Source organism: Squalius cephalus, assembly GCF_949319135.1.
Source record: "Squalius cephalus genome assembly, chromosome: 1".
Lineage (NCBI taxonomy): Eukaryota > Metazoa > Chordata > Actinopteri > Cypriniformes > Leuciscidae > Squalius > Squalius cephalus.
Genome location: NC_137122.1, coordinates 43737555 through 43878547, shown reverse-complemented (window position 1 = coordinate 43878547; position 140993 = coordinate 43737555). Strand labels below are relative to the sequence as shown.

The window sequence follows — 140993 nt, the reverse complement described above, 5'->3', positions numbered from 1 at the left end:
GCCGCATTGTGTGGGATACGATAAGACACCACTCTGGTTTTATCTCTCTCAGTTTGCACAAAGTTCCCTCCTCGATCAGAGCGGTCAGCTAGCGGGTCACGGGATTGGGCCAGAAGATTCTCTACATTAGCTGGAAGCTCTTTCTCCCACAATTCCTCATCCTGCGTTAGCATGTATGTCTGACCAATCACGGCACGCACCTGAAAACCAAACATAAAGTCAGCTGGGATATGAAGCACTTTAATTTCATTATGTTGCTGTTTGTGGGGTTTTACCGTTTACCCTTGTGTTTGTTTTGTTGTGCCAATATTAATTAAATTAATTGAACTCAAGTTATAGTTCTCCAATTAGAAACATGAGCCTTCCTTATTATCTTACAATAATGTACTAAACTGAAATAGAAGAATTTAAGGAATAGTTCACCTCAAAAAGGACAAATTCTCTCTTTATTTTTATCCTCATATTTTCCCCAATGCATATTACTTTTTCTTCTGCCGAAAACAAAAGGTGGATTGCCACCAAGCCACTCTTTTCCTTATAATAAAAGTGAATAGAGACTGGGGCTGCCAAACTCCAAAATGAATATAATTTATGTATTCATTTAATAAATATATTATTATAATGAAATAATTATTATATTAGTATATTTATTATAATATTTAATATTCTGAAGCCTTATGACAGCCATGTCTGAGGAATAGACTGAAATTTAATTCAATATTTACAAAATATCTTTTAAATCAAATAAAATGTCATTAGATGCTAGATTTGATGACACATTAAAACAAATGACAATTTTGTCACTGTAAAGATAGACAAAATGTCTGTTTCTTTAACTGCTCTCGGGCCTACAAGATTCATAATATCCTTATGATGAGATTCTGAAAAACAAAGAAAATAAAATGTGATCATTTTTATCTTGCCTTTCCAGATTTGATATCACGGACATAGATTCCCTCATTCTCATCCAGCGGGATAGCCTCCCGTCTAAGCATCACCTCCACGGAGGCAGGCGGCACATATTCGACTGGCCCACGCAGCATCCAACGGTCACCTGGACGACGCTGTGTTCCCCTTATTTTGGTCCGCTTTTCCCCTTCTTCTTCATCTTCCTTGTCCTGCTGAAATGGTACGGGGCGGAGAGATGGGTTGAAAGAAAGAAGGAGGGAGGAGTAACAATGGCAAACATTACTGTAGGGTGGGGACGGACTCTGCAGCACAAGTGGCATACGTTCAGACTGTGTGTGTGTGTGTGTGTGTGTGTGCATAAGCAAGAGTGAATAATAAGAAAAAATTAAATAAAGGAAATGCAACAGATTGAAATCATATTTATCGAGAAAAATTAGGATGGGAATTAAAGTATTTATAACAGGGAGGGGGGAGAAGGGAATGAATTAATGAAGGAAGTGATTTCCCCCTCTGTCTATCGTTAAAGTGCTCTAAATGTCAGCGTTGAATGGGGACTTGCATTCACACAGTATATTCAGTGACCCAGAATCAAGTTCTTCCTGTTCACACAATTTATGACAAGGTGGATTATGAGTTTCAGAAGCGCTCTGTTCACAAACCCAGTTCACAAACTGAAGAACGAGTGGGTGAAAAAGCACTCTCTTGTCTGGTGTGTGCCTCCTTATCACGTAAACATGAAGACAAAGATTTCAGAATGCTGAAAGGGACATATTAACAATTGGGATCAAGGGGCAACGGCAGCACCTTTCGAAACAGGTAATATCCGTGTACACTAGGCAAACACAATACGCCCACTCTCTATTTGTTTTCTTTTGTTCCGAAATCTCCAACAACAGGTCTCCACCCTTCATTTTCACCCTATACTCGGTCTGTTTCTCTCCTTGTTTAAATACTATTTGAATGAATCAGAGCTCTCATGTCTTTCCTCTCACAGAGCGCAGGTGTTCAGAACACATGTTAAACACTGTATGCAAATGCTACAACTCTACCAGCTGTTCATAGACTGAATTTCTTGTTAATCATGTACTAAAAGGGTCATTTTGGTAACTAATTATGGATGATTAAAGATGTCCTGTACCCCCTCGGTGTCAATGAAGGCCTCGACAGCACGCAGCACGAGCCCCTCCTCCTCAGACAGCACGTACACATCCTGAATGCCTTTCTCCAAATACTCTCCGGGCCTGAGGAAGAAGGAACGCTCACCCTGTGAGACAAGGAGAGATAGAATAAGGAAGAAAGAGAGTCAGTGCATGTTACAATTGAAATGAATTTAAATTAAAAATTAAAATTAAATTTAAAAAAAAATGGTATTGGTATTAATTAAAAACTATAAGTTGTGTTTTTCTATTAGAGTATATAAAAGTTGTTGGTCAGAAATTAATATAATATGTTACAAAACATTTCTATTTCAAATACATTTAAATAAATTATTTTTCAAATACATATTCATTACAGTTTCTACAAAAGAATATTATGCAGCACAACCGTTTTCAACATTGATAATAATAAGAAATGTTTTCTGAGCATCAAATCATCATATTAGAATGATTTCTGAAGGATCATGTGACACTGAAGACTGGAGTAATGATGCTGAAAATTCAGCTTTGACATCACAGGAATAAATTACATTTTAAAATGCATTTAAATAGAAAACAGGCATTTTAAATTGTAATCTCAATTGTACTGTTTTTTACTTTTAAAAACATTTTTAAAAATTGTACACACATCTCGCACACAACTGCATTGAAATGCACACTTAATATTACTTGAAAGGAATAAAAACCCTAGACCCCCTCAACTCCTTTTCATTGCATATATTTTAGCCAAAAATTGCTAAATTGGTTTGCAGATGCCATTTTCATTCACATATATATATATATATATATATATATATATTTTTTTTTTTTTTTTTTTTACCTGTGACTTAAGTGTCCTATTTATTTAGGCCATTGTTTATCTAGTGCAGCAGCCTTCAGTGCACTTAACATTAAATGCTGTAGTTGTCCTGTGTTCATTCACCTTCACCACTCTCTTCTGTCCGAGCTGAGGTTTTCCATCGGCCCCCACGGGGTCCATGACCACACAGTACTGCCTGCTGTTCAGAGTCGTCACGTCAACCACCCCGACAACCTCCTCGGCAACAGAGGGTATGTGAGCTTCTCTGTCTGCCACAGTCACCAGCCACTCTTCTCCAGTGCGCCGCTCTCGTCCCCCGGCGTCCCGGAACGGCCGGACAGCGCGCACATGCAAAGCTTTCTGATGAAGGACGAAATGACAAGCAGGCATTAATAATTACATCTGGGGCAAAGTGTGCTCTGAAGCTGTGACTTCATTAGTGAAGTGCTTTCATCCTTAATTAATGTGTGCTATACGTTAACCTTACTGTTGAACCAATTAACCCCCCCAATCCCTCATTACCTGTAGACTTAAGTGTGAATGGAGAAACAAGAGAGGAAAAACATGCGGCGATAGTATAGAAAGGGACAGAAGAGGGTACCTTGTCCGTGAGGATGAAAGCATTGACAATATCCACAACCTCTTCGTGAGCTCCAGGCAGATAAGCTCCCACCTTACTGACCTGCCATTCCTCACCTGAGACACATACACACAATTTTAGCCATTTGTTTTTAAATATGCATGCAAAATATGAACTGTCAACTATGTTTGCACATAAAAGACTAAACAACACTGGAGCTCAATGATTATAATTGTATGGACATTTTTCAAAACATCTTCTTTTTTGTGCCACAGAAGAATAAAAGAACAACATGATGGCGAGTAAATTATGACAATTAAATTTTTTTATTTATGTATGCATGTCTGCAAGTGTGTCTCACGCACCAGTCACTCTTTGGACACCACTGCGGTCCAGGCCCTCTTTCCGTGCTCGGAGGCGAATGGCCTGATTCTCTCTGATCACTGTGGCCTTTATGACTTCCAGTACCGTCACCTCCTTTCTGGGAATGTACGTCCCTGCCAGGAAAGAAATGCTCAGCAGGTTAGACATCTTACATCATATGATGTCATCAATAATGTATGGATGCATTATAATGGATGCAATGCACTATACTGTGATTGAATTAGCTTTTCTTTTTCAGCTAACTTCACAAACTGGCTTCATTCTGGTCTATTCAATTGATATTCAATCTAATCAATTCCTAATGAAGTTTCACTTGAAGGTTGTCTTTTATTTTGAAGGGGTGGTTGATTATGATTTCATTTTTCTAACTTTAGTTAGTGTGTAATGTTGCTGTTTGAGCATGAACAACATCTGCAAAGTTACGACGCTCAAAGTTCAAAGCAAAGGGAGGTATTTTTTTTTTAAATCGCTTTTTAAGGACTACAACAAACGGCTGGTAGGGACTACACGACATTCCTCCCGGGTTAGTGACATCATTAACCCTAGAATTTACATAAACCCGTCCCCGGAACACGATTTATAGAATATCAAGACAGAATATGCTAATAAATGACTAGAAGATAACTACACATAAGCTACATAAATTCATCAACAAACCATTCAGAAATGTTGTCTACATGTTGTCACTTCTCTCCATCTGACTCTGGTTTGAACATAAAAGGCTAAACGGTTTTGAAATTTTCAGTGCATGTCTGTGTGAGGTAAAAGGACACAAGCTGTTGAAGCTCCGCCCCCTGTGCTGGGAGCAGCAGCTCATTTGCATTTAAAGGGACAGACATAAAAACTGTGCGTTTTTGCTCAACCTCAAAAAGTGACGATTTTAACATGCTATATAAAAATATCTGTGGGGTATTTTGAGCTAAAACTTCACATACACACTCTGGGGACATCAGAGACTTATTTTACATCTTGTGAAAAGGGCATTATACCACCCTTTTAATCTATCAATTGATCAGCATCTGAAGCTACCTGCTATTAGCATAATGTAGTTAATATCTGAAAATTGATGCCGAATAAACCCGCTTCCCTTTTCATGGCCACCTCCTCAAACACATGTTTTCAATTAAACATAATAATACCAGGAAAAGCAACACTGAATAAGAGAAGAACCTTCTTGAAAGGTATTTGCTCTTCACTCACTATGTGTGGGGAACAAAACAACAAATAATGTTCTTCTAAATACTGTAGCATTACCCCTTGAGGAATAACTTTACTTCCTTTTATTTTTCCTTGATAACTTTATAACTTCATTATTTTCAACTGATATTTGCTTTGAACAGGAAACTACTCCAGGCTGGCTAAAGCTAATGTTAGTTGTGCTGCAGTGGTACCTGGTCCCTCAAACAGCCACTCGTCTCCTGCTACTCTCTTCTCTCCTCCCTCCTCTTCAAAGTCCAGCAGGGCCTGCAGACGCAGAGCTGTGTCCGGGTACACAATCTGCAGCGGTGTCACATCCTGCGAGAGTTAGAGAGAGAGAAGAATATGTAAGTAATTCTTATATTATGATATACACTAATAATTATAATAAATGTTAAAGAGAGAACCAGGCATTAACTGCTGCAAAATGGTGCTTGTTTTGACCTAATTAATGTGAGCTGATGGGAAATTCGTAGGTTTGGTACACAGATTTGCGACTCACTACGGAAACCACAACCTGTTGAAACTACCCACATGCCTGAGCTCTGAAGCCACAAGCTGCAAAGCAACATGTTTTCCAGACATACAATAACTCCATACCTTTTGAACCTCTTCACCGGGGTAAAGAGGGAACGGATCCTGGGTCAGGCGGATCTCCTGGTCAGCATGTCTAAGCTTAGCTTGCCCTGATGCGTCAAACTGAACTCGGCCTTCATCATCTCGAGTGACAGGGTTGAGCACGACACAATAGTGCCTGGGCGGCACCATGATCATGCGGACAGGGGCAAACAGAACCCTGGTAGAAAATGCGAGGATGAGTTCAGTGATACGGGCAAGTAAACACAATCACATACAGTAATACCAGCATACATACACTACATGCAAAAGTTTGGGGTCAGTAAGAATTTTTTTTTTTTTTTTTTTTTTACAGAAATAAATACTGTAAAAGTTACAGTAAAGACATTCAGAATGTTACAGAAAATGCTGTAAATGCTTTCTATTCATCAAAGAATCCTGATCAACTGTATCACGGTTTACACAAAAATATTAATTAGCACAACTGTTTTTAAAATTGACAATAATCAGAAATGTTTCTTGAGCAGCAAATCATCATATTAGGATGATTTCTGAAGGATCATGTGACACTGAAGACTTGGAGTAATGATGCTGAAAATTCAGCTTTGACATCAAAGTAAATTTAATTAAAAGTAAATTACATTTTAAAGGGGGGGTGAAATGCTATTTCATGCATACTGAGTTTTTTACACTGTTAAAGAGTTGGATTCCCATGCTAAACATGGACAAAGTTTCAAAAATTAAATTGTACGTTTGAAGGAGTATTTCTGTGCCAAAAATTGTCCTTCCGGTTTGTCACAAGTTTCGGAAAGTTTTTTTCGAGTATGGCTCTGTCTTACGTAAGATAGGGCGGAATTTCCTTATATGGGTCCTAAGGGCACTTCTCCGGTAAGATCGCGCGCGCGCGCGCACTCGTAGACCAGAGCAAGATAGCGAAAGCAGTTCGCCATCAAAGCGCCCTGCCCGCCTTTTGGGAAGCCAATGTCACCAAAGAAGTGTGTTTTTGGTTGCCAGGGCAAGACAACCCTGCACAGATTCCCAAAGAACCCAGCGTTAAGGAACCCGTGGATGGAGTTTGTTTTCCTGAGCATAAACGGAGTTGTGTAAAGACTGTTGTTCCCTGCATTTCGACGATGATTGTTTTATAAACAAAGCCCAGATCTACGGATTTGCAGATCGTCTAATGCTTAAGGATCGAGCAGTCACAATGATAAAGGTTCGGTGAGTAAAACTGCTTCTATTGTCTCTGTGTGTTGTTACTAGCTCGGCGCATTAGCACAGCTTTAGCTTCGCCCACAGGGCCCGCCTCCAGCCGCTCGTTTTTTTCCGGAAACACTCGGTACAGCCTATCTTTCTTTTATAAATATAATAAAACTAAAGACTTTTTGGAGATATGAAGGATGCAATACTACTCTATAGGTACTCAAGATTAACAGGAGATTGAGTGAAAATGAGCATTTCACCCCCCCTTTAAAATATAGTTAAATAATTTTTTGATCAAATAAATGGAGCTTTGGTAATAAGCATACGAGACTTATTTCAAAAACATTAACAAATCTTACAACCCCAAACATTTGCATCAGTCTCAGAAACTAAAAAATTAGTAAAAGAGAAAAATTATAGACTAAAAATAAATCTATGAATCATAAAACATCAATCCAAACACTATAATAAATAGTTCATATCATATCATATAATAGATAGTTCATATCAGCTGTTGTTTGGATTCTGGGCAATACAGGAATGGAAATAGGCTTGATTACACACAGTCTCCCAGCAACTCTCTCCCTCGCCACAGTTGGAAATTGGATAACACTACTAATATGCAAATGCCCTACATTTACTGCCCCAGCAATTTCTTTGTAGACATTAAAATAATGAAAAATCTATTTAGGTCAAATGTAAAAAGCTAAAGCCAGCCAGAACCTGTATTTCAACGGCATTTGCACAATACAGTAGTTAGCCTGCAGTTTTCTAAGTTACCTCTCATTGTCCTGGCGTATATAGGTGAGAGGGCCGATCTCCACCCGTGCAATGTTGGTGTTCTGATCCAAGACATGGATATAGTGGTGAGGCGGGATCCTGATGATCGAGGCACCGAGCATCTGATTAGCATCCATATTTGTTCCTACAAGCATACCCTCACATAGTTTAATTTGGAATTATGTAGGGATTAGTGACCAGAGAATACATAAAATCAAATAAAAAAAATTCAGTGTCATCATGTGTAATACAGTGATATTACTCCCACAATATGATTAAATGTTTATGACAGCATCCATTTGCCCTCCGATATCTAAAAAACTTTCATTGTCTATGTCAGTTTTTTATTATGCATGAAAAACCCAATAATATAAAGGTCAGCAGAGCTTCCAAGAGCGAACACACCTCAGCTTCTTATCTCTTTAAAGCAAATTCATGATAACGCTGCTATGGGTCAGATGACAACACTTAGCTCGTTGTCTTTTTTAACTGAGATTATAAGTTATAACTGATAAAATGTTGAGAAGTCGTTGATTTCATCAAGTCTAAAATATGGATTTTAGTTTGGAACAGAAAATTCTGTCAATCAAAGCTCTTCTCTCACATCTCTAAGAATGTTGCACAACTCTTTCATCACTCCTTGCCCTAAATCGGTGTTATCAGGTAATGTAGCTGACAAATTAAGTTATGCAATGTCATGTAATCTAAGTGTTCTTTAAGGACATAAAATGCTATCTTTCATTAGGATGGATGGGTGGATGTTGCTTTTTGACAAAGAACATATTCTTTGGAAATTAAGCAAGATGGCCTGTGACAGATGGCATAATTCGAACACTATTATAGCATATTTATATAAAAACTTCAGTAACAGTTTACTGTTAAAGTGAAGCAGAGAAGTGACCTTAGTTCAATAAGCCATAATATCATATTGAAGAGTTTCATTTTTTTTTTTTTTTTAATCTGATGTTAATTGTAATAAATGCAATGTAATGCAAATGTATAGGCCTACTATGGCAAAACTGCAAGATGTGACATTAGTAATAGTCTGCGTAGACAGCGGACATATTTTGACTGGCCTTCACCAAATTTAAGTCTTTTGTCATGCATGACAAAAGTGACCACATTAACATTAGAAACAATTAAAACATCATAAGTAAATGATTTGAGTATTTTTAATGGCTGCATTTAGAATAGAAACAAAGCAAGGTAATATTTTTCGTGTCGTATTTTTTTTTGTTTGTTTGTTTATTGGGCGTTGTACAAGAAGTTCACATTTGATTTCAGCACCACAGCAACAACCCATAAAGCAAACACACATTAGTCTTCGAGCCAATCAATCAAATCTCCGCATGCTGTGACGTCCGTAGGAGGGTTGGGACGCTCAAGGTGCACCAATCGTAAAACACCGAGGGTGAACCCGGAAATTAGAGACTTGCACTCATCTATGCTTGCACTAACCCTCTTTTTTATTTTATTGACGATATAACCTGAAAAATCCATGACATCTGAAATAATTGCCTGAGGCAGATAAAGCCTGTGATTAACGACGTCACAAATAAAACTAATGTTAAGTCTATTTGATATAGAGTGCGTGTAAAGATCATAATTACTTTATGTTCATTTAAAGTCCAAGTACACTACGAGAGTCTTCTGCAATTAAAAAATGCAAGCACGGTTGATGTTTTGCTTATGTGCTGCGTTGCTTTACATAACATTTTTGCATCGTCCTCCGCGCTTTGTATCTCCATTCGTTCGCATTTGATGTTATCGCGATTCACAACCAACTAATTAAGCAACATTCACAACTAACCAAGTTAGATTAATGTAGCTGTCTAATTAAGTTATCCTTTAAGTTACGGCAATTCGTCTTCCAATTATTGCAAAATAAACGAGACTTACAGTTTCAGAAGAATACGTCCTTTAAACTGCCAGTCCGAGGTTGGATTCGTCAGTTTAAAGACAACTGGATGAACGCTGCGCAATGCTATATCTAATAACACGCACTGGAAGAGGTGTGTCATCCAGGGAAGGGGGGGGCTCCTTGTGGGATTTCCCGGAGCAGGAGTATCACGTGGCTTACTGTAGGGTCTTGATGTGGCACATTTCAGCAAGTATTTTATTTCATTTATTAATACTTTAAAGTTTAAATCATCCAACTAGGTATTCGCTTTGAAATATTGCGATCAAATGATTGTCAATACCACTTTATGTAGTTCCCACAAAAAATATAATATATAATAATATATAATAATAATTATATATACATATAATAATTATTATATATGTTTAGGGCTGTCAAACGATTAATCGCGATTAATCTCATCCAAAATAAAAGTTTGTTTTTACATAATATATGTGTGTGTACGGTGTATAATTATTTTCTATATATAAATACACACACATGCATGTATATATTTAAGAAATATTTGCATGTATATACTGTGTATATATATTTATATTATATATAATTTATATTATATATAAATATTTTACATATAAATAACACATTTTTCTTAAATATATATGCATGTGTGTGTATTTATATATAGAAAATAATTATACTCCATACACACATATATTATGTAAACACAAACTTTTATTTTGGATGCGATTAATCACGATTAATCATTTGACAGCCCTAATATATATATATATCCTATTTCAATATATATATATATATATATATATATATATATATATATATATATATATATATATATATATATATAATAACAATAATTATATATATATTATATATATATATATATATATTATTATTATATATATATATTATATATATTTAAATGGACCAGTAATAATACTATAACAATTACAGGGCCATTATAGGGCTAAAACTTTTCTATGAGAATACAACTTCCTGTTTTATCGAGGTTGTGGTAGACTAGTGGTTAAGGGTTAGTATTGTTAGTGCGATGAAAAAGTTGTCTGTTGTTTTTTTCTTTCTTTTTTGTTGTTGTTGTTGTTGTTGTTGTTGTTGTTGTTGCTACTTCAGCATACCTAAATAACCTGCAGCAGAACAGCAAACATCACAAAACCACAAACAATTACAGATCAATCGAAACAGACTACAACTACTACGTTTAACGAAATGTTTAAGTTCAATTGTAAAAAGCCATCAGTCAGTGCCAAAGGTCCAACAGAAACACCCACATTCTGTGTTCCGTAAGTCCTCACTCCTCATTCTAATAACAAGCAACGAGCAGACGTACGCCCAATCAAAGTTATTGTTACTCACGGGGGCGTTCTTTTCCGTGTCCCCCTCTCCAATTAGAGGAGTCTATGTTGAAGGTTCTGCGCATGCTCAAACGCCACCTTTTCATGTGTTTCTCGTGCGCAGGCTCTGGTGGAGGTCACTGTGATCTAACAGCGTAGTGGGTGAGTGGTCACGTTGGGAGAGATTATTTTAAATATGGATTTTATGTATTTGTTTTATTTACACAGCGCCAATAATTATAATGTGGACTATTGAAAGGGAATTTATCTTTGTGGGAAGGTTGGCAGGAGGACATGATTGCATGTCAGTTGCAACATTAGCGTGTAGCAGGCTAATTAATTAAACTTCACTACGACGGAAGTATTTTAGTCCCTGTTGATATTTCTCATATAAGTTATTGTGTTAGCAAATACCAATTTATCTGGAGTGTTTTATAATTGTACGGTTGTTTTACCGCTGCTTTTCGCTGACCATGTCTGACCCTCTCAAAGTGAGAACAGCTTAGCACGTTTCATTCATGTCATGTCATGTCTCTGCTGAAGAGTCAAGGCTAACCGGACGGGATGTTTTGATTATTTAAGGGCTTTTACATTCATAAGTGATCATCATGAAGCGATGATTGAGATTAATGTGCTTCTCTTTATCAGGACTGTTGCCATGGCGAAACTCTTTGAGTCCATTGGAAAGCTGGGATTGGCCTTGGCCATCGGAGGAGGTGTAGTTAATTCTGCTCTATTTAATGGTAAGTTCAGTGGTGCTCAACTACGTAAATTCTGTGTAATGTACCTAATAAAACAGTATTGAGTTTATAAAATTGATATGTAAAGCTACGTGTTTTCATTTAAATTGGAAGATCTTATGTTTTTTCATTGCAGTGGATGCGGGACACAGGGCTGTCATCTTCAACAGGTTTCGAGGTGTCCAGGATGATGTTGTTGGGGAGGGCACACACTTCCTTATACCCTGGGTGCAGAAGCCAATCATCTTTGACTGCAGGTCCCGTCCACGTAATGTGCCAGTCATCACTGGTAGCAAAGGTACATCATGCCATTCTTTTACTGTTTCTGTTTGATTGCCATAGGTGTAATTTGAGGGTGGGACATGTACCCACCACTTTTTGAAACTTTTGGTGGCACGGATTTACCTAACAGAAAGAAACATCTCCATTTAATTAGCAATTAATTAGTTTGTGTTAAATAAGAGGGGATCTGGTGCTGGAATATGTTGTTTTTGAAATCATGGTGAGTGGTTGTTGCCGCTGTTATCAGTTCTCTCTTCGCACAGACAAGCAATTCAGTCTATCGCGTAACACCCTTGCGGAGAGACTATTCGCTCCTGTGAAATCCAAAGCCAAATGCACATAAATGTGTCCCTGCTGTTGATATACAATCACTGATGAAAACCAAAGGTGAGAAAAAAAAAAAAACTATACCAGGGAAGATTAGACCCCAAAACCTCTCTAACCCTTTAACGAAAGGTCTGCCACCAGACCCTTAAGGCACAAGAGCGTTCCATGTGAATCTATATATTTATTCACTGACGTGAAGAATCTCAGGACTAATATTGTGCTATATATAGTAAATGTAAGGATGAAACTATCACGTTAAACATGACTTCTGTGTCGATATATTCAACTCAAATGTACTATTGGAATTGATTTTCTGGACATTTTAATGTTCTTTTTTCTGCAATTGTTATTGTACATATCATTGTATTAGCACCCCCAACCCACTTTTTAAAACAAAGTTACGCCACTGACTGCTGTTCTTCATTTGTTCTTGTTTTTATGTCTGCCCTGTCTATTCTTTAATGTTTATCTCATTCTGTTTCTCTCACAATATGTTGAGGTTTCTTGCTTCTCTGCTGTTCATTCTTTTGTCTTTACTAATAAAACTGGCTTATGGTCTGTCTTTGTCCTTCTCAGATTTGCAGAATGTGAACATCACGCTGAGAATCCTGTTCAGACCAGTTGCTGGACAACTGCCACGTATTTTCATGAGTATCGGAGAGGACTATGATGAGAGAGTTCTGCCCTCCATCACCACTGAGGTTCTGAAGGCTGTAGTGGTGAGTGTCATACATAACGCTATGAAGACACGTACACTACTCTTCAAAAGTTTGGGGTCAGTAAGATTTAGCCGGGATGCATTAAATTGATCGAAAGTGACAGTGAAGACATTTGAAATGACACTTGTAAAACGCTGTTCTTTTGAACAAAAAACATATCAACATATGGTTTTTATAATGTTAAGCAGCATAACTGTATTCACTGCTCTTCTCTCTTGCCGCCCTGCCAACAACGTTGTAGAAAGATACGTGGACTCTGACGTAGATCGAAAGCTTGGTTTTGTAAACTTTATTTAAAGGGGCCGCAATAATTATAATAATTAATAAACACCCTCCGAGCTTTATAATGGCAGTGGATTGCAACCATCAGTTTGAAGCTCAAAAAAGGCGTTTGGCCGGAAGCTAGAATTTGACTTAGTAATGTTAAATATTAATATTTTTCTTACACAAACTCGTCGCTTTGCTTCAGAAGGCCTTTATTAACCCCCCCGGAGCCGTGTGGAGTTCTTATATAATGGATGGATAGACTTTTTTTTTAGCTTTAAACTGATGGTTGCAATCCACTGCCATTATAAAGCTCGGAAGCGTCAGGGTGTTTATTAATATAACTCTGATTTTATTCGTCTGCAAGAACAAAGACATATACACCTAGGATGGATTTTCATTTTAAAGTGAACTTCTTTTAACATTAATTTGTGTGCAGCTTACATTACAATAACTGTCCTGTTTGAAGTGTAGCCTTAATGCATGGGACACGTCGTATGGGAAACCCGCCACAGCTGCTTGGAAATGGGAACTAATGTTTGGTCGGAACCAAAGTTTACACGACTGTGTTCTCTGGAATCCTCTGAAGCGGAGGACTTCTACATTCCGATTGGTTGCCGCCGAACCGTGTCATAGCTCATTACCATAAAGTTGCCCACACCGCTACTCGCCAGAGCTCGCCGCCGGCTCACATTGAAAATGAATGATTTCCGGCCACTTTGACGCTCTCGCTGGCGGCGGTGTGAACGAACAGTAACTGTTTTCAACACTGATAATAATCAGAAATGTTTCTTGAGCATTAAATCATTAGAATGTTTTCTGAAGGATCATGTGACACTTAAGACTGGAGTAATGACATCACAGGAATAAATTATATTTTAAATTAATTAAAATAGAAAACAGTTCTTTTAAATTGTAATAATATATATTTCACAATATCACTGATTTTACTGTATTTTTGATTAAATAAATGCAGAGCATAAGAGACTTCTTTCAAAAACATTTTTTTTTTTAATCGTACTCAGCCCAAACTTTTGAATGGTTATGTGTATAGGGCTGGATGTTGTTGACGTCTACGGAACATAAGATGAAACTAAAACCTGGCATGGATTAAATGGAATTTTAAGGTGTTTCAATTTTCCGCAGGCCCGTTTTGATGCCGGTGAGCTCATCACTCAGAGAGAGCTGGTGTCCAGGCAGGTCAGTGAAGATCTGACAGAAAGAGCATCCACCTTCGGTCTCATTCTAGATGACGTCTCTCTGGTAAAGACCTCTTTTTTCCCCCCTCTGTTGATGTTTCCCCCTCTCTCCTCCAGCGTCTCACCCTTTTGTCTCTCTCCCCTCAGACACATCTGACGTTTGGCAAGGAGTTCACTGAGGCTGTTGAGATGAAGCAGGTTGCACAGCAGGAGGCTGAGAGAGCCAGGTTTGTTGTAGAGAAGGTAAGAGCCTCAAAAATGGAATAGTGCAGTGCATGGTCTGAAATAAACACTTGCCAAATGCAAGTAAAAATTGTCTTTGAGTTACTCCCCATTTCGATACCAAACCTATAAGGTGTTTATATAAATGACTCTCAAGGTTTTGAGTTCAACACCAAAATCACCGGCTAAACAAAATGTGCATTTTGCTTAGTGCAAAATGTATCTGATTTTTACCCTCAGAACAATGTGGCAATGTATGTGGAATACTCCCTGCATTAAGATAATGGCGAAATAATTCCATTGTATTTTTTTTTTCTAATTTTAAATATACTGTACCATTCAGTAGTTTGGGGTCGCTAAGATTTAATGTTTTTGAAAGGAGTCTCTTAGACGTCCTGACCAAGGCTGCAATTATTTAATCAAAAATAAAACCAGTCAGTCATTACATGATCCTTCAGAAATCATTCTAAAATGCTGATTTGCTGCTCAAGAAACATTTCGTATTATTATCAATGTTGAAAACAATTGCAATATTTTTGTAGAAAGCACAATAAAAGAAAATCAGGATTCTTTGATGAATAAAAAGTTCAAAAAGAGAATTTATTTGACAGAAATCTGCCTCCTTGAATAAACATACTTGTTTAAAAAAAAAAAAAAAAGAAATCTTACTCCAAACGTTTGAATGGTAGTATATATTTGACTTTTATGTATATATTTATTTGTTTAATTAATATTTTAAAGGCAAAATTAATGATTAAAATGGAAAATGGAAAACTGTTTGTTTTTCCCACAAGCAACAGGTGATGTAACATTTGTCTCTGTAATTGTCTCTCAGGCAGAACAGCAGAAGCAGGCAGCCATTATATCAGCGGAAGGAGACTCCCAGGCTGCGCTGCTGATCGCTGATTCTCTAGCAGTAGCTGGTGACGGCCTGGTGGAGCTGAGAAAGCTGGAGGCAGCTGAGGACATCGCCTTCCAGCTCAGCCGCTCTCGCAATGTTACCTACCTCCCGTCTGGACAGGGAACGCTCCTTCAGTTACCACAGTGACAGGGAAACTAGAGACGCACACACTCACTTCTCTTTTTTTGTTCCAAATTTGGCTACTTTTGGAAAAGATGTCTGTAGACCCAATGCAACTATCTGATCAGCCTATAGGCAAACTTTATAGAGGCAAAGACAACTTGTGTTTTTCTCTCTTTTAGTCCAAGAATTTACTTGCTCTCTTCCTGAAAGTATGGACTGCCACAAGGTGGTTACAGCAATTGAAAAGAGTCTGTGTGTATGCAAATGTACTATCGGTGCATATATATTTGCATTTGAAATGTTCTCTCTGCTAAATGCGAGTTGATATTGTTTGAAATTAAATTGTACGTTCATAAGTAGTGAGACACACAGACTGCACTGTCAATGTGTGCCATGCTCCTGGATGATTGACATCAATCTCACTCTCTGCTCCTGCAGGACCGGCTGTGTTGTTTTTTTGGTTTGAAAATGTTTTGTTATTATATGTATGTGGCAGAAGGAATGCCCTTGTATTCTACAAGTGGCGAATTGATAAAATAATCAATAAACAGTGATTCATTTATATTAAACCAAAATAAAATTGAATGAGTCATTTCAAATGAAATTCAATGTTGTTGTTTGTCTTAGAAATTGTTCTTATTAATGTTCTTACTTGAAAATGAGAAACTGTAATGAGAGATCATTTTAATTTATAGACACATGGGAATTCAAAATGTATGTGTCATTCATAATTTAATACTATATAGACCAATTTCTTATTCACTGCTTAGGCCTAAATTGTGTTTTAATATTTTTAACAACTTCACAAAATCTATTTTAATTACAATTACATACAATAAAAGGAGAAACAAAAAATCCTAGTCATATTCATACCCAAACTAAAATTTGAAACTGATAAATAATGGAAAATAGAAAACAATAAACTACCCAAGACATCTCTTCCACCCCAAACCGTCAGAATTCAATCCAATAGTGATATCCAGTGGTTAGAGGAGCATATAGAAATAAAAGACATATTAATATTCACAGTTCTGAGGAAGAGAAACAAAAGGGGACCTGGGGCTGTATATAAAAAGCCAATTAGAGTAAAATTTTTGTCCTAAGTGTGTCAAAATTCTAAGAATGATGCAATTTTACTCTTATTCCTAGATGTAAGAAACCTGGAGAGGTCTCCTAACTGAGATAGGAGTAACAAGGTGGCAGCAGAGACGAGGACACCACACACTTTTCAACGAAGATGATGATGGCAGGGAGTTGCTAAAATTAAATAAGCTTGATTATCAAGGTATTCTTTTTATGACTGACCAAGTAAGACATTTAATAACATACTAGTAATAAATACTCATAAATACATACTTTCAATATGTTTTTGACGACTGGAAAAATACAGCAGTGCACCAGTGATGACTTGGGCCCATCAGTCCACAGTACAGCACTAACCACATCAAATACAGTACTGGCCAAAAGTGATTTCCGGAGGAGGTATTTGTTTTTAATGACCCAACAAGTTTGATTAAACCATCAAAATATGAGTAAAATATTTTATATATTTTTAAACATTTTAAATATTATGGAAGAACAAAAACGCTAAACCTGGTTATGGTATTTATCTGACTAAATTAATTGGCAAAAAAGACAAACTACCACTACAGGTACAAAAAAAAAAAGCAAGGCAAAACTTTGGCGGCCATTTTTGGGTTGACATCACTGTAGTCCTTAGTTTAAAATGGCTAATCAGACAGTTGATGGGCCCCATTGACTTCCATGGTATGGGGAAAAATTACAATGGAAGTCAATGGGGGCCATCAACCTTTTGGTTACCAACATTCTTCAAAACATCTTGTTTTGTGTTCAGCAGAAGAAAGACATTAATACAGGTTTTGAACAACATGAGGGAGAGTAAATAATGACAGAATTTTCATTTTTGTGTTAACTATCCATTTAAGTCAAAACTTAAGCCTATTCTTAAAGGGTTAGTTCACCCAAAAATGAAAATTCTGTCATTATTTACTCACCCTCATTTAGTTCCAAACCCATCAGACTTTCGCTCATCTTCAGAATACAAATGAAGATCTTTTTGATGAAATCTGAGAGCTTTCAGTCTCTCCATTGACAGCTACGCAACTGACACTTTGACGCCTTAAAAAGGTTAATAAACAGATCGTAAAACTAATCCATATGAATTTGTGTGTTTTAGTCCGAATTTTCTGAAGAAACACGATCAAGTTATATGATGAACAGATTGAATTTAGTCTTTTATTCACATATTATAAACATTTATCTGCGAACATAAACAGAAGCTCAACGGTATTTGTTTGACGCACAAGATACCTCTCGTGGAAGCTCAAACATGCTGTGTAACACACGAGAATAAACCTCATTGGTTCTTGCTGAAGCTCAAACGTGCTGCGTGGTTTTCGCACGTCAAGCGAACATTCTTGAGCTTCTGTTTACCACAACTGATGTGTGCCTTGATGAATGTTTACATGTGAATAAAAGCCTAAATTCAATCTGTTCATCATATATAAAGCATTCGTGTCTCTTCAGAAAATTTTGACTAAACCGCTCAATAATTCAATTCAATCTCTTTATTAACTTTTTGAAGTTTTATACATACAGCCCCAGATAGTTTCATATAAAGAAGTTATACTCTGAAGTCTTTAGAGTAGAGTTCCTGACTCTTTCTAGATGTAATATACTAACTATGTAAGCTACACATTGTGAAACACACTTCAGACTTGGCAAATATGCCTTTTAGTGTCCACTAGAGGGCATCAGTGCTTTTAAATATGAAATCATATGCCTTTGCATTGCATACACCTAAGAGACCATGAAACATAAAGAAATGACTAAATGTCCATATTGAGTTTAATGTCCATATTGAGCCTGTACGTTAAAAGTTGTAAAATAATAACAATAATAATAATAATAGTAGTTATTTTGACATACAGATTTTCTTTATTGGGAATAAAAACATCTACCACATTCTTTTGCCTTTCTCATTTTACACATATTTTTGAGGCCAAATCTAAGCTTGTTTCTTTTCAAGAAATCTTCAGTGTATTTTGTAACAGATTACACACAATCTGTTGCAGACTGAGCATTTATTTTCTCACTCTTCTTTGTCATTGTCTTGTTCCACTTATTTCTTCCACTCTTGTCTGGAAACTAATAATCTCTGCAACATGAACACAGATATATGCTTCAACTGAGTAGAAGAAGCTTTTGGTATCAATTCAAAAATACTACATCGCAAACTCCTATGTTATTAATTTAAAGAGAGCTTTAAGAAAACTTCACTGCAGGAACACATACAGTAATGTGTAACTGTGTCATTAAACATACTGTATATTTGGATAGAAAAGAGAAGTATGTTAAAAAGAGATAAATGAGACGTGGAAATCATAGTAGCCTATTTACTATTTTAGATTTCACAGACAACAGTCTTCACACACAGGATGTCGATTTTTCTTTCCTGTTTTACACTTGTGCTCAAAACACTTTTGTGGGCACTTACAAGACAAATGTTCATCTAAGACAAGCCAAATTATTTGGAGTTTGAATAAACTGTAAGTTTAACTGCATATGACATGCTGAGGGAATCACTCAGGGGTTCTCAACTCTGTCCCGCAGAGTTTACCTCCAGCCCAGATCAAACTCAACTGCTTAACTTTCTAGTAATCCTGAAGACTTTGGGTTATCTTGTTCAGGTGTTTGATTAGGGTTGGAGCTAAACTCTGCAGGAAAGTGGACCTATAGGGCCAGAGTTAAGAACCCCTGCTCTGACTCTTAGTTGAAATGAGCCTCTTCCCATTAGAGCTGATCTCTATATCAGCGTAGTGATGTAAAAGAAAACAGCAGCTGCTCTGTCAGACCAGTTTGTCAGTCATCTCTAAGGAAGGACAGAAGATGAGGACAGGAGATCATTTCAGATGTTTAGCTGAGGTCATTATATGTCATCATCACTGGGCAGCAGATGCTACAGTCAAACAGTCCAGGAATGCCAAACACACCCACAGAAAACACAACTAATTTAGCTTATATATGACGAGACAGACGCGTGTAACCAAACTATTTATGGAAGCACATGAATGATAAAATACACAGACAACAAATCTGAATGATAAAATACACAGACAACAAATAAATTAAACACTTAGTGCTCTTTATTATGTTGCATCGGTGCTAAAATGTTCCTGTCTTCGTCGGAAAGAGATCAAGACACATTTTCAACTGCTCACATAGTCTGGTCTGGAACGCTTTGAAACATCAGCTCTTTCAATGCCAATCAAATTTAAGGATTAGAAGATTTCACATTTAGCTATATTATATTTGACAGATGCTTTTATCCAAAGCAACGTACGTTACATTCACATTGTAAGAGTTCATGCATTCTCTGGGAAATCGAACCCAATTTGAGCTATACAGGAACTATAAAACAAAATAAGAATTACCAGACATGGTTTAGATTAAGCCAGGATTAGGCTTTAGTTCAATTAGGTAGCTTAATAAACTATAGCTTTATAGGAAAAAACGTTACTGGTGAGCATCTTAAGACAAAACAATGGCACTGACATATTTTAAGGAATTTCAATGTAAGTTGCTTTCAGTTAAAACAGCTCAAAAATGCATTTTAGACTGGGACTAGTCTTAAACCTAGTCTGAGAAACCGAGGGTTAGTGTTAGTGTAAAGTGCCTTACGTATAGCTCCAAAAACTTTTTTCATCTCTATTACTGACAGTGACAGTTCTCAGTTCACAATGACAATTTGGTGATAAAGACCAAGACCCTCTTAATAAAGTTCTCAAAAGTGTTAGTGCTTTCTCACAGTGTTAAACTGGCAGCTGCATTTTCTCATTTAGTTTAGCAAACGTTCCATCAAGCGAAGAAGTCACTTTTGTCGAAGTGCTTCACCGCAGGGAGGAAGGCGGGCGCGCGCACTGAACGCTGTCTGGTTTTGCTGGAAGAAAAAAAACCAACGCCACGCGCGCTTTCTCCAGTGCAGACAGCGGCGGCTCGGGCGCCTCGGATGAACTCGGAGAATGGTTGATGCGTGAGACCTAGGCCAGCCACGTAGCGATGGCTTGTAAACCAGAGAAGCGGTGAGCTCGGACCGTCTAGAAGCAAACCAGAGCGATTTACGATAGTTCGTCTGCGCGTGCATGCGACTGCTCGCTGTTCGTAAAAACTCACGGTGTCCGCCGAGGAATAGTTTATCTGAAGCAAATCGCGTTTTGTTGTTGTTGTAGATTTGTGTTTTATCCGATCCCTACACAACTTGAGGTGCACAGTATGAGGGAGAGGGCGCTCGTGTCTCGGGTGAGTAACCTACTCTTCGCTACAAGTTAATTTCTGCTTTTATATTTATTTACAGCTATGACAGTTGTTTGTCGCATGCATATAACCATCCCTCGAACATCTGTCAAGGTATGATGCTGTCACCGTGACAAGCAATGCACGGCACGACTTATTTTTAGCGCTCGCTTTGCAGGGTTTTGTTCAGAAAGAAAAGGAATCGTCAGAAATGTAATTGTTTTCTTGGCGAATGGCGTTTTGCATACAAATGCACTGAGAGTCTTCTGCAACTAACTGCTCGCAAACCGTGAGGGCATGTCAATATGAATGAGAAAAATCTCTGAAGGAGTATAAATCTGGGCGGTTTGGGGGTGTAAAAAAGTGAAAGTCGTACACGACGAGGATGTTAGCTTGCTATGAGCCACGGGCTTAAACAGCCTAATTGCCACTGCATGCGTCTAATATAGCGGGTCGATTAAAATCATCTCGATGGGGCTTTTTTGCGATTACATTTAACAATTTTGCAAAAACAGGTCCTGCAGTGGCTGGAGTCCACTGCATGCAGCTGTATGTGCGCGTGCACTCGGGCTGTTAGCTCTGCTAGCCAAACGGCCTGCACGCCTGCCGTCCCGACCAACCAATGTTTCCTTCTGTTTAACCCTTTCTTTGCGTTCATTTCCCAAAAAAGTTACTCTTTGCCAGTGAGTTGCCTCACACCCTTTGCTCCTTTGCTAACTGTTCTGACAGTATAGGCTGACCCAACTGCGCTGTATAGCAGTATATTCCCCTCATTTTTGTGGTGGACGTGGTGGAGTTTGAAGGTGTGTTGTGGATGCGCGCGCTAGGCCCTTCTCAAGCGGCGGCGTTAGCTCGAGCTGCTAGCGCTGATTTTAGGAAAAGGGGCTAAGGAATTTTGCTATTTGTTTTACGCCTTTTTTGAAATTTGATGTCTCTTTTTTTGTTAAACGTAGTCAGTAACAGCCGTGATGCATTTGTGTGTGTGACAAGCCAGAAAGCCCATTTTTTTGTGAGATTATTTCCCCGCTTCCCTTATCCAGTTTCCAAGCTGGTAATGGAAGTCTCACCAACTTCATTGGAGAAGAGATTTTCTCCAGAGCTTGTGTAATTCACAATGTCCTTTGAGACCCACAAATCAAGGCCTTTTAGCATTATTAGTTTTGTTCACCTTATCTTTTTCTTCTAAACGATGCTGTCTTCATAACATTTCATTGACACACATTCAGGCTGCAATGTGGTGGTGGTAGATGCCAATTCATGTATCCTATGTATCATATCATATTCGAGTATAAAATAAATTTTATTCAAGGCCCTCCTGCTATTAAAATGATTATTATTTTTAATTTAAACAGCATGATCCTCTCTTAACTTTAAATATTTTAGAAATAAAGCTCTTTAAAAATTGTTTTATGACCAAAAAGACTTGACAGACTCACAGTTGATATAACATTTTGTAGACTGACAGTTTATTAGGCTTCAAAGAGTCTGTGTCTTTGGCGCATCTGCAATGATGCTCTCCTGCTGTGAAAAATATCTGAACTTGTTAAAGGTGAAGTGTCATTTTTGACGTTAAAATACTTTCTTTTATTCCAGCTTGTATGCAGAGGTAACTAAAGAAGTGTAAAGTATTAAACCTGTCTTATTCACTAAGCAGGTGGACGTGCAATTTTGTGTGTGAATGTTTTCATGAACATACATGATTCATCAATAACTTCCGTACTAAAATTTATTCTAAAAAGGGCTTTTCACACTGCGCTTAACCCTGGGTTATCGTCGTTCTAAACACCGCTTTTAACCCCGGGTAAAGGAGCGTTTCACACTTTTAATTTAAGAAGCGGGATTTGCACTGCTTTTTACTCTGGGTTTTGAAACCCTGCTCAAAATTGTGAGAAGTTCTGCTGTTTGTACAAAAACAAAATAATCGGCAGGCTAAAGGTAGGGCAGGCTATTTGTTTTATTACCACTTTTTGTTATACTGGTTGAAACTCTCTTTGCATCCTGATTGCAATCAATAATAGAAGTGACCTAAATATTAAAACATGTATATATATCTTCTTTGGAAGTCTCAGGACCAAAAAAATGCTCGTCCAATCATTGCATTCGCTGCCTGTCAAGATGTTTCCATATCTCCAGCGCAGAAATCACAGCAAACGCACATGAACGCGCAGCTTTGCAGACTCTGCTGTGTGCGTAATGACAGTATATATTACTTTTAAAATTCCATTTGACTCTAGTGTTGCAGTGATGCATTTCGCCTTTAAAGTCGCAGGGAAAAGGAAGTAGTGACATCTCTTCTTCCGTATATTTGAGTTTAACAGACTTTCAAAAAAGAAAATATATGGGGAAGTGACTTGACTCTTGCATTTAGAATATAGATAGGGGTATGTTCCATTCAGATCATCTGCATTAGAATGACCTGTATTAAAGGCCTTGAGTTGGTTGGTTAGTTTAAGTGCATATGGAATAGTGACTCAGCTTGGTTGTGGTTAATACAGTTGCATAACAGCACTCAAAGAACCCGGCAGCCCTTTCTGAGTGAAAGCCAGATTGTGGATTCTCAGTTCTGTCATGGTTGACCTCTCTTGATTTAAATAATTAATCAAATTTTCAGTGGTATGTTGCTATTCAAGTTCAGCACAAGGCCAGCAGGCCAGAGATGTTGGAGACAGGAAAAGATGAAGTGAAAAAAATTAGCAAAATGCATTTTTAGTTTTTAGCTGTAGTAAGTTTCGCTTTCACACACTTGAATGTAAAGTTTGCGTAACCTGCATAAACCAGTTATTTCTTGTGCACTAAATCCACCTTAAAATCTTACCATGGAAGGTTTTTCTGGCTGCAATATAAATTAAAAGAGATTAAAGTGGTTTTGGTAATTAAATGAGTTTAATTGGTTCATGGTTGATTGGACAAGGTGATCTAGTGGGGCTTATGGGGTCATATTCTTGATCCTCAGTCCTTGAATCAGTAACAATTGAGTGGGATATTTATGCTAATAGGTGAGTAAAAGGTGAGTTTCATTGGCCGTAGAGATTTTGATTCTGTGATTGTCACCCACATCAAAGCAGCTTGTTTTTCACGTGCAAGGAAACCCAGGATTAGTCACCATTATCATCCACCTACTTGCTCAAGATGAGAGGAGCGGCCCGAGGCGTTGCGAAACTTCAGTCGTGAAATGAGAAAAGTGACGAAAGTCAGTCATGAAGTGTGAGAAATTAAATCATTGAGTGTGTCTTAACGCTTTCACACCAGATTTCTCCCTGCTTCATTGCACCACAGCATGCAAAATCCAGGCCTTTATGTTGCCGAACACATGCACCTTGAATTCTTGTGCACATGTAAATAGGTGGTGCTTTCTCCTTCCTTTCCTCCTCAGATGTGTTGGTAGAGTCTTTTACATCACCGTGAGAATCTGCATTTCTGGAGTGCTTCTGATGGGTCCACTCAATTTATGAGTGACAAAGCTGTTTTAACTATCTTTTTGGAGATCTTTAGCAAAGAATTTACATTAAAAGACTATTTAACATGAATGTTGAGCATCATTTGTTATTTAAAGTGACGATTTTGCCTTGATTTAAAGCACAGAACAGTATTTACACATAGTGGATAGTGTGCCGGGCCAGTCTTTGAAATATATGTACAGTAATACATGCGTTATATGTGCCGTCTACTTTCCTATGACTCCGACGCACACGCTCTGAGGTGTGTGACCCCTTATGCACCCATCCTGTGGTCACATATGCTGCGCTTTCCAATTCTCAGAAAGTTGCAAAGCGCACAGGAAGAAAGGTGGAGGTGTGTGTATATGGCTGTATCTGTGTGGGTATGTGTTTGTGTGTGTATAATTGTATATGTGTAGGCGTTTGTTTGTGTATATGGTTTTGTTTGTGTGGGTAGGTTTATACGCGTGTATGTGTGGCCAAATCAGTAATGTAAACTGACGCTGCAGGAGAGCTTCATGATTCAGGCGAATTAAAGCACCCTTAATAGTTAACATGCAAGGTTTTAAATGGTTTGTTTTAAATATTTTTGATCAGTTGTGTTTCTGTAAACAACACAAGCATGAATCTGAGTTTCATGCACTGCTATTGAATATAAAGCTGAAGAAATTGTTACTGGAGTTGTTAGTCTGTTGAATGAATTCAGTATAGAAGGCTGAAATAATACAATAAAATGAGTATAAACAGAAAACATAGTTCAATTGTGATGTCTTTACTGGCTGCATGCAAAAACTAGCATACACCTAATTAATGAACTGATTTTTTTTTTTTTTTCAAAGTCTAAATGTAACGAAAGTAGCGACAGATCTTTTCTTCCGTATTGTGACGTACATCTGAGTTAAACGGATTTTTCAAAATGAAACAAAATGTAGGCGGGGTCTTGGTAAAATCCATTGGCTGTTGATTGGATGGAGGCAGATTTGAATTCAAGCCTGCAGTTGATTGTAAGAAAGGGGCGGGGTTTAAACTGACTAAATGAATGGAGAAGTCAACAGAAAGAAGTCTCGTTTCACTGGAAGTTTGAGTTTATAGATATTTTGATTAAAAATGACAAGGTCAAAAAAAGTTTTAACGTGCATGGATGAATCATTCACAATAAGATCCACATGCATTTAGAAAATTTTATTTATGTGACATCAATCATTTGTCAAAACGACTCACCATTTATTGATTTGAATTAGGGTTTGTGACGATGCTAAACAGTTAAAACATGAATATGGAGATATTGGCCTTAAAGTATGAAAAATCTCATATTTTACTCACCCATGTCGTTTCTTTTCTCCTGTGTGACTTTTTCTTGTGTCGAACACAACACAGGTTTGGAAGTCATAGTGTCCCTTTAATGTGTTGTAAAGTAGCCTTAAAGGAGACTCAAAGGTCTACCGTATACGTTTCAACGTTATACCCTTTCTCTTCTGACTTTACATTTCTGTTTTAACTGGCCTAACTGTTTCTTTTTTCGCTTTTTATCTTTCAGATGCCGCTTCCTCCCCCTCAGACACATGATAGTCATGACCTTTCAAATCAGACAGTGCATACATTCACAGTATAGCTCACTATAGGAACACACACACATATATATGCATACGCAGTGTCAGACATCCTTTCCTGCTGCCACAGGATAGAGTGAACTGACTTTCTTTTATCTACATGTTCGCACGCACCTTAATGAGACAACAAGGCTTGCGATCCATGTATACATCTGTAACTTTCTCAATACAAAATGTGCCGTTTGCATCTGTGCAGCTCTCAGACAGTCAAAGGCACCAGTGCTGCCATGTGTCTGATGAACATTTAAAGAAAGAAATCCTTTGAAAAATTGAAGGTATGCTTTCCTAGCATGGCGGTGGGTTAATGTGAGTCACACTGTTGGTCTCTTCTCAGATGTGGCATGCAGCACTCTGACTAGACAGGGATTGTCTTGGTAGTCACAAGGCTTTAGATTTTATCATGTAATACATGTTGTCCACAGCCAATGCTTTACAATGCATTATTGTTCTAAAGACTCGTGAATATTTCACAGAAACGATTGTTCAGCTCACACAGGCGACTGGCGCACACACACTCAAACGGAGCAGAGATGTTCACAGAGAGCCAGGAAGTCAAGGTTGAAGCCGTTAAGAGCAGCAGTGCATAAACAGATATTTTTCCTGTTTGTGGCTGCTGTTTACTTGTTGTTTAGGTGGTGTTGTTTTTGACTGTTTTGACTCAGCATGTGAGGTGGGGTCTTGTGTTGAACTTGATTAGTTAATAGGGTCACTCTGATTTTTGATCCCTTGGTCTATATTGTTGCATATTGTCATATAAAAGAGCCATTATTGGGGATGATCATTCCTTGAGCGCACACACCCTCCCCACACCCGTAACAAATCACTCACACTGAAACTTGTGGTCTCATTTTGGTTCTTCAATGTATAACTGTCTCCTGTTTCGGTTGAATCTCTCTCTGTCAAATGGATGTCATACAGATATACACTCACCTAAAGGATTATTAGGAACACCTAATACTGTGTTTGACCCCCTTTCGCCTTCAGAACTGCCTTAATTCTACGTGGCATTGATTCAACAAGGTGCTGAAAGCATTCTTTAGAAATGTTGGCCCATATTGATAGGATAGCATCTTGCAGTTGATGGAGATTTGTGGGATGCACATCCAGGGCATGAAGCTCCCGTTCCACCACATCCCAAAGATGCTCTATTGGGTTGAGATCTGGTGACTGTGGGGGCCATTTTAGTACAGTGAACTCATTGTCATGTTCAAGAAACCAATTTGAAATGATTCGAGCTTTGTGACATGGTGCATTATCCTGCTGGAAGTAGCCATCAGAGGATGGGTACATGGTGGTCATAAAGGGATGGACATGGTCAGAAACAATGCTCAGGTAGGCCGTGGCATTTAAACGATGCCCAATTGGCACTAAGGGGCCTAAAGTGTGCCAAGAAAACATCCCCCACACCATTACACCACCACCACCAGCCTGCACAGTGGTAACAAGGCATGATGGATCCATGTTCTCATTCTGTTTACGCCAAATTCTGACTCTACCATCTGAATGTCTCAACAGAAATCGAGACTCATCAGACCAGGCAACATTTTTCCAGTCTTCAACTTTCCAATTTTGGTGAGCTCGTGCAAATTGTAGCCTCTTTTTCCTATTTGTAGTGGAGATGAGTGGTACCCGGTGGGGTCTTCTGCTGTTGTAGCCCATCCGCCTCAAGGTTGTGCGTGTTGTGGCTTCACAAATGCTTTGCTGCATACCTCGGTTGTAACGAGTGGTTATTTCAGTCAAAGTTGCTCTTCTATCAGCTTGAATCAGTCGGCCCATTCTCCTCTGACCTCTAGCATCAACAAGGCATTTTCGCCCACAGGACTGCCGCATACTGGATGTTTTTCCCTTTTCACACCATTCTTTGTAAACCCTAGAAATGGTTGTGCATGAAAATCCCAGTAACTGAGCAGATTGTGAAATACTCAGACCGGCCCGTCTGGCACCAACAACCATGCCACGCTCAAAATTGCTTAAATCACCTTTCTTTCTCATTCTGACATTCAGTTTGGAGTTCAGGAGATTGTCTTGACCAGGACCACACCCCTAAATGCATTGAAGCAACTGCCATGTGATTGGTTGATTAGATAATTGCATTAATGAGAAATTGAACAGGTGTTCCTAATAATCCTTTAGGTGAGTGTATATATATGTATATACCGTTCAAAAGTTTTGGGTCAGTAACAATGTTTTTATTTGATAGAAGTCTCTCGTGCCACTTCTTTTTTTTGCTGATCCAAAAAATTATCTGATTCCTGACAAAAAAAAAAAAGTAATATGATCTGAACCGTAAGTTTTGTGATCCGTTGCACCCCAATTTTCAAAAGCTGAATTTTCAGCATCATTACTCCAGTCTTCAGTGTCACATGATCCTTCAGAAATCATTCTAATATGATGATTTGATGCTCAAGAAACATTTATTATTACGATCAATGTTAAAAAAACAGCTTAGCTGCTTAAAATTTAAATAGACCCCAAAACTTTGAGCAATATTGTACACTACTGTTCAAAAGTTTGGGGTCAGTAAGAGTTTTATTTTATTTTATTTTAAATATTATTTCTTAAAATAATAAATATTTTTATTTAGCAAGTAGGCAATAAATGTATCAAAAGTGAGAGTAAAGATTTTGGTTTCAAATAAATGCTGTTCTTTTGAACTTTTATTCATCAAAGAATCCTGAAAAAAGGTATCACGGTTTCTTACCCATTTTTTGCACATGTATGCATGTATAATTATATGTGTGTGTGTGTGTGTATTAAATGTTAAAATATAAAAAAAAGTTTGAAATATTTCTCTTGGGTTAATGAATTAATTATTATTATTTCAATAATATTAGAAGATTATGCATTAATAAAATATTTATTTCCTAAAATAGTCACTTTCATGTGTTCAAATGTAATGCACCAGAAAGAGAGGCATAAAAATGCCCATTTGTTGGATTGCAATATGTGACTGTAATTTAAAGTGTACTATAATCGTAGTTAAACATTCATGATCAGATAAAATAATCACTACAGGCCTACTTGTTAAATAAACCTAGCAACCAATCCAAATACATAGCAACACTCGTGCTGGCGACTTCGGTATGGGTAAGCTCTGCTGATATTTCTTCTGCAAGTGGCTTGTTGTGACATGTTTGGTGGCAGTGATGAAGTGAGATTGTCCCAGATTATTTAGAATATGAAAATATATTTTTTTTACCCATTGTGTGACTGTGTTTTCTGTACTCAGCTTCTTGTGGTTTAATTTTGAGTTGCTCACACACACTTACGCTGAGAAGCGAAACGGTTGCGGTCAGCTGTGTGTATCTGATTAGTAGTGAGATTCTAGATGTCTACACCTTAACCAGGCTGCAGTTTCGTTTCTCTTTCTTTTTCCCTCTCTTATTCTCTTGCTTTCTCTCTCACTCACTCACACATATATATAAAGGATGTATGGCACCTGATTTGGGTTTTTACCAGGTAACAGTCACTGCAATGACTGTAATTGCAGAGGTGCTGTGACATGCTGCCACGTATAAAGCCGTATCGTACCGTTCTTGAAAATCTGTTTGATGACACACTGCTCTTGTTTCAATGGTAGTTGTGGTTCATTTACCCGCTTTGATGTACTGAATTAAATGTGACATCTCAGTTGACTCCTGAGATAATTGCTTTCAATTGTCTTTCATTCCTTTCGCAACCTTTTACGTAATTTCTTCCTCTCTTTCAGGTAGTGTCTGGCTGCAGGGTGCTGATTCGGAGCAGCTGGTAATGACTGCGAGATCTAAGCTTTGAGTTCAGCGGCGCAGAGACACCTTCACATCACTGACTGAAAGGAGGCGGCTTTTGTATCTGAATCAGCAGAGATTGCAGATGAGGTGCCGCTATTGTCTTTCCAAGTGAAACCGAGATGCTGTTGAGAGAGTGAAGTTTGGATCTAAAGCCAAGACAACTTTAATTTGGATCAGGATGAAATATGTGCATGTAGTTGCACAGTGAGGCAGACTTCATGTGAGTACTTTGAGGTTCGAGTTTGTACGATATATTTTTAATAAACTATATGCAATGAGGAAATGCAGTTTATATCGATATATAGTACGAGTGCATCTAAAAAAAACAGCGGAGAGTGCAGAGTGAGCTGCTGCGGGGTAAAGTGCATCATCCAATTTGTCTTAAATATGAGACATGTTTTATATTAAGGGCTTCAATATAGGTGGGTAAGATATAACACGTATAGTTTACAGTGGCTTGCTCTGACAGATACATGTGCTGACAGATACTTGCGCTGTTTAATGTGTTTGAAATGCAGTGCTTTCCTCAGTGCATAACTTGCATTTCACAGGTATATTCTCCATTTCTAAATGTTAGAAACAAAAATGCGAAAAACAGATGGAGCACAATTTAATAGGAGCACAATAATTCCGACTAAAATATACATATTGCTAAAATATGCAGCCTACATGGTTGCATTCACTGTTTGTTTTCATAGCCTTCAATATGAACATTGTTTGTAGGACATCATGGGCAGGATGTGATTTTTATTTTTTTTTATCTAAATAGAAAATACGAGATATGATTTTCTTGGCCATATCGCCAAGCCCTATTTTGAGGTGAAACATTTTAGGACTGCACGATTTGCGGGGTAAAAAGTCTGTTTAAAAATTGCCATTAAAAAAAATGCTCCTGTTTTTTTGTAGGGCTGCGCAATTTGGCCATAAAATGACTTAAACAAAATAAGAAATTTTGCGATTGTAATATTTCACTGTAAAAGAAAAAAAATGTTAAGAAAAATAATTACAGTACAACTGTAAAATTACTATACTGAAATTATCATTTATTTTCCCATTTTTAAGTGTTTAAACATTAAGCTTTAACATTTCTCATTACAAGTTTGGGGAGATGGTTGACGCATGTTGCGTTCCCAAATACACGATATAAGTGACCCAAACTCAGAGCAAATGCAGAGATGCGAACCAAGCCGCTCTGAGGCCCTGAAACCAGCGGATCAGAAGCTGCTTACATGTAAAAGAACACAATGCTGCACTTCATTCATTTAATTAAGTCATTGCAATATCCATATTGTCATATTTGGTTTTATCGCAATTAATCGTGCGCTCCTATAACATGCGTTGAACTGTTCAGTCTTATTCACTTTCTTAGTCTTCCTGTCTCACTTTTTCATTTATCTTTCTTTTTCTTTAATGCCCTAGTGAACGTAATGGAGGCTCAGTTTGGCCTAGGCTAAGGCATCTCTGATCTTCTCTCCTCCTTTACATACTCTTGCCCTCCTCTCATTCACTCGAGAGGAGGGGTACATTATCTCCTGTACCACCCTTGACAGCAAACAGTGGCTAATTTCAAACGTAAAGAGGCAAACACTCTGATTCAAGCAAGCAATCGGTTGCCGATGAAGGCCTGCCAGACACTGAAGGAGGAGGTGTCCGGCCCAGAGACGATGTCGCAAGAGGAGGGGCAAATGACTCAACCCTCCCAAACATACTTCCACAACGCCTCTGCTCCCGATGCCGAGCTATCGGCGAAACTGTACAAGCGAGAAGCCACGGCAAAACCGTACTCTGTGGTCATTGACAACACGATGGCTGCGAGGCCAGAGTCGCATATGTCCTCAGACCTGAATCCCCATCCTGCCCCGACTCAACCGTTTTACCGGGAAGGGTCCGGAGCAGTTGTGACGAAGAGTGGAAATGGAGGGACGTCAGAAGATTCTGAAGCTGAAGAGGGAGCCGGGGCAGAGGACGAATTCAAACGAGGGCAGATCATCGTAGAGGTCAACCTCAATAATCAGACTCTGCACGTATCCAAAGGAGACGACGTGGAGAATACGAACACTGCAGGAGACGACAAGAGCAACAGTGAGGAAGAAGAAGAAGAAGATGATGAGGAGGAGGAGGAGGAGGAGGAGGAAGAAGAAGAAGAAGATGACAGCATTGAAGACTACAGCGATGAGGACGATCAAGATGAAGAGGAGGAGAACAACAATCGGCGAACAAGAGCGCAACGGGCGCACAGGGGTAGAGCGGCTTCTTCGCCGCGTCGTAAGAGTCGTCGTGTTGCCCCCGCGTCGACAGGAAACGTAACCACAACGAACGCAGGTGTGACAACCAGGGGGCGGAGGAAGAATGCAAACTCTCCGCGCCAAAAACGTAGACCTGCCAAGGAGGCCAAAGGCTCCACCGCCTCTGCCTCCGGAGCCAAGGGAGAGGGTGAGGAGAAAGAGACGCTAGTGTGTGAAAAATGTCCACGTGTGTTCAACACCCGCTGGTACCTGGAGAAGCACATGAATGTGACACACAGACGCATGCAGATCTGCGACAAGTGCGGAAAGAAGTTCGTGCTGGAGAGTGAACTGGCTCTTCACCAGCAGACGGACTGCGAGAAGAACATCCAGGTAAGAGGATCATCCCGACTCTTTATGGAAATGCCTCATTTTTAGTAAATGACCTCAATCAAAAGATATGGCACTGTACACTGTTCACGAGTATTCTTAATAGTAATAATAATAATATTGTTAATAATCTTTAGTTCTGGAAGAGGCCACAGTTAATTAGACTGAAGCAGAAATAAGGCCGTGAGGGACAGGGACTTTTTGTTCAATCTCACTGAATTTTGTAGAAAAAAAAGAAAAAATGTTTTGGGGTCAGTAACTAATAAATTAATACTTTTATTCAGCAAGGATGCATTAAATTGATCAAAAGTGATAGTTTAAACATTTGTATAATGTTTCTTGATCATCATATTAGAATGATTACTGAAAAATCACGAGACACTGAAGACTAATGATGTAATGATGCTGAAAATTCAGCTTTGATCACAGGAATAAATTACATTTTAAAATATACTGAAATAGAAAACAGTCATGGTAAAGCCACCCTGTATTCAAAAATGTTATCCCTTAAAACTCATCTTTGATCACCAAAATGACATTATTTCCACTCACTCACACCAGCTCAGAGATTCACTCGGTCAACTTTACTGTAGTAAATGCTGCACAACGGCAAGTGGAAATACTGGTTTAATTTAGCCATATATGTTTAAACCAGAAACTGATTCAGAAGAAGTGGAAGAGTGAATTATACAGGCTCGTCTACAAGACGATGTATCAGAATGGTAATGGTTTTATGTATCACTCTTTACAACGTCGGACACATAACGGTAATTAATATGATTAGCCTTTTGCTTGACTACGTTATAAAACGGCTGATAATGTGTTGCTAACCCTACACAAACCATTTTCCCGTTCGCCACCTCAGACAGTTGTCTTCTGGCAGTCAGCATCCAGAAACGCTTTGAACAACTCAGAACGTCAGTGGAGAAAGAAATATAGTTCATCATAACATCGTAATACACATCAGATACATATTCACCCGCTATATTACTAAATGTACCGGATTTTTCATATAAACAGAAAAATATACCAGGATAACCTGGCTTCTAACACTTTTCTGGCTTTGAAAACACTGGTTCGGTTTGGACATCTAGACTCTCAGGCTTCTCTTTAAAACTCCACTGCTTCAGAGCATAGTAATGATGATATGCTAAAGCCCGCACTTTGACTGATTGTCAATGTGAACCATTGTGATTGGTTACAAGATAGTTTGTGACGTCAGAAACACCAGTGATTGCAAACAGCATTTTTGAGATTTTGCAGTTTTAAGGAGAAAATACTCAGCAATGGAGTTGACTTATGAATTTGCGCAAGGTTTGTCTTAAAGCTCATAAAAAACATCACATAGACATATAAACAACATTAAAGTGCTTGGGGGGTCCACAGGGGGTCTTTAACTGTTTTCAGGGGCAGAGAGGGGCAGTCGTGGCCTAATGGTTAGAGTCTCGTGGCCTTGTGGATAGAGTGAGACTGGTAACCTGAAAGTTGAGGGGTTGATTCTCAATACTGGCAGGAAATGACTGAGGTGCCCTTAAACAAGGCACCGAACCCCCAATCAGTCCCCGGGCACCACAGCAAAAATGGCTGCCCACTGCGCCGTGTGTGTGTGTGTGTGTGTGTGTGTGTGTGTGTGTGTGTGTGTGTGTGTGTGTGTGTGTGTGTGTGTGTGTGTGTGTGTGTGTGTGTGTGTGTGTGTGTGTGTGTGTGTGTGTGTGTGTGTGTGTGTGTGTGTGTGTGTGTGTGTGTGTGTGTGTGTGTGTGTGTGTGTGTGTGTGTGTGTGTGTGTGTGTGTGTTCACTACTCACTGCTACTAATGTGTGTGCACTAACTTGGATGATGGATTAAATGCAGAGGACAAATTCTGAATATGGGTTACCATACTTGGCCTTCACATGTGACATTAAAATATCATATTTATTGCTACTGTAAAGCTATATACATTTGTTATATGATCTCCTTCAATGCTTTCAGAATCTTTACTTTTTTAAAATAATTTTGTTACTGTATTTTTAAAATGAACATTTTAACGACAGTATATTTATTGAACGAATATAAATTATTTTATTTATCAAAATAAAGAAATAGTACAGACTTTGCTGAAGTGATTGTTTTGAACAAGCATTAACTCAGATATGATTTAATATTTTTATATTAGTATTTGTATAAATACTTTGTGTCTTTTGCCCCATGCTGGTGAGGTAAAATGCCCACCTTGCCACCTCTTACATTTATTTTTATAGATTTTTAAACCAAACAGACCACATTTATGATTTTTTTACACTATGAGAGTAGTGAAAATCAGTTTTGTTAAGGTGTGCCTTTAGCCCCTTTGTACCCTACTGTTTTTAATGGCAAACATATTGGTGTTTTGATGGCAGCAAAGGTAATCTAAATGTAAAAATAGAGGAAATGAATATGCACAGTTAAAAGTCCAATACAGATAAATTACCAAATAAATTGATAACTGATGTATAAATCTCAGATCTGTAAACCAGTAGATTTTAAATACGAAGTGCATTAGAGGTTAGAAATGTGTTAATATCAGTCCTGACCAGCAGAGGGAGACTCCATTCTTGTTTAGAATGTCATTGAGACTCAAAAAATGGGTCTGAGAGAAGATACACTACTAAATATGTTATTCTTGTACTGTATAACAATGTATCTTTTTGTGTCCCAGTGTGTGTCATGTAATAAGTCCTTTAAGAAGCTGTGGTCCCTCCACGAGCATATTAAGATTGTCCATGGATTTGCAGAGAAGAAATTTTCCTGTGAGATTTGTGAGAAGAAATTCTACACTATGGCCCATGTCCGTAAGCACATGGTCGGTACGTATAGTAAACATGCGCACAGACACACTTCAGCACTGCCCTAGCGAATACTTAAATCTCGAACACCATCAGGATAACTTTTCAAATGTCTATAGAGCCACAAAATACACTAGAGAAACATACTTGTGCCTAATTCAATAGGTCTTCTGTCTGTCTCTAGCTCACACAAAGGACATGCCATTTACCTGTGAAACCTGTGGAAAATCTTTTAAACGCAGTATGTCTCTGAAAGTGCATTCACTGCAGCATTCAGGAGAGAAGCCCTTCCGCTGTGAGGTATGAACACATACGACACACTCCATAACTGATATTGTGATTGAAAAGGAAAAGCAACGGGAAATATAAATGCAACTAGCCATATAATCATGTATTAAGGATGTGTTAATGACGTGCTCATCCTTAAACCATAAATTACAAAATTATAAATTCCTAGATTATGCAAGGTAGAAGATATAATTCTGGTTACAAGGTTGGTATAGTGTCCAATCTAAGGTCTTGGTACTGAACCAGTTGTAAACCACTTCTCTACATACAGTAAACCCTTCTTCTGCTCCAGAAAATCCTCTTTTCTCTTAAATAGGAGCACAACTAAGCTGTTTTGATATTTACATCCCTCTCTGTTGACACCATGGTTTTCCCATCTTCAACCCCCATTTATTTGTGTTTGACTGTTTCTTGCAGTTTTAAACACCAGTGACACCTTTATTAATGTGCCATTTGAAAACAAAAAAACACTTTTCTAATGTGTCATTTGAAGCTCTAAAATACATTCCTGAAGTGTAATAATGTATTAAACAAACAGTATTAAAATAATTATAATTCATAAATGTTTGAGTTTCCCGCTTGTCCATATTTACAGCTTCAATTTGTTTTTGGGAACGCTATAAAACGCTACATCCACAGCAGATTGTTGACATGCACAAACAACACTGGATTTGTGTATATTTGAAAAAGAGCGTGAATAAAGATTAGCTTATTTCCGTTATAGCATTTTGTTTGTTGCATTTGTTTACTGACGTCTTTTGGCGCATTTATGTAACCAGACTGGAGCTTTTCTGAAGGTGCTCTTTGGCAGTCTGTGACAAGAGCTCTGTGTGTTTGTGTGTGAATACACAACAGAAAATACATTTGGACTTTAGCATTTTAGGAAAAATCTATTTTTTTCTATTAAATGATACTTTTGGCTTAGGTTTCCTTCTGTCTTATTTAGAAAACTAGCCGTTAACATTCACATTTATTTCAATGGTAGTTTGTTTGGGAGGAAAAAACGGATTAAAATTTAATGCTACAGTCAGAGCAAAATATATATTGACTAAATTTAAAGGATATTTTTCTCAGAATGCAAAAACTGTGATTTTATAATTGTATGCACTTTAGTTTAAAATGTTTCTTTACTAGCGGCTAAAAATAAAACTGCATGCGTCTTGTTTTTGTTGCGCTACTGCTCATCTCTGCACGGATGAATGTGGTTCGAGGCACTGGACATCTTATCAGAGCGGATGAACAAATAAATAATGGTTTCTTTGTCTTTACAGCCGGTTATTCCTGTGAAGTTTGCCGTTTAATTTTTTTCTCATTTATTTATGACAACAAACTTAAAGCTTGACGCTACCTGCAGCCTGAGCTACTTTTATCTGTGTATAAATATGACCCGACGTCCTGACAGCTATAAGTCATTATTATGGATTTATCAAACTGTATCTTGGTAAAGACACAGTTTAGAAGATGGATGTTTTGCACTCTCGCATTAATAACATTTTGTTATTTTATCCCCCCAAAAAGTTACATACCGGTAGTGTAGCTTTAAAATAAACTATGCAACACGTTGCTGCTGTTTGATTTATATTTATTGCGTCCTCTTATGGACTGTCGATTTAAAAATCTGGTGTTTGTTGATCTTTTCCACCTAACTGAAATTGTTTTTTGATTTCAAATGTAAATTTAACTTTTGCAAATATTTAAGTGAAAATTTCAAACTGTGGACAGACAAACTGCTTGTCGGTGGAAACGTGAATCTGTATTTTATGGATTCTCTTTTTGTTTTTTGGGGCATCTTTTCCATGAAGACGCATTATGGGGTGTGTACATTTCGTGAGGGTGGTCAGGGTGGGGCTCATTGGTTTCACTTAAAGGTGCCATATGAGAGAGTCTGAATGAGTGGGATTGGCCTGCTTCCTATAAATAGTATGTTAATGACAGGCTTATGAACAGTAATGACAGGTTATTATGATCATATTACAAAGTTGGGATTGCTTCAGTCTGGCCCTGATTTGAAGTGAGGCTGAACCAGCATCCACCCACATGCTGTCTATTTCTGTTTGTGCGTGTGCAGAACTGCGACGAGAGGTTCCAGTACAAATACCAGCTGCGGTCTCATATGAGCATTCACATAGGACACAAGCAGTTTATGTGCCAGTGGTGTGGCAAAGACTTCAACATGAAACAGTATTTCGATGAGCACATGAAGACACACACAGGTGAGGTGCACAAACATTTCAAACTTGTGGAGAGTGAATAAAGATAGATTGTCTCTTTTGAACATATTTTGTGGGTAATTTTACTATGATAATGATTATTCTAATCCCCAAAATGTGGGCACACTTAAAAATGAATGCCATTGCGTTATATAACAAACCAAATTAATTTTGCAGTACACTAGAAAACTAGAAAAAATTGTTAGGTTTTCAACAATAAAATTACTTTTATTTCTAAATGTTACACTAAGTGGAGCATGTCGATATTGCACTCCAAAAAAACTCATGTTTGTTCAATTTTAATTAAAAAAGTTTATTCAAATGAAGAACTAATGTGGAAGTTACTCTTATTAATTTTATTGTAAAATACAACTTAATCCATTTGTTATTAAAATAAGTTTGTATAAGTTCATAAAACAAGACTAGAACAATTCCGTTCAAAAAGATTCATTTATTTAGTGTTGTTGAAAAAATCTAAATTAAAAAGGTTCTGTAAGGTTTTTTGAAGATTTTTATTCTTCGAGTGTCTTACTGGTTGATCTACATGTGTAATTTTAGAGTTTAACCTCGTAGCAGACACATTTAAACTCTTGTGGTTAAACACTCCCAGATGTTCTCTATAATAACGTCACACACCACACGTTTAACGCATACTACTCTTGTTGCCCGTGTGGCTTTATTGCCAGTGAATGAAACAAGATCTCTCTCCCATTCTTCTGTTTCTCTTCAGGTGAGAAGCCATTCATCTGTGAGATCTGTGGGAAGAGTTTCACCAGTCGGCCCAATATGAAGCGGCACCGGCGCACGCACACTGGGGAAAAGCCGTACCCTTGCGAAATCTGCGGCCAGCGTTTCCGCTTTTCCAACATGCTTAAGGCGCATCGAGAGAAGTGTTTCCGGGTCACCAGTCCGGTGACCCTTCAGCCTGCCAGCATGGGGCTTTCCATTCACCTTACCGGCCACACCCCTTCTTCAAGCCACACACCTACCCCAACCCAACCCGCTCAGTCCACGCCCGTGGGCCCCGTAATGATCAGTCCTGCCACGGGAGGGCCTCTGCCGCAACGAGCGGTCACCGTTCATGGCTTCTCTCATTTGCACATGCAGACCGTGCCCGCACAACATCACCCTGCCCACACTCACACTCCTGTCCATCACACAGGACACGCCCCCATGACGAGCCACGCCCCTCAGCCAATCTCAGTGCAGCCTTCTGTCCTGCCTCCTCCCCCCGCCCTATTCAAGAGCGAGCCAATAAACCACTGCGCCCACGAGGACGCTTACCTGCGACAGGGCGCCGCTCCGCAACACCACTGAAACACTCTCATGAACACAAACTCACTAATGTGAGTCAGGTGCTCGCTGGAGAGCAGGGCGGACAGACTGACGTCATGCATCAGTATAATTCTCACCGGAATCGGAAAGCTGGAACTCGGTGAAATGCAACATGTATGTATGTGTTTGTGTGTGTGATACAAAACTGAAACTACAAACCTAATTGCCACTAGCACTCGTGACCAAACAGGATTGTTAGACAGCTAATCTCTGTGAACTGTTCTCAAGAACTTCATAAAGCATTACTAGGATTCACTTCACATCACTTCAAACTCTTGTCACAATGATCAAGATGCCATTGGGGTTTCAATGGCACAACACGTTTCTTTCTCTTTCTCTGCCTCTTTATCGACTCAGCTGCTGTTTGCAAAGGTTCTACGGGTTCAAACGTCCACAAGTTAAAGGTCTACATTTCACAAATGCAGTGTCTTTAGAAATGCAGGTCTTCCCGACAACGGAAAATATTCATATTCTAGCACACAAGTCGTCACGCAAACATAGTATACACAGCACTTAAGCAGTAAACTCAGTGTAGTCTATATGACTGAAACTTTTCTGTTGCCTGATTGTGATTGTCAGTGATTTTATTAAAATATTGGAGTTTTCTTTTTTTTCTTTCTTTTTTTAATACAATAAAAATATGCTTACTGGGTAATGCCTGTAGCTCTCCGGCGTGTTCAGTCGGAGGTTGAGACTGTTAAGGAAGACCGATGCTGTGATGTGTCATAGGTAGACTGCAACTAATGGTGAAAAAAAGATCATTGATTAGTTTTACTGTATGTTCCATACAATCTAACTCACTTAACCAATATTTTTATTTGTATAATGTAGATAAACATGCTCTGTGAGACTTTTTAAAAATGAAATTAGATTTGTTGAAATGAGATGCCTGCTTTGTGAGAGTTTATGTAATAGGTTGTAAGATGCGGAAAGGGTTTGTTTCTAATCATGTATTCAGCCGAATGTAGAAGAGGTGTGTGTGTGTGTGTGTGTGTGTGTGTGTGTCTGCGTGTGTGTGTCTCTGTGGCTGATCATGTGCCTGTGGTGCTGGTATCAAAAGCTGCTTTTTAGTTGCTCTTTTTCTGGTACATTGTTCTTTATCATGCTGATGAGTAGTGTGTGTGTGTGTGTGTGTGTGTGTGTGTGTGTTAAAATCATAACGTTAGGAGCAGCACAGATAAAGTGATGGAAGTCTTGAGTCAATCAGACTTGATTGATTGTGAATTTTTTTTTTGTCCTCTCTCATTACACCATTTGTCCTCTGCACTTTACTGACAAGTAAAAGGTTTGTGTAACTGACAAAGAATTGTTTCTCACGTGTCTGACACGTGAAAAGATGGCTGACTGTTGGAAAATGGGGAGAATCACATGGGGATTTGGTTGGGACCCCTTGTTATACATCAAATAATTAGTTTGTCCTATAAGAAGTTGTGTTTTGCCTTCATGCCCCGCCCCCTCTTTACCCGAGACGTGCTGTCATTGGTTTAGATGGCTGTCAGTCATGTCCTTTTTGTGTTTTGTCTACTTTTCTCTCCATTCTCCATCAGTTGATGGAATGCACTTTCTAATAAAACCTTACTAGATAAGAAAAATAAGCAGACCATAATAATGTCTATTCTTGTGAGGTGTTTTTAATCAAATCTCTTTAGTCTCGCTAGTCTGTTTCAACCTCTCTACCCTCTCAATTTCAGCAGTGTTTTATTCTTAGCCTTGTGTCTGGTACAGAAACGTCTGACCTTCATCAAGTTCTGTTTTATATTTTTTTCCTGTTTTTGAGACACCATGTTTGACCTGCATTAATGTTGGGCCTTTTTTATACTGTGCATTTAACACTTTCTGCTAACTTTAAACTAGTAAAAAATGAATTAGCCACAAGCCATTTGTCTAAATTTTTACATTGTAAAGTTTGTTTTTGAGAGAGAAAGAAAGCAGTATATATGGGAAGTGGGTCATTTGACCCAATGACTAGAATGGGCCTGTTTCATGATATGACCTCAATCTCTTTATACCTTTGGCCTTGTTTAGCCTAGTGGAATATGTGATTAGATAAAGTTATATGCTAGTTGCTTTGGGTTTAGTGTCACATTGATATTTTAAAATCATGTTTTAAAAAACAAGCACTTTTAAATGTTAAACTATTAAGCATTTTTGCAAAAAAAAGTGGGTTAGTTTTACATAAAACAATAGAACCTATGTGAGTGTGTTGTGTGTGTTTTGAAAGCAGAAGCAACAGACCTCAAGTAAGCACGTGATTAGAGAGTCCTGACTGATTAAGTGACCTCTTTGAACTGGTGATGAAAAAGAAAACAGAGGACATTTCCATTCAATGTTCTTCACAATTTCATGCATTTGATATCGTTATCTGTGTAGAGTTACGTGTTCGATTGCATTGACAGATGCCCTTATGCTCTCAGAATAAATCGATTGTCTTCTTTCTCTTTTTGTATCCTCTCCCCCACTGGACTTGGAGAAGAGTTCATTTGAATCTAGAATAGACTGACTGTTATAGGCTAACATAAATGGGCATCAAGTATGAAGACTTTCCAGGTTTAGGAATGTTGATAATGACACACAAGTTGCTTTTCCACTCCACCCAAAAATAGTCTTGTTTTTCTTCTCTTTTTTACAAGCTGTCATTAGCGTTTCTAAAGAACTGTGAAGTAGGCCTATAGCCTACAGGATATTAGCCTACACGACTGTGCTCGCCTAAGATTCAATTTTACCCATTACAAATTCTCAGATTTAGTTCAATCACAAATAATGACAGAATGTGTATTTTTGTTTTGTTGATGAACCGTAGCCTAATACTAATCATTATCAGTCGCGCTTTAGCGACTTTTTGCAAGCGTAAATTTAATGTTCTCTGAAAATAAATGCAGTTGTGACATAAATATGATTATGCAAAAAAGTAGTGTAGATAGTCGATTTAAAATGAACTAATTAATCACGTTTTTCTGCATCCTAATTAATCATAGGCTACCTGATATTAAAGTTAGATATTGTATAATGAATAAAAAGGCCAGTAAATGAATGAACACCAGTGTTGAAACTGTCTCTATTAGGCTACATATAACCTTATAAACAAACAGTGCTTTAAGATGTTCAGGTAGGTCTAACAGGTAGATCTTGACTGCATACGTGAATATGGTCGTGCATCGCTGAGGAGGATGTCAGTGATGTTTGGATACAGTGATGTATGAGAGGAGTGGCTCATCCGACGCGCGTCACTGTGGTTGAATAAAGCAGGATCGGACCACCATCTCCAGCACTTTTGAGCAGCCGGGCGGACAGACGCAGAAGCAGCGATCGGTGATGAACAACTAAAACAGCGAAAGGTAATTTGCTGATTTACTGGGCGATTCCATTACGCCCTGTCCTGTTTTGAATATTTATATCCTGTGGTGGGCTATTACCTCAACATAGCCTACCCTTTTAAGATATTTTGCAACTTAAAGATTTGCTGAACTTGAAAGCAATACCTTGAGCCAAACGCACCAAAATCAGGTATTTCCGATTTGTTGCATAATCTGTACTGCAGTGCATATAAAGTGAAAGCAAGGTCATAGAAATTTGCTATGTAACTGCTTTTGATTACAATCCATTAGAATATAATCACGCTGTCATCTAATAACTTGTGGCTGTATCGTTGAACAGTAGGCTACAATTTGTAAACGTTCCCTAGAAACTGCTCTCGCTTACTGAAAACATTTCTAAGTGAGTATTTGGAAAATGATATTGTCCTGTATTTGTATGTTATAGGTTGACACTGTGCAGCGGCGCGTTGAAGGTGAAAACAGGTGAGTTGCGTAATGAGTCGATGATACTGATGATTTACTGATACTGGTTTACATGAAGAAAAAGAAAAGAAAAAAAAAAAAACCTTGTGCCATTATGTTAGTATTTAAAATTGGCAATATTTCAACACATTAAAATGAATCAGATAAGAATGTTACCGTTTACTAAGCTTAAAACCATGTCCTCAGACAATAAATCAAGGCTTACGTGAATTAAAATATTAAATTCAAGAAAAATGTCTTCTTTTAAAGAAAATGGTAGAAGGAAGAGGTTAATATGTAATAAAATATAGCCTACTGTAATCTCTGTTAACCCTACGATTTTCTAACTGCCTTGACAATTCAAAAGATAATTGCATCATTAGAAAGTCAGGTTGAAAGCATAATGTAGTCTCAATTCATTAATATAACATTTGTCTATGTTTAAAATAAATATTTGACATCTGTGTCTGACTGTAGTGTAAAACCATATTGGCACAAGTTTGGAAGAGAATGGAAGAAGCAGGAGACTCTGCTATGAATTGATTTTAGTCCACAGACTATATAAATCTTAAAACCTTTGGAACATCATTGGCTGGAAATATATTTGAATACATCTAAATTTTGAATTTAAAAAAATTATAATATTAGGATTAAAGTTTTATCTAGGCTACTTCACTGCTGACTTTCAGTGTTTGTCCGTCCTGCTTCTTTATCCTTTCTTTTGTCTACTTGAAGCTCTGGCATAAATGCTTGCTCTTTTCTTCTGCAGAGAAGAAAAAGACATCTGTGCTGTTCTTCCCTCCTGTCCATGATGCGGGACTCTGTCTTCAACTGCTGCGTTTCCCCGGCCCATCCCCCTGGAGGAGTGGAGGAGCACCACCAACATAGAAGCAGAGCTCAGACTCCTCCGCCTAATGATAGGCGTTTCCTTATATTCTTTGACTTTGACGAGACCCTGGTGGATGAGTGCACTGACGACTCTATAGTTACTGTGGCGCCAGGTGGAGTCCTGCCCGGCTGGCTGAAGGACACCTACCGTTCTGGCCACTACAATGAGTACATGCAGCGTGTGCTGGCCTACCTCGCAGAACAGGGCATCACCCCGGCAGCTATTCGAGACACAGTGGAGAAGCTCCCTCCTTGCCCAGGCATCCCCACTTTGATGCAATTCCTGCTCTCCCAGCCATCAAGGGACTTTGAAGTGGTTTGCGTGTCTGATGCCAATACTGTCTTCATCGAGACGTGGCTTCAGCACCTAGGCTTCCGCCCGCTGTTTCTGCGTATTTTCACCAACCCGGCTCACTTTGATGATAATGGGCAGCTGCAGCTTCGGCCCTTCCACTCCCATGAGTGCCTGCGGTGCCCAGCGAACATGTGCAAAGCGGTGGTGGTAAGGCAGTATGCGGCCCAGCGCATGCGTGAGAGAGGCGGACGGCCCTATCAGAAGGTTCTGTACGTGGGCGATGGGGCCAATGACTTTTGCCCATCACTCACTCTGTCACCGGGTGATATAGCGTTCCCACGCCGGGACTTCCCAATGCATAAACTGATTCAAGAGATGGAGGAAGCCAAACCTGGAGAGTTCAAGGCAAGTGTGGTGCCATGGAACAGTGGAGAGGATGTCATCAACACCCTGAGGAAGATAATAGAGAGGCCCTAAATATATAATACACCTAAATAAGGCCCTCAATATGTTCACAGATTTCTTGTTACATTCCAAACTCTAATAAGTATCACCTTATTTCTGTTGATTGAAACTGCCAAACCGCTAAGGATCTTTTTTATAAGATCCACAGTTAATGACTGTGTACAGTTCAAATGACACTACAATAAACTGTACTTTGAAAATGTCAAGCCATCTAAAAGCTTTACGCTCACTTACAGTATATTCAAATTTACAGATATGAGCATGAATATATGTGTATGTGTGACTCTATTTCTTAGACTTTTTTTTTCCTTCTGATTGCATTAACATGAATACTGGCCAGTAGAGTATCTCCCTAAATGCATTGTTTGCTTTTTTATCATATGTGACCAGTTGCTGTCTAAATATCTTATATTGTTCTTTTTATAGTTTTAAATATGCAAATCTGAAAGGTGTCATAAGTGATTATTTATGTAAAGAATGCTAAAATGATCATCTTATTAATGAGAAATAAATTTAAATTGTTAGTATTCGCTACTGAAATATTGTATGTACTGTATGCTATGTATGCTAAACTTGAAGCCATCCTCTGCTTGGATGTGCTCTAGTTGTTTTAACCTGTGTTTGTTCCTGTTTCTTATGCAAAGTCTGTGAACTTTGGATGTGGGACTATGGATCTGATATAAATTAACCTCACCAGCAAAGTAATTTACTCAAATCTGTGTCCGAGTATGTTTGACCGCTCACCCCAGCAGCTGTCATGTGTCTTACATGGTTTTAAGGATATCTAAACACAATAAAATCAAATTCCAGAATCAACTCAAATCATGTCGTATTGACTAGCACTTTTCACAATACATGTTGCTTTTTTAAGAACCAGAATCTGAGTAAATGACACTAAAAAGTTTGGCAAAAATATAGGTTGAACTGCTATCATGAAAATATAGTTGCAAATAAAATCAGATAAAAGCAAGAACATTTATTAGGCCTATCCCAGTTTACATTCAGTCATGATAGAGATGATCACCCTTGTGGTTTTGTCAACTTCTTTGCAAATTAAAATGTAAAATAATAATAATACTGTCTTAAACTGACCATGTCCAATTATACATGCTATTAATCTCCATTATTAACAATATTAGTATTATTATTATAATGTTGATAGTGCAGCAATTAAGTATGTTGTGGTTACATAAATCATGTATATTATTAATTAAACTAATCGATTAACAAAAGTTTCAAATCCCTTACTTATGTTAGGCCTATTTAAGGCTAAAGTGCAGCTAAAACGAAATGAACTGACTAAATACATCATAAATTATAGGCCCAGTATTGATCTCGGTGAGGCAATACACAAGAACAAACAAAAATAGCTTCTATGTTTCTTTGAACTAACGTTACCTTTGAAGTAAATTCTAATAGTTTCTTAAACAAATTCCCGACATGCCATTGGAAAATATATCGACCAAGAAGTAAAACCGAACAGCAAACGTTCATCGCCACCTGGTGGCCGCATAGCGAGATCTTTTTAAAGAGACCGCGCGTATCAAAACAATACGTCCTTCCTCATTGGTCAGCTGCGAGCACGTGACTTCACAGCTGATTTCCGTGGATGTTTTTGCAGGATCAGATGTTCGTCCTTACCTCGGCGAGGCATGAATGCGCCTCTCATGATCGCAGTGGAATCAGCCGTGGCACACTGACACACAGCTCCCCTCTGCCCTGACAGTAGACTCACTGTCGTTATGGCCCAGGCTGCACAGATAAACGTCCTCGATATCAACACTCCTCTCAGAGTGGAGCACGACAAGAAAAGACGACAATTCAGCATCCGACTGAACGGTCAGTAATGCGTCAGATAACGAGATGGGGGAGGAGGAAAACCCACCGTGCTCTCGCCTGCAAAATGTGGCTTTTGTTTATTATATTTCGCTTCTCAACACGATAAACATGTTATCTAATAGAATCCGTCCTAGTTATATAGTAGGAATTGCCTCGTTGTTTATGTAAATGTCGCTGCTTGCTTTGATCTCAGTAGTTAATTGAATATGACATGAACTAGTTGTTTTGCTCGATCAATTTTTTTTCCAGCACACCACCAGTTTGTTCTTTATCTTTCTGGTTTGTAGTAGCCTTTTAACAAGCGTTTAATAAGTAGGATTCATCCGGTGAATGCTGCAGTTTCTGTTGTTTTGTTTTGCCGTACAGAGCCGCAGTATATCTCGCCTGTCACTATAGTCACAGTTTGTGCATTTGCTCAGATACGAGCTTTGTTTTCTTTTTCTCTGGCTGAATCAATAACTAAATTGCTAGCCTACCCGCTAGCCATCCCATCCAGACTTTATTTTTAGGTTACTTCCTGTTCCATCATCGCCACTGATATCAATCTGTACTAAACAAACCCAAGTCGTTTCGTTTCTGTCGTTGTGTAGAAGATCAGGAGCAGCGGAGGTTTACAGGAACAGTCGTGCGTTGTTTCTTGCGGGGTTTCGCGTGAAAATAAAGGGTTTGTATTCACAGAAATTACGCTTTCAGAGAGACATAAACCAAGCCCACGTACGACTATGCGACTATTTCCCCGGAAAGCGACATGCATCCTGTTTAACAGCGCAGTTCATGAATTACATTGTTTACTGTATGCTGACTTCGATATTTGCATCTATTCTGTTGTATATTGAAGGTTCCCATGACAGGGCTGTGCTGCTGTATGAATATGTGGGGAAGAAGACGGTGGATCTGCAGCATACCGAGGTTCCTGAAGCTTACCGAGGACGAGAGATCGCCAAACACCTGGCCAAGGTTGTAGAAGATCACTCAAGATCAATGTGAATGGGTTTATACAAATGGTATTACCTTGTTCACCGGCATTAAAATTTGTGATTGTTTTTGCCAGGCTGCAATGGACTTCGTGGTAGAGGAGGACCTGAAAGCCCATTTAACCTGCTGGTACATCCAGAAGTACGTCAAAGAAAACCCTCACCCCCATTACTTGGAGCGCATCCTCCATTGAGAGCATTGAGGATCTCTTGATTCTAATAGGATGATTTGGGATTGGGTGGGATGGGTATCTGTTGGGCGTCCCTAATCTGTCTGACTGGTCTTGAAACTCCACAAAAGAAAGATTTATTTTTATGTTTGCGAGCGAGCGAGAGTGAATGCGATCAAAGGAGGGGAGAGATCTGAAACTACGAAGCCATTTAAACGTTTTCTTTGGAAAGATAAGAGTGTGGATAAGAGTGTGTAACTCAAGCAGACTTTCAAGCCAATCTAGAGAAGTGAGAGGATTATGACACCCGTTATGAACTCAAAATATCAACTGTTTGATATGATCATAAGAGCGACGTCAGACTCCATATGCCTCTCTGGCCTTACGCCTTCAGATTTAGTGGTGCTCACGAGAGAGATACACGCGCACTTGTGTTCCCACATGCACAGGACGTGCACAGGAGTTTTAGGGACATCCCAATGTAACTGTCCTGTCAGAAACAGCTATTTTCTTCTGTGCATGTTCTAGGCTGGTTTTGTGCTTTTGCATGTGTGTATCGGTGTATACTATGGCCAGTGAAGAGCTCAGACTCTGGAGACAATCGCCTGCCCATATATCCGCAGGGCTGAACCTCTCAGGATGCACACTTTATAAACACAATAAAGCACCTCTGCGTAGAGGATTCTGTTACAAGTGGTTGGATGTGTGTGTATGAATAACAGTATGAGCGTATGAATCAGTGTATGTTAATTACTCCCATATATCCCAGGGGTCTTATTAAAAGTCAGTTGATGAACTGCCTTGAGCAAGACCGGTTGTTTGCATGGTGTATTCTGTGCCGACACGAACATCCGTGACACCATTAACGACAGTGATATTCCTGGCGATGATAATGATGGCCATCTTTTTCACGTAAAACTGGGCTCTGTTACGTCGGTTTATGATGTAATACAGACTAAAGATGCCTGACACCCATCTGTTTTTACACACTTATGTACTCTTAATATTACTATTCATGGTTTTGAATAAAACATTTTAGATAAAACTTGGTTTATGAGTGTTTGTGTTCATAAGTATGATGTGTTTTAATTGTGTGTACTTTCGAATAAAGTTTTTTTTATTATTGAAATATTTTGCATTCATTAATCATTAATTCATTGTTATTTGTGCCACTTCTATACTCATTTCTGACCAGGTTACACTGCTACCTATTAGTTGTGGTGAACACTACTAAATTAATCATGTCTAAAAATGTTGGATCTTTTCTTGCTACAGTGAGGAAAATAAGTATTTGAACACCCTGCTATTTTGCAAGTTCTCCCACTTGGAAATCATGGAGGGGTCTGAAATTGTCATCGTAGGTGCATGTCCACTGTGAGAGACATAATCTAAAAAAAAAATCCAGAAATCACAATGTATGATTTTTTAACTATTTATTTGTATGATACAGCTGCAAATAAGTATTTGAACACCTGTCTATCAGCTAGAATTCTGACCCTCAAAGACCTGTTAGTCTGCCTTTAAAATGTCCACCTCCACTCCATTTATTATCCTAAATTAGATGCACCTGTTTGAGGTCGTTAGCTACATAAAGACACCTGTCCACCCCATACAATCAGTAAGAATCCAACTACTAACATGGCCAAGACCAAAGAGCTGTCCAAAGACACTAGAGACAAAATTGTACACCTCCACAAGGCTGGAAAGGGCTACGGGGAAATTGCCAAGCAGCTTGGTGAAAAAAGGTCCACTGTTGGAGCAATCATTAGAAAATGGAAGAAGCTAAACATGACTGTCAATCTCCCTCGGACTGGGGCTCCATGCAAGATCTCACCTCGTGGGGTCTCAGTGATCCTAAGAAAGGTGAGAAATCAGCCCAGAACTACACGGGAGGAGCTGGTCAATGACCTGAAAAGAGCTGGGACCACCGTTTCCAAGGTTACTGTTGGTAATACACTAAGACGTCATGGTTTGAAATCATGCATGGCACGGAAGATTCCCCTGCTTAAACCAGCACATGTCAAGGCCCGTCTTAAGTTTGCCAATGACCATTTGGATGATCCAGAGGAGTCATGGGAGAAAGTCATGTGGTCAGATTAGACCAAAATAGAACTTTTTGGTCATAATTCCACTAAACGTGTTTGGAGGAAGAAGAATGATGAGTACCATCCCAAGAACACCATCCCTACTGTGAAGCATGGGGGTGGTAGCATCATGCTTTGGGGGTGTTTTTCTGCACATGGGACAAGGCGACTGCACTGTATTAAGGAGAGGATGACCGGGGCCATGTATTGCGAGATTTTGGGGAACAACCTCCTTCCCTCAGTTAGAGCATTGAAGATGGGTCGAGGCTGGGTCTTCCAACATGACAATGAACCGAAGCACACAGCCAGGATAACCAAGGAGTGGCTCTGTAAGAAGCATATCAAGGTTCTGGCGTGGCCTAGCCAGTCTCCAGACCTAAACCCAATAGAGAATCTTTGGAGGGAGCTCAAACTCCGAGTTTCTCAGCGACAGCCCAGAAACCTGACTGATCTAGAGAAGATCTGTGTGGAGGAGTGGGCCAAAATCCCTCCTGCAGTGTGTGCAAACCTGGTGAAAAACTACAGGAAACGTTTGACCTCTGTAATTGCAAACAAAGGCTACTGTACCAAATATTAACATTGATTTTCTCAGGTGTTCAAATACTTATTTGCAGCTGTATCATACAAATAAATTGTTAAAAAATCATACATTGTGATTTCTGGATTTTTTTTTTTTTTTAGATTATGTCTCTCACAGTGGACATGCACCTACGATGACAATTTCAGACCCCTCCATGATTTCTAAGTGGAAGAACTTGCAAAATAGCAGGGTGTTCAAATACTTATTTTCCTCACTGTATATAGCAAGAAGTAGGGAAGGGCGATTTGACAAAAAATCTCATCACAATAACAATTTGTATCATTATATAGTCTTTTTTTCTGAAAATAAGGTTATTACAATACCAACATTTTAGATACGAGTGAAATTTCACTCTTCTCAATACCACAGCAAAAACTTATACTAGGCAAACTAATGTACGTAAAAAGTTCTCAAGCAATTATTGAAGACAAAGTAATAAATTAAGAACAAAGAAATGACAAGCAGTAGGAAAAATACAATAGAACAAAGATACAAATTAAATAAAGAGTGCTATTTCTTTCAGGTAGGTCTACCTAACAGAAGTAAGAAATAATACAGAAACTGAATAAAGTAATGAAATGCAAAATAAAGCTGCATAATCCTCACTGTATAAATTAAATACACACTGATATTTATTAAAGCTACAAAAGTTATTCAGTCAAGAGCAGTGAGTGATTATCTCTTTTATTATATATTATTTATTATATCTTTTGTTGTTTGATTAACATTAATGACACAGACAGCAGCAGTATTTTAGGTTGCTGTCACTTTAAGAGCTGATGCATGGACCCAATATATTGATACACATCTGATTCTCCCGACTGTTTACCTTCACTCAAGACATAAAATACTTAGATTTCAACATATTTTTATGTGTATTTTACCGTTTAGCCGTGCACAGAAAACTACCTGTCTCTTTCGCGGCAAATTGCGTTTTTAATAACTCTTTTTAACATCAAACATGTCCCGCTCTTTATTACTCATTCACCCATGTTTCTTTATCATTTTAAAGTGTCAATAACTCCTATGTGCATGGATATATTTGCATACAGTCAGCGATATAAAAACAATATAGAAAAAGTTAAATAAATTCAAACTTTATATCATTGCCATGATATAAATCATCATCACCCAGTCCTAGCAATCAATAGGAATGCTTAAATACATTTGACTAGTTGATAAAACCAACAATCAATTGACTATCAAGCTATTTTTTCCCCCGCTAATGCTATTTTTACCCCTTGCTAGTGCTGTTTTATTCCTTCATCATGTAATGAAGGCAAATTGGAATGATGTTCCGTTTTAACCTTAATCAACAAGTATAATCAACTATGACATCCGCGCCATATCTTATTCCTTATTAATGCAGAACATTTGCTCACCCAATGCCACATGGAGTTGTACAGCTGCAGCTCATGTGCATGAAAGTTGATGTTTGGGGGACTGAACTAAGTTGATACAGGAAATCAGCAGCCTAATAAAGAAGTTGGCTGGATTTGATGTATTTTGAACATACAAAAATACTCAAATTAAATGTATTTAAATACAAATTACATTAGGTTTTTTTTTCCAAATAGTATTTTGTATTTCAAATACGTATTTTAAATACATGTATCTGAAATACTAACCATCCCTTTCCAAAATGTTGGATTTTTTTCCCCTGTGGAGCACAAATGAAGATATTTCGAAGAATGTTGGAGTCCATAAAAAAAAAAAAAAAATCCATTATCCCCAAAAATATCAGCATGTTGTATTTTTTTCCCACAAAATTCATACAGGTCTGAACGACATGAGGGTGAGTAAATTATGATAACTGAAATGCATTTGGGTTTTACTAGTAGCCTACAGTTACAGTGACTCGTTAAATGCTTTTTAGAAAAAAGAGTTTTTCTGTAAAAATCTTTTATTTTATTTTATTTAAAGCACTGTTGCCACTAGCACAGTGCCTAAAACTATTGCTTTGAATTTAGTTCCCTTTCTTAAAAATATTTTAATGCATTTTTTTCTCAATTTAATTAATGCACATCAAATGAACGGCATTAATGCTTTTATGTTATGCAATCCATCACTACTGGGGGAGACAGAGAGCGCAAACCCTGCACGTGTTACCGAGCACAGTGTGGTTGTTATAACACAACACGGTTCCCCCCTCTCCTCCAATGCACCAGAGCCGTACGAGGACGGGACTCACTACATAAACGAGAACCGACCACATTATGGGTGAGTGCCTTCTCTGCAATACCCTCGCATCCACGTGCATTACATGACCGAAAGTTTTGGACACAGTACAAAACAGTTAAATCATTTAGTCAGACCACGTTCTTTATGCAACGAATATACGCTGTGGGAATGGTTTGTCCTACTGAAAGCCCCATAGTGATGTCCTTGCTTTCGATTGGTCACCTCCGCTATTCAAAAACATAAATAATATAGCCTCGCGGAACAAACCATGATCAAAACCAGTTACTTGTTTGTTGTACGAAAGAATGTGTTCCATACATTACAATCAACTGTCTTTAACTAAATAAAGCACATTTTAATATCGTTACAGATTCTGTTCAGGTGGTAGGGTCCTCAGCTAAATTCATATTCACGGGATTTGTAGTCTCTTTCATGTGCTCGAAAGCTTTAAAGATTATTATTAGAGCTGAAGCCGCGAACTACATTACCTAAAGTGCACCGCGACAAGTTTTGCGTCAAGTCTAGTCCGTTGCTTTTTCAAGATGGCGTCGCTGGGAAGGAGGCGCGGTGTCCCAGTCAACAGGGAGAGGTCAGTTAGACTAAAACCTGTCATTATTTCATAATACTTGACGTGAAATGTTTAGGCTTTATGCACATTTTAAGTTTGTTTCCTGTCTTTAAAACACCAGGTCTTTTGACGTTTTGTGAAGCCACAAATACTAAAGAAACATAGTCTGAATGGAGCTCATGTGTTGTTTTGATTAGCTTACTGACTCTGGGGTCCCTCAACTGATTAGCACTTCAGAGAGCACCAGAAATGTAATTATATGGCAGTTACATCTGAAATCTTCATATTGATCCCTTTTGCAGTATGTGTTACCCATTTTGACAAGAGAGGGACAAGTTAAAATAGCGCTTCACACCTATGACAGCATGTTTTAAGGAGATATGTACAGCTAGCAAGCATTTATAGTTGTTGTACTAAGTTTCGTGTAAATGTCTTGAAAACCAAAAGAAATTGTATGTTTGCTCCAAAAACTATGGCCGTTTAATGCACAGCCTGTTAAACTGACAGTATGCGTTAAATTTAAGGCGGACCGCTCTCGCCTGATTTTATCAAGTTAGTTATCAGTCCGTATTTTCTAATATAATAACTAGTTTGAAATAACAAGATGTTATCAATATAAGTTACCTGATCAAAGTGTCTTTCATTGTACATTTGAAAATTTACCGTCAGCTTTTCGGCTTATTAAAACATCGCGAAGAAGTTTCTTGTTTCACACTCTGTGAACCCAGGCCGCAGATCCTCTGGCTGATGTAGACAACGCGAGACAGGTCGTGTCGAAGCAAGACCACAATATAGTCAATTTTAGCTTTTGCTTTACCATTTTTAAAACAATTTAGGAAAATGTTGCACAAAAAAAAATCATCACAGGAAATGCCGTCCCATCTGAAGCAATGTTGACTGGTCTTAAAGTATCTGTCTTGTCAAATCAGTTTTACTTTTTGCCTCATACACAGTAAATATCAGTAGTTGCATTCACATGCAACCAAATAATCAGATCAGAATGATGGCTCAATCGGGCTAAAAAGCCTTAAACACCTCATTTGATCTGAAATTTCGATTGTATTTGGAAGGGGTGGTGTAGACCTGAAATAATCAGATCAATAGGAAAAAGTTAAGCATTTAAACGCTTAAATCCAACTTTTTTCCTCAATCAGAATTTAAATAATGTCTTGCGCACATGAACAGTGGTGTGCGTTTATTTATGTCTTACAAGCTGATCAGTGGAGGAGATTAAATATTTGCTAACAAAGCTCTTCTGACATGTCTGATATGTCAAAACAAAAATGGCAATTATGTTTCTGCAGAGGCATTATTGTACTGTTTTGAATTGCATCGCTAAGTTTAGGGTTTTTATATAAACAGAAATTTCAGAATTTTAAATCTGAATAAATTAATTTGGGCCTGGTTTGACAGACATGGCTTAGATTAAGCCAGTATAAGGCCTTAGTTCATTTAGGACATTTAAGTAGCTTTTATAAACGTCCCTTAGAAAAATAAAAACATTACTGGTGTGCATCTTGAGACTAAACAATGGCACTGACATATTTTAAGATCTGTCAGTGTAAGTTGCAAAACAACTCAAACATGCATTTTAGTCTGCTTAAGCCTTGTCTGTGTAACCGGGGGTTGAATTGGGGAACTCACTTTTTCCTCTTCCTCTTTTCTCTCTCTCAAGGGGAGTGATGGCGGCGACGGAGTGTTACATCGTCCACGAGATCTACAACGGCGAGAATGCACAGGAGCAGTTTGAATACGAGCTGGAACAGGCTCTGGAGGCGCAGTACCGGTACATCGTGATCGAACCCACGCGCATCGGGGACGAGACAGCCCGCTGGGTGGCCGTGGGAAACTGCCTGCACAAATCCGCCGTCCTGGCCGGGGCAGCATGCCTCCTGACGCCGCTCGCCCTTCCCGCCGACTACTCCCGTTACGTGGCGCTGCCGGCTGGCGCTCTGAGCCTGGCCTGTGCCGCACTCTACGGCATCTCTTGGCAGTTCGACCCCTGCTGCAAGTACCAGGTAGAGTACGACAGTCAGAAGCTCTCGCGGCTGCCCCTGCACACGCTCACCTCCTCTACGCCAGTGGTTCTGGTTCGACGGGACGACGTGCACAGAAAGAGACTGCACAACACGATAGCGTTGGCGGCCCTGGCGTACTGTGCCAAGAGGATCTATGAACTGTACGCTGTATGAGCGCTATGCCACATCCGCACACACGCATACAGATACTGACATGCGCATACACACACAAACACGCGGCAAGGAGGTGAGAAGCACTACTAAACACCCGACACTGGCAGATACACACGTACACACCAAACAATAACATACGGACGGACCGACAGTGAGAGTGATCGAAAACAAAAGAATACGCGGCGCTTTCTCTGTCACAATTTTTCATCGTTTTGATTTCAACTGGTCAAGGATTGGACAGATTGATGGATGGATGTATGAGAGGAGCGGTTGGTTGGGGGGGGGGGAGCTTATAGTTCTGAATGAATCTTCCTTTTTTCTCTGTACTTTAAAAGTGATATCACCAGTGCACTTGAGCCCCCTTTCCCACTTCTTCCCTGCACCTGTCCAGCCCCTGCCTCGTTCCGCGGCCCTCTCCCAACGGTCACCTGCCACCCACACGGAGCTTCCGCACCCGGGCAGCGACCTGTCGGACTGAACGTGTGGTGGACAGACAGACGTGTTTTAAGAATGACCTTTGAATCCTCTCTTTTCTCCCTCTGTGTAGTTTTACTGTACCCTGCCTTTGGTGCGTCACCTTTTCATTAAACAGTAGGAGATTTAACCTCACTGGTATCTCTGACGACCTTTATTTTGACCCTCAAGGGCTTGGATTCTTTCTTATTGCACATCTGAGTTGTAGCCTTCATGCAGATCTCACAGTCAGATTTATTTTACAAGCCACGGTTTGTAATGGATCAGTATAAATCCGGATCTTCTGATGAAGTTATGAAAAATAAATATAAAAGAAAAGTAAATGTTAACTCCTCTGAAAGAGAGAGTTCACCCCAAAATTGAAGTTTTGTCATTTACTCATGTTGTTTTAGATCTATATGCTGTTACTTAATTTTTTGGTTTTTGGTTATAACTATTCCTTGAAGCTGCAGGCAAACCAGTGCAATTGAATGAAATTTACTTCAATGTAACAAGCAGTTATTCACAGCCTATATGCAGAGAAATTGTGAGAAATATAGTTTTCAAATGATATTTTGTATTAATGGCACCGTGTTAAATTGTTTATGCTGTTTTTACAAATGCATCTGGCCTGTGGAGCTTAAATGAGTCATCTGATGTTTTATTTTCATATTGTAGTGTATAATATCTAAAACAGGAAATTCAAAGAGAAAACGGTAAGGCTTTAATTGGCTCAGTCTTTATTTTATGTGGGTTCAAGTGTCATTTCTGCTCAGTAGAATTTAAAAATGTGGGAAAAAAAAAAAAAAGTTTCCTCCAATAGTTCTCTTGTCTGCAGTTGGTCAACACTTCACCTTTAGGAGTAAGTGCTTATCATTCTCACAGCCACATTAGAAAAGCATAACTCATAGCATCTTGTGCTTTTAACATTTCAGATAGATGTCCAGTGTCTGATTCTTAAATATGGCATTTTTTGGCCTTTTGACACATTGTTCACACAAGATATATACTGGTGAGCCAAAACATGATCAGCCACAGGGGAAGAAAATATATAATATATTGATCATCTCCTAACAAGGCCCCATATTATAGTCTGGGTAGATTAGATTCTAAGCAAACAATCAGTTCTTGTAATCAACGTGTTGGGGGCAGGAAAAAATATCTGAGTGAGTTTGGCAAGGTTACTGGGTCAGAGTTTCTTTGAAACCACAAGGTTTGTGGGTTGCTCCTGGTCAGCTGTGGTGAGAATTTACCAACCATGGTCAGAGGAGGGACAAACCACAAACCGGCGACAGGATGTTGGGCACCCAAGGCTCATCGATGCACACGGGCAATGAAGGCTATCCAGTCTGGTCCGAGCCAACAAAATGTCTACAGTGGCCCAAGTCACAAAATTTTAATGATCACTTTAATGAATCCCATTTTCTTTTACATTACTTGGCTGGCTATGTATGCATACACTGTTTACCAGGGGAAGTGATGGCAGCAGGAAGTAAATTAAAGTAAATGATGACGATAAGACAGTTGAGGGAGTGATTCTCTGAGCAATGTTCTGCTGGGTCCAGCAATTCATGTGGACGTAATTTTGACACATGCCACCTACCTAGGCAGTCGTGGCCTAATGGATAGAGAGTGAGACTGGTAACCCGAAGGTTGCAAGTTTTTATTCTCCATTCTGGCAGGAAATGACTGAGATGCCTTGAGCAAGGCTCCTGACCCCCAATCACTCCTGGGCAAAAATGACTGCCCACTGATCCGGGTGGGACGTGCTGAACCAACAAGTTCAATCCATGGCAGCTTCACCTTGTAGCCTACAGGACTTGAAGGATCTCCAGATAGTCCTTAATGGGTTACTAGGTTTCAAAGGAAACTAGGTCTGAAACTGAGAATGCTTAACTCATCTTAAGGCATCTGAAAGGTAAACGTGTGGAAAAAGAATTTGATAAAATACCATTATATTTCATGCACGTGGACATCTTTTTAAATCGCCGAGAATGAATATGGCAGTAAATTTTCTTCTGTTTAGACTGACCGTTTGAACACCGTTTAAATAGCGTTGCCTTGACAGAACTGTCTGGCGAGTTTCCTCCCTCCATCAACCATATTTGGAGACAAAAATAAGCTGGGCTGGCACTGCAAACTCCATATTTTTTTAATGTTCAACAGTAAAGCATAGCAAGGTTCAAATATAGAGTTTTAATTTGGACCAACATCATGGTCTCTTGAGGGAAAAAAAATCCCTTTATATGTCAATTAATGCACAATTTGGAATTAGTTTTTCCTCCAAAGCACAACTGCTTGATCATGCACATCCACCTCCCAGGATCTTATTGAGAGCGGTGCATCACTATAAAATGAAAATGAGTCTTTAGCATCTGTCATAACCAGATTCTCATGATGCCGTCCTTGCAAACTAGTGACGCTCCAAATCCATTTCTATTGTTTTTTTTGTTGTTGTTGCTACAACAAAAACACAACAGCCAGACCTATTAGAGACCTATTTAAAACCCAACAGCCAGCAAAATAGAGACCTATTTGGGACAAGAGACAGTTGAAAACTTCATCAAAACAAAAATCATGTTCAGATTTCAACTTCATGTTAACAAAAGGGGCACCAGAACATTATGATGATAATTAATTTAATATTATGATTTATAACTGTAGGCAATTAAAGGTGACCTGCAACATGGAGTGGAAAATTGAGTTAATAAATGGTCAATATATTAGCAAACCATTAAATCCAGGACAATATAAATAGAATACATCTTAGAATAGAAAATAATTAGTTCTTGTATGATAAATGTTTGCTCTGCTTATCTAAAGACTGGTCATCTGGCTGTTGTATTTTCTCAGATCAGGGATGATTCAATTCATTTTTAAATATTTATTAAAAACATTCCATGAGTATTCACCTTTAGACATACAAATTAAAGTTTTTGGCGATGAAATCTTCTGAGGAAAGATGCAAAGATTTTTTCTAATACTGTTTTGTCTTATTCTTCTTTCACTCTCTGTTCTTTTAAGGCCCGTGAAGCCATCAGTCTGAAGTAGAGAGCAGGCCAGAGTGTGCGCAGATAGACGGCTGCAGTCGGCAGCGGCCCGGCCAACACCACGTCTTTCTGTTTGTGACAGACAGCCTTCAGGACGGCACGTGCCACGTCCACTGGATCCCACCCCTTAGCTGTGGTTTTGTCCATTACTTCAGACCCAAAAGAACGAAACAAAAAGAAACGCTTCTTAATAGAGTGAGAATAAGAGTTTGGTTGACAAGAACAGCATTATCTCACCTCCATATTGAGAGCCGTCCCCCGTGACTGCATTGATGGACAGGTTTGTTCTGATGTAACCCGGGCTGATGACAGACACCTGCAGGCCGAACCTGTCGACCTCTGCCCTCAAACAGTCAAAGTAGGCTTGCGTCGCATGCTTAGATGCAGCATCTGATTAAAAGCATTACAGAGATGCAACCTGATCACTTGTAATACTCAGGGTTAAAGACCTTTTTAAGACCAAGTTCAGAAAATGTAAGGAATAAACTGAAGGGGTAAAGAATACGTCAATATGTTTCTAAATTTAAATGTCTAGGGAGAAACACAATGAGTAGTATTAACAACACTTCAAAGTTTGAAATAAAAAAGCGATGTTTTCTCTGTTTTCCAGTGCAAATGTCTAAAGATTCTTAAATCAAGATGCATTTACTGGAGATAAAAAATGACATATAATATGAAGTCTTGTTTTCTGTGAAATTGGTTAAAATGAAGTACGTTTATTATTAAAACAAGGGCACGAACATCTGCCAATGGGCTCAGATTGTGATAACTCATTGACAGATATTTATTCTTCTTTTAACCCCTTAACCACAATATGACATACCCAAAATGAAATGGCTGCAGCTTTTGAACCCTTGGTTCTACAGGCCTAATATCCTGGTCTTGTTTGAAACCAGACAATTGACAGTTTCTTGTCTCATAATAGTACAGGAACAGTTTTTTTTTACCATTTTTTTTATGATATACTATCAAGAAAAAAATATTAAAACTAGGATTTGAAAGGCTTGGAACATTTGAAATAAAGATAAATGTTTTACCAGGTTCTGGTTTAATTTAGAGGATGTTACTGACAAAAGGTACATTTTCTTTTTTAAGGTAAATTTAAGTCTTTCCAAAAGGGACACATGGAGACTCCAAAAGGACACCTGAAATTCAAATGATATAAGGAGACCATTTAATTCAAAACTACTGTGCAAACCAAAGCGCACATGGAAAACATTCAAGAACATTAAAAAATACTTTTTCATTTTCATAATTCATATGTATGCAGTGCAACAGCAAAAATTGAGGAAAACAAATTTGTTTTTTTTTACAGCAAACAGGACTTTGACCATTATATGACTATATTTGACTATTGAAATGCTCGTGCAAATACAATGTTAGCGATCAGTGCGCCGAGAGCGCACATACACGGTTTGTTTGCGCATCAATAATAACGAACATGTGCCTTATTTACGACTCCTGTATGTCACTGCAATCGTCTTTACCTTGATTACAAAAGTCATCCATCAAAACTTTACTAGCGAGACGGTGGTTTGCTTTATCCAACCCAGATGCAGTTTGCTATCATAATGCTCATGTTTTGAACTGCCACTCAGTCTGTATTTAATGCAACACTGGCATGGCTCAGAAACCTCTGAATATGAGAGAGGTTGCTTTTGAAGTGAATAGTTTTTGAAAACTGGATGTGGGTCTCTCCGCCATCTCAGGTGTAATCGGCCGGGTTTTCTCTGCATTAGTGCTGTTCAGGACTGACTGCTTGAATGTATTCGCTTACTGGATCCTTCTCTCCACAGAAAACTTTCTCTGAGTTTAGCGGTTTTAAATAGTTTAGCGTTAGATGCTAAAAAACAACCATGTCTCTTGTCAAAAAAACTGCTTCTTTTCGCCTTTTAAACTATTATTTCCGCTATAAGCCTGTGTATTGATTGAATAACCGACTTCAAAGGTCGAATCTTAAAGTTTTTAGCTTTTAAATGTAAGCTATATAGTTTATGAAGATTAAAGGGCTACGCATAAACTCACTTAATTTTGTTACATTTTTCAAGACTTGATGAATGCATCTTGATTTAAAGATGTTTAGATATTTGTATTGCAATACAGAGCAAAAATACTGAGGACGATATTTTTTTTATTTTTTTTTTGCAACACATGCAACATTTAATGCCATGACTTTATGAATTTAAGACTTTCTATACTGTTTTAACACCTTTTTCAAGGCCTTAATTTGTGTAAGGGCAAATTAAGACTTTTAAAGACTTTTTAAGACACGCAGAAACCCATTCATGAAGAAAAATATTTGAATCCCCTCATCAATGAAGAAGTTTCATTGCAGTGTATCAGTGAAGCACCTTGGTTGACTCCGAATGAACCCCGAGCATCCTTATCTCAGTCCTTTTATCCCGTGACAGTTTACCAATACCAGCCCTAATGAAAATGAAGTTGCTCCTGTTGTAACAGCTGTGGTCTGTATGCTAATGAAGTTGAGATTGTTCTGAGGGTCCCTCACCTGATCCCATTTTACAATCGATGACTATTTGCTCACTATGTGTAATCAGAAACAATGAAACAGTTGACTTTGTTCAACTCTATGATAATTAAACCATTTTGGGGAAAGAGCTTGTTCTAACACCTATCTTGGAGTGGAATCTGCGTCGAGGCAGACATTGTCATTTCTTATATCTGAATACCAGTTTTTTTGTGTATGTATACTCACATGCAGATCTGTACGGTATTGAAATCTTTCCCTGCACACTGCTGATGACAACAATATGTCCACTGCGTCTATCCACCATTGAAGGCAGAATGGCTGGACAGGACAAAAAAAAAAAAAACATGATATTTATATTATATATAATTTAATTTAATTTTTGATAATAATGTGATATTAGGATATAATGTGATATATACTGAATTATATATAATTCATCTTCATGTATAGTATATAATATAATAATATTTATAATATATTTCACATTTATATATATATATATATATATATATATATATATATATACAAACACACTACCTTTCAAAAGTAGTGGTCAGTAATTTTTTTTTTTATGAAACGTGACCGTAAAGACGTTTATTTTATAATGTTACGGAAGATTTCTATTTAAAATAAATGCTGTTCTTTTGGACTTTCAATTCATCGAATAATCTTGAAAACGTTTTTTATTACAATTTCCACAAAGCATTAAGCAGCACAAGTGTTTTCAACATTGATAATAATAAGACATGTTTCTTGAGAATTAAATCATCATATCAGACTGATTTCTGAAAATACAGCTTTGCAATCACAGGAATAAATTACCTTTTAAGATACATTATTTTTGATCAAATAAATGCAGTCTCGACGAGCATTAAAGACTTCTTTGATTTTTTTTTTCCCCCAACCCCAAACTTTACACTATATAATCATTTCACTGATCTCTTTCTTTGACTCTTATTCACTCACCTTGTGTAAGAGCAACAGGACCGAAGTAGTTGGTCTCCATGACGTCTCGCTGAACTGAGACGTGGGTGTCCAGGATGTTGCCACGGTAACTAATGCCTGCATTGTTGATGAGGACATCAACGTGACCATGGCACTTCAAAATCTCCTTGGCGGCGCTGGAAACCAGGGATGTGCTGGAGAGGTCAAAGGTGACAGTGCAGGGAGTGTAAGTCTGAAAAAGAAAGTAGTAAATAAACATAGTTAAGAGATTGGATATGTTCACACCTACATTTTTGTCTAGTGTAAATAAACAACACCTTATGTCCCCCATGAATTCACTGTATAAGCACAATCACATTTTTAAACAGTCAAAAAGGAGAATAAGAGATTTGCTTAAAGGTTTTCACCTGTATTTTTCCATTATTATTTTTATTTCTCAGCTCCTCAACGACCTCTTGTAGTCTCTTCTGGTCCCGTCCGCAAAGGATCAGTCGGGCCCCCGCCGCGTGGAAGACCCGTGCACACTCTGAGGGTGAAAAGACAGATTAAGATATTTAACAAGCAATGAAGTAATATCCACAGTCAAACGGCATTGATAAGACATTATGATAAGCATTATAGGAGAGTTTATGTTCATGTAACCTTTGCCCAGGCCTGAGCTGGCTCCAGTGATCACCACCACTTTATCCTGTAGATTCTGCTTGTGTCTCAGTCTCTGGATCACTTTCAGCAAAATCAGCAGCCCGACAGTCCCAGCAGCAAGTGGCCCAACACCTAAACCTAACACACGCTCCATGTGTCTGTGTACACATATGCATATATTAATTTACATTTATAAATAACTCAACTCAACCCAGCATCTTTATCTAGAAGGAACATGGAAGCATTTTGTGAGACTGACCTTGGTTTGAGGAAAATCTGGATATATTTTACATGCTATTTACAGAACTGAACCGACAAAACTAAACAATGTATAAAAAAAAAAACATGGAATTATTTTATTGTAAATGTATTTAATAGGCTATTTTATAACTCACATCTTTTGATCTCACATTAAGAGACTACATGGAATAATGCAGACTACATGCAGGACCTTTTAAAATTAACTAGTGAACCCCTCAAAAGATTAAAGTTGGCATGAAACGGAGGTTCCAATACTCTTTTCTTCCATATTGTGTCGTATATCTAAAGTAAAATGGTATCTGGAACGAGAAGAAAATGTAGGGCGGGACTTCATTTCGTCCTCTGGAATGGACAGGATCGTAAAGGAAGTTGGATGCTGCTAACTATATGAACACAGATCTGAATGGCAGTTTGCAGTCAGCAGTTGTGGAGGATATTTAGCCCCACCCGCCGCCGAGACATACGTCTTGAAGAGAACAGATGCAGTTTCGAGGGGGAGGGAAGGTTCATGTTTTTGATTAAAGATTACAAGGGCATATGAATCTTTTAAAAAATAATGCTGTGTTATTATGTTTATTCAGAGCATTTGACTGCATATTGTTTTGTAAACGAGGTACAAGTGTAATGGACTTCCTGAAGGATGAAGCAGCCAACTGTTTCGGATCTCACGGCAGCTACATCACAAACCGTAAGTTAACAATTTCATAATGCTTTGTCTGTAAAGGACGGTTTTAAATGGATATTGTTTTCAAAACACTTACTCACGTGCAATGTGTGCGTTCCTATGCAATGACTTTAGCCAATCATAACAGTGGCCGTTTACTGACACTCCTTAAAGGAGCCGCTGCTTAAAAACGGACCATTTCAGACAAAGTTTTAATCATTCTAAAGGGTTCATGAGATGGATCTTTTATTATTTTAATATGCTTGAGGTTCACGTATAATGTTAAAGTTTTTTTTTTTTCAGAAAAAAAAAATAGTAGGCTAAACCGCGCGCACAATTTACTAATTCGTTCTCTCAATTTATAAATTGTGCACACGGTTTACTAATTCGTTCCTCAATTTGCTAAATCGTGCGCACAATTTACTAATTTGTTCCCTCGATTTGCTAAATCGTTCGTACGATTTATAAATTCGAAGAAACAAATTAGTAAATTGTGCGCTCGGTTTAGCCTACTATTTTTTTCCCCTGCATGTCATGTGCGGGGCTCCGTAGAAAATAATCATTCTTCCACATATGCAAAAAACTTTAACATTATATGTGAACCTCAAGCATATTAAAATAATTAAAGATCCATGTCATGACCCCTTTAGAATGACTAAAACAAAAATAAAGCTAAACTGAGTAACAAAATTACTTAAACTTTAAAATTAAAATAAAAAATAATAGCTATTTCAAAATATTAATAATTACTTTAATAATACTAAAATAACTCTTCTGTCATGGTCATCAGCGTACCAATAAAGTGTTGACTAATTTTAGTGATTGAAAACCCCATAATCTTTTTCGATAATACAGAGCCACGTTTTTAATGATGTGATGTGTAGTAGCAGTACAGTAACTAATCCACAGCAACTATCTAAGTCACGTATAAACGTTTCAGTGCGCTATGCAACCCAATTAATTTTCACAAAACATACCTATTCATTTCTAACGTCTCAGTATCTCATAATAATCATTCTCTCTAAAGGCTGTTGTATCAACATGCAATGTTCAGTAAATATATAAAATAAACCTGCAGGGATAATGACATTACCTACCGAAAGTTGAGACCCTTATGATTGAATGGAGAATCCGGAAGTCAATAACATCACGTGATTTTGGCTGTGCCTGAAAGGGGCGGGGCCATTACGCCCTCTACCGAATCCAGAAGGTACAGACACCGGGGCCGGTTGCATAAACTGCTTAGACTAGTCTTAAAAGTTAGTCATCTAATTTTTTTCTTCAAGACTGGTGCTAACTTTTTAAAGTTAGTTACATAAAAGGGTAGATCGGTATAATTTAAATCAGAAAAGTAAGACTGATTACCTCTTGACTAATTTCTAGTTGGCCAAATTAGTTCTTAAGACACAGGCTTAACATAGTGGCTAAGTTTATGCAACTGGCGCCAGGATTATAGTTTACTTAAAATTGCTTTTATATATATATATATATATATATATATATATATATATATATATATATATATATATTTACATTTCAACAAGTTGCCAAGGCAACATTTCTAATGTTCAACAAAATTACTAAAACTTAAAAAAATAAAATGGAAATTATTAAAAACTATAATAGTATCTTAAATAACACTGACACACATGGGTTTGTTGTAGCTCTATTTATACACATTGGGTTTAAAACCCCATTTTAACAACACAGAACTCTTTAAAACAGAGGAGAGGAGCTCCTAAATGCCCACATGTGGCATGTTAAACAACAACAACAAAAAACACTGTCTCAGTGAGTTATCAATAAATAATCCAAATGACAATAATTTACAATATGTTACAAAAGCAGTAAATACTGGGGTCTGTTATTGTCTATTTACATCTGTGCAAACACTCATATGAACGCACACGCACACAAGCGCACACACACGCGCACACACACACACACACAAGAAAGTCTCACATAAGAAAACTCAGTTTCAGAATCTACCACTTATTGGCTTCATATTCATTCAACAGGAAATATAAATCCTAGTGTTTTGGGGAAAATAGCATAATAAATTGAAGGGAAAATGTTCAATCTCACTTTTGATCTAACTACACTGCATTTGTGTTATCAGTAATTTTGTTTAGTGTGTGTGTTAGATATTCAGTCCTTATAACAATCTCACAAAAAGAAGCCCTTGTCCTTTTTAGTAGTGTGGCATTCACCAACTAAAAACATTCAAACGATGAAAAGAAACCAAAATCTGAGGTCTCGTAGACAGAGGGTGTGTGCAAGATGCACTCCTATGGCTTTAGAGGGTTTTGCACAAATGTGTTGTGTACAATAGAAAGAAACGACAAAAACAAAAACACATACAATCCGCGGCTCCACTTACAGATGCATGCACATGTAAGACATTAGAGACATACAGATATACAGATGAGAAGACTATATTTGTTCAGATATGGCAGGTCTTATTTTCTCTGTACATGAGGTTGCACTGTAAACTGGAGTTTTTTTTAAGTGTCCTGGGTGTGGCTCATGAGACAATAGCCACAGAATAATCAACACGCACACTCGCGAACGCACATTCACTCTCTCTCTCTCTCACACACACACACACACACGCACACACACGAGGCCAAAGGCTGTTGTGGACCCTGCCAGTCTATTGCACTTCCTACAGATGAACCACTCTCTGGTTAACATTCTTCTGTCCAAAATGAAAGGGGCGTGGCAGTGAAAGGCTCCGCCCAGTGCATCAGTCCCCTGGAGGAGGTGGGAGGGTCGGTTCTGTGACAGAGAGCTCCTGCGCGAGGTCATTGAAGCGGGCGATGTAGTCGACGCTGCTCTCGCTCATCATACAGGCTAGCTGGGTATCCACCTGTAGCAAGAAAACAGCCAATCAGCACATGGGGCCACAGCAAGGGCTGCGCAATTAATCAAAATAAAACCGTAATCGAAATATGGCTTAATGTGATTGTGGAACTGCAGAGGCAGCAATTTAATTAATAATTACAGATAACAATGATTATAAAACTCTTTTAAAGATGACTATTTCATTATGGCCGTACGATTAATCGTAATAGATTTTCCATTTTGGCTAACAACGATTATGGAAACAAGATAATCGAGGTAAAATGATTAGTGATTGAAAACCCCATAGCATTTTCGATAATAAAAGTATTTTTCCGCATTCAGTCCTTTCCTTTCCTTCACAGCAGTGCGCATTTCGGACCTCCCTAAAAAAGCCCAAACTTAACATTCAAATCAACCAAATAAGTGTGTTGCAAAATGCAGTCTGCTGTTGCTAAACTGCGGGACGTGTTTGATATTAAACAGTGTTATTGAAAACGCATTAAGCCACAAAAGAGACACTGTTCCCCAGGAGGCTTTCTGTGCGCACGCTCTGAGATGAAGATGAACGCGGATAAGCAAATGGGCTTCGGATACGTGGCTAAATACGTATACACGAAAATGTCAAAATGCCTTTTTGGAGAGTATTCGCATATACACAGTGGATTATGTAAGGGATAATTAACTGTGATGTTAAATTATTAGAAAAATAATGCACACCCGAGGTGGTAATGAGGCCACGACACCAAGTGTTACTTTTCTAATAATTCAACAGCCCAGAGTCAATTATTCTGCTTCTACTACGGTTACCACAACCCAAAACATTGTTCAGATGATGTATTTCAAGATGTTTGTCAGGTTTTTGTCTTTGAAACGCTCTTGTGTGTAGGACTAATTTCTTAAGCATCTCATCACAAGCCTAGTAACGGAGACTTGAGCCACTGATAGCAGACTAATGCAGTTATTAATGCCGTTTAGAGAGAGAGAGAGAGAGAGAGAGAGAGAGAGAGAGAGAGAGAGAGAGAGAGAGAGAGAGAGAGAGAGAGAGAGAGAGAGAGAGAGAGAGAGAGAGAGAGAGAGAGAGAGAGAGAGAGAGAGAGAGAGAGAGAGAGAGAGAGAGAGAGAGAGAGAGAGAGAGAGAGAGAGAGAGAGAGAGAATTACCTCAGTCTGTGGATCTCTCAACAGTGTTCGGCACCAGCATCTACTAATAGCAAAACTAAGTTTATCTGCACCTCGCTAGTGAGATACGTCATGTAGCTTTTTAAGTTGCTAAACTATTTACTGATAAAACTGTCAGAGCAGCGCTGACAACACGTTTCTGTGTGAGTGTGTGTCCGTACTGTATGTGTGCGTTTGAGTGGGAGAGAGAGTGCGAGAAAGAGATGTGTGATTTTCCATAACAACTAATAAATGCATAATAAATGTAATTTTGTGGCTAAAATTTTTCATTTTTATCCTTTTGTTTACTATATTTATTTGCTTGGTCAGTGTCGTTGTGGGTTTTGGTTCTTTTGTTCTTTTTGTTCTGTTGTAGGCTGTTTGAAATAACCTTAATAAGACCTTTGAAATAACTGAACTCATTTGGCAAAGTGACATGGAACTGTAATGCGGTCAAGACCTGCCTGGAATTACTTTAGCTGTGCGTTTCCCTGAAAATAATCGCACACCTTAGAATGTTCGTCAACCAATCAGAATTAAGCATTCAACAGCCCTGTAGTATAAGTCAAGTAAACGTACACAGTTCAGAAAGAAAACACGCGTTTAACAGTATATTGGATACGTGCATTAGCTCTTAAAGTGACAGCAGCCTTATAAACCTGCTGCAGTCCGTCATTCATGATAATCAAACAACAAATGACAAAGGAAAATCACTTCCTGATCTTGACTGAATAACTTAAGTAGCTTTAATAAGGAATAATCTATTTTTAATGTGTACAGTAAGATTATGCAGTGTTATTTTACATTTGATAATTCAGTTTTTTGTTGTAGGCTATTACTTTTAAATACCACTGTTAGTACATCTTAAAAAAATAACACTTTTTTCATTTGTATTTTCATTCTGTTGTATTTATTGCTCTGTTTGTTTGTAATTAGATTCTTTGTTCTAATTGTATTGCTGACTGTACTTGTCTTATGACATTTTTTTGAGGACCTTTTTCTTACATTAGTTACCTAATTATTTACCTAGCCCAACCTAGTATGTTTTTGCTGAAGAAATTTCACTGATATATAATTACTCATATTGTGAAATAAGACTTTGATCATATCGCCCACCAATAATCGTGATTTCAATATTGACCAAAAATAAACGTGATTATGATTATTGCTATAATCGAGCAGTCCTATTGGCATACAAACTAATTTCAAACCCCCTCAATTGTTTATCTCCAATTTAAGCCAGAATGCTAAAAAAAATGAATAGGAACACTTGGCGATAATGTGCCATATCAAATAACATGAATCTACCAGACAGCAGTTGGGGACTTTTTGTGTTTCCTCTCACCTCGGCTGCATCCGGCAGGCCACGGGACTGAAAACAATCGTGGGAGTTGCTGTCCAGTAAACTGGGTCCAAGTAAGGCTGTGCTACTCGAAGGGGGCAGGGCTGTCCTTCTTGTCTTATCAGGAGATGCCAGACTTGCTGCAAATCAGGAAAACAAGGATGCGCTTGTCAATATTGCTGAGACTGATGAAGGTTTGCTGTAAGAACACCGATAGGTGACTTTGAACATTTTGGCTGCAGTCTGATACCAGCCTCTGGTAATCTCAGCATCAATACTAAATAGATAACTTAAGCAACATATAAAATTAAATCAAACTAGGGTTGCCACATATTAATTCAATGTCAATAATAAATGATTAATACAGATTTATAATCAGTTCTTGACACTGGACAGCAAAAGATAACAGTACTCATTCATATTTTTCAAGTGGCATCAAATATTGAGCTCATATTATATGTTAAGGTTTGGTAAAATTTTTGAGAGTCTCGTATGTCACCAAGGCTGCATTTATTTGATCAAAAATACAGCAAAAACATTAATATTGTCAAATATTATTACAATTTAAAATAACAGTTTTTCTATTTTAAACACGACCCTTCTGAAATCATTCTAATATGCTGATTTGCTGCTCAAGAAACATTTCTTATTATTATCATCAATGTTGAAAACAGTTACTGCTACTCAGAGGTGGACAGTAACAAAGTACATTTACTTCAGTACTGTACTTAAGTACACTTTTTGAGTATCTGTACTTTACTTGAGTATTATTTTTTCTGGAAACTTTTTACTTTAACTTCACTACATTTGAAAGACAAATATCGTACTTTTTACTCCACTACAATTCTGTCAAGGTCCTCGAGTAGAAAGTAATAATGTCAGTCAGGGGATGATTTTGGTTGGAAATGAAAGTCGGACTGACGTCAGAAACCGACTGATGTTGGTTTCTGACGTCAACCCGATTTTCGTTTTCAACCACAATACAACGTCTGTCCAACGTCTGATTCTGACATCAACCTGATTTTCATTTTCAACGTTGGGTTTGGTCTTCTAAATGTAAATTTTGTCATTGTTTTGGAGCACACTAGCTTATAGATAACAGTAAGGTTAACATATTCATACTAAAAGCCAAAAAACTTTAAATAGGGCACTATTTGAGGGAACATATGATATGAGGGTAGGCAGGCATAGATTCAGAGGCATAAGGTACTGTAAGTATTACACACAACAATGCAACAATAATAAAACAATGCATTGACATTTACTTTTGATACTCAAGTACTTTTAAAAACAAGTACTTCTGTGCTTTTACTTAAGTAAAAATTGGTCTTTACAACTTTTACTTGTAACAGAGTAATATTTGACCAGTAGTATCTGTACTTTCACTCAAGTAAGGATGTTATGTACTTTGTCCACCTCTGCTGCTACTGATCAATTTGTGTCAGTGCTGAATAAAAGTATGTTTTTTTTTTAAAGAATTGAATACTGAGAACAAACTTTTAAACTGTAGTGTCTATACACGATAATGTGTATGTGTACATTATAATTTCGTTAAATAACGTCTAAAATAAACAGCCATTGATAACAGGGAATTGAGACGAAACGTGTTTGATACTTACAGAGCAGGCAGCCGAGACTTGAATCAGTAGAGTCATTGGGGTACCACTGAGGGTCGTGTGTGGGGGACGGCATCCAGCTGTCACATGAAGAGGGAAGGAGCTTAGATCTATCACTCCCATTCAGTTTAGGAGGTGAGAGCAATGATCCATCACCTTGGAAAGAGACAGAGAGACCAGAAGTGAGTGAGTACCAACTGAGATAGACATTCCTCTAATATCCACGTTTAATCCCACAGGTCGTACCATAGTGCGAGTTGATGGCGAGCTCAATAATAGAGTCGCTGATTTGAGTTTGCGGCTCTCCAGATGGAAGAGACTCCTCTGGGGGGCCCGGTAGAGAGATATCCAATAAGGAAGCAACACTGGGAGGGGCCAAGAGGGAGTCCCCACCCCCTGGAGAAGGTGGAGAGACACCATTCTGCAGGGACTCCTGCAGACAAAGAGAACAAACAGATCAAGATATGATCAACTGTGCATCCAAAAGTGAAAGAGGATCTAGGGAGAGGATTATTTATTACCTCAGAAGGATCCTGATCAAGTAGATCAGGCTCTAGCTCAGGTGCAGCAGGTGCCGAGTCCATGGCCTCCTCAGACTCCACAATGGCCTTTTCTATACTAGGGGCCTCCACTTCCCGACAGGGACTGCCAGGGATAATGCCAGCAGATTTTGCAGCCAGGTCAATTGCACCTGAAACAAATTCAAGAGAAATTCAAGAGTGTGTAGTTGTGGGATTCAAATGTTCAGTGCACGAATGCATCTTTTATCATTTAGTTTCTAATTTGATTCTTACTAGATAGCTGACTAGCGGGCACAGGACTAGCTGTAGTGGACAAAGCTTTTGAGGAAAGTTGACGGTTGGATGGGGCGAGACGAGTTTGTATTGGACGAAAAGAACCAGTGCCTGACAAAAAGACAAAATGTCGGAATTAAGATCAGACAGACAGATACAGTTATCCTGAACGTATTTGGACACTTCAGCTGCGCTCAAAAATACATACATCTCACTCCTTGACTTCAAGTCACTTTTATCATTTAAACCAAACTTTTTTGTTTATTAAATGTTTTGCTTGAAAAGAGTTTTTGTCTCTTTTAAAAAAAAATTAAATGTCACTTGGTGTGATATTTTGTTATGTAATAAAAATAAATGTCCAAATACTTAGGCCACTTCATGTGTGAATAAAGGTGCATTTAAAGAGTGTTACGCATTAGTGTAGTTAATCACCCGTAGCAGATGAATTGGAGAGAATGGAGAAGGAGCACACATGAGGCGAAGTGTCTCCGGTGGTTCGTGGCAGCAGTGTTCTCTGTAAAAAAAACATGTGCAAACTATTAGAATATCTAAATAAACACAAACAACAGAAGGACAGCTCCAACGTGAAGAGTATAAAGAAAGCAAAAGCCCCACTTCCTATTAGTTTTTCCTTCCATCAGCACTTACCTGAACCACAAGAGGTTTCCTTAGTGGACGGCCCCTCCCTATTTTCCGCTGCTTTGAAAATATATCTGACTGAAGACAAAAAGCATAATTAGAGGAAAAAGGCTGTTAATGGAAACAGACAAAAAAGAAGAAATGATTACATTTCCCCACAGAAAATAAATAATCTAAATCATCCTTGAAATATATATCGTATGTACACTACTGTTCAAAAGTTTGGGGTCAGCATAATTTTTTAAAAATAAATAATTTATTATCAATTATGTTATTCAGCAATGGGGCCTTAAATTAATCAAAAGTGACAATTTTACATTGTTAAAAAAATTTTTATTTCAAATAAATGCTGTTCTGTTGAATCTATTCAAGAATCCTGAAAGAAATGCATCGCAGTTTCCACAAATTTATAACAAATATTATGTTGTCAAAATTGATAATAAGAAATGTTTCTTGACCACCGAATCATCATATTAGAATAATTTCTTAAGGATCAAGTGACAATGAAGACTGGAGTAATTTGAGATATATTTAAATAGAAATACATTTCTATTTCTTTTTCAATTTCTATTTCTAGTTACTTTAAATTGTATGAATATTTCACTATATTACTTGTGTACATGATCTGGCCGACTGACAACTTTAAATACATTTCAATATTATATTTAAAAATATAACATAAGCTGGTCCAACATGTCCTACTGCTTTCTAGAAACACTGACGCTACTCACACTGATGGAGTCCAGCTGCTGGCGAAAGGCTAGCTCCGCCTCCTTATTAGGAGAGAACATCCGCAACTGGCGGGAGCTGTTAGGAGGCAGGGTCGTTGGGACAGCAAACCCTTCGCTGTCACCTCCGGAGGCCAGCAGAGAACGTGGCAGGTTCCTCCCACCTGCCGAGAACACACCTATTTAAATTCCAGATGGTCAATCTGATACAGAGCAGGAGCACTGCAATACACTTTTATTACAATATTGAGTCAATATAAAAAAATTTTTTATTTGATTTAAGAAGAGATGGTATGAAACTGCAGGATTTTTTCAGCTGTTACCTCTTGCTGGTCTATTGATTTGGGAACAATACTTTGCTCAGTTTTGGGAGAATGTTCATTATACTCACTTTAATAGTAAAGTGTTTCAATATTTAAATATTTCTTCTATACCAGTTTAATGTGCAACTAAGTAAACCATTTACAACCAAATAAATCCCCTGCTCAACCTGTGCTGGCGTGAAACTATCTGCCAAACAAAGGCAAATGGGGGCATATTTGGGAAAATGTATTATTTCTACAATTTCAGATTTCAGAAATGACACACTTTAACTTAATAAACACAATTTTGTCTGTGTACCTGGGATGACTGCATTATTCAGAAGAATTTTTGAGCGTGCCGCATGTTGCTGTCGCCCCCAGCTAGGACTGCGGGTCGCTCCAGCTGGAGTTCTGCCTGGAGGTGTCACAGATGATTCCTCTTGACCTGATTTAAATGGTGAAGTGCCCACTGAACACACCTCTGGAGTCTAGGACAGAGAAAATAAAAATATATTATTATAATTAAATTAAAACATATATTTATACATTTATATTTATTATATTTATTTATATGTACAGTATTAATTTACAAATTCTAACAAAAGCTTGTTTTGTGGCTTTTATGGTGGGTTTGTGTAAGTGTAGATTAGGTGAAAAGGTCAAGTCTAAGGTTTAAGAGAGAGAAAAAAAACAGGCTCACTGGTTTGGGGTTGACCTCTGATGACACTAGTCTCAGGAGACACCGAAGCACACTTTGAGTGCTGGGTAGGGCTGAGGGCTGGGGCTTAGGTTGCCATTCATACTCCAGCTGTAGTTTCCCAGGCTTGCCCAGCATGAGGTAGAGTTCTGCCAGTGTCACATTCTCAGAGCCCTGTGAGCTCCAACCATCGTCTCGGATTTGTTGAGGAGATCGTTCAGTCCCGCCCACTTCCTCACCCCGCCCTTGAGGTTCTGATGGTGGCGGTGCTTTTTCTGATGCAACTTCACCTGCCGTTCCAGGCTCCTCAATCCGGCCCTCTATAAGGGTGGGTTCTCCCTGAGTGACGGTCTCTTTGTCCCGCACACTAGCATCACTCTGACTCACTGCCTCTTGCTCCACAGTCCCCACCGCATTTCCCTCCTGTCCAATGGGGAGAGATGGATTGACAGTTGGACTGACTGGAGAGGTAGTGTTCAGGGTGGGATTTACACTGGTCTCCAAACTTGGAGCGGAAGTGCCACTATCAGATCCTTCAACAGGATGTCCGTCGCTTCTTTTCGGGTCTCCTCCCACCGGGCCCGACTTGCCTGATTTTCCTCTAGCAGGCTGAATTCCCAGAATGTGAGCTGCAGGCAAGTCCCTAATACCTGTCCGTCCACGCCCACTCTCCTGCCAGTGTACCGTGCAGGAAGCCTTGGAGTGCACAACACGAGCCACACCTGGCAAAGTAGTAACTGTGCTGTTCTCTGCAGGAAATAGGAACAGGTCCTCTGACTCACTAGACTGGGCCAAGCTGTCTAGAGCTTCTCGTTCCGCTAAGCTCTTGCGCTATGCGTGACAGGTTAAGGAGAATTACTGTTATAAAGCACATAAGCATGAGTACTGGCTTTAGCATGGAGAACTCTGACAAATTTCCCAAACAAAGCTAACAAATCTATCACAAATGTATCCCATAAAACAGAGGAGGAAGGAAAAAGGAAGGAAATTGAACTCTTGACTGCATGCTGAGATATCTGGTTGAAATCTGAATGCAAGGATACAATTCGTTGATCCTGGACAGCCCACTTTTGCTTCAGGAATTCAATGAGAGTGGAGACTTTCCGGTGCAACTCGACGACCATCCTACAAACACATCACAGGCATGGGTGAACATTAAAACATTTGTTGTAACTTTAATGTCACGATGAAATTGAAGTATCGACAGATATTTTCTTCCGTATGGTGACGTACATGGAAGTGTAATGTATTATCGGGAAAATAAAGTGGTTCTTGGTTTTATGTATCGGTTGATGATTGGATTTTCTGAATGGAAGCAAATGAATGCAAGCTTGCAGCGGTGAGTATAAGTGGACAAAATGATTGGAGAAATCTAGCAGACGTCTGTCCACCAACAGAACGAATTATGATATTTTTATAAAAAAATTGTGAGGTCCAAAAAATTAAACATGCATGGATGAATTGCTCACAATAAGATCAATAACATAGATTTTCTAAATTAAATAAAAATACATTTTCATGACTCCAAAAATGATTATGAATTAATTTAACATGAAATAACATTGGTATAACATGTTATGACATGTTATACCAATGTTATAACATTGGTATAACATGTTATAACATGTTATAACATGTTATGACATTTCAAATGCTAATACTAATTAAGAATAAATATTCCTGCATACTTTAACAATCCAAACAATTCCCAGATTACAGAAGTAAAAAAAGGCATGTTGTCTTTAAGATTTCAAAATAATACAACTTTTGCAATAAGCAATGAAATAATAAGCCAAGTGAAGGTTAGATCTAAAACAGGTGGATCAGTGAAGTATGCGAGAGAGGCCAAGACTGTGCATTAGGGGTGTAAGAAAATCAATACACATGAATATCGCAATATTATGAAACACTGTATCGATATTTATTTATTTGTTTACATCTAAGATTCATGTCAGTGGCTTTGTGTTCAAACCCGACCGATGGAAGTGTTCTCTCAGAAAGGGTGCATGGTTAGCGTTAGCATTAGCAAACCCTGCTCACAAGATAATAGAATTATACCGGCTCCCGTCGCGGTGTACAGAGCTGAAGTGTGGACTCATTTTGGCTTCCACTATAAAGAAACCACTGAGGTCGACAAGTGGTGATTGCAAAATAAGCCATGCTAAAATCCAATACGCAGGAAACGCTTTGAATCTAAAGCTCACTTATCCGCGCTGCTGAGAGTGGCGTTTCGATAGAATATACAAATATGTGCTGCACGCTTTCCTCTCAATAACAAAATAAACACAACAAAAAATGACAGCAGTGAGAAATCATCAGCAAGATAGCAGCTAATCATAGTGATGTTTGCACCAGCTCTGCTATTCAAGCACTCCAGTTAAGACACACTTATTTATATAGCACTTTACAATAGACAAAGATGCTTTAAAACAAGCAGCTTTACAGTATTAAATATAAAAGAAAAAAAAAACAGTGTCATGCAGTCATGGAGTGGACTATGCATTTTCTGTATACTTAAGAAATTAAAAATTGCTATGCTGTGAACCTTTAAAGCAGGATTCAAGAATGTATATTATATATATATATTATACACACACATACATACAAGTAAATGCAATATAATATATAATATAAATATATAAGTACGTTTTTGTGCATATGGTGGTATGTTCTTTATTTTCTAAAAATAGATCCTCTTCCTAAAAAACAAGAAATATCGCAAAATATCGACTTTCATACAGTATCGTAATATATCGTATAGTGATAAGGATCGTATCACCAGATTCTTGCCGATACACAGTCCTATTGTGTACTGGTGAAGCTCACCTGAGCCGAGGATTATGGGCTAGACTCTGAACCCGAGACCAGGAGTGGTTGCTTCGTGGCTGAAGTTCGACGGCCACCTTCAAAGGTAAACGCACAGGCTTCTGATCCTCCTCATCACTCACACCTAAAACAGAGAATGAAAGGAAGAAAAACTATGATGAAGCCTACTACACCTTCTCCATGATTTTGATGGTGGCCTAGATCTGCATTACCGCCCATTTCCAATCAGTCCCACAGCCTGAAACCATGGAAACCATGAAGAATCACTCCTCCTACACCCTGGAGAGCGGCCTTGGCACACTCATCCGTCGCCCCGGTCCACCTAAATACCCATGGTGCTCCATTTTTTCAGCTTTCTTTTGTTACCCCCTATTCAATCTGTTTAACTCGCTAACTAAATCAATCCTTTAAGAGTGTTTTTGCTTTCTCTCTCACACACACCATCTGGATCGCAGAGCTTCTTCAGTGCGCGGCACATGGGAGCTTTAATCCTCAGGTTTCTGCCTTTGGAACGCACTGTGGTGGCCCTGAAACACATACACACAAAATTATAGATGTACCCCAATATCATCACAACAGATGTTCCAATTAGAAATCATCCCAACTGTGTATTATTGAAACTTATTTTTCTCACACACACTTACCCCTGTTGGATAAGCTCATTAAGTTTGGCTACATTTTTGTCATCCATCACTAGAAGGAACAAGAAGACACCAGGGAATGTTACATTCAATATGTCCCCATGTGCAACCACTTAAAATGTCCCCCTTTGATCCAGAAAACCAATTGACTGATATACTTACAGCCTCCGACCTTCTTCCTGAGTTCAGCATAACAGATGAGGCCATAGAGCTCCTGAGAAGACTTTTTCAGGACACGTGAATACACTGAGAAAGATGGACAAAAGGAAGCAGTAGGATAGGAGAAAGAAGAACATGAAATTATTGAGCAAGTCGAATAAAAAATACAGTAAAAAAAAAGATATTGTGAAATATTATTACTTTTCTTTTAATGTTATTACTTTTAAAATGTAATTTATTCCTGTGACGTCAAAGCTGAATTTTCAGCCTCATTACTCCAGTCTTTCTACTACAAACATTCTAATATGATGATCAAGACACATTTCTTATTATTATCATTGTTGAAAACAGTTGTGGAAAACATCAGGATTTCAGGATTTCTTAATGAATAGAAAATCCAAAAGAACAGCATTTATTTGAAATAGAAATCTTTTGTAACATTATAAATGTCTTTACTGTGACTTTTGATCAATTTAATGAATCCTTTCTAATTATAAGTGTTCGTTTTTTTTAAAAACCAAAACAAAAAATCAATCGTACTGACCCCAAACTTTTAAGTGGTACTGCATGCTTTTATCATCATTATATTATCAGCAATCAACCAATGTACTACAAATATAGAAGTAGAGTTCAATGCCGTTTATAATACATTTATATATGCTAAACATGTACGCTTCAAATCACAATAAGGATGCAATATAAAATCATTAACATGCAAGCAAATGTGGATAGTGTGAGCACACTCATTATTTGATAATGCCTTGACTGACAAAAACCAAGCAGTGTGGTAGCCAAGAAGATTAAACTTCAAAGATGAACACTACAGAATGAATTTAAATTGGATGGATGCTAGGTACATCTTTGTTGTGTCAAGCTGACTGATGGACAAACTGTGACCTGAGGGGAAACAAAACCTAATGTGAGCCATGTGTTATTAAAATGGGGGGGGGGGGGGGATTTTCTTTGGAATTCATGCAAAGAAAATAACGGCTCAGTTGGCATGGTAGTCAACAGATAATATGAAAAAATGGCTAAGCTACTGTTGAGTTTTGAAAAAAGGCAGACTATTTAAATTTGTACTTGATTGTACCTGCCATTTTTTACCTAAGCAAGCATTACCTTGACATTTAAGCAGTAAAGTTGAACTAATACTGTCACATTTATCTTGTAGGAATCACCACTACATAGGAACAGACATTTATTAAGCGTGTTGGTCTGGGGGAAAAAATGGTAAAATTGTAGAATTAACATAAGACTACAGACCGTTTTCGGTAGCAAAAACTAACTTTACATCAACTAAAAACAGGACATTTGTTGCTTGATGCAATAATTTAAATTTAGATATTCAACACTAAAAATCTGTATCAGATTTAAATCTCACACAAAAGTTCTACATGTATGTACTAATAACTATGTTAGGGGTCTGTAAAAGCTGTTCATGTTTATGAAAGAAGTCTCCTATGCTCACCAAGGCTGTATTTATTTGATTATGGTAAAAACAGTAATATTATGAAATATTACAATTGCAAATTTTTTATTTATTTTAAAATGTATTACAGTTTCTAATAATAATATCAGGATTCTTTGATGAATAGAAAGTTCAAAAGATCAGCATTAATTTGAATTAGAAATCTTTTGTAACATTATAACTATCTGTATTGCTACTTTGATCAATTTAATGCATTCTAGCTCAATGTAAGTATTAATAATAAAAAAAACAACTTATGGTAGTGTATATATTTAGGAACTAATATGGACAACTAACCATCTGGTCAGAAGCTCCTATCAAACAAAGGACTCTACTATGGTCTGTTAATGGCATACAAAGTATAAAGTGTGCATCTGTCAATCTCACCGTTGGTGAAATCGATGTGTTTAGAGATCTTGTGCCAGGTTCTGTAGTAGAAATGGCGCACCTGCTCCTTGTTCTTCACCATACTTGCCGGTTTACCCTTCTTCTTATATTTAAGAGCAATATTGTTCTGAATAGCTTCAAAATCCTTCCCATGCTATGAAAGAACAGGAGAGACAATGACAAACAGTTATCCATAGCTGTAGATTTAAATAAAATACAAAATATATGAATCTTCCATTTACATGACAAATTAGAATGTAGTAAGAAATAAATCAAAGATATCACAGTACAACTGTACTTTTAGAGATGGCATGTACATAAATTAAAACTATTAGGACAGTTAAATAGCAGTCGGTCCCTTGCAAGTCAAGAAGGGACGGAAACTTTAATAATGGAACTTATTCGGTAATACTGAAAATTCTTTTTCTAATTTGAGTTTGTTTTTCAAATCACCATTGGAAAAAACCTACAGTTTACTAAACATCCAAAGGGCTGCCAAAAGATTTCAGCAAGTTTCATTTTCATTAAAACTGACAAATTACCTCATAAAGTCCTTCAAAGAAACTGTTCTTGTCCTCAGTGCTCCAAGACTCCCACTGTCTGCGCACTCGTTTCTGACTCCCCCCTTCCTCCTTCTCTGCAGGGCCCTGGCCCTTTGGGGCCGATCTGGATGCTCCAGCTGCCCCAGAGCCGGCTGAACCCGCAGCAGCTGTCAAACACACGGAGGGACCTGCTTCTGCACCTGAGAAAGCGAGGGGAAAAGAAAGAAGGTTAGTATGTCAGTTCTAACACATGCTGTAATTCTTGCAGAGAAAAGCATTGCAACAAGTCCAAGATCAAAAAGATACATATATATATAGCCCAACACTAAACAAACTGTCACTTATACACAAAATATATCAATAAAGAGTGATAAAATGAACAAGCTTAATTTGGATGGCTGTGCAACCAATTACAATTTATTCATAATATTTTTGGGCTGTTAAATTTATGTTTGGCTTAACATAACAGATATTCCAAAACCAAGGAAACATTTCCACTTTTTTAAAAAGAAAGCAAATAATCACCTCAAACAAACAAAAATTGAAAATGCATAACCTTAAAATGTGTGCATGTCAGGAAGCATGTGTGGAGTCCCTCTGAGGGTGTCCAGACCTCCCCACTTACACACTCAAGAGCATGCAACAAGAGCACCCCAGAATACATTACAGCTGCTATGCTATAGTCTACATTTAAAATAAACATTGATTCCCTTATAACCCCTGTGTACATTCAGATCACAACCAGATCATTCAAGCTTGTGACTTGTGATCCTGATTCACTGTAGAGGCAGAGTGGTCACTCATCTCCTGATCAGATGCACAGCTGGCTGTTACATCAGAATGAAACCCCTGACAGTGATTTGTCACCTGCTGAATGACAGCTGAATGACAGGAAAATAAATAACCATTGAGTCTGCTCACTTAAAATAGTGCACTGGTGCTTATTAAGTCATGCAATATGGCTACAAGCAACCAAAACATCCCAGTGCTGAGATTTAAGAGGCTTCAGTGTGAGCAGTTTAAGTCACTTTAACTCCAGACAGCGTGAGAGCTTCCCCGCGTTACGTGAAATCAAAAGCAGCACACAAACTCACAGATCACTGTACAAATGCTTTGAAACACGATCAAAAGTGACATAAAAGTACAGAGATCGGATGCACTGACAGGTGAGCATCGCACACACACCTCGAGAGATGGCCACTCACCTTTCGCTTTCGCACCGCCGTGACCGTTCAGCGCCGGGGACGCGGCATCTTTCCGTATCCGCTTGCTCGGAGGTCGCACGCTGGAGCGAAGAAAATGATGCTGGTCCTGGTTGTTCGGGGCAGCCAGAACCGGGGAAAGGGCTGTCGGGTTTAGCTGGACTCCGGGTGGGCTTGATGTTTGGGTGGAAAGAGTCGGAGCCAAACCGGGGCTGGCCGCGCTTGATGGATTAAGTGTTTCCTCTCCGACTCTCTTTGTACTCGTCTCCTCGCTCGCCTGATCTGCGCTCTCTCCATCCTCGCCTCCTTCGGGCTTTCGGTCCGGTTTGCTCGGCCCCTCGACTCCCGAACCGCCCCCTTGGCCCACTGTCATCCTGCGCAAACACAAACCAAGCATATTCGTAAACATTTTCCGCGACTCAAAACAACGATCAACTTGGAAAGACGACATTCTGCTCAACTCAACATGGCCGCCGCTGTTTGTTTCAAATCCCCTCTCACCGTCCCGACAAATCGCATCGAAAAATATCCACTCGCTTATTCACGAATGTGACCAAAAACATATATTCTGCTTTCATCACAGCCTGCTTTTTGTGTAGTTTGGCGTGACTCGAGTTGCAAGCTGCCCTTTATTTATCTTGAAATTCAAGCGCGAGCGCCTACACTTTAGCGCCCAGCAGAAACGACAGACGACAACGCAAATCTTTCGCGCATTCGACCTCTATCTAAAGTGCTTGTTTCTCAAGCACTCTTACCCATTCTCGAGCTCTTCGGAAGCAGACGGCGTCTTCTTTCTCTTCACCATGAGTTCGGAGATTTTCGAGGCCAAAACTTGACGAATTTGAACATATTCAAAGCGCAAACGAGGTCAGGCAAAGTCGTCCTCTCCTGGCTGCTGCTCCTACTGGGGTTCAACTCCGCGCAGCGCAACTGGGAGCTCTCGTAGCCACAGCAACTCTGACTCACAAACTCACTAGTTTTATCACAACAACAAACACCTGTCATTTAGCATATGTTTATGATAAAACACCGCACCACGACGCCAACTTTGAATCTGACTGTTCACCAGATCTGCTTTTGAGGCATTTCGGTCAATACAAACCAATGCACGCGCACAGCAGCTTCTGTTCTCTCTCTCTCTGGACTTTGCTTACACTATGTACGTCATCATAACTAACAGAGCAGAAGCATTTTAACATGTGTAAAATTTTAATTTTGCTCAGTGACACCCACAGTCTCTATATATCCCAAGATTTAATGGCTACAGTGTTAGTTGATTTCATCATCTCAACAACAAGCAGGACAGACTTGATAGAGCACATATAGATCACGTCCTCGAGAGGGGGTGTGGTATGGTGCTTTGCATACACAGCAATAAATTAAACAATCGCAGATATATAGCAGTGACTACTTCTAGAATCTTTCATCTTCACTGCTTTTTAAAACAAAAAAAGTTTCACTAGTCACTTGACAATGTTTTGCTTGATTAGGGTGTGTCTTTGACTCATAAGAGCTTACAATCTTTTGACATAACAGACTGTCAAAAATAACAAATGTCAAAACACGTTTTCCTCGATAAATGTAGCAAACATGCATGTTTAGATGTTAAGAGTTCCGTTGCTTCCTATTATATTTTAAACATTATTGCAGCCTCTATATTGTGGGTGCAAAACAACTTTTAGCTTGATTTAGGCTATCCCATGAATTACATTGTCATAATGCCTTTATGAAATAAGATACAGTTAGGCAATGCCATATCTCAGCTGCTCAACCACTGCAGCTGTCAATGTCCCTGTGTCCAGTCCAGTTTGAAGGGAGCAGCTACATTTAAAAAATGCTTTTATTTCCCCCTCTTTGAGCATTCAAGTTAGATTTTCTCAAAAGTGTATCACATATATCACATTTAGTTTGCCATGAAAGAACACCATGTGACTGAGCACCAACAGTGACAGTTAAAAAACAACAATCTGAAATACACTGTCAACTTGATTCAGTATCACGTGCACAATTGTGAATACTACACAATTATCCAGGTCATTTAGCTATCAAACATCTTTTGAGGGGCTTCAAATATTGCATGAAGGACATGCTGTTAGTCTTATTACACCATAAACGAATTGCAACAGCTGACACCTAACCAGCAGTGCCAGCTGCACATTCATTGACAAAGTTGCTCCGCTAACTTGCTAGCTAAACAGTTACCGTTTCGTTTGCAGTAAAGTCATATAATCAACTCAGACATGTAATCAATAATTACGTATTGACAAAAATTTATTTTTACCAGTTCTATACCTGTTTAGGAGATTTCTTGTTGGCCTTGAGAAACTCCAGGGTATCCAGAAAGACTAAACAGAGGGGTAAGCAGGAGAACCACTGAAGTGCATCCCTTCCTGTTTTCCTCTGCTGTCAGGCACGCCTACCACAACTCAAAAACAAATCCTCTGATTGGTCAATGTGATGCGCATCGACGCGTTCGTAAAATGATTGACGGGGGAGTTATCCAGTCAATCATTTAAAAACAGAGGGGGCGTTTTTTCAAAGCAGCCAATCAAAACTTACGTTCGACTAACGTCATTTCATTCATCTCGCAAATGTTTTAAAATAACGGTCCCACCCAAAATGAACAAAGACCGACAGACACTCAAGGAAAACATGAGGGAATCAGTTATTATTGTTAGTGAAAGTCAATGTAATTTACACGTTTATATATGTTTAAATTATATATACATACATACATATATAGAGAAGGATATATATATATATATATATATAGAGAGAGAGAGAGAGAGAGAGTCAATATTTTACATTTTGATATATTAAATATTTTATTTAATATTATGTTATATATGTAATGTACATGTATTTTAATATTCAATATTTTATTTTATTTAATAATTTGTATTCAACATTTTAATTGTTGTTCTGAACAAAATATTGTACATATTTATTTTTATTATGTTCTATATTTTAAATGCTCATAACAATATAGCCTAACTCAACATAATAACACATCCAGGGTTTAAAAAAACAAACATATAAAGCACTACAAGGTCTTCCCATTTCACAGAAATCTTAAAAACACTGGGGGGAAAAATCACAGTTTTAATAGTGTTCCTGTTATTACTAGTAGTCATGATACAATTTACAGAAATCATACAGAAAAAAACGTATTGTTTGGTACATTTTTACCTATAAATATAAAATGTACTATTATAATAGATCACATATACATTTTTAATACCCTTGTCATAATTTGTCATTTAACAAACCTTAATATCATTTATATATTTTTCTCTATATTGATGTATTTTTTATAACTGATTTTAAGACGGACAGGGAAGTAAGACGTACTTTAAGCTAACCAATCAACTCACTCGGTTGGCCATATAAAACCTGACAGCCAATAGAATTCTACTTCAGTCAGATTGATTTCTAACAGAGCCATTCCCATAATCATATTTGCAGCTCTGCATTTGAGCTGTCCAATCCTTTCTGGGCGTGGTCAGACAGACTTCACTTTTTTGGCATAGTCTTTTAGTTCAGCAGTAGTTGTGGCCGAGCACTAGTGTCTGCAGGAGGGCTCCGTCTGTTGTTGAAGTTACTGGGTCACGTCGCAGTAGACCGAGACAAGCAACCATGACTTCAACCAATATGTTTCAGGGTCTTGAAACTAGTGGCAAACCAAGTTCAAGGTATGGGGTGTGTGCGCTGACAGTTTATCTGGAACAAACCAGCGTTTATTGTGAGTTTGTTGTTGACACTTACATCTGTTTGTCTGAATCACTAATCATCATTCTTTAGGGGTGGAAGAGAGCGGAACTTTAGCATGGCCAAGCGCTACATGCTAACTCTTAGTAGCTAAGAGACAATACTTGTATTTAATGCACCGAGCGAGGTCACATTTCTGGATATAACAATTTAAATAAACAGCCGTGGAGTGAGTGTGTGTGTGTGTGTGTGGTGGTAAAATACGATATTACAGACTATTTTGGTTTTAATTTAGTCAATATTGTTTGTTAGCCGTTAGCGGCAAATGTCCCGATGCTCAAAGAGAAGTTTTAACAGCCACATAGACGTATTTTACTTTTAAGCAAAGACGTATTTGCAATTGAAAATAATGGCTACGTTTAAAAAACTGTGTTTTTTTTAATAATAAATATGAATTAATGCACAATGCAGACTTTGAAGTAGGCACATTTCCTGGAAACGTTGTTGTTCGGAAACGAACATATACCGCAGGCTTTCGTTTTGTTTTGTTTATTGTGCTGGGCTTTCATTTTAGTAAATAAATGCACGAATGATATTAAAATTCAGCGTTTGACGTTGGGTAAAACTTTATGGCCTTAAAAGCCGGACCGCCTAAACTCACAACTGCAGTTGCGATGTTCACCCTCACATTTATGGTGGCGCTGTGCTGCTATGTTACGTGTTGTTTTAGGTCATTTTTATTAATCTACAATTCTCAGTGTTGAGATAAAATATAATATTTGTGTGAATTCATGTACATATTTGTATGTCTGTGTTTAGGGTACTAAGACCTCCAGGTGGAGGGTCCAGCAATCTCTTCGGTGGTTATGAAGAAGACACTTCTGCCTCCAGACGGCCAAACAAAATGTCCTCCTCTATTTTTGCGCCTGCAGAAGAATCTCAGGGGAGTCCCAAACGCTCCAATCCCCCAGGTGAGCTTTCATCAGACAGTGTATTTTCTGTCTCGGGCCTCTTGCACTCTCTGAGTCAAATTCATCACCACACTGTTACTCAGTTTTATGTGTTTGAGTCTCTCTCTCAGCCACTATGCAAACGGGCACTTTTGCATTTGTTATCTTGTCATCAATGGCAGCATCAAAGCCTTTACCTCAGTCTGACAAATTAACCAGTCAGTTAACTCTGTGAGATCATACACGGTCTGAACTGATGAAATTGCACATCTAGATAAGGTTAAAGTTCACGTTGCTTAAACACTAGTGGCTCTGTCACGGGATAAGTATTGATCTGAAGTTTAAAGTGCCCTTAAACGTTATCTAGTTTTGAGACTAAGTTCTGGGGTTATAAGTGGTCCTCTTCGGTTAGAATAGTAAGAATATTTCATGCTGTTTTCATGCTTTGCCCTGAGGGAGCAGCTGCTGAGCATGTCTTTTCTTCCTCACTGACATGCATAGAGTTTTGTAATTGGACAGGAAGAAACTCACTGTTTTAGAAATGACCAAATTACTGAAATAAAATCAGCTGTTTGCAATGACTAAATCAAACAAAAGTAATTGAAATAGCTCAATGCTACAAATCTACTGGTGGCCTCATAGTGTGGTAAGGGGGCTGTTCAGGAGCTGACAAAAAAACTCTACAGAGGGTTAAAAACACAGAGCAGAATATCATTGGCTGCCCTCTCCCATTCCTACTGGACATTGTAAACACCGCTACCTATCTAGAGCAAAAACATTAAGGACTCTTCTCACCATAGTCACCACCTGTTTACCCTCCTGCCCTCAGGAAGACGATACAGGGCAATTAAAACACGCACTGCCATATTCTTAAATAGTTTTATTTTATTTTATTTTTTTTATCCAAAAGCCATCCAGTCCCTAAACTAAGGGCTATCTTCCACTATTTATGTATGAAAACTTACTGCGGACTGCAATATCTGTTTGAAACCTTTAACCTGCACTGCTGCACTTAGGTTTATAAATGTAATGTGATTGTGTTGTTTACATGCGTGTATGTATTATAGCACAGCTGAAGAGTCTCTGAAATTTTGTTGTATCCCGATGCAATGACAATAAAGGCTAATTCTAATTAACTAAAATGGAAAAACAAATTCTAAATAATAAAACTATAATAGTATCTCAGTGATACAAAAATACTGCTGCAAAGCTGTCATTCACTTGTGTGTAAATGAATATTGTTTCATTGAGAATATGATTGTTTGAATGTATTGATAACAAGTATAAATGATGTTCCAGTAATTGGCATAACTAGCATTAGTGTATCTTAACAAGCTCTGATTTATGTGTCTCTAATTGCCTCAGGTGGAAAGAGCAGTGGGATATTTGGGGAGCCAGACGCTCCTTCGACTCGGAGCAAGACAACTCACCATGGTGGAGGATCCAGTAACATCTTTGGGGGACCAGAGTCGACCCCATCTTCTGTGAAAAGTCATCCTAACAAACCAAAGGTAGACTACCCCTAGCCAACCTGTATGCTTCTGCTTTTACATAGTTACTAAAAATGTATCATGCTTTCCACAAAAATATAAAGCAGCACAAGTGTTATCACCATTGATGATGATGATGATGATGATGATAATAAATGTTTATTGAGCAGCAAATCATCATGTAAGAATAATTTCTGAAGGATCATGTAACACTGAAGACTGGAGTAATGATGCTGAAAATTCAGCTTTGTCATCACAGGAATAAATTACATTTTAAAATATATGCAGTGTTATTTTAGATTTGATTATTCAATATCTCTACCTGAAACCTGCCTGAAAAACCTGAAAGGCACTGTTTATTTCATTTGTATGTTTGTTCTATTGCAAGGGATCTCCAACCCTGCTCCTTGAGAGCTACTGTCCTGCAGATTTCAGCTCCAATCCCAATCAAACACACCTGGACCAGCTAATCCAGCTGTTCAGGGTTACTTGATAGTTGCAGGCAGGTGCGTTGGAACTGAAGTCTGCAGGACAGTAGCCCTCCAGGAGCAGGGTTGGAGATCCCTGTTCTATTGTATTTATTTGTGCTATTCCTTGATTTGATTATTTGTTCTATTTCTGGTACAGACTGTTTACTTGTCTTTAACAATATTCTATTTCTGGTACAGACTGTTTACTTGTCTTTAACAATATTTGCAGTGTATTTAAGATAGGCTAGTAGTTTTTAGTGTCATAATAACCTTATTTATTAAGGTAACCTGGGTCAAAAACAATGAAAATAATAACTAGGCGTAACTTATTTTATTTATTACTTTTTTATGGTTGGGCCAGTAGAAAAATCCTTAGCGTGTAGCCATGTTACTGATTTACTGTATTTTTGATCAAATAAATGCAGCCTTGTTCTTTTAAAAACATTAAAATCTTACCAACCCCAAACTTTTGAACAGTAGTGTATGTAACAACACAAACCATAATTGAACTCTAAAAATCTGTATTTCCACCCATTTAAACTCTAACGCCCTTCTTTTCTCTGTAGGACAACTTAAGTGTGGGTGTACCTGCTACTCCAGATCCACCAGGTAAAGAAACCCTGTGATTTACTAAATATTCGTCATGTTCTTCACGCCCTAGTTTATTTCTCCTCAGTCTGTTGTTGGCATGCAATTCCTTTTCCAATGGATTTAAATCTCTCTTGCAGCCCCGGTGCCTAAGCAGGCGACTGTAGTTGAGGAAAAAGTGAAGGTGGTGTCTCCTCAACCCACACCTGAAAAAGAGGCACCAGCCCCAGCCCCTGCCCCTGCCCCTGTCTCTACCCCTACCCCTACCCCTGCCCCTGCCCCTGTCTCTGCCCCTGCGCCAACAGCCAATCAGAAATCTGAGCCAGCCACACAGCAACCAACAGAAAAAGACCATGAGCCACGCCTCGGACCACGACCTCGCTCTCACAACAAAGTGCTCAACCCGCCAGGTGGAAAGTCCAGTGTGGTTTTCTATTAGCCACAAGTTCTGCTTTCTATCATTGTCACTGCCCCTCTTCCATCTGCTTTTAACCTGTACTAAAACTTATCCCCTCTCATTTACTTTATCTTTTGGTTATTTGTTTCCCCTGAAGTCTGTCACTCTTCATTCCTTTATTGCTTTTGCACTTTCTGATTCATTCCTCACTTTCCCTTCCTCCTTTGCATCTAATTAGAATCAACTGTTACTCCAATAACTGAATGGTTATGTTTCATTTAAAATGGTTTGCATATACTGTTGTTTCTCTGTATGATTATGTTCTCTCAATTTGCTAATGTATTAAATGCAAGTTTGCCTCAAGAAACTCAGTACAGTCTATGCAGTGTTCAACTGGATCCACTGTTGGTCGCCAAAGCAAGCTCTTCAGTATCAGTGTGTTCAGATCTTCCTTTGAAACTCAGTGAATGTGTTCTGATGGTAATGGACAGTTTACTTTTGTGCAATAAGGTGACTTCATTTCTCCTTTTTCCCCTCTTGCATTTTTTTTTTTTTTTGTAGTAAGACACCAAGCCAAACGTAAAAGTAATAGCTTAGACGCAAAACCAAATGCACAGTTGTAATTGATAATCGCAGAAGCACACATGTATGGCAATGTAGAGAATGAGTACAATCAGACATCACTAACATATCACACTATTACAGTGTCCATACATGCATTTGAATGTAATCAGAGACCCTTAAAGAATCCGCTGATATGCCTGATTCTGTACTTGAAAAGAGTTGCTGCGCCATGATTGTTTAATACTTTGTTGAATTTGGCCTTTGTTCCCATTAGCCATCTGCTTTATTCTTTACATGGCAGTTGGAAGGTCAAATATGACACATCCGTGGGCATGTGTGGGCATTTCCCACATTACTAGTGCCATCCCTGCCCAAAATACTTCAGTGGATGCTTGGCAATGTGACTGGCTGCGATGATGTCACGCAGAGGCCTGTCTCATACAATACACTTCTGTATTGTTCATTTGTATGCTGTATTGTGTTGCTTTTTTCCATGACAGTAAAATAATGTTTTACCATGTTGCTCTAAATAAACCGAAATCTTCATTTAAAGAGTTACTTGTGTGCATGTGCTTGCTGAATTTTAAATTTTAATCTTAAAGGTTTAGTTCACTCAAAAATTAATATTATTTTTTACTCTTCTGTTTAAAATGAACGAAGACCACCAGAAGGTTAAATAAACAACATTTACATTTCCTTATGTTAGGACACTAATGACATATTTGTATTTTTGATAATTGGCAGTGTTCTACATGAGATATTGAGCTATGATCTAGTTTTATAATCGACTTTTGTTCAGGAATCAGTGGTCAATACAATGTTACAGAAATGCAAATGACAAATCAGGAATCAGTGGTCAATGTTACAGAAATGCAAATGACAGAAGTTTTACAGGAAATGTACTTTTTTCAGGAATTTGCAGGTTATGCCACACTGACAGAGGCTGCTCACTGCAGAGCCAATGGGTGGAGCTAGATGATCCAACCACACCCTAACCCTATATAACTCCACCCATTATAGGTCTACAGTGGCAGTTCTGGACTAGAAAAGCTCCACCCATTAGGTCCACAGAGGGAGCAAATGGGTGGAGCTTACATCTGGCTCCTCCAAGTCCAGCGAGAAGGAGCGAGTGTCACTTGGGCTTAATGGGTGGAGCTAGAATATCAACCACACCCTACCCTACCCACAACTCTATCCCTCCACCCCATTAGTGTCCAGAGAGGTGGAGCTGGACGTCATTTGACTCTGCAGTGAGCACCACTTGCACAGAGGTGGATCTGGACTAGAAAAGCTCCACCCATTAGGTCCCGTACAGAGGTGGAGCTGGACGTCATTTGGCTCTAGCACCACTTGCATTGACAATTGCCTTTATGGTAATGCCATTTGAAGCCGCGTGGGGACTAGCAAACAACATGATGCATTCTGTGATGGGTTTGGCAAGAACTTTTGCAGTCGGCTCTGAAAAATTGTTTCTGTGATTCCTTAAAGGGATTATCTGCAAACGGGAAAGTGAGCTCATATGTGCGATTCCCTGGGCCCCTGATTTATTTATTAGTGTCGACAGCACGCTAAAAAAAATACATACAAAATCAAGGATTAACACATTCAAATATGAATTAATTAATTTTTTATATTTAATAGGCTACTTATTTACGGGATAGGGTATATTAAATATAACAATAACATAATTGTGGCTACTATAAATAATGTCGTTAATGGTTGGTGTGTTTGATAGCAGCAATGACAATGAGACATCACTATTCCGGCCTGCTCCATGCAGGCGCTGTGACGTCAGCTGGCCCCTCCATCATCATCATCATCATCATCATCCTGCGAGAGAGAGAGTCACCGACGGAAACAGCATCACGAACCCCCGCCGCCCTGTCAACCACCACCGGATTGATTTAAAATGCCAAAAATGAGCAGTCTGACATAACGCTAGAAAGCAGTATCTGATTTTGGTACGGTAGCGGTAGCCATTTATTCCCGTATTTATTTATTTATTTATTTATTTATTGTCCGGGTTTTTTTCTTTCCTCCATTGATTTTCCAGTAATGGCTGGGCTCGCGAGCTGCGGCTGTTGAGAGGCAGGTGCGTCGTCAGAGGCAGACGCGCGTTGGGCGTGATGCGATGGATTTCGCTCCAACCCAGCGATGAGACAGACGCAACCGGGGAATAATCGAGTGCTATAGCGAGGCGCGTGTGATCGCGCTGCCGACACTGGCGCAGGACGCACGGGCGGGGAAGAGGGCTCGTCCCCTCGCGAGCGCTCCGTCTGATCAACAAATATCGAATATTAATATTATAACGTTCGTGCGTCCCGAAATCCGGCTGTTGCTGGTGAAGCCGGGCCGTGGAGCGCATCGGCATCATGTGCACCTGATGAAATTGTCATGAATTGATAGAAAACATTTCGCCATTTCGATTCGCGTCGCCGCTGATTTATTTATTCTTTCTCTAATAACGAGCTTCGATCAAACGTCGCCAAGATGATGGAGCTGGACGAGGTGGTGTACCAGGACGATTACGGGGCCGTGTCTGTCATGTCCGAGCGGGTGTCGGGCCTGGCCAGCAGCATTTATCGGGAGTTCGAGCGCCTCATCGACAGCTACGACGAGGAGGTGGTGAAGGAGCTGATGCCGCTGGTGGTGAATGTTCTGGAGAACCTCGACTCGGTTCTAACGGAGAACCAGGAGCATGAGGTGGAGCTGGAACTTCTCAAGGAGGACAACGAGCAACTCATCACGCAGTATGAACGGGAGAAATCGCTGCGCAAACAGGCGGAGGAGGTAAATAATAATAATAAGATGATCTCATCGCTCATTATTTTCATGCATACTATTCATCCTATTCAAGCAGGAGAGTTTTGTTATCTGATCATAATTGTAAAAAGCTAAGACTACCCTATTATAGACTACTTACATCAAATGCATATAGATATCAGTTGTCACCTCCCAAAAATATGCCTTAGGATGACATTTAAATGCTTAGTTTTATGATCAAAGCTCTGTAGTTTTAAACATATAAAGCATGCAATACAGTGATGACTGAGAGATGTACAAATAAACATTCCTCAAAAGCCTCATGTATCATATTTGATGCTCATATTTTAACATGATATTTGGATTGTATATATAGGCCTATATATAAAGCGCATGAATGATCAAGTAAACCTAAGTTGCTTTAATTTGAAAATGTTCTTACAATATAAAAGTTATTATTATGTTTATTTTATAAAAACCATTAAAGTTGCAAAACGCAAATGATAGCAAATAGGCATGTGTACCACTGCCTGAAGGTGAACATTTTTTTAATTATACTAAAGGCGTTTTACTTACTAAAAATGTATGAAATATCCATCAGATGGCAGGAGGCATGTAGTATATTGTTTGCAACAGGTTTTTTAGCAACTTAGCAAAGTTTTGTTGTCTTTATAGGGCTAAAGCTTCTATCTATGTACAAGAAGTGCTACCTTCTTGCTTATTTACACAGTAACTGTGATGTCGTAAACAATTATTGCTGCTCTTTGAGAAGTAACTATTCCGTAACATCTGTGTTGACCTGGTCAATTCATTGTCCTTGACCCTGGGACATCCACTTGAGAAACTTTATCCAGTCCTGTCATGTGCAGTAGAGTAACCCCTTTGTTTTATCCCATAATGAATTGTATGTGTTGCTCTACCTATTACTGCTGGAAATAAATCTCTAAATCCTATACAAAAGATTGTCTCATACGCACGTTTGTACATAAGTCATATGCAGACAAACACTCTTATCTTTTCTTTGTGCATCAGCACTACTACAATGACCAGACAGCTACAGGGAACAGATGCCCTTAATGACCCGCCACAAGCATCATAACTACATACTAACATTGCCAAAACATTTTCCAAATGTAACTATGTTATCGACTGCACAGCTAGAGCATTATTGGCGTTCTTGTTGTGTTAAGTTTTATATCAGAGCTTAAACAGTGTAAGTGTATGCTGTAATAAAAATGTGAGTGTTTAAGGTTGTAAGTATAAAGATTCAGTGTGTGACAATAGCATAGTGCGGTCAAAACTGAGAAATGTAACTTTAAGAGCAGAAATGATTGTACCAGAAGACAGAAAGAAAATACATAAAAGAGCAAAAGAGAAAACAGAGGCTGTTTTTCAGCGTCATAGATGATTCAGAGAAGGAATATGTGCTGATGGAGTGCAGTAAACTGCAGTGATGCTTCTCACTTCTCATTACTTGGTTACTTGATGTCGATCCACACATGTGTGTAATAGTCTATTTTTTATTCTGCCTAGATTTATGTTTATATTTTTCAACATTTTTTTGTTTACAATTTTTATTCCAGAGAAGCAGCATTTTTTTTTTTAATCTCTAGACAGTATTTATTCATGCTCTCATAAAATACGTTGATACTATACAATATATAATAAACTATACTATATAATAATTGTTTCACAATTGTTTCTTCCTGTCCAAAAATATTAATAATAGATGCCGTAAGGGAAATTTGCATGTAGCAGGCTTGTTTAAACTGCAGAAAGAAATAGGCTGTGGTTTAAAATAATACGATTCATTGAATACAGATAGAGAAGTGTTAGGGATAGCTATTTTCTGTTTCATGTTTTAATGCAGCAACACAAAGATTTATTTGCTTGGGGTCAAAACTGGGAGGATGATGGGCAGGGGGGGTGATTATGGGTAATCAATTTTCTCATAGAAGGAGGCTGGCTGACGCTGTAACCCGATTCTCATGTTATGAGACAGACAGAAAGCACAGAGTGAGAGAGATAGTGAGGGATGGAGAGAGAGAGAGAGAGAGAGAGTAAACATCATTCTCCAATTTCGCATCCTTTGGGATTATGGCAGTAGAATATAGTGGCCACAGTAAGAACATCCTTCTCACTAGCCTGTATTAACACACATTCTCCCTCTTAGAAGAAAATGTTCTATATAGAACCTTAAAGGGTTCTTTCAGGCGCTTCATAGAACCACATTAAGAACACGAATTAAGCGGCTTGTAACAGATCCCTAGGGTTCTATATAGAACCCCATTGAACTTGTGTATAGGCTATATCATTATCAATCCTCATGAGAGATATCAGAATGTCTAATGACTATAATTAAACATTAAAATAAACTTGCAAGTTTAGTTGCAATTTAACTTTAGAAAAACCGACATATCTAACAGTATAAAAGATATAAAAGTACAGATTATTTACGACATTCATAATGTTTAAGAAGGTTTTTTTATTCACATCATTCTAATGCATGGTGACATAACAGATGACTTGGCTTTTTCTCCAATTGGTCATATGTAATTTAATGCAGTAATTGTATTCAGTGTTAAAATCTCCTATGCCTGAATTAATATGCAGAGACAGCTGCAAGCAAGTTTGAAAGTTTCCCCAAAAAAGCGCAAAAACTTTTGACGTTGCACGTTATTCAGATTGTTTAGGCATCGAACCAGCCTGACACGGCAACGTCAGCTCAACCAATGGCAGATGGGGAGACCTGTCTGGAAACACTCATTATGTTTGTGCATTTAACAATGAAACTAGTGTTGTCGAAAATAAACATTTCACCTGTAATGGGTTTTCATGATTAAACTGCAGTATTGAATGAGGGATCGTATGTCAAGTATAGCAAGAACTCGAATTAGCATTATGGGATTACATTATACAAATCTTTACATAACTTCCTAATCCCAAATGTAGACATGCTGCTAATATGGGGTATATATAGTACTGTAGAAATGACGTGAGTCAAAAACTCATTAGATGAGAATGACATGATCGGACTTGTGTGATGTTTTCATTGAAGGGGGATTTGAAGTTTGTAGTGTTAGATGGAGTGTGTTTGGTTTTTCCCTCTCTTTGCAGTGCTGGGATTACTGAATTCCAGGAGGCTGTTTGTGGCTGGGCCGCACTGCAGAAAGAGCCTATTGTGTTCCACTTAAATCCTTGCAGCTCAAAGTCACCACACACTGCACTTGGAGTGTGTGTGTATGTGTGTGTTATGTACCATGTAACTGTTTGTGTGTGTAAATGTGACTGTACTGTATTCAAAGAATAAACCCTTCTCCAAATGCATATTTATGTCCATCTGTCTGTCTGTCTCCCATCTATCTATCTATCTATCTATCTATCTATCTATCTATCTATCTATCTATCTATCTATCTATCTATCTATCTATCTATCTATCTATCTATCTATCTATCTATCTATCTATCTATCTGTTTGTCTCCCATCCATCCATCCATGTCTGTCTGTCTGTCTGTCTGTCTGTCTGTCTCTGTCTATCTGTTTCTCTTTATTGTTTTATCTATGTCTATCTGTCTGTCTGTCTATCTCTTTGTCTCCTGTCTATCTGTCTATCTATCTGTTTGTCTCCCATCCATCCATCCATCCATCCATCCATCCATCCATCCATCTCAGGCTTTCACCTGATTCAAGCTGTTAGTTAAAGGATCTGACCTTGTGTGAATGTGTGTGTGTTTGTGTAACAGAAGTTTATTGAATTTGAAGATGCCTTGGAGGCAGACAAGAAGGAGTTGCAGTCCATGGTGGACACATTGGAGCTACAAACAAAACAACTGGAGCTGAAGACCAAGAACTATGCTGACCAGAGTGAGTGCACCACATTGAACAACATTCATTCCTACACACTCATTGACACAAACAGAGATTTGAGTATCTTTCCCTATGCATCCGTGATGTCCTTCTCTTGTAGTCTCTCGTCTGGAAGAACGAGAATCAGACATGAAGAAAGAGTATAACGCCCTTCACCAGCGTCATACAGAGGTCAGAAGAACCCCCATCATGCAGTTTTTCTTTTCTTCTTTCTTCTATTTTTTTTTATCTGCTAAAAATTGGTCTTTGTGATTATGATCTCGATAAAATAATTTTTGGCATGGAAAATGAATGGAAACGTCATGGAAATTCATTGGTCTAAAGGTGTGGGGACACTATTAGCAATAACTCAAAAGTTACAAATACAAAGCTCCAGCTCTCGAAGGAGTCAGCATATACACTGACAGTGATTTTATTTTCTCCAGATGATACAGACATATGTGGAACACATTGAGCGCTCAAAGATGCAACAGTCAGGCAGCAACCAGTCTGAATCCACAGGCTGCGGACGGTCGTGAGTAACTTGTATAATCAGCGTGATGCTGCCATTCCAAGCCTTTCTTTAAATTAAGAGTTTGGAATGTGCATTTTGCATGTTTCTTTTGTGCTTTCAAGTAACATGTTTTGTGGGTAACCAGTTTAATTAAATATTTTTGAATTTCAAACTGCAAACTAATATTCTTTTATTTTGGGACACCAGCTATGACGCTGTATTGCAGTTTGGATGTATGTATCAGAATAGTTTCGATTTTCATTAAACAAAATGGCCCATTATTAGAACAGTTGTCTTGGAGACAGCGTTGCTAGGCACTGGGTGATGATGCTCAGTCACAGTTTGTCATGTCTTGCTTAGTCAGATCTAGTGTTGTGGTTGGCTTATAGTCATACTCAATTATTCACACATCTCCACAAGTTTCACACATTTCTATTTTCCTTTAAACAGAGTCCGCTGATTTCAACTAATTAAACATTTTCATAGACATAATTACAGGCTCAAATTTGAGAGGGTTGTGAGAGAGTCAGAACTGATGTCTTTTGCCTAAGAATAAACAAGATTTCAAATGCTGTAAAAGTAGTTTTCTAAAAAATATATATAATTTAATTATTAATTTATCAAATGTGGAGCTTTTAAATAGCTTTAGGAGTTTTACCTTGACATGTCTGAGCTGAGTGAGTAATCTGCACTGATTACTCATTTACCCACAGAATGTAAAAATATTTGTGTAAAATTATATATATATATATATATATATATATATATATATATATATATATATATATATATATATATATATATATATATATATATAATGTTATATTTAATATAAAATAAAATCTTATTAAATAATAAATTATTCAATGACAAATATCTTTTTTTTTATGAAATAATAAGTTATACAATGACAGGTCCTCTTTGAGATAATCAGTGTGTTATTTGCAATTTCATCATATTTTCAATATGAATCATTTCCATCTATTTTTTTACATACTGTATACTGCATGTAACGTGACTTTATGTCCTGTGTAAGTATTGTGTCACTGTGTTTGTGAGTGTGTGTGTTCACATTCTTTTTGTCTCTTTCTTTCTGTGCGTGTGCCGCTGTGTGTCTCTGCAGTAAACGACACAACTGGAGGAAAAGGTAAAATTGCCCGCTATCTCTGACAGTTTCCCAAACCCCTGTCTCTGCAGTCCTTTTATCTCCCATTTTACTCCTTTGAAATAAAAAAATGAACCCCCTGTCCGGTCACGCAAACGCCCTGCCTAGTTTAGCAGTCTTAGTGTCAGAGACTGAGAAACCTGTACCTCTTTCTCCTATGTGGTTTTGTGTCTTTATATGTTTTCACCCTGTCCATTGAGTTTTTTGCTCATTTTCATGTGCCAATTTAGTTTAGTGGGAAATATTTGACCTTCTACATCTATCTGTTTCTTGTCCTGCAGTAAAACAGAGCGCCCCCCATCACTGAGTTTGTTTCCTGGCGGAGATGGCATGGTACGTGGGGGTCTTGGGGGGGCTAGAATGGTTTCGTCAGACGTCTGGCATTCCAGTGATCTCAGCAGACCTGTCTACGCCCCTGGCTACCAGGTGTGACAGATATGACTCCACCCGAAGCGCCAGGGGTGGAGTCATGATAACCATCATTCTGTCAGACACTCCCCCCTTAAGCCTGCTTGTGTCGAGATCAGGTTCATGGGTGGTTGTTCGATGGTCACCAGCAGGCCTCCAAGGGTCCATGATTTTGGCCGTCCGTCCTCTGCCTTGCTCTGTGACGTTTTTGTCTTATTTTAGCCATCTGAAATGAACAGTTGTGTTTAAAACAAGATGGTTTTAATAAACTGAATCTCACCTAGATGAAGCATGTGTCAGCTGAGCACGCATATCTAATGATCTGTTCTTTGAAGGAAGAGAAGATATGAGTTATTCACTTCCTTTTTTGGACATATGTCACAAGTCACATGAGTATAAAGCAATTTGAGTTTGTTTGACAAAGCTTTTTATCTGTGGAGCTTTCAGCTTCTAGGATTTTTGACTCAAAGATAAATATCTATTTATTCGAAGGATATGCACAGACATTTTATCATTTATACATGTTTTATAAACAGTTTTACATTAACATGTTTGAATTTGTATGACAATATATTTTTGCCTTGCTAGTAAGTCTAAATTTTTGTTTATCAATTGAATATCAAATTTACTAGTGTAGAAGATTTAAGTTTAGACGTTTAGCAGAATATGTTTATTATCAAAACGTGCGTGTGATATGTGGTTCCCTTTCGTTTAAGGAGGATGGCTCAGATTCAGACTCCGTCGCAGCCACGCCCAGCAGCACAGGCAGCAAATCAAACACTCCCACCTCGTCTGTTCCCTCGGCAACAGTTACCCCTCTGAACGATGGGCTGGTGTCAGGGGAAGAGTTCAGCAAGCGCCGGGGCCGCAAGAATGCGAAGCGTCTTAGTAGAAACATGGAGGTGCAGGTCTCTCAGGAAACCAGGAACGTCAGCATTGGTGAGAGAGAGGGAGAAGAATTGAGGCAAAGAATAATCACTGAATAAAAAAAATAAAAAATAAAAATCCTTCATAAGATCCTTCAAAAATCATTCTAATATGCTGATTTGGTGCTCGCGAAACATTTCTTATTATTATCAGTGTTATCTTATTATTATCAGAAAACAGTTGTGGACATTATAGTCCATGAGCCAGGGGGGTTGATCGGTATCATTGGGGGGACAAATGCTATCATTGTTTTTTGGCAAGGTATACACCCTAAGTATTAGAAAAATCATGATAGCAGTGCAGGGGTGGTAGCGAAATCACTTTTTTTCAGCTTATGAAGTTACTAACCCCCTAAAATAAATTCCGTTTTTGAAATCTGGTGTATATCTGGTTTAGTGCCTCGAGTATTGAAGTTGTTGAGTTTTGTGTCCGTGGTGTTCTTTCATGCCACAGGGATAAAAGAAAGCGTACAGTTTAGGTGGAAATTGTGAAAAAAATGTGTGTTATTTCTGGTTTAAAGAAGTCATGTGACCTCTGTGTTTGTCAGACAGATTCAGTACTGGGCTTAAAGGCCCCCTTTCCAACGATACCAAGCACCATATTATAGAATATTGACAATATCCCTAGCATGAGCCTAAACCAGATATACACCAGATTTCAAAAACGGAATTTATTTTAGGGGGTTAGTAACTTCATAAGCTGAAAAAAAGTGATTTCGCTACCACCCCTGCACTGCTATCGTGATTGTTCTAGTACCAGGGGTGTATACCTTGCCAAAAATCACTATGAGACTTTGTCCCCCCAGATGATACCGATGGACCAAATTTGGGGCCCTGGCTCATGGACTATTACTGATATATTTTTTCAGAATTCTTTGATAAATGGAAAGAACAACATAATATTATTTTTCTAACAGTGTAAATGTCTTTACTGTCACTTTTGATCGATTTAATTGATCTTACTACATCTACAGATTTACAAACAATGCAAAATTCAAATTTTCCCTGACAGGACAATGATTGTGTGTTCTTCTTTTCAATCGTGTGTGTGTGTGTGTGTGTGTGTAGGTATGGGCAGTAGTGATGAATGGTCAGAGTTTCAGGAAATTATAGACTCAACACCAGAGCTAGAAATGCGCTTGGACCCTCGAGACTTCGAAAGAGGAAACAGGTAGACGGATGCACATCATTCACAATATTAAAGCGTGAACAAACAGTACAAAATACTCAAGTTTACGAACAAAAGTTACAGATCATTAAGAATACTGTTTAGAAAGTTGCTCTGTGTAATGTAAAGGATTCAAGCTTTGAAGTGAAATAATGACGAGAACTCTTGTTCCTTTGAAGTCCTTCTCAGGGCATAGTGAATGAGGCATTCGGCATCAACACAGACTCTCTGTACCACGAGATCAAAGACGCCAAGTCTGACATCATCGGTGATGTGGACGCAGGAGCAGAACTTCTCGGTAAGCTTCATAGTTCAGATTATGACCTTCAATTAACATTTTACCCCAGCAGTTGATTGACACTTTCTCATAAATGCAGGTTATCTTGTTTTATATGTGACCTGCATTTAATATCAATGATTTTTCATTTTTTTTATTATATATTTCAAGTACCATTGCTAAGCGCATGGTGGCTAAGGGCTTTTCTTGCTTGCACTTTGAACTGCATGCCATTTGTCAGGAAGCCCACACTGCTGGATGTATCCTCAAAGCAAGGTCTCTTGGGATATCATGCTTGCTTTATGTCTGTATCTCCTGCCCCTAAGCACATTTTGGTGTGATGTAGTTGTTTAATTTGAGTACTTTCTGTTATTTACGTTGGCGGTCTCTGATTTGTTTTGTTTCATTATCAAGGTAGAGCTGTTGATTTGTTTATCTCAGTGTGAAGGTGGATCTTTCTTTTGATTGGCCGTCTCACTCACTGACCCTTGACCCCTCTCTGTGCTTCCTTCCCGTGTGTGCTTCTCTCGGCCACGCCCCTAGGGGAATTCTCAGGTGTGTATCTGATCACTGATTGGTTGGTATTTTTATTTCTCATTCTTTTTTGCTCCTCATGACCTTTGCATGGATTTAACATAACAATACACATTAGAAAACACAATTAGTCATATTACATAACAGTTTTTTTTTTCTAGGACACATTTCTCAATACTTAGGTCTTTTTTTTTTCTTCAAAAACTCTTCACACAGTTCTCCTAACCAACTTTCAACTTTTTCACAATCAAGTCATTATTCCATAACACACTATTTCACTCAAAGGTTTTCATCCAACAAACACACTGTCACTTATAAAACACAGACCTAAAAAACACTAACATCAGGTAGCATTATACAATTTTCTTTTGTAAAATGTCTTTACAAAACATGAATGACACTCTCTACTGCTTATAAATCACTGCAGTATATGTTACATAGCCCATTTTTACATTACACTACAAACATTTTTCCTAAGTTTTCTCATTTTGAATGGATGGTAATGAAATTGAAAGACTGTAGGTGTTTAGTTACATCTAATTGCATGGATAGTATTTGATTTTTTTTTAGATTCAGAATATATTTTAATATGGTATTGCTGTAGAAATGTTGCAAATTTCTGTCTTATTCATTATGTTGTACTAGGTTTTGAACTTATGTTTAACAGTTTTGTAAACATGTGCAAATTTGCCCATAGTACATAAAGTTTCCGTGGTGTTTGTGTTTAAGTGAGAAAAGAATTCATGTCATTTCAAAGAATTAGTCACTGAATGCATTTTGTGCCAAATAAAATGATCCACAGTTTAGCCCACATAGACTGATGTTGTGATCACTGAGTGAAGAGTTGTGAAAAAGTGACCTAAGTATTGACCTAAGTAACTGTGAAGACCACATTAAACTATACTTCAGAAACACATAACATTAAACGGTTACACTTTATTTTAAAGTGTCATTGTTACAGTGTAATTATACATTTAAATACTGAGTAATATTAATTAACTACATGTATTTAAAATAGTTTTAGGGTTATGATTAGGTTTGGTTTAGGATTAGTTGCATGTAATTGTGCCTATTTTATAGTTATTGCTATAGAAACTACAAGTAACAAGGACACTGTAAAATAAAGTGTTAACTATTAAAAAATAAAACACTTAAAAATGCAAAACTTTTCAAAAGTTTGGGGTCAGTAAGAATTTATTTGAAAGAAATTAATGCTTTTATTCATCAAGGACTCTTTTAATTAATCAAATGGTACAGTAAAGGCATTTAAATTGTTTAAAAAACATTCTATTTTAAATAAAGGTTGTTCTTTTGAACATTTTATTCATCATAATTCATCAAATTAAAAATCCTAGGGAAAAATGTATCAGTTTCCACAAAAATATTAAGCAGCACAACTGTTTTCAACATTGATGATGATAATAAGAAATGTTTCTTGAGCAGCAAATCAGATCATATTAGAATGATTTCTGAAGGATCATGTGACACTGAAGACTGGAGTAATGATGCTGAAAATTCAGCTTTACCATCACAGGGAAAAAATACACTTTAAGATATACTCACATAGAAAACAATATAGCAACAATATTTCATAATTTCTTATTTTCTTTATCAAGTAAATGCAGCCTTGGTGAGCATAAGAGACTTCTTTCAAAAACATTAAAACTCTTACCAACCCCAAACTTTTGAATGGTTTTGAATTATTTAATTAAAGATAAAGGTCTGATATATTAAAAATACTTTTTAATTTAATAGTGACAGCTGATGATTTGTTTTATTCATTTTTCTTTAAAAATAATTTATCAGGTGTGTGTGTGTGTGCCTATTTGTATGTGTGTGATGATAAATATCTAACATGTGCTTGTCCATCTTTCTCTCTTGCTCTCTTCATCTTTGTTTAATTTCTTCTCTTTTCACTTCCATCATTATCTTCCTCTTTTAATATCCTCTTCTGTCTTCAAATTCATACCTTTACTCCTCCTTTCTTTTGGCTGCCTCCTCTTACCTCGCCACTTTCCCTCTCTTTCCTCCTCGGCTCTCTATTTCAGTCCGGGATGATTTCTTTGGTAAGGCTCATAGCCTCCTTTCCCCCCTCACGTTGTTTTCAGTAAGACATTGTGACACTTTCCTGATTGGTAGCGATGCTTTTTGTGAGATGTTCTCCTGTGCTTCTGCTCTTCTAATCCTATTATCTCCTGCTGCTCAGTGCTGTGCTTTCAAATGCATGGCTTTTCGGCTCATATGAATCATATTATTTTAATCAAGTCTGTTTGGATGTTCTACAGTCCACTTATCAAGTTAGACTGTGATTATGTCCCTGTAGATGTCCTGTTAATCAAACCTGGAAAGGTCATTAGTTAATGCAACAATAAAGAATTGAGCTGATTTCACTCACCTTTTTTTTTTATTGGGCCCTATTAATAAATGTACTGTAATTCTTTGTGTTTGTGGTGTAATTTCAAGCAATTGTGATTTTGTAGTTTTGAATCAGCTGTACCTTAGTCTATTCATCTGAGATTTACCAAGTTCATGGTGGTCTGTACTCCCGCTAACACTGTATATCCCACAGGAATGGGGAAAGAGGTGGAAAATCTACTAACAGAGAACAAACAACTACTGGAGACCAAGTAAGAGACAGAGACCGTGTTTGTATTTGCGCATGTACGTATGCGTCTGCATACCTGACAAAGTCATTTGCCTTTTGTAGGAATGCACTAAATATTGTGAAGAATGACCTGATTGCTAAAGTGGACGAGCTGTCGAGTGAACAGGAAGTTCTCCGGGAAGAGCTGGAAACAGTGAAACAGTCCAAGACCAAAGTGGACCAGAGAGTGAAAGAACTGGAGGAGGAGCTAAAGAGGTCTGGAACTTTTGCCTGTGTTTGTTTGCAAGGGTTTGATTTCTGATTTGTCAATTGATTTGTCCTTAGGACATTGAGGGAGTCCTCCCAATAATGAGATATGACCACATTTTCTCCCCAAAATGTGATATTATTGATGGAGAACTGCTGCACTCCATTACGCACCATGTTGTTAGGATAACAAAAAATTGAAAAAGATATTTTTTTAGGCTGATCTTCCCCAGTGGTCTAACAGTGTTCGTCAATGTCAAAATGATTGAGATGGCCAATCAAATCAAAGAAGGCGAGATAAACATGAATTCCAGCTTAACATTTCCAGTTTTAAGCTTGAAAGGGTGTGAGGCAAGACACTGAACAGAGAACTGAGAAAATGGAGGGCTTATAAACAGGGAATGGGGAAAAAATGCAAGAGACACATTTTTTAAAAGTTATTTAATTATTTACTTCTTTTAAAACTTCAGCGCCGTGTTTCTAGGACGCCTTGTGTGCGAGATGCTGAAAAAGACTTGAGACATGAGCACAGTGTTCAGAGGCATCCAATCCATCTACCGCATGTTTACATAGAAAAACAATGGAAAAGCAGCACAATTGAATTCAAAAACGTATTCTGTGTGACCAGCCCCTTTAGTCTGTGCCTCTGAAAGTGGGTTGTGGTGTTTTTTAGAGTCTCTGTGAGTCTAAGGCTCTGTTTACATCTGGTAGAAGAATGGGTTTTGGTTTATGGGATCACAAGTGGACGACGCTAAATACAGGTGTAAACGGGGTCTAAAACATTTTGAGCTTGTCCACTCCCAGATGTAGTTGAAAATGCATTCGACCGGATTGTTTTCGTATGCGTTTAAATAGCCACAAAAGTCCACCTATAAATGGGATCATGCTGCTTTGTCGCTGCGTGTCGCTGGCGGTGTGAATGGGGCTTTAAGGTGCATTCACACTACAAGCGCCAAAGGAACATGATCCCATTCATTTCAATGAAGAGTGGGCGATTTCCGGCGACACGAGCGACTGCGTAAACATTATGGTAAGTGCGCTAGGCAGACGGGATTTAAACTTTGTTTGCTGGAAAACCAAGTTTGGTTTGAAGACAAAAAACGTATCAAGCACAATGTTCTCTCACCATTCCTGATTTCTAATGGGGCGTGTCCAGCGACGCAACAAAGTTGAGATCTGTTCAACTTTATGCAAATCAAGAGCGACTTTCGAGAGCGACAACCAATAGGAGTGAAGACAGTGGAGTGCACATGAACCGTTGCTCTTCAGTGCCGAGGCAAGGTTAAGGAGAAGCTCATTTTAGATTTAAATTAAAGTCCTATAATTTATGATATGTCTCCGTGTACATACGGTGTTACTCGCCGTGCTGACTCCGAGCCTGAATGGTTTCGTGAACCCAGATAGACCGACATTTGCCCTTTTGCTGCAGATAAACAGCCAATGGCAAAGAGCACTCACTGTTTCTCGTTCATCTTTAATATTAAGCATTTTATGTACTGATTACATTTATATTTAGACTTTTCCCTCCAAATGTTGTAGCGACAAGAAAACTGAATTGTTGTCTACAACATAGACTAACATCTGTAAATGTCATTCACAAAAGTTACTAAGTACCCAGTGGGAAGGCCCATTTGTGACCTCACCGTCAGCCACTGGCGACATGCAGCGACAAAGTCGCCTTTTTTTGCGTAAACATTATGGTAAGTGCGCTAGCCAGATGGGATTTAAACTTTGTTTGCTGGAAAACCAAGTTTGGTTTGAACTTTGAAGCCAAAAATGTATCAAGCACAATGTTCTCTCACCATTCCTGATTTCTAACACGCACTCACAGTGTTCGGCGGCTTCCAGAGCAGAAACGAAAGCGGCTGCTCTCTGTATGTTTTTCTGTCATCTCCGGTCGCGTTCATATGTGAATTGCGCAAGCTTATTTCCTATTTATTTACCTGCCCATAGACCCTCCCCTCAATGAAATCAGGACAGATGAGATTGAAAGTGACAAAAGACACGGATTAAAACACCCGGTGTAAACGGGAATGTGTCTCCCTCGTCTACTTGTGATCCGATCGACCAAAACGCATCTTACTACCAGATGTAAAAAGGGCCTAAAAGTCTCTGTCACTCCACTCTAATTAAAGTCTGAATGTCTCCATTTGATAAAAGGTTGAGAGCTGAAGCATTAGGAGCATCTCAGGACTCTAAAGATGAGGGTGGAGAGGAGGTAAGTATAACACTTCAGTCTCATTTCAAACACCTTTGCTCTGCTCCAAAAACTAGTGAACTGCCTCACCAATGTGAAAAAGTAGTGATAATTTAATTATGTTAATTACAAGAACACCTTGTTTTAAGTCAGTTCAAAGGCAGCATAGCATATACAGTAACCTTCATGGAGAAGGCAATCACGCTAGGTTTTGGAACTTAGCTTTGAAACGATGCTTTTTCTTATATCATTAATATCATTAATACCATTTATGACTTTTTAAAGTGAGATTTTAAATGCATTAAAAGTGTAAAGTGCAAATACACAGTTGTTGAGTGTGTGTATTACCAATCACTTCTACAGGCCTTGCTTTGTTTTGCTCTAGCAGTTTTTAATTAAAATGCAACCCTCAACCTTCTCACAATGCTTCACTACCCACATATTTGATGCTGTGAAATGCTGAAGGGTTGATGCACTAGCCTCTGCTTCACTGCTGCTGTGTTTTGTGGTTCTGCTCTGTTCTGTGTGGCTCTGTGGTGCAGTACTCATCTCCTCTGCAGGACGATGTGGCCATGACGCAGAGACGGCGGTTCACACGTGTAGAGATGGCTCGTGTACTGATGGAGCGCAACCAGTACAAGGAGAGACTGATGGAGCTTCAGGAAGCTGTGCGCTGGACCGAGATGATCAGGTGAGGGAGAAGCAGCCACAAACCTAAAATATCACATCCAAATCAACTTTCATTTAGATACTTACAAGCTTCTGTTATCGTGCATCCAAGCATGTGAACAAAATCTCATACATTTGCACATCTAAATGACTTCATCAATACAACACTCATTAAAAACGGTCAATAGGGGTGTAAAATGTATTGATGCATATTGATGTAATGCATAAAATGGAACAAAACCCCCTAGAGTACATAACTGATAACATAAACTACAATACAAATGTTAGACTTTTTCTTGAAAGAAGTTAATACTTTTGTTTAGCAAGGACGCATGCAATTTTTTAAATTACAAAAGATTTCTTTTTTAAATATATGCTGTATGAACTTTCTGTTCATTAACAAATCCTGAAAAATAAAATGTATTATGGTTTCCACAAAAATATTAAGCAGCACAACTGTTGACAATATGATTGACAAATGTGCAGCTGTTGATAAATCAGCAGCTCAGCATTGATAATAATAAATGTTTATTGAGCAGCAAATCATCATGTTAGACTGATTTCTGAAGGATCATGTGACACTGAAGACTGAAGTAATGATGCTGAAAATTCAGCTTTGACATCACAGGAAATAAAATACATTTTCAAATATATTACAGTAGGTTGCAGTCATTCTTAAGTTATTAAGTTATTACAATTTAAATTGTAATAATATTTCACATCTCAATTTTTACTGTTTTTGATCAAATAAATGCAAGATTGGTGAACATAAGAGACTTCTTTCAAAAACATCAAAAAATCTCACAGACCCAAAACCAAGTATTACATGTATTTGAACTAAATTATATTGCAATTCATACTTTTTACTTATTTTTTATTTTATTTTTTTTTACATTTAAAGCTGTAGTCCGTAAGTTTTTTGGGTTAAAAATGATCCAAAATACATTTTTGAGCAAGTACTTAACCAGCCAGCGTTCAAAACTCTCTGCTTGCCTTAGCTCGATTCAAAACGGTAAGCTTGTAATAATGCTTTAATTCCAGTAGTACTGGTGGATTTCCGCGGGAAATTGGAGCATGTCTTTGCGTCATTACGTCACATCTGTACACATAAAGAAGGGGTCCCGGCTAGTAGGCTATGAGTGTGAGGATGCTGGAGGTGGAGATTTATAGTCTTTTCTCACAGCACTTGATATAATTAAACGTATCAATTTGATGGCGGATCCAGAAAGGTTCAAACGACAATCACCAGTGACAACTGGAGATTCACCCTGTGATGAGGTTCAGTTCTTTGTAGTGAGGGAAGGAAGAAGACAAAGGGGTCGGCGATGACTGGGACTCTCGTTTTATTCACTCAAGTTGAAAACATAAACAAAAAGGTGTGCACGTAGCGCGTTCACCGTGCAACAACACAGCATAAACTCAGTCAATAATTCAGAATATAAATCGTCAGCTTCTCTCTCAGTCGGCAGCAGCACACGAGGTCCCAGTCCCTCTCTCTCTCTCTCACTCTCTCCCGGTCGTGCTTATATCCGGTCTTTCCACGCCAATTACTGAAATCAGACACAGGTGTTCATCATCTGCACTTGACCTACTTACTCACCGCTCGCTTCCTTCCTCTCTCTCCCGCTACAGACTCCGCAGAACCACGCCCCCCTCGCCACACACCCGTTGTAAAACGCAAAAGACTTCGGACTGGCAACAGAAAAAAAGAGACAGCAACCTGGCCCATACAAAAACAAAGATAAATATCGGAGGGGCATTAAATGTAGTCACGCAATGCTGATGTTGTTTACATTAACAATTTGAGAACAAAGTATAATTTGCACGGTTTGACGTGATATTGATCGTTAGATTTTATCAGCGCGATTTAATGCAATGCATTTTTTCCCTTAGTTGGTCAGAACAAAAGTGGATGTTACTTACTTGTTCAGACAACATTTTCCGATGAAAATTCTTATATTGGTCATACTTCCAAAAAGTAGAGTCTGTGATTGCGAATGACAGCATCCACACCGGTGCGGTGACTGACTCCTCAAAACATTGGATTCATCCGTGCTGTGCCGTATCAAGGCACAACCCACGTAATGTTGATAGTTCCGCGAATAACTGCAATTGCAGATTTCGAACAGAGATGGCGACAAAGAGGAAAAACTACGGACTGCAGCTTTAACGCAATGTTAAATTATTTATAATTTTTTTCCCACTTTTTAAAAAGTTAACTTGCAGTTAACCAATAAACAGGTTTTCACTACAGCATTTTTACTATTTCATGTGAAAAATAAAATAAAAATTAAGTGGAGTTCCTAAACATTATTTCAGGAGGAGTGAACCCATCTAATCTTTCAGTTAACTGCCTGAGCATATAAACAGCAGCTCAACCTTGCTCTGGCATCAGCTGTTTTGACATCCATCCTCCTCCACCATCATAATTTAGGCATCTTGTTACCTTACTCATCTTCCAAGCATTAGTAGTCCCATTGGGGCAGGGCTAGGAAACGTCGGTCCTGGAGAGCCACTGTCGTGCAGAGTTTAGCTTCAACCCTAATCAAACACACCTGAACTAGCTAGTCAATGTCTTCAGGAGTGTTTTTCAGGGTTGGAGCTAAACTCTGCACGACAGTGGCTCTCCAGGACTGCGTCTTTGTTTTTATTTTAAATAAAAGAATGAAATGAAATCAAGTGTAATAAGATTTATATTCACCCCCATCCCTTATTTGGCCTAAATGGTCTGTCATTCTTTTTTCTTTTATATTTTGTTACCTTCTAAGGCTACATTTTTAAAACAGGGAAATGAGTTTTCGCTGTACTGCACAGTGACTTCTTGAAACCAACAAGAAAAAAAGAACTGTGATAAAATTGTGATATTCCTGAAAAAAAAAAATCTTTATATTTTTGCCATATCGCCGCCCACCCCTAATCTAAGCGCGAGTTGAAGCTGCTGCCTCGAGCTCCTCCTCTGTTGACAGCAAACCAAATACATTTAAGCTTAATAGCCTAAAGATTACATGGACATTTTATTTTTTATTTTTTTTACAGTGCAGACTTCATGTTCTCTTTGTCCGTTTCACTTCCACAGGGCATCTCGGGAGAGTCCTGCTCTACCAGAGAAGAAGAAATCTATCATCTGGCAATTGTGAGTATTACGGCAGATTTAGACATAATGTTTTTGACTTTTGAAGTGGATTGATTTCACACCATTGCCATGTCTGAATGTTAAAATAGAGTTTTGTTACTTACATATGTTATGATTTACATTTCATCTGTGTTTTCCTGTTCCTTTACCTACTTACTTTGCTCTGTGTCTCTCTCCAGCTTTGCACGTCTTTTTAGTTCATCTGCGAGCCCTCCTCCAGTGAAACGTCCGTACAACAGTGTCAACATTCACTACAAGTCTCCTTCCCCTGCTGGCTACAACCAGAGACGCTCCCAAACCATGTGCCAGATCTCCACTTCCAACTGCATACTGGAGTTCCTGCCTGAAGAGTGAGAAGAGACATGCATATCTGTCTGTGTCCTTGTCCCATATGTCCTCATGTCCTCATCCACACATCCACCTGTCTGTCTGTCCTCCCTCTGTGTCCTCAAAGTGTATTCTCTCTCTTTCTTCTGCTCAGGCAAGCTGACTCCTGCTAAATGGTGTGTGCTAATGCTGCATTTGACTGTTAGCTGTTGCACACTCACACGTTTACTTAGCTTACATAAGGAAATATCATAGGAAATATCATAGTGTATTTAAATAAAACTAACTTATAATAAAAACTACAGACTAACTCTAACATAACCTCTAAAAGGAAACGTTTCCTTTATTTTTAGAACAAAAATACATTTCATTTATTTATCTAATAATTACTTTATTTAGGTTGTGGGGTTCAGTTCTCAGGGAACATACATCATGATAAATGTGTATTATTTTTTAATAAAAGCATCTGCCAAACATTGTTATTTTATTATTATTATATCATTTATTAATATTTTAAATGAGCTTTTATTTTTATATTTTCAGTTTCTCAATTTTAATTTAGTTTTTTTTCATTTTGGTATGTGCTTTTTTGATATGAGTTTTTATATTTCTATTAAAGTGTATTTAGTTTTAGTAATTGTATTACTACTTCAACTTATTTTATTTCAGTTTTCGTTTAAGTTTTCATCTAATAATTATTTAAGCTTTATTTCATTTAACAGAAATATTTTTTTAATAGTTTTAGTTTTAGTACACAATAATAACACTGCTGCCAACTGAATAAATGTGAATATTTGATTCATTCATTTATTAAGTTTTAAATAACATTTTAAAACATCAGTTCACCTCAACATACATATCAGATGTTAGTCTGCTAACATTTTTTTAAGTCTGCTTGCCAGTAAATTAGCATGAAATAGCGTCTGCCAAATGCGAAAATGTAAGGGAAATACATCACATCATGTTTTCACATCACGCCGTGTGTCTGTGGCATTTCTTTTTGGCCTCTGCTGGCTGGCTGGTTCTCTCGCTCTTTCGCTGACTGCTCCTCTCTCTCTCTCTCTCTCTCTCTCTCTCTCTCTTCGCCCTGTAGAATGCCCAGTAACGGTGTTGCATCTCTCCTCAGCGATTCTGCGCTCTGTACACGCAGAGAGCAGCGTCGAGAGCAGTACCGGCAGGTGCGTGAGCACATGCGCCGCAAGGATGGCCCCATGCAAACCTGTGGCTGGAGTGTCCCACCCCGATTCAAACAGGTATCTGCCCATATGTTGACCCTTCACCCCTGACCTCTATAAGCAATTCAGCTCCACACATAGACTGGAGTGGCACTGTTTTGCAGGGAGCGCCCTCCACAAATAAAGTGAAAATAAATATGCAAAGTGCACTTTAGATATGCACCCAGGGTGGACGTGTCTTAGTTAAGCTCCTCCCAAGATCAGGGATGGGCGTTTGATTTTATGTAGGTGATGATATGAATGGCTTGTTGAAGATGTGCAAAAGCAATTTAGTAAAAAAAAAACTTTTTGTTACACCCTCTAACAAAAAAGTAGCTAAGTATGTAACAGTATCAGATGGTTTATCACACTGATAAAAAAATATAAAAGGTGACAGGATTAAAGTGAACTTAATTGTGCAATAAATCAAAAAAATCTTATAAATCTAAAAAAAAAAACATAAGTCAAAAATAGTGATGAAGAACAGCATTTCACTAAAAAGAAGTCACCTTTGTTCATTTAAATAAAGCTGAAAATAAATTAAATAAAATTTTAATATTAGATGTTTTATATTTTTTGATATATAGAATAAAAATTAGATATTTTTATAAAATGAAAATTAAAAATGTTTCTTTGGCAACTAACTAATTTTTAAAAAATAAAAATACATTGAAGGTAAACAGAAATGCTTTTTTAAAAAGTGACAAAAAGCACATAACAAAATTACTAAAATTTAAACTCAAATGAAAAATATTAATAAATACTATTATATAAATAATACAAAAATAACACTGAACGGTGAGTTGTTTATTTGCACTGTTATTTATTTGATCAGTGAATTGTTTCTGTACATGATCCATGCAAATTAACTGATTTACTAAAATGAATCAGGCTTCCCAATAGTATATCCACATCATTCCTACGCACCATGACGCTTTGCGCGAATTATGGGTGTAACTTCCGTTAAGCTGTAAACAATCAGTGAAAGACTAGCTCTATGGATGCAATAATATATATTTTTAAACTGTGTAAAATGACATTACATTATTCTACTCGCCCTTCAACCATTGAACATTAAAAGCACATTTAAAAGTTTTAAAGCATCAACAAGGTACTTTCAACAGACCATGAATACTGTGGTAATCTGTATTAGGCTATATAACATACGTTGCCTTATAATAATAACAAAAATTATTTACTTCAGCATTGCATGATACTATTTCAAAGTGATTTCAGTCATTTTGACAGATAGTAAATTGTTTTTACCTGTGAAAACAAACCTGGAAAGAGACGTGAGGATTTGGGGAGAAAAAAAGAGAGATTCTTCGTGCATTCCAGTGAATTATAATGGCATATATCGTAAATGAAATCGGGAGAACAGACCACAAATGTGCAGTATATGTTGACCATTTTCATAATATTACAGTGGAATGCAAAAAGGAAAAAAGAAAATAATCATGAGGAAAAGAATGCAGTGACTGAAAAGAGCTCTTGCCATAGGTATTCTTGTTATAACATGTCACGTTAAAATACCAAGTGTTATTCTCAAATAAAACTTGAAAGAAAACTGATAGCTCATTGAGTCAAACTGACGGATAAGCTTTATTTGTAGGGCAACCTTATGATTTGAAATGATTCGTTTCAGTCTTTTTGAATGGAAGTTCCCCAAACCGGAAGTGCCACCCATATGTTCACAGATTTTTTGTTCCATGGAACTAGTTAGCGAGTCCATGGTGTGCTGGTTTGTGGCAACAGTGTTAGGGTTGGCATGGTGACAGTGTGTTTGTTAGGGTTGCCGTGGTGACAGTGTCGCCGTGGCGCTAACTGTGATCTCCCACAGAATGGCTCCCAGGCGGACAGCACTCAAGATGCCACAGTGAAGAGGACGCAGGCAAGTCTGAGCGGCAGAGGACCAGCATGCACCTCTCCCACCCTGTCCCTTTAAACCCCGGCCCTAAACCTGACTCAGCCTCAGTCAGCAAATCATAGCGTAGACACAGCAGAAAACTGATATAGCAGAAAATGTCTTTGCTGAAGCTGAATTTATCTTTAGGAATTAAACCTCTGGTATTTCCAGCTGTCGACATGCTTTCCTGCTAACAATGCTTTGCTAACACTATCAAGTTAACACAATATTTAGTGCATTTTAGACATTTGGCCGATTGTACAGTTGCTTACAACCTGCAATGACATAAATGTGCCAGACATCATAATTTAGATGCCAGCGTTATTGCAAGACAACCTGAAATGTAACATTTTTATTTAAACTAAAAAACAAAGTTCCGTCTATCAAAGTGTCATGAATATGGTAATCATTCAGCATTTGATGTGCAATAGTATTTTGAAGTACCATCTGAAACCACTTTTGTAACATGGTACTGTTTTTTGTAAGAGTGCCTTTTTAAAGATAATAAATATAAATAAATGATTATTCTAATCCACAATATAAGCCGCGTTTAGTTGAACTCTAGTGATAACAGTTCAGAACAAATTCCAGATGTCTAAAATGTAGCAAACCTCATTTTCACATATTCACATTCCAAAATGTTATTGTATAAAGGAGTCCTAGATGAAAGTAAACTAATTCAGATTATTCTCTCAGCATTGTGTAACACGATATCCTCCTGGTCCGTATCAAACCTTCCTCCATCTTAGAAACACCTGAATCATGATTTGCTGCTCTCTCTCTGTCTTTCAGAGGCGTTTGCTGACTGTACAGTAGATTAACTCCTGTCATTGCGCATGCATCTGCCTTGTAACCCTCTTAACAGACTTTGATCTGCTGCTCTGGTTTGCTGTTCTTGGTTTCCCCTTTCTCTGTCTGCCCTGGATAAAGGCATTCTTAACCAGGGCATGATGGGAGTTTGGCATCTTTCTGCTTGTAGTGTGTAGCAGTGATCTTATTTACAAAGGCCTTGTAAACATCACCGCCTTCCTGTGTTCTCTTAGGCCAATGAGAAAGAGGATAATCGTATGAAAAACGTCCCTGTGCCAGTGTACTGCCGCCCTCTGGTGGAGAAAGACCCCAACAGGAAGGTAGAAGATGACCGACAAACACAGGCAGACTATTGGTTCTTCTGAGGTTGTGAAGTTCTGAACTCAGACTCTTGTTCTTCTGACACAGCTGTGGTGTGCTGCTGGCGTGGATCTCACTGGCTGGAAGACATCCAATCAGGAGGCTGCAGCTGTGAAGCCATCCAATGGCTCCGATCCCTTGACTGGTGAAGACGAAGGCGGAGACGGCAAGAGCGAGCAGAGCTCACCAGAGAAAAAGAAGGTCAATGGATTTAATAAAAACACATGTAATTAAAGAAAAATGTCTTTTGAAGATAATCAGAAAAATGTGGGGTCGGTAAGAATTTTTGAAAGAAATGCTTTTATTCAAGGAGGCATTACATTTATCAAAAGTGATAGTAAAGTCATTTATAATGTTAAAAAAATATATATTTCTATTTTAAATAATGGAGTTATTTTGAATTTTCAATTAATCAAAGAATCCTGAAAAAAAAAGTATCACAATTTCCACAAAAGTAATTAGCAGCACAACTGTTTTTGATAAACTGATCAAATGGTAATATGTACCTTGAAGGCAATGGATTAAAGCGTTTGCCAAATGCAAATGTAATGTTCTCAACAATGATAATAATAAGAAATGGGCTCCAAATCAGCATATTAGAATGATTTATGAAGGGTCATGTGACACTGAAGACTGGATTAATGATGCTGAAAATTCAGCTTTGACATCACAGGAATAAATTACATTTTAAAATATATTTAAAAAGAAAATAAATGCAGATTTGGTGAGCATAAGAGTCTCAAAACCAATACAAAATCTTACCAACCCCGAACTATTGAACAGTAGTACACACACACACACACACACACACACACACACACACACTCACATACATACACACACACACACACACACACAGTGGGATCAAAAAGATCATTGAAAATTTCATTTCAATCAAAATTTAAACCTGGAAAAAAGCAGAAAATGAAATATTGAAATATTGTGATGTAAAATGAAGGATGAATAGTTACAGTTCTCCACTTTTTATTGGTCACTAATAAAATTAGCACATTTGTGACACTGAAAGCAAAAGGGAGACAAACCAAACAATAAGGAATCCTCAAATTTTTCAGTTAAACTTTTCACTCAATTTGTCATGCAAATAATACAGTTTTTAATTTACTGTATTATTTATTACTTTTTAATTTCATTTAATATAATTGTTTATTAAAGTCACTATCTCAAAATGGGTCTCAGATTTTTCACAGCTTACCCATCTTTCTTTCAGTAGAAAATGCTAGAAGTGAATTTTAAGCATCATAAATGATGAACTGAATTAAATCTAAAGATTGGTATTTCACCCTCTTCTAGCCTAAGGAACTGCATGAAACTGACTCCATGAACAGCCGCGTGTGGATTCTGACCAGCACTCACTCAGCCAGTAAAGTGGTCATTATCGATGCAAACCAGCCCTGCTCACTAGTTGACCAGTTTAACGTGTGCAATGCCCATGTGCTGTGCATCTCCAGTGTACCAGGTTTGTGTAGTTCTAAACACAAGTAAATGCACTGTCGATTGGAACAAACACTGTTGTGGTTGAGTTAACTGTCGCTTGCATTGTCCGTGTGTGTGCATGTAGCAGCCAGTGAGAGTGACTACCCAGCAGGTGAGATATTTCTGGAGCAGCAGGGTGGAGATGGGGCTTCAGAGGAGAAGGGTGGAGTGGAGGGCATGTTGGCAGGGATCACGATCGTGGGATGTGCCACTAACTGCAGCGTAGTGCGCAGCAACTGCTCCTCCCGCACTGACACCCCCGTGCAGGACCGAAGCCAAGGTGAGCAAACTGACTGAAAATGTATGTTCTGAATCTGTGAGACAGTACATATTGGTCATCATATGCTTGGTGTTTAGCTCCTACAGCTCCGGTGTGTAGAAGCTTAGCTGTGTCACAGTCTGCGGAGGAAGCGACAGAAGCCATTGAGGTGTCAGAGGAGACGGGGCCAAGTGAGAACGTGGACAGCACCCTCAGATCTTTCACCGAGCATGTCTTTACTGATAACACACACAGGTACCTTACATATAGCCTACTTTTAAAACCATAGAAGCTAAGCTACTTTAGATAAGAGTGCCTTGCAAATGCATAAATAGAGATTTATGAAAACTTTTTGCACGTCGGACATCTTACAATTTCCTAAACCAGTCATCCCCTATTATATTTTTCTGACTGCAAAAGGATGTTTTTTATTTGCTGAATACTTTAGGCAAGGGCGTAAAATTTAGGAGGGACACTAGAGACATGTTCCTGCAAATATCAAGCAACTACGGAATGGTGCCTAGCAATAATTGTGATCACACAATTAACATATATTTGTAAGTTTGGCCACATCTGAAATGGGTCACACCTTTGACATTATTAGAAGTCAAACTAAATATGCCAGAAAACCCCGTATAAGAGTATTGAAAATAGTTTTCTTTCAGAATCATCATTGTTCCAATTCATTTTAACCCTGCCTGTAAGTGCTCTCCATAAATGATGTATTATGTACTCTGATGCTGATGTATGAGCAATATTAACAATTGCACTGCGGACAGAGTAAACAGTCTCCATTAATAATCCTTGTCCATGGACTTCTTGTCATTATTAGTTACCTTTAATTTTTAACATTACCGAATTCATTAATTAAAGTCAATCCCTGAATTATGTTTTTTTTCCAGTTTTGAATGTGCTTGTTTATATATTCTATCATGAGTAAAGAAGACTAAATTGTAATGTTGTTGGTTCACATAGTCAAAATTGTGTAATTATTGTCGTAGCAACATACTGGCATAATAGAAAAAAATTAGGTATAAAAAAAAAATTGGGTATAGCCAGGTGAAAATGTCTTGTTGAATCTTGTTGACACATAACAGTAAAATACTTAATGTTAAGGTCTGAATGGAACCCATTTAGGCTACCCATGAGCATTAATACATAGAGTCAGGAAAAAGTACTTTAGAAATCAGCCTTTATTAATTATTATTGCAGAGATGGGGTTTGGGGCTGGGTCCGTGGGACTGTTTCTGGGGATTCACTTTTTATTTTACCTACCTTTTGTCTTCTGCATTCTCCTTACCATTGTCTCCAGTTCTTCCCTCAGACTCGTCCCCCAGAAACAGTCCCACGGACCCAGCCCCAAACCCCATCTCTTAAAAATGAATAAAGGCTGGTTTACCTCTTCCTGCCTCTATGTATTAATGCACATGGGTAGCCTAAATGGGTTCCATTCAGACCTTAACATTAAGTATTTTACTGTTATGTGTCAACAAGATTCAACAAGACATTTTCACCTGACTAGACCCAATGTTTAGATCTGTTGTGGTATTTATGCAAATTAGCACATACGTAATTAGATTATGCACCGTTTGTCCATGTTAACAAACCATTTCAAAAAACTTGTAATACATTTTTTGTTTGTCTGGATGCAAGTAATCAACTCAGCAATTTTCATGGTGATATCTAAAGGTTAAAATTTTACCCTATTCACTTGAGAAAAATAATGAATAGGCGTATGAATAGGCTATATTTGGGTCTTTTTCGAAACTTTCCCCTAATGGGATTCTGCGGGGCTTTTTTTTCCTTACTCAGAACATATTGAGGATACAATATCAGTTGAGTTTGCTTCTGTTGCAATTTGTTCAAGGTTGACCCCCATTTTGGCTTAAAATGACTGGACTATAAAAAAATACTCCCTTTATGAGTTATGAGTGTGTTGGCTACCGTATCTATAAATTCTTTAAAAAAAATCTATCGTATGTGCAAAAATGGGGATGTCCCCACCAATATCAAAATCAAAGCTACGCCCTTGACTTTCATAAATGATGTGTTGAATTGAAATGGTCTACTCTGCCATCAGTGAGGCAGGTGTGCCAAAGGAGCAAGTGACATCAGCCCCCACAGACTCAGAAGAGGCAGGAGACGATCGGGCAGGAACGAGCGCCGCCCCAACCATGTGGCTGGGAGCCCAAAACGGCTGGTAGGCATTACATCTTCAATTGTATTTTCACATTATAAAGTCATAATTCCATTTCCAACATTATATACACCATGTAAAATACACTGTAAACTCTGTCCACAGGCTTTATGTCCACTCTGCAGTGTCCAACTGGAAGAAATGCCTCCATTCAATCAAACTCAAAGACTCTGTACTGAGTTTGGTGTAAGTAGAATCCTAATGAACTATGTACACTACCGTTCAATTTTATTGTTTTTGAAGGAAGTCTCTTATGCTCACCAAGGCTGCATTTATTTGATCAAAAATACAGTAAAAGCAGTAATATTGTGAAATATTATTCAAATTTAAAAGAACTGTTACATCTATTTTAAGATGTAATTTATTCCTATGATGGGAAAGCTGAATTTTCAGCATCATTACTCCAGTCTTCAGTGTCACATGATCCTTCAGAAATCATTCTAATATGATGATTTGCTGCTCAAGAAATATTTTTTCCTATTATCAATGTTGAAAACAGCTGTGCTGCTTAATGTTTTTGCAGAAACCTGATATCTTTTTCAGAATTCTTTGATGAATAGAAAGTTCATCAGCATGTTTTTGACATAGAAATCTTTTGTAAGAGTGTAAAGGTCTATACTGTCGCTTTTGATCAATTTAATGCATCCTTACTGAATAAATGTAAAACTCTTACTGTCCCCCAAACTTTAGAACAGTACTATATATATATATATATATATATATATATATATATATACTACTGTTTACATGTTTACCAATAACAAGTATCCCGAGGTATATGAAAAAATTCTGTAATCTTTTCTTCTGTCTTTGTCTCTTTGTGCTTCAGACATGTGAAGGGGAGAGTTTTGGTTGCATTAGCTGATGGAACACTTGCAATCTTCCACAGAGCTGAAGGTTTTCATCATGTTAAACTTATTAGAAAAAGAACTGTCATTTATTATTAAAGCAGGGTTTTGCTGTAAATATTTGTATTCATCCTCTCCATAATGTAAAATCAGATCCAAAGCACGCACATCCACAGCAAAGCTATATGTTGCTCAAATTGAGTGCTCAACAAGGAAATTAATAAAAAAGGAAACAAGTCGGCACACCACGGCTCCAAAAATGTGAAAAATTTAATGATAGACTCACACACAGGTGGTAACGTTTCGAGCACGTAGGCTCTTCGTCTGACTTTTTTTTCCTTTTTTCCTCTCCGTAATGTGAAACATAGATGGACAATGGGACCTATCCAACTATCATCTAATGGATCTGGGAAGACCCCACCACTCCATTCGATGCATGGCTGTGGTTCATGACAAAGTCTGGTGTGGTAACAAGAACAAGATCCATGTGATCCAGCCCAAGAGCATGCAGATTGAGGCGAGTCTCAGACAGCGAATGTTATGTCCTCATCATAACCTTTGTCTTGGGACTTTTATTTGATTTTATGTTTCTCTCTCTTTCATATAGAAATCCTTTGACGCTCACCCACGCAAGGAGAGCCAGGTGAGGCAGCTGGCATGGATTGGTGATGGTGTCTGGGTGTCAATCCGTTTGGATTCCACGCTCCGCTTATACCACGCACTCACACACCAGCATCTACAAGACGTGGATATCGAGCCTTACGTCAGCAAGATGCTGGGTAACACTTGCTTCTGTGACTTCAACACTTTTTATTTATAGGTTCTGGTTAGAGATGAGTTTAGTAGTGACATAAGATGTTTGCTGAATTGCCTCCTCTTAGCATTTAAGGCTTAGCTTGGCAAAATAATATTTATTTTATTTCTCCAGATCCTTAAAAGCAGTTCAACTGAAAGTTTACACTATAGTAAACTAACTTTATTATTATTATTATTTAAATTTATTGTTAATTCATTATTATGTTAATTTATTGATGGAAACATCTTGCCTAATATATATAAAAGATCAGTAGTCACAATATAAATGTTTTACATTCTGCTGTGTTGTCTGTGATTGACAGGTACAGGAAAGTTGGGCTTCTCTTTTGTCAGGATAACTGCCCTGCTGATTGGAGGAAACCGCTTGTGGGTGGGGACTGGAAATGGTGTTATCATCTCAATCCCTTTGACTGAAAGTAAGTCTGGGGCGAGTTTGTTTGCACACACACTTCAGCGTTCACATGATTATCCTAACCTTTTCCCTTTCCATTGATCGACCAAAACATGTCCCTGTCATTGGTTTATGCTGGTTAGCTCTTCTTTGGTGGTCAGCCAGCATGGTCTTTATTCTGAAGCTTGCTAGCCAATGAAGTCTTGCCGGTTAAGCTAGTAAAGAGGCTTGAATCTCACTAACTCTTCAGCTCATTGGGTTGCCAACACCCTGGGATTAACCTGCAAACTTTAATGTCATCATCCCAGATCATTAACTGCTAGGTCAACCTCCTTAATCCATTAATTACCCAACAAACCTGTTGTCGTCATCTCCTTTCTAGCTTTTCTTCTTTGTTCCTTTTTCTCTATTGTACCACTACCCTCTTTTGCTCTGTCTCACGAGTGTTGCTCTTTTGTCCTGCCTTGTTCCCCTTCCCACTTCCTCCTTCCTGTAGCCGTAGTTCTTCATCGAGGGCAGCTCCTCGGACTGAGGGGTAAGTGTGGATGGAGCGTTACGACTGTCATTCTCGTAAGATCAGTTACATCACACTTCTTTTGGGAACACCTTGGTCTTCTTTCATTTATTCCATCGTTCAATAAACTTTCTTTCTTTCAATGGTTTTAGCATGTTTTGGTCATGGATGACTTATTTCTCTGTGCATTACTACATTGTTTATTTAAAGTGTTGTGGTCATTTTTTTCCCATTATTTTCAACAGGGAAATGCGGAGTCATATAAATATAAATCCACATATACATATTTATCAGATAAATATATCTTTCGCAACATAAATCTAATATAATTGCTAAATCAGAAATATATTCAACAGACTATAGAAATGTATATATGTATATACACTTTCATTACTTATTTCAATAAACAATTTTTCAGTGGTTTTATGTTTTAGTAATGAATGAATTGCCTCTCTGTGCATTACTGTCTTCATTATGTACATTTTAAGTGTTTTAATTTTTATCCATGGATATTTTTTTGCATGCGTCAGCAGATTCATTTCTTTACTTAAGCTCTGGCAGTTCCTGTGAGTTTCTGCGATTGGTCATTGCGCTTTATGATTGCTGGTTTCTGTTCTCTTGTAGCTAATAAGGTGTCACCCACATCGTCAGGGGGCGTGATCCATGTATATGCGGATGACAGTAACTCTGAGAAGAGTAGCTTCATACCATACTGTTCCATGGCCCAGGCTCAACTCTGTTTTCATGGACACCGAGATGCCGTCAAGTTCTTTGTGTCAGTGCCAGGTGAGTGTCAAATCAATAATAGTATATTAAATGCAGTGAGCTGTGTCAGTCCCAAAACATGTGGTCTTTTGTTTCCAGGCAATGTGCTGGCCACCCTGAATGGTAGCGTGTTGGACAGCCCATCAGAGTCTCAGGGGTCCTCAGCCCCAGCGGACACAGAAGCTCAGAGTCTTCAGAACGTCCTGGTGCTGAGTGGAGGAGAGGGTTATATTGACTTCCGCATTGGTGAGAAGTAATTCATAAGCGAAATTATTATGTACATTGGGTCATAAAATCATAACTTCTTCATTCTGTCATTCTCAGGTGATGGGGAGGATGAGACAGAGGAAGCAGATGGTGAAGCTCCTCCTCAGATGAAGCCAGCGTTGTCTAAAGCAGAGAGGAGTCATATCATTGTGTGGCAGGTGTCTTATGTTCCAGAGTAACACGAACAGACACCTCCTGCCTTGCCCCCCTTTCCACCCCCAAAGATAAAAGTATGAATCCTTTCTGTAACTATGCCCCGAATTCTGTACCTAAGCTATGTAACTACCACGGCCTTGTAACTACCCCTTTAAAGTCTTATATTGAACCCTTCAGCCTGTATTTTCCTACCCTCAATTATAACTACCTGTACGATCCTTCAATCCACCCTGTAACATTCCCTTTCCAACAAAAACACAAGGTTCAAGAACTTCCTGCTACTTATGACTGAATGGCAATTTCAAATGAAATGCATATAAACAGCTTAAACAATACCAAACTACGTTCCTGAAAGAACTACCCAGTTTTTGCCAAATACCGTGACCTTTGTTTTTACAGTCCCTCAGCACACAGATCACTCAATGATATGAACTCATCGTGAACTCAAAGAGTTTCAGAGATGAGCGGAATCATTTTGAAAAGACCAGCTAGATGAACAACAAGGAAAATGCAAAAGAGACTTATGTAAATACTGGAATACATCATGCACTGCAGAGAGAAATGATTGAATATGTGAGGATAATCAAATAAATGGTGGCCAGGATTTGTGGGTATTAAGGATTTTTCAGCTCATTAAGTAAATATGTAAAAGAATATTCAACTAAATTGACTTTTAAAAAAAGCACGCAAAATCACTTTAACCAATTGCAGCTAGCCCTCTTTCAACCTAAGTGAAATGTGTGCTGACTGGATCTGCTAACTTCCCTTTTGGATTAAGCATGAGGTTAACAGCTGAACTGAAGCCTTCGATTGGCTGCAGGTTTGAAAGAGATGGACGTCCCGCCCAGTCGCCTTGTATGTAAATCATCACTCTGTGTTCTCTGTGTGGTTAAGTATTAAGAAATAAACATGTTTATGTGCTGAATGCTTCTGTCGTCAGTGCCATCATTTGTTGAAATGCTGTCATAATTTAATTTCATCAATACGTCATACAAATATATTTTAGAGGAAAACACTCTACCATTCAATTTTTCTTTTTAAAGAAATGTATACTTTGATTCAGCAAGGACACATTAAATTGATCAAAAGTGACAAAAGATTTATTTCAAATCAATGCTCTTCTTTCAAACTTTCTATTCGTCAAATAATTCTACTATACTGTCATTTTAAAATCGGATATTTCACAATTTTACTGTTTATATTATATTTTTGATCAAATAAATGCAGCTCTGGTGAGCATAAGAGAATGTTTTAATGTTTCAAAAACATTTTTAAAAGCTTAGCGACCCCCAAACTTTTGAATGGTATAGTTGACACAAAATAATACACACAAAGATCAATGAACAAAGGAATCATTTATTTGTAAAGTTTGGTCAAGTGAGTTCCAACCACTAGACTAGAGCAAGACCAAGCATTATTGGGACATTTAAGTTTTTCAGAGCAAGCTGGCCATTTGTCATTCATTATTGCTTTTCTCTTTGAGTCATGAATAATAAATGTATTTTTACATAGTGCATCAAGATGACAAGAAGAATGCTCATATCAAAAGTTGGATGTAAAAATGTAAACAATGTCTTTCGAGTGGATGTAAACACTAAGTAACTTTAGAGTAGTGTATGACTTATAACTTACCAACCCACCAAAGATTAGTAACAAATTGAATATCTGTAATATATTTTTGCATATTTGCAAAGAAAACCTCACACATGTTCACAACAGCATGAGTAAAGCAGTAAGAAAATGGTCACATTCAAAAAAAACCTTGACCAATGATTGGATTTCAGTGATCCAGACAAATGTCATCATAAGCTACCTTTTCCTTTATTATTTTGGTCACTCTATGGCTTGAGCAGAGCAGCCTTTACTCTGCGAGGAGCAGGTATCAGATGCAGATGAAGCTGTGTGTTACGATGAGTGCAACATGATGTCTTTCAGGCGTAGATCCAGTTGTGACTGCACTCTTCCCAGCAGATCAACTCGTGATGCTTGAACCACAGCGAGATCTCTCTCTGAGCACTTTCAACTGAATCACTGCCATGGATCACGTTCCTGCAAAAGAAAAACAATTTAACATCCAGTCGTCCATCCATCCATCCATCCAGTCAAACATGCACACACACACTAACCTGCTCACTTCCACGCAAAAGTCTCCTCTGATAGTGCCTGGGAGAGAGTCTGCTGGATTTGTCTCTCCAAGCATATTTCTGGCGGTCTTAACCACATCATGCCCTTGCCATACCTAATAAAACATATATAAATACCCACACATAAAGTGTTGAAGTTAGACATCTTCATAGGAACACCATAGCAGCGCAAGTACAGAAATCCTATTGGACCTATATACGGAGACAATGTGTTTCTTACCATAGCAAGAATGGGTCCTGAGCTCATGTATTTGACCAAGCCGCTGTAGAAAGGCTTCTCCCTCAGGTCCCGGTAGTGCTCTTTGAGCTGTTCCTCTGATGCCTACAAGCATTTACTGTATTAATACAGATGATATATTTCTTATGATATATTATTCATTTTCTTAATGAAAGCTCAGTGAAAGATACTCCAGTGGTGCTCTCACCTGCAGGAGCTTCATGCCGACCAGTTTGAAACCCTTGAGTTCAAAGCGGCGGACAATCTCGCCCACCAGTCTGCGCTGAACACCATCTGGCTTCACTGCAATGAACGTGCGCTCGTTTGGGCCAGTCCATCCTGAAAAACATATCTGAAATTAAACCCTTTTAAACCCCCTCGACTTCTCAATGACATCGCTTGTTTTTTAAGTACTTTATTACAAAAAATAAAACGGGTCTATCTTGTAGAAGTTAGTTTGAGTGGTATTCTAATGTTACCACACAATGTTACCACAAAAATGGCAATATCAGAAATCCCTGTCCTTGTGGGGACATGTTTTGGTCCTCATGAGGACAACAGCTTATAAATCATACTAAGTGATGTTTTCTGAAAATGTAAAAATGCAAAAGTGTTCTGTGATGGATGGTCTCTCCGCGGTCAATATAATAAAACAAATTAATATTTTATTCCCATTTATTTGTTTATTCGGTAAGTAAGGTAGTTCGGTAAGTGTTCTTTAAGCACAACACTTAAGTAGAAGTACTTAAGTATTAAACATTTTTTGTGCTTAAGTATTGCAAGTAGTTTATTTTAAAATTTACTAAAGTACTGAAAGTAAAAGTATTGTGTTATTAAGTTATTAAAGAAAACAGTCAAAAGTTTGAACATCATATTGTTTATATTATTTCAAATGTTTAGGACACTCACAATTAATTTGGCTGAAGCAGCAGTACAAGGACAGGGATGTACAAGAGCACATTAAAACACTGAGCTTAACTCTTTGTAAACAAAAACAGATCAAATATGTCCCTAAAGCATCCCTCTCTTCTCTTCCCTGCTTGTGCCTTTTTTCTCCACAGCTTATTGGGTATTTATCAGCATGTAACAGCGATCTCTGGAAGCTTTGTTTATGTCAGGGAGTTCCTGGAATGGCTCTTCATCATGTGTTCCATATATGGACTAAATGTGCATAGGGCGCCCTCAGGCTGCCAGTATGGACTGAAAACACAGTACATCAGAGTATCCAGCGCTCATAATGATTACATCGGCCCATTTTGGTTATAATTTCAATAAATATTATTCCTCTCTATAGAAATCTGACGTAAACCTATGAAATCTATCAATATTTGTCAAAATCTGCACATTTTTAAGCTAAAAGCCCTGAGGGACGCGTATGGGAGCGGCTGACGCTCATAATTCATATTAAAGGTATCGACTATTTTTTTCTATTACATAACTCCTGACACAAATTAAGACATAACTGTCCCTATAAGTTTCTCAGAATAAAATAGTGCTCAAATACTGAAACTTGAGTCTTATATAATTTTAATGATGTATAATTTGTCAAGGTAATAACATTACATCTAATAGTAACTTTAAACTATTTAAACAAAGAACGATTCGGTGCGTCGGCGTCCTCATGACGGCTAACAGTTACGCACTTCATTCTAACGTTATACTATGAATTGTCTTTCACTCCGACAAATGAAAACATGGACTCTGGTCTCCTTCCTCACCCTCACCGCCACGATCGCTCGAAGTTGAAGTTGGTGTTGCCATCTCGAAACAAACTAACAAAGCTCAAGTGTTCTCAATGGAGGCAGGAAGCAGGGCGAAAGGCGGAACGGGAGCGCGGCGCGCGCGGTCTTCTTCATCGCTTGATTCGCTGGTCCAGCTTCATCAAACCTGGTGACAGAGCCATCTACCGCTCTGGCAGAGATGATTCGTAACATTTCTATAATTGTAACGAGTAACGATGCAGCACATAAAAAAATGTATCGGAGAAAAAGTATTAAACTCACCGAAAATATGTACTCAAGTAAAAGTGGAAGTAGGAGAAAAAAATAATACTGTAGTAAAGTACAGATACAGCCTTTTAGTACTTAAAGGAGAAGTTCACTTTTAAAATGAAAATTCTGTCATCATATACTCACCCTCATGTTGTTTCAAACCTGTATGAATTTCTTTCTTCTGCTGAACAGAAAGGAAGATATTTAGAAGAATATCAGTAACCAGACAGTTTTTGGGTCCCATTGACTTCCATAGTAGGAAAAAAATATACTATGGAAGTCAATGGGACCCAAAAACTGTCTGGTTACTGATATTCTTCTAAATATCTTCCTTTCTGTTCAGCAGAAGAAAGAAATTCATACATCTTTGAAACAACATGAGGGTGAGTATATGATGACAGAATTTTCATTTTAAAAGTGAACTTCTCCTTTAAGTACAGTAGTGAAGTAGTTCTACTTCGTTACTATACATCTCACTTAAAATACGCATAAAATACGCATACTATACATCTCACTTAAAATACGCATAAAATCATAATCGATCTACACATTATTAAAAAAAATATGAAAGTAGAATATGCCGTATCCTATTAATACCGCAAGCATTAAACCTCTTAGCCCTCGCCACCTAGTGTAGGTCATAACTGACGTTGACTCCATTTCAAATGTATTATTTGTATTTACTTGCAAATGAATATTATTATAACTTTATGAAAATCGTATATTAGTCGTCGATATCGTTTTAGCGCAATCTATTTCTGTTTAAGGTCCCTGCAGAACAAAAGTGTTAAAATGACTCGAGAGACGTCTTCGTAAGAGCACGTAGGCTATTCTTCTGCATACCTGATTCAATAATCCTCGAGTGTTTTGCGGCTAGATCCGCGACCGCGAGCTCTTTCATGTCGGATAATGACCTTTTAGAGCCCATTATATGTGTGTGTGTGCACCGCAGCCGTCTCGCGCGCGCTAATGCTACACACTAACGGACCAATCACGGAGCAGCAAAACACTGAAGAACCAATCGCAGGAACACAATAGGATAAAGTCAAGAACAAGGAGAGAAAGCATTTTATTACCCGTTTTTTTATTACTCAGATTATTAATTTTTATGTTAATGATCAATATCACATGCTAATTCGTTAACAGAGTTAGACTAGGACCCAAAACACATTTTAGGTGGTAAAATATTTGTGTAGTGCACGAATGACGTATATATGGGCCGCATGTGTTACAGCGAAATGCTTGCGTTACTGCATGTTGCTATTACTTCGCATCACCTTATGCCTATAACAACCTCTCCTAAAACATAGCATTATGTGCGTACATACGTAGCGCTGTAACGTGTACATCTGATAACGTTAGTCAGCCTAGCAAACAATAACTCAAGAGATGAATTAAAATAAGCCGGCGACATGAGGACTGCTTGAGTTGTTCCATCACTTTAAATTTTATTTTGCTAATAAAACGACAAAGACGTCCATAAGGCACTACTTACCCATCTTGAAAACGTTCGCAAATATTGTTAAGCAAAGTATGATCATCTTCGCAGAGCAGGGAACCGGGCGGGCGGGCTCAGGAGGAGTTTTCGGAAGAGAGAAGGGGGAGAGACGCGTGCGCGCGCTGAGGAGTGTCGCTAGGTGACATGCGCATGCTTGCCTGGTTTTGTATGTCCGCACTCCGCACTACTTAAAACATCTTCCCCCGCCGGTCTCACAGACAATGCTTAAATCTAGTCCCAGACTAAAATGAATGTTTGAGCTGTTTTATTTGATAATTCATACATAATTACAAAAGCACAGACTAAATTTGAACTGGTAGGAATAGGGTTAATCTGAGTTTAGTAATTGGCCTACAGTATATTAGCCTACATTTGATTTACCCCATTACAATAGTCCCTTTACAGTTATTGCTATCATAAAAATACACTTACTTGTAGGTTTAAAATTCTAAATAAGGCACATCTAATGTCCATCAGCAAATATTTTATAGAATATTCTATTGCCTATATCTTTTCAAAATGTATAGCCTACTATCGCTCTTAATTTCATGTTATCCTCTCCATAGAGAACTTTAGAAACTAAATCCAACCAGTCATTTAAAACTGGGGATTCTTGCTTTCTCCAAAAAAATTGTATTGCTTTAAAAGCTGTAATTCTCAACATTCTAAATAAGTCAGTCATCTTTATTAAGTAGCATAGGTCGTAAACCCAAAACTCTATTTTGTATCTTTATTATATTTGGTTTCTTAAAAATGTCTTCCTTGAATTACTTCTGTTAAATTTTTTATTTTACAAGTAGCCGAGCCTATAAAATATATGAGTGTAATGAGCTATAAGTTCACCGCAGCTTATCCAACATACTAAAGATAAATTATTATAGTTTTAAGATATTTCTGGTGTTATAAAATATTGCATATTAATTTAAGCAAAATGTATATTTTAGTCAGAATTATTGTGCTATTTGGCGCGCAGAAGCGTTCGTTCAATGTGAAGTTTAGCAGCAAAATGGAGATATTTGCACGACTTTCTAACATTCACAGATGGAGAATATACCTGTGAAATGTAAATTTTGCAATGAGGAAAACACCATGTCTCAAACGCACAAAACAGCACAAAATACATGCTGATTGCTGTGGTGGATGGATTTGATCCATGATCGACCTCTAGGGCTGCTTAAGAAAAGCGTGCACACGCAATTATCTAGACTAGATAAACCTGGAACAAATATGATATGATCTGGATCAAATATGATCTGGACTTTTTTTTTTTTTTACCAGTTTTGTAAATTTCACACAGAAGTTTACACAAATTTGATTGAAAATCAATCTTTAAAGAGGTCTGAAGGATGCTTCATGATCTACTACAAAATTAGACTAAAGTAAGTTTACCCATTTTTATTCAACATCTGTAATAATACACACAACTTAATACTATTTAGCTCACATATTGTAAAGAATATTACACATATATTAACACAGATAATAAAAACAAAGTCTTTCCACAGAGGATTATATTTTTGGGTTTGGTCACCTGTCCAATTGTGCTGAAGAAATCTCCTTTTTTCCCTCTCAGTGATTAGGCCACATAATGCAAGGAAGATGGATAAAAAACTTGGCTATATTTTGTTCTAATAAAGCATAACATTAAACACAAAGCAGCCTTCACTGCAAGCAGTGCCCATAAAATTAGGAACAAGAAATGAAGTTTCCATCAAGACCACTGCAACAGAACTCAGATCTCCACAGCATGACCTTCAAGTGGACCTGAGCATCAGACAGGTGTACCCTCTTGTTTCTTCTCATCCTGACTCCTGAAGTAGTCATAATTGAGCATGATATCCCGTTTCAAAGGTAGAGAGGGCTCTGGGATAGTGCTGGCATCCACACCCAGCTCTTTGGCTTGCTGGGCCAGGATCATGGCACGCAGCAGAGGCGGGTATTTCACATAACGGACAGGGGCCTCAGGAACGGGTTCACAGCTCTTGAAGACCTCTTCTTCATGTTTGGGAACCAGCCGCCAGTCATGATACATCACCTTATCCAATTCGCGCTCTGTGGACTCCTCTTTACCTGAAATACATCCAAACAATGTCACAGTGAGGCTGCTGTATTTATTTGCTACATGTTTTAATTGTTTGCTTGCTACATTTCTTTACGTATATGTAATGCTGTCACTTATTCACTACTGCTCAAAAGTTTGCAGTCAGTATGATTTTTCTTAATGTTTTTGAAAGAAGTCTCTTCTGCTCACCAAGGCTACATTTATATAGTACAAAATGTTATGATGTTATCTATTTTAATATATTTTAAAATGTATTAAAATATAAAATAAAATAAAATACATTTTTCTAAATTTAATTATTTTTTTATTCCTGATTTGCTGCTCAAGAAACATTTATTATTATTATTAATGTTGAAAACAGTTGTGCTGCTTAATATTTTTGTGGAAACTGTGATACATCTTTATCAAAACTGTCTTAATCTGCTCCAAATACACCACTGTAAAATATTAGGTGCTGATTAACTGAGCTAAATTTCAACTTATATAAAATATCCCTTATATCACAATTACTCCACAAGAGGCCAGTATAAAAACAACTAGTTATTAATCTTGCATTTACATTAAGCATACTTTTATTCAAAGTGACTTTCAAAATAATTGATCATAAATATATTAGCAATGCCACAAATATCAAATTAGTACATAGCTAGAGTAGAAGTCATATGGCAGAACAAAAGAGGAAAGATTTTTTTTTTCTAAGGAACTAACTTTATTGAAAAGAATTGCCTTTATTTATGGTTGTGTTCACAGAAAAGGTCTTTTCTTACCTCTAAATGTTAAAATTCCCCATGCTTTCCCATGATCCATGTTCTAAATGAGAAAACATCAGCGTTTGAATTCACACATGCACTGACCTCAATACATAAACATTTGTACAATTCAAATAGTCACAGAACGTACCTCTGCTGTATAATCCACCTTGACTTTTGTTATTTTCCAGTAGCATGGCTCTGTATGCTCGTCCAGCCATGATTTGCGTGTGAAGAGTCGACCCACACCAAACATGCGCATGCCAGCTAGTAAAGTAAAGAGGCGGGTTTCTCTCTGCACATCCTTCCAAGCCAACACAGGCAGCTTTTTGCCAGTGAAGGGCCGTGTCATGGTGTCGTAGTCTAAGGCATAACGCTGAGAGTCCTGGGGCCGATTCTTCAGCTCCCGGTAGGCCCGGATCTTCCGTGCCATCTCGGCTATTAGCCTCAGACGCTTTTTCTTTACCATGTTGCCTGGATGACCAATAAAAAAAAAAATTACAAAAAAATAAGCACCAAAATATGACATAAATATTACATCAGGTTTCACACAAACTTGTGGAGTTCATGCAGCTTGAGTTCTGCAGTCATTAATGCAAATATCAGGGTATATCAAATACTGAGATATCCTAAAATTCATGGAATGTTCAGTTTAGCTATTCACTCAAATTGATATGCTGCTGATAATATAACCTGAAATGAAACGTGAGAAAAATGTAAAATACAAAATAGAAGAATTTAAACTATTAATTTAGACTTTTGGATTTTACTGTATATTGAAACCAGGGAACTCACAAAGAAAAAGTCTTAAATATTGCCAAGTCTATTATTATGTCTAAAAGTTATATTAAGTATTGTATGAAAAATCGCATACGAGTCAGTTAAGAGACTCATATGGGATTCATGTCACACACACAAAAAAAAAAACAAAGAAAAATAATTAGTTTTTCTTCAAATTAATACATATAGGTTTGAAGGCATATTTAAAAGGCCACTCAATAATAAATAGAGATGTGATTTGCAGATATAGTTTTGATCTGTCTACTGAAAATCCGTATGAGACAGGAACCGTTATCAATTTTGCCAATTTCCCCTCATTATTTAAGACGTATGCTAATGTAAAACGAAAAATATATGAAACAGACACATCTGAACAGCAGCTACTTTCAACGAACCAGCTAAACAACCAGCTAAACAGTCTTGGGAACACAATGCTGCACGTGCTACAACAAATAATAAGATACTAAACATAGGGGTGAACGCAAAGCACTACAGCCAAAGCCATAAGAAGAAAAGTGAATTTAATAAATGCAAGTACGCGCACATTCTAATTCATTTTCCAGTGAACGACAGTTATCTTACCTATCTGTTTGACTTGACCTCCACACTGCTGCTGTCCGTCACGGAAATCGGTCCGTGCGAAACGCGCGTGCGTGTTCCTGTTCCGCTTAGACCGACGAACAGCAATATTTGAGAGGCTATATCTCAGATGTTTCTCAATTTAAGTGACCATAAATCTGTTCAGTAGCATAAACAGACCTACATAAATAATCTCTTCTGCAGCACTTTCATTATGCAACAGTTTGTCAGAAATATACTGTACAAAATTAATTAGAAATGCATCATCCAAAAGTATGAGTTGTGTTTACATTTTTTGTAATAAGAGCAACTCTATGATTGATTTTTAGAAACCTTTATTAAGATCTCAAAAAGAACAAACAAAAACATATTCAGCCCCTATTTTAATGCATATATAATTTTCCTTATTTTTTTTCTTGACTCGTATAAAAGGCCATGCTTAATGTATATTACAGAAGAAGCGAGAGAAGGAAGAGAGAAGTGAATAAAGAGAGAGTGAATGGGAGAGAAAGAGAGAGCGCTTATGACATACAATACGTGCAGAACACAGTATAGGGACATGACATGTATATATTTCTATACATACATTAAGAGCAAAAAGTGCTTTATGCATAACAAAAACATGATTTGCCTTTTTTTTTTTTTTTTTTAAACAATGAATTACAAAACCTGCAATATAAACCCCATATGAATTCAATATGAACCTCATGTAGAGATGTTGCACAGATTGAAAACTGAATCAACCTCCACGTCAGTTAGCATCAGTCAGTTTGACAACTGCATCAAGGTATTTTCAGGATAACAGTTTCTCTGGAAATACTGTTCAGATACACATACACACACACTTTGAGTAATAATAACTAGGGCCCAAAGTAATTCCTAGAGACAAAAACTGTCAAAATACACAGGCATTGTCCTCACCATTTCAATGTAATGGTATTTAAAACACATTTATGCAGACAATATTCATAATGACGTCACTGTTGTTACTTACTGTCTGTTGGTAAGTCCAAGTTTGATAAAATAAGAATAGAGTAAAAACATACAATGGTTGTTTAAACATGAAGAGGAAACAGACCTTGGCACTCTGAAGTGCTGAGATGTTTGACGGGCCTGTAATGGAGCATGACATTTGAATATGCATTACTTCAGAGGAGATCAGGTAACGATTTCTACCCCCAAGGGACGCCAGTAATGAAGAAATTTACAGTTCACTCAAGGTGTCATGTATTGTTTGTGTTCCTTGTGCATGGAAACAGTTTGAGTGTTTGCCTGTGTTTCATATGGTTGCATGTTATTGTTCCCCACATCAGAACAGGTTTATGAGGTTCATTTCTTGCTTCTTGCGTCTTCATTCCACTGGGAGTTCACACCAGAATAAAAACTGACTATGAATACTGTAATATATATATATATCCAAATGTCAACTGATGGGGCAAACTACCTAGCCTTGAATGCTAGTTGAATATTTAGCGACAAACTAGTAAAACAGACTTGACTGACCTTGAATTCTTTTCAAGGTTATTCAGCAAGCTCTGTTATCCACCACTGTGATTGGCAGCACAAGTCCAGTGTTTATATATGTCGATTCTTCTTTATCTGTAGAGACATTTTCTAATGTGTGCATAATGACAAGCTGAGTGGATGTGCACACGGCACACGCAGTCTCAGGTCCAGCGGCAACGTTTCCGCTGGCAGGCCTCCGGGTCCGAGGAGCAGCCCTCAGAGTCACTGCCCGACGAGGGTCCTGGCGGGGTGTGTGTGTTCGAGTGGATGTGCGTATGATCCAGGCTCAGCACCCATCCCAGTTTGGAGTGAAGAAGATGTCTGAGGCCGGGCGGCAGGGGCAGGACTCGAAGGGCATCGACTCCGGACGGGAGCAGCTTGCGGAGTCGTGAGCAACAAAGGTACTGTAGAGAGGTGGCAGCGGAGACCGAGCGAATCACCTTCATGCTGCTTTTGGCCGCGGTGGAACACGCCATCGGAAAAACATGTTTATTCTTCATCTCTGTAGCTGCTACACCTGCCACACACACAGCGACATACAGGTTAAATGGTATTAAATGTGTGGTTTAACAGGTGTGTGATTGTTCAGTAGTGTCTGATCTCCAAAACCCAGGGATGTGCAATTACAGATTTTCACACAAGACTAGTCAGTGGGTTGTCTGAACAACTAATTATTATAGTCTTGTAAAACCATGATCACTAAACACAGCTAGGACATTTCTTATGCATATGGATGCAAAGCACAACCCTTAACTGGCACATTTTCAAATAAATACTATTAACTACTAAAAATAATTACTATACTAACTTCTATAAATAAATAATTATAATTAACATTTAACCTCATTTAAAGTTATGTTGCAAAAAAGGAGAGAAAATGTAATGTATATACACACACACACATACATACATATATATATAAACTACCCAATAGAAAAATAATACAATAATATAAAATTATAACAATATTTTATTACTGTTTCTTACAGTTAACTAAAAGAACTTCACTGCACATATATTATCTCTCGTAGAGAGAAAGTGACACTTAAAAATGTGCATTATATTTCAAAAACAAGATAAGATAAGACCGTAGCTGAAAGCAGTTTGTCATGTGTAAGATTAGCTCTTACCGATGCACTTGCGGTTTTTGAAGAAGGTGAGGGTGCCGTGCCAAGTGTCCAAGTGAACACCAATAATGGATCCCTGTCCGAATCGTGACGAAAAGCTCACTTTATCACCGTTGTGATGTAACAAACCTGACAAAAACACATTCATACATTACATTACAGAAGAATCCTTATGCACTATGCCTTGTATATAGTCTAGGTGTTTGAAGCATTAGTATGTGTTTGTGAACTGAACCCATTTTACCTGTATATGACAGACCCCAGCTGTCTTCATCTTTTCCCAGCAGGCTGCAGAATGTGTGTCTGTATTTGTCTAGATTCACATCTGACGTGCCAATACCAACCATCTACATAAACACACACAGAGAATTCAACCATTAGGAATAAACAATCCCATATACACTACCATTCAAAGGGGTTGGTACATAAGTCTCTTACGCTCACCAGGCATTTATTTGATCAAAAATACAGTAAAACTGCAAAATTTCCTAACAATTTAAAAAACTGTTTTCTATTTAAGTATTTTAAAATATAATGTATTCCTGTGATGCCAAAGCTGTACTTTCAGCTGTACCAAAGAGCTTTCAGCATTACTCCAGTGTCACATGATCCTTTTGCTGCTCAAGAAACTGAGTGTAACTGAAACAAAATGTTGAAAACAGTTGTGCTGCTTAATATTTTTTTGGAAATACATATTTTCAGGATTCTTTGATTAATGGTAAGAAAAAAAAAAAATTCCCCAAAACATTTGACCTTAAACTTTTGAACTGAAGTGTACACATTTTCAAAAAGAAAAAGTAAAGCAATGTGGCTCACATCTAGGGAAAACTCAATTGATTCAGCAAGTTTCATCCTCATTAGCTGTATGCTGACAGTTATGCTTCGGTCTGCTGAATCAGCCATGTTGCTAAATGTCTAAGTATAGAATCAGCCCTTTTCAGATAAGATGCCCAAAATAAGCAGAATGCATCCTATTCCTAACCATGCTGAATATTACTACCACACAAATCACACATAAAGACACACTCTTGTCTCTCACCATGTCTGTGCCATAGACAGGGGAAGTCATTTTAATCTCCCAGAAGTGTTGTCCCTCCAAGAGTTCTTTGGAGCCGCGAATGGCAGCCGTTCCACAGCTATATTCTGAGTGGAAGCTCACTTTCCTGTTCTCACAGCTCAGCAGCGTTGCAGACGACCGGCTGCCCTCATCCCACACCCAGTCAAAATCTGACAAACAAGTAAACAGCCAATAAGAGAACAAGTTCAGTCATAATAAGCATGATCAAGGTAAAAAAATAATATATTAATGTTGCATTTGGCACCACCTTGGTCATCTTCTCCACAGTGGCAGTCTCGCAAGTGTGTGTAACCCCGGAGCCGTGGGTTACAGCTGAGCTCCATCTGTGAATCACAGCTGCAGTACGACTCTCCCGTTACAGGCACCGCACTCGGAACCGCCGGCACAATGGCTGGATACTCGGCTTCGGAATCAGAGTCACTGTACTGCAGGACAAATGCGTGCAAATTCAGATCTGACATAGTTTCGGTCCGTTTTGTCAGCCATTTGTGCTTTTTTGAACTGAAACAGCTCTTGTGATGTTCAGCACTTCAGACAATAGGCCATCTCATACTAAAAAAATAATTGCTGCCTCATCTAAAGGCATTTTCACATCATCCACACCAACCTGCTGGCGATCATAACTCCACTCGTCACTCTCGGAGGCGAGCACCAGCGCTCTCGCATCTGCATCCCGTCGGATTCCACTCCACACGTACCTCCACGCCCTGCTGTTTCTGCTCCGCCTTGACATGCCAACCAGGAGCCACCGTACCTGTCCATCACAGACACAACAGTTGTTTGACATAAAGCATAAACAAAGAGAACAAACAGTCCTGCTGGAGAGACACACTGTCAAGGCAAGTCGAATTTCTTTGTATAGCACTTTTCACAATGATCTCTGAAAGTCATGATGTTCATAATATCTTACTATCTTCGTGTCTTATAGTCACATATTAGCAGATTAAAGCTTTGTGACAATTTCCAGTACTGTGCAAAAGTCTTAGGCACATTACTATTTTCACAAAAAATATTTTATTTATATCTTTTGCTGTAGTTTGTCAGTAGGACATAATATCACTTTACATTCCCAAACATTCCTTTTGCCATTAATTGTAATAATCCAGTGAGATTTTTGTATGCACAAGGAGTCTGACAACAACTGGTATGATACACACAGAGATCTGGTCTCACCATCATCTGGGATTACATGAAGAAACTGAAAAAACTGAGACAGACTAAATCCAGTGACCAAAACTGTGGCAAAGCTACCTGAAAAAACTATGAGCAAGTGTCCCTTGGACAAAAGCTGTTTTAAACGCAAAGGGTGGTCACACCAAATATTGACTTGATTTAGTTAATAGAAGTTAAATCATTAAAAAAAAATCTATTTATGACATTTTTGAAAGCATTATCAAAACTTTTCACAGTAATGTAGCTTTGCAGGTAGGTTTATATATATACACATTCACATTTCCAAACATTCTTTTTGCCATTAATTGTAATAATCCAGTGAGATTTGTGTCTGACAACAGCCGGTATGATCTGATCTTACCATCATCGAGTCCGTCTGTGATTACATGAAGAAACAGAAGAAACTGAGACAGACTAAATCCAGAAGAACTGCGGGAACGTCTCCGAGATGCTTGAAGAAACCTTCCTGCAAAGCTACAGTACTGTGAAAAGTACTGGCACTTGTGTTAAAATGCTGTAAAGTGAGAATGCTTTCAAAAATAAAATCACAAATTGAATTTATTTATGATTTAACTTCTATTAACTAATTCAAATCAATATATGGTGTAACGACCCTTTGCGTTTAAAACGGCTTTTGTCCAGGTACACTTGCGCATAGTTTTTCAGGTAGCTTTGCAGGAAGGTTTCTTCAAGCGTCTCGGAGACGTTCCCGCAGTTCTTCTGGATTTAGTCTGTCTCAGTTTCTTCTGTTTCTTCATCTAATCACAGACGGACTCGATGATGGAGAGATCAGATCATACCGGCTGTTGTCAGACTCCTTGTGCATACACAAATCTCACTGGATTATTACAATTAATGGCAAAAAGAATGTTTGGAAATGTAAACTGTTATTTCCTACTGACACACTACAGCAAAAGATATAAATAACTGGCTTGCAACCTTTTTTTTTTTTGGGGGGGGGGGGGGTATTAACATGCTTAAGACTTTTGCACAGTACTGTATATATACATATATATATATATACATATATACACACACACACATATATATTGCATAGTAAAATAAAACCTGTAGCAGTAGTTTGCCTTTTTTGTGCAGTTTTTTCTATTTTGACAGATAATTACCATAACGAGGTTTAGTGTTTAGTCCTCCCCTTAAATTTAAAAATATATACAATATTCTCATATTTTGATGCTTTATTTGAACTTGTATGTTCATTAAAAACAAATATCCCGCCAGGACATCACTTTAAGGAATTGTGTGTTATTATACAGTGTACCAATACATTAGTTTAATAAGCCATAAACTTTTCTGTCCCTACCTCACCTGCTTAAAATAATTTCTAAAAGGACAAGCGAATTGTCTTATCTTATCTTATGTTTTATTGTCAGCCCGTTGCGCGTGAGCTGCGCTCGTAAAGCTACACTGTAGTGTTTCGCGCGAGATGTAAACAGGCAACACGCTCAGTTTAACAGTCAATTATGTGCATTCAGTTATTTCATTTCGCATAAGCAGTCATTATGAACTAGCTGACATGTCGGTATACTGTATCTCCTAAAGACAGATTCCCCACAAAAAATTAAATAAAAAAAACATGTTCTCTTGTTAGGCCTCGCAGAAAGTGGTCAGCGAGAGCCAGGTACCTTGCAAGTCTGTCTGCAGAGATGAAGGCTTATTCGCTTATAGGAGAACAGATCGCCTGTAGTCACACTAATAATATGGAATCCTTTTTGGATTTCAATATTACACCAGCCCATTTGATAATAATTGTAAGAAAGTGCAACAGGCTTCGACATATGATCTTGGCGCTAACGGAGGCTCGCGGACTTAGCACCGCTACATCCTGGCTGCTGCATTCACTAGGACAAGCACAAGCAAACTTACCTGCCTTTTAGGGATACCACCGCGATCGTTGGGTCCCGTATACCTAAAGATTTTATTATGACACTGTAATGTATGTATCTGTGAAGGCAATCGGATTCTGTCCACCAGGCAGGCACCAGCTAACTGTCACACTTTTCTGTGACCTACTTTCACGACAGACGTAAACAATGCTTTAGTAAGTCCCGCCTCTCCAGTTCAAAACCCCATTGGCCGAAAATTCCAAGTGGGTGTGGTTTATTTTCTAGCTCGCGTAACTACAGGTCTAAACAGCTGTCACTTAAATGTCAAACTCATCCCAAGAATGAAGGCTAAACCCCTTTCTGACGTTCACTGCATGCCTCCCAAGTACCTAGAGGCAGATGTTAAAATGTGTTATTATCGATTAACTAGATTAGTTTTGGACCGTTTCAACTAGACAAACAGCTCTTTTCTGCGTTCTTCAATAGCATATTTCAACCGATCAATTTAACCCACTATTTCAGAATGTTCTACCACATGTATCAGAACAATCTGTTATCTACAATGTGTCATGTTTGTTCATACCTACAAAAGTTAGACCCGAATATTGTTAATTTACCTTGATTAAGACTGGTATTTAGTTAATACACAGCTGTCAACAAGCCTCGGTTTAATGCTGCGTTCACGATAAAGACCGAGTCCAGATGACAACACGTGACGTTATATTCGGAGCTGTCGACGTAATCGGACTGGGAATTATGTTCTACATGAACGCTTTTTATCAGTTTAAATCACCTAATTGCGATAATTACGACATTCCATGAACGCACCTTTAGCCCAAAATAAAAATAAATTATATTTTTGCATAAAGACAATGAAGCCTGCAGTATTTTAGGACCATTAAGCGTCTAGTCTTTTTTGTATATTACTTCTTTATATCACAATTTCATGATTTAATGCAGTTTTTTTGTGTATTTATATATATAAACTTAAATAGCTAAAGTAAAAGGTCCGGGCACATTATGAGACTTTCTTTCTTTCTTTTTTTGCTTATTAAAATAATGTCAATGTGTACAAATGCCGTAAAGGTTCAAAATTAGACTATTTTATTCTAAATATAATTTCTTATTTCTTTCTTTTTATTTTGAAACGAGACCTGGATGCTTCTGACAGGTTTCGTGATTGACTCGCAATGACTATAATGTCATAATGACTGTTATAATCCAACTCAAAAATCCTCGTTTGATAGAATCATGTACAGGTGCTGGTCATATAATTAGAATATCATCAAAAAGTTGATTTATTTCAGTAATTCCGTTAAAAAAGTGAAACTTGTATATTATATAGACTCATTACATGCAAAGTGAGATATCTCAAGCCTTTATTTGTTATAATTTTGATGATTATGGCTTACAGCTTGTGAAAACCACAAAATCAAAATCTCAGAAAATTAGAATATTACATGAAATCACACAGTAATTACACAGTAATCCCATGGTCATTGAACCAGGTTTTGGTTCTTTTGGCAGTGTGGGCCGGTGCAAATCCTGCTGGAAAATGAAGGAAGCATGAAGTGCTCTGAAAATGTCCTGGTAGATGGCTGCGTTGACTCTGGATTTAATAAAGCACAGTGGACCAAAGTCCTCTTTTCTGATGAGAGCAAATTTTGCATCTCATTTGGAAACCAAGGTCCCAGAGTCTGGAGGAAGAATGGAGAGGCACACAATCCAAGATGCTTGAAGTCCAGTGTGAAGTTTCCACAGTCTGTGTTGGTTTGGGGAGCCATGTCATCGGCTGGTGTTGGTCCACTGTGCTGTCCACTCAACGCAGCCGTCTACCAGGACATTTCCAGAGCACTTCATGCTTCCTTCAGCAGACAAGCTTTATGGAGATGCTGACTTCATTTTCCAGCAGGATTTGCACCGGCCCACACTGCCAAAATAACCAAAACCTGGTTCAATGACCATGGTATTACTGTGTAATTACTGTGTGATTTCATGTAATATTCTAATTTTCTGAGATTTTGATTTTGTGGTTTTCACAAGCTGTAAGCCATAATCATCAAAATTATAACAAATAAAGGCTTGAAATATCTCACTTTGCATGTAATGAGTCTATATAATATATTAGTTTCACCTGTTAAGTTGAATTCTTGAAATAAATAAACTTTTTGATGATATTCTAATTTTATGACCAGCACCTGTATTTTCCTACTGCTGATGTGACATAATAAACGAACTGGTATTTATCACAGTTCATTTTCCTTGCAGTTACACCGTTTCTGGTGATGATGTGCACTAGGGGGCACTCACTGCTCTCTAGCGCCCCCTCTCCTGTGGAGGCGTGACTGCAGCAACGAAGAGCGTCATGAAGGGAAGTTTGGTTGAGGCTGCAATGCAGAGATTCAGACAACCAGATGGTAACCTGTGGATTAATCCCTCATATCATTATATCTGTCTCTTGAC

The 140993-nt window shown here is 38.2% G+C and overlaps 13 protein-coding genes across 59 annotated transcripts in view; 7 read left to right on the top strand and 6 right to left on the bottom strand.

Moving 5' to 3' along the window:
* The window catches only part of mvp (major vault protein), a gene marked incomplete at its 5' end in the record, with an annotated part of 16194 nt that extends 6593 nt beyond the window's left edge, over positions 1-9601 (bottom strand). Inside the window, 10 exons of one of the 3 annotated variants that reach the window (XM_079883282.1) lie at positions 1-200; positions 924-1118; positions 2048-2173; positions 2989-3225; positions 3467-3561; positions 3811-3942; positions 5221-5344; positions 5627-5822; positions 7586-7730; positions 9485-9601. The exon at positions 1-200 is cut by the window's left edge and continues 36 nt beyond it. In XM_079883282.1, the coding sequence (XP_079739408.1) occupies positions 1-200; positions 924-1118; positions 2048-2173; positions 2989-3225; positions 3467-3561; positions 3811-3942; positions 5221-5344; positions 5627-5822; positions 7586-7722 (1442 nt within the window). Of the gene's footprint in view, positions 201-923; positions 1122-2047; positions 2174-2988; positions 3226-3466; positions 3562-3810; positions 3943-5220; positions 5345-5626; positions 5823-7585; positions 7741-9484 lie in introns of those variants that run through there. The other 2 variants (XM_079883281.1, XM_079883280.1) reach the window with 2 other exon arrangements.
* A 1289-nt stretch (positions 9602-10890) lies between these two features.
* Positions 10891-15952, top strand: phb (prohibitin). The gene is made up of 7 exons (XM_079883266.1): positions 10891-10981; positions 11468-11562; positions 11696-11857; positions 12745-12887; positions 14298-14414; positions 14498-14593; positions 15408-15952. The coding sequence occupies exons 2-7, from the start codon at positions 11478-11480 to the stop codon at positions 15618-15620; spliced, it is 816 nt and encodes a 271-aa protein (XP_079739392.1). The 5' UTR covers positions 10891-10981; positions 11468-11477; the 3' UTR covers positions 15621-15952.
* Positions 15953-20496: 4544 nt separating this feature from the next.
* Positions 20497-39442, top strand: znf652 (zinc finger protein 652). 2 transcript variants are annotated; one of them, XM_079874748.1, is made up of 7 exons: positions 20497-20915; positions 29666-29946; positions 31146-32344; positions 35019-35166; positions 35330-35445; positions 37502-37646; positions 38374-39442. In XM_079874748.1, exons 3-7 carry the CDS (start codon positions 31343-31345, stop codon positions 38958-38960), a joined length of 1998 nt encoding a protein of 665 aa, XP_079730874.1. In that variant the 5' UTR covers positions 20497-20915; positions 29666-29946; positions 31146-31342; the 3' UTR covers positions 38961-39442. The 2 variants fall into 2 exon arrangements, with proteins under 2 accessions (XP_079730874.1, XP_079730873.1); XM_079874747.1 differs by having other exon boundaries at positions 20500-20915; positions 37502-37651; positions 38379-39442.
* A 2741-nt stretch (positions 39443-42183) lies between these two features.
* phospho1 (phosphoethanolamine/phosphocholine phosphatase 1) lies at positions 42184-45016 on the top strand. 2 transcript variants are annotated; one of them, XM_079868940.1, is made up of 3 exons: positions 42184-42313; positions 42738-42775; positions 43524-45016. In XM_079868940.1, the coding sequence occupies exon 3, from the start codon at positions 43563-43565 to the stop codon at positions 44412-44414; it is 852 nt and encodes a 283-aa protein (XP_079725066.1). In that variant the 5' UTR covers positions 42184-42313; positions 42738-42775; positions 43524-43562; the 3' UTR covers positions 44415-45016. The 2 variants fall into 2 exon arrangements, with proteins under 2 accessions (XP_079725066.1, XP_079725065.1); XM_079868939.1 differs by having other exon boundaries at positions 42236-42313; positions 42738-42791.
* natd1 (protein NATD1) lies at positions 44784-48511 on the top strand. Its single transcript, XM_079868965.1, has 3 exons — positions 44784-46241; positions 47080-47198; positions 47293-48511. The coding sequence occupies exons 1-3, from the start codon at positions 46145-46147 to the stop codon at positions 47407-47409; spliced, it is 333 nt and encodes a 110-aa protein (XP_079725091.1). The 5' UTR covers positions 44784-46144; the 3' UTR covers positions 47410-48511.
* A 4212-nt stretch (positions 48512-52723) lies between these two features.
* Positions 52724-56171, top strand: tmem11 (transmembrane protein 11). Its single transcript, XM_079883565.1, has 2 exons — positions 52724-52819; positions 54474-56171. Exons 1-2 carry the CDS (start codon positions 52773-52775, stop codon positions 54988-54990), a joined length of 564 nt encoding a protein of 187 aa, XP_079739691.1. The 5' UTR covers positions 52724-52772; the 3' UTR covers positions 54991-56171.
* dhrs7b (dehydrogenase/reductase (SDR family) member 7B) lies at positions 54934-64659 on the bottom strand. Of its 4 annotated transcripts, XR_013822520.1 has the most exons (8): positions 64594-64659; positions 62572-62729; positions 62337-62455; positions 61951-62161; positions 61210-61302; positions 58731-58883; positions 57476-58642; positions 54934-57354 (listed from the first exon to the last, which is right to left on the bottom strand). XR_013822520.1 is itself a non-coding variant. In XM_079883526.1 (7 exons), the coding sequence occupies exons 2-7, from the start codon at positions 62723-62725 to the stop codon at positions 58437-58439; spliced, it is 936 nt and encodes a 311-aa protein (XP_079739652.1). In that variant the 5' UTR covers positions 62726-62729; positions 64594-64659; the 3' UTR covers positions 54934-58436. The 4 variants fall into 4 exon arrangements, 3 of the variants coding, with proteins under 3 accessions (XP_079739652.1, XP_079739654.1, XP_079739653.1); XM_079883526.1 differs by having other exon boundaries at positions 54934-58642; XM_079883528.1 differs by lacking the exon at positions 64594-64659 and adding an exon at positions 63598-63626 and having other exon boundaries at positions 54934-58642.
* Positions 64660-65152: 493 nt separating this feature from the next.
* On the bottom strand, positions 65153-83241 carry cramp1 (cramped chromatin regulator homolog 1). Of its 7 annotated transcripts, none has more exons than XM_079852888.1 (20): positions 83132-83241; positions 80843-81213; positions 79638-79837; positions 79096-79249; positions 77244-77327; positions 77085-77133; positions 76882-76967; positions 76441-76564; positions 74658-74739; positions 73618-74445; positions 73237-73405; positions 72619-72779; positions 71897-71965; positions 71681-71762; positions 71249-71359; positions 70976-71145; positions 70701-70887; positions 70458-70610; positions 68842-68978; positions 65153-66365 (listed from the first exon to the last, which is right to left on the bottom strand). In XM_079852888.1, exons 2-20 carry the CDS (start codon positions 81210-81212, stop codon positions 66243-66245), a joined length of 3339 nt encoding a protein of 1112 aa, XP_079709014.1. In that variant the 5' UTR covers position 81213; positions 83132-83241; the 3' UTR covers positions 65153-66242. The 7 variants fall into 7 exon arrangements, with proteins under 7 accessions (XP_079709014.1, XP_079709011.1, XP_079709009.1 ...); XM_079852885.1 differs by having other exon boundaries at positions 72619-72794; positions 83132-83231; XM_079852883.1 differs by lacking the exon at positions 83132-83241 and adding an exon at positions 81595-82101 and having other exon boundaries at positions 72619-72794.
* A 1016-nt stretch (positions 83242-84257) lies between these two features.
* On the top strand, positions 84258-89558 carry jpt2 (Jupiter microtubule associated homolog 2). The gene is made up of 5 exons (XM_079885879.1): positions 84258-84531; positions 85367-85518; positions 86863-87008; positions 88024-88066; positions 88186-89558. Exons 1-5 carry the CDS (start codon positions 84476-84478, stop codon positions 88482-88484), a joined length of 696 nt encoding a protein of 231 aa, XP_079742005.1. The 5' UTR covers positions 84258-84475; the 3' UTR covers positions 88485-89558.
* A 1280-nt stretch (positions 89559-90838) lies between these two features.
* mapk8ip3 (mitogen-activated protein kinase 8 interacting protein 3) lies at positions 90839-122709 on the top strand. 30 transcript variants are annotated; one of them, XM_079890723.1, is made up of 33 exons: positions 90839-91796; positions 95514-95634; positions 95738-95808; positions 96063-96151; positions 97254-97277; positions 97577-97628; positions 98420-98642; positions 99698-99800; positions 99977-100107; positions 102657-102674; positions 103178-103235; positions 103316-103468; positions 105620-105677; positions 106199-106347; positions 109402-109458; positions 109638-109808; positions 110879-111038; positions 112840-112890; positions 113949-114035; positions 114124-114276; positions 115387-115552; positions 115655-115849; positions 115927-116083; positions 117909-118028; positions 118131-118211; positions 118855-118922; positions 119242-119390; positions 119481-119652; positions 119992-120105; positions 120577-120615; positions 121219-121380; positions 121459-121605; positions 121684-122709. In XM_079890723.1, exons 1-33 carry the CDS (start codon positions 91497-91499, stop codon positions 121803-121805), a joined length of 3921 nt encoding a protein of 1306 aa, XP_079746849.1. In that variant the 5' UTR covers positions 90839-91496; the 3' UTR covers positions 121806-122709. The 30 variants fall into 30 exon arrangements, with proteins under 30 accessions (XP_079746849.1, XP_079746853.1, XP_079746839.1 ...); XM_079890724.1 differs by having other exon boundaries at positions 90854-91796; positions 106217-106347; positions 115658-115849; XM_079890726.1 differs by having other exon boundaries at positions 90854-91796; positions 110912-111038.
* A 990-nt stretch (positions 122710-123699) lies between these two features.
* Positions 123700-127750, bottom strand: nme3 (NME/NM23 nucleoside diphosphate kinase 3). 4 transcript variants are annotated; one of them, XM_079882287.1, is made up of 7 exons: positions 126573-127123; positions 126147-126226; positions 125862-126054; positions 124352-124482; positions 124147-124248; positions 123909-124021; positions 123700-123831 (listed from the first exon to the last, which is right to left on the bottom strand). In XM_079882287.1, exons 3-7 carry the CDS (start codon positions 125902-125904, stop codon positions 123714-123716), a joined length of 507 nt encoding a protein of 168 aa, XP_079738413.1. In that variant the 5' UTR covers positions 125905-126054; positions 126147-126226; positions 126573-127123; the 3' UTR covers positions 123700-123713. The 4 variants fall into 4 exon arrangements, with proteins under 4 accessions (XP_079738413.1, XP_079738414.1, XP_079738412.1 ...); XM_079882288.1 differs by having other exon boundaries at positions 125868-126226; positions 126573-127101; XM_079882286.1 differs by lacking the exons at positions 125862-126054; positions 126147-126226; positions 126573-127123 and adding an exon at positions 127630-127750.
* A 1262-nt stretch (positions 127751-129012) lies between these two features.
* On the bottom strand, positions 129013-131904 carry mrps34 (mitochondrial ribosomal protein S34). Its single transcript, XM_079882655.1, has 4 exons — positions 131806-131904; positions 130595-130917; positions 130462-130504; positions 129013-129702 (listed from the first exon to the last, which is right to left on the bottom strand). Exons 2-4 carry the CDS (start codon positions 130910-130912, stop codon positions 129404-129406), a joined length of 660 nt encoding a protein of 219 aa, XP_079738781.1. The 5' UTR covers positions 130913-130917; positions 131806-131904; the 3' UTR covers positions 129013-129403.
* Positions 131905-132463: 559 nt separating this feature from the next.
* On the bottom strand, positions 132464-138726 carry spsb3a (splA/ryanodine receptor domain and SOCS box containing 3a). Of its 2 annotated transcripts, none has more exons than XM_079876630.1 (7): positions 138571-138726; positions 136121-136267; positions 135761-135938; positions 135475-135662; positions 134680-134782; positions 134439-134564; positions 132464-133825 (listed from the first exon to the last, which is right to left on the bottom strand). In XM_079876630.1, exons 2-7 carry the CDS (start codon positions 136244-136246, stop codon positions 133470-133472), a joined length of 1077 nt encoding a protein of 358 aa, XP_079732756.1. In that variant the 5' UTR covers positions 136247-136267; positions 138571-138726; the 3' UTR covers positions 132464-133469. The 2 variants fall into 2 exon arrangements, with proteins under 2 accessions (XP_079732756.1, XP_079732757.1); XM_079876631.1 differs by having other exon boundaries at positions 138575-138726.
* Positions 138727-140993: the final 2267 nt, after the last annotated feature.

Excerpts from the sequence above, each read along its gene's own strand:
- spsb3a (XM_079876630.1), bottom strand. The coding sequence starts at position 136,246 with ATGTCAAGGCGGAGCAGAAACAGCAGGGCGTGGAGGTACGTGTGGAGT. Across the intron at positions 135,939-136,120 it reads GGAGTTATGATCGCCAGCAG|TACAGTGACTCTGATTCCGA; the intron begins GTTGGTGTGGAT and ends TTTGTCCTGCAG. Across the intron at positions 134,565-134,679 it reads CTGGGGTCTGTCATATACAG|GTTTGTTACATCACAACGGT; the intron begins GTAAAATGGGTT and ends TGTTTTTGTCAG.
- nme3 (XM_079882285.1), bottom strand. The coding sequence starts at position 127,062 with ATGGGCTCTAAAAGGTCATTATCCGACATGAAAGAGCTCGCGGTCGCG. Across the intron at positions 124,249-124,351 it reads TCGGCATGAAGCTCCTGCAG|GCATCAGAGGAACAGCTCAA; the intron begins GTGAGAGCACCA and ends AAATGCTTGTAG. Across the intron at positions 123,832-123,908 it reads TTTTGCGTGGAAGTGAGCAG|GAACGTGATCCATGGCAGTG; the intron begins GTTAGTGTGTGT and ends TTTCTTTTGCAG.
- dhrs7b (XM_079883526.1), bottom strand. The coding sequence starts at position 62,725 with ATGGAGCGTGTGTTAGGTTTAGGTGTTGGGCCACTTGCTGCTGGGACT. Across the intron at positions 58,884-61,209 it reads AATACCGTACAGATCTGCAT|ATGCTGCATCTAAGCATGCG; the intron begins GTGAGTATACAT and ends GCTTTTAATCAG. Across the intron at positions 58,643-58,730 it reads GGACGGCTCTCAATATGGAG|TAATGGACAAAACCACAGCT; the intron begins GTGAGATAATGC and ends TTGGGTCTGAAG.
- cramp1 (XM_079852883.1), bottom strand. The coding sequence starts at position 81,644 with ATGGTGAAGAGAAAGAAGACGCCGTCTGCTTCCGAAGAGCTCGAGAAT. Across the intron at positions 74,740-76,440 it reads GCCCATAATCCTCGGCTCAG|GATGGTCGTCGAGTTGCACC; the intron begins GTGAGCTTCACC and ends ATGTGTTTGTAG. Across the intron at positions 71,763-71,896 it reads GGAAACCTCTTGTGGTTCAG|AGAACACTGCTGCCACGAAC; the intron begins GTAAGTGCTGAT and ends TTTTTTTTACAG.
- natd1 (XM_079868965.1), top strand. The coding sequence starts at position 46,145 with ATGGCCCAGGCTGCACAGATAAACGTCCTCGATATCAACACTCCTCTC. Across the intron at positions 46,242-47,079 it reads ATTCAGCATCCGACTGAACG|GTTCCCATGACAGGGCTGTG; the intron begins GTCAGTAATGCG and ends TGTATATTGAAG. Across the intron at positions 47,199-47,292 it reads TCGCCAAACACCTGGCCAAG|GCTGCAATGGACTTCGTGGT; the intron begins GTTGTAGAAGAT and ends TGTTTTTGCCAG.
- jpt2 (XM_079885879.1), top strand. The coding sequence starts at position 84,476 with ATGACTTCAACCAATATGTTTCAGGGTCTTGAAACTAGTGGCAAACCA. Across the intron at positions 84,532-85,366 it reads AGTGGCAAACCAAGTTCAAG|GGTACTAAGACCTCCAGGTG; the intron begins GTATGGGGTGTG and ends GTCTGTGTTTAG. Across the intron at positions 85,519-86,862 it reads CAAACGCTCCAATCCCCCAG|GTGGAAAGAGCAGTGGGATA; the intron begins GTGAGCTTTCAT and ends TAATTGCCTCAG.
- mapk8ip3 (XM_079890721.1), top strand. The coding sequence starts at position 91,497 with ATGATGGAGCTGGACGAGGTGGTGTACCAGGACGATTACGGGGCCGTG. Across the intron at positions 97,722-98,419 it reads TCTACGCCCCTGGCTACCAG|GAGGATGGCTCAGATTCAGA; the intron begins GTGTGACAGATA and ends CTTTCGTTTAAG. Across the intron at positions 109,809-110,878 it reads CTGGAGTTCCTGCCTGAAGA|AATGCCCAGTAACGGTGTTG; the intron begins GTGAGAAGAGAC and ends TTCGCCCTGTAG.
- mrps34 (XM_079882655.1), bottom strand. The coding sequence starts at position 130,912 with ATGGTAAAGAAAAAGCGTCTGAGGCTAATAGCCGAGATGGCACGGAAG. Across the intron at positions 130,505-130,594 it reads AGGTGGATTATACAGCAGAG|AACATGGATCATGGGAAAGC; the intron begins GTACGTTCTGTG and ends TTTCTCATTTAG. Across the intron at positions 129,703-130,461 it reads GGGAATTTTAACATTTAGAG|GTAAAGAGGAGTCCACAGAG; the intron begins GTAAGAAAAGAC and ends GATGTATTTCAG.
- phospho1 (XM_079868940.1), top strand. The coding sequence starts at position 43,563 with ATGATGCGGGACTCTGTCTTCAACTGCTGCGTTTCCCCGGCCCATCCC.
- znf652 (XM_079874748.1), top strand. The coding sequence starts at position 31,343 with ATGAAGGCCTGCCAGACACTGAAGGAGGAGGTGTCCGGCCCAGAGACG. Across the intron at positions 35,446-37,501 it reads AGAAGCCCTTCCGCTGTGAG|AACTGCGACGAGAGGTTCCA; the intron begins GTATGAACACAT and ends GTGCGTGTGCAG. Across the intron at positions 37,647-38,373 it reads GCACATGAAGACACACACAG|GTGAGAAGCCATTCATCTGT; the intron begins GTGAGGTGCACA and ends GTTTCTCTTCAG.
- phb (XM_079883266.1), top strand. The coding sequence starts at position 11,478 with ATGGCGAAACTCTTTGAGTCCATTGGAAAGCTGGGATTGGCCTTGGCC. Across the intron at positions 11,858-12,744 it reads AGTCATCACTGGTAGCAAAG|ATTTGCAGAATGTGAACATC; the intron begins GTACATCATGCC and ends TGTCCTTCTCAG. Across the intron at positions 14,415-14,497 it reads TTCTAGATGACGTCTCTCTG|ACACATCTGACGTTTGGCAA; the intron begins GTAAAGACCTCT and ends CTCTCCCCTCAG.
- tmem11 (XM_079883565.1), top strand. The coding sequence starts at position 52,773 with ATGGCGTCGCTGGGAAGGAGGCGCGGTGTCCCAGTCAACAGGGAGAG. Across the intron at positions 52,820-54,473 it reads GTCCCAGTCAACAGGGAGAG|GGGAGTGATGGCGGCGACGG; the intron begins GTCAGTTAGACT and ends CTCTCTCTCAAG.